Source organism: Lampris incognitus, chromosome 8, assembly GCF_029633865.1.
Source record: "Lampris incognitus isolate fLamInc1 chromosome 8, fLamInc1.hap2, whole genome shotgun sequence".
Taxonomy (NCBI): Eukaryota; Metazoa; Chordata; class Actinopteri; order Lampriformes; family Lampridae; genus Lampris; species Lampris incognitus.
This window is the reverse complement of record NC_079218.1, coordinates 27,427,961-27,555,583: the sequence shown is the minus strand read 5'-3', so window position 1 is coordinate 27,555,583 and position 127,623 is coordinate 27,427,961. Positions and strand designations below refer to the sequence as shown.

The 127,623-nt window shown below is 42.7% G+C and overlaps 3 protein-coding genes across 3 annotated transcripts; all 3 read right to left on the bottom strand.

The window, feature by feature from the left end:
• Positions 1 to 42,071: 42,071 nt before the first annotated feature.
• Positions 42,072 to 59,926, bottom strand: zc3h12b (zinc finger CCCH-type containing 12B). Its single transcript, XM_056285387.1, has 6 exons — positions 59,828 to 59,926; positions 52,087 to 52,880; positions 51,792 to 51,931; positions 44,510 to 44,744; positions 43,945 to 44,051; positions 42,072 to 43,788 (listed from the first exon to the last, which is right to left on the bottom strand). The coding sequence occupies exons 2-6, from the start codon at positions 52,713 to 52,715 to the stop codon at positions 42,362 to 42,364; spliced, it is 2,538 nt and encodes an 845-aa protein (XP_056141362.1). The 5' UTR covers positions 52,716 to 52,880; positions 59,828 to 59,926; the 3' UTR covers positions 42,072 to 42,361.
• Positions 59,927 to 73,855: 13,929 nt separating this feature from the next.
• Positions 73,856 to 77,115, bottom strand: amer1 (APC membrane recruitment protein 1). Its single transcript, XM_056285384.1, has one exon. The coding sequence runs from the start codon at positions 77,088 to 77,090 to the stop codon at positions 74,052 to 74,054; it is 3,039 nt and encodes a 1,012-aa protein (XP_056141359.1). The 5' UTR covers positions 77,091 to 77,115; the 3' UTR covers positions 73,856 to 74,051.
• A 20,590-nt stretch (positions 77,116 to 97,705) lies between these two features.
• On the bottom strand, positions 97,706 to 127,177 carry gab3 (GRB2 associated binding protein 3). The gene is made up of 10 exons (XM_056285404.1): positions 127,045 to 127,177; positions 124,026 to 124,326; positions 120,049 to 120,226; positions 119,482 to 119,942; positions 119,115 to 119,164; positions 118,703 to 118,949; positions 117,621 to 117,711; positions 105,401 to 105,479; positions 100,013 to 100,132; positions 97,706 to 98,562 (listed from the first exon to the last, which is right to left on the bottom strand). The coding sequence occupies exons 1-10, from the start codon at positions 127,114 to 127,116 to the stop codon at positions 98,443 to 98,445; spliced, it is 1,719 nt and encodes a 572-aa protein (XP_056141379.1). The 5' UTR covers positions 127,117 to 127,177; the 3' UTR covers positions 97,706 to 98,442.
• Positions 127,178 to 127,623: the final 446 nt, after the last annotated feature.

Genomic DNA, 127,623 nt, shown 5'->3' with positions numbered 1-127,623 from the left:
GGGGAACTTTTTTTGTCGTCACCGTTGTCTCGTTACATAAAAAAAAAGGCTCGGCATTCTCGGTTCATTTTTGCGCTGAACTGAAGAAAAGCGTTGAAAATGTAGTTAAAATTAGATGCAGAGTGATATGATCTGATTATGAATCTGAACGGATCCTGGGGCATGATGTAATTGACGAGCAACAAAGTAGCCCAGTTAACTATTTACTTTTAAGTCTGTGCCTACTTTACGGCAACTCCTAATTGACTGTTTTTTAAAAAAAAAAACAACAAAAACCTTGGCAAATATTTTCTGGTTTATGTTATGTTTATTTATCACACAAAAATTTGTGGATTGTCCATCCATCCATCCACCCATCCATTAGCTGAACTGCTTATCCTGCTTTCAGGGTCTGTCTACTTGACCAAATCATATCTTTAATATAGATATATCGGAAGTGAGTGCAACAATCCTTACAAAAAAAGCCGTTCATTCAAGTGTACTATTAGTATACTTATTTTAAACTACAAAAAAAAATCAATGAGTATACTTTCAGTTTACTTTTTAAGTACTTACCAGAGATATACTAAACAAATTATACTTAAGTATACTTACAGTTATACTACTAGTACATATACTTGAACTTCACTTGAACTTGAACTTTACTTTAAGTTTACTTAAGTTTACTTAATAAAATAAACTTCAGGTATACTATTTTTTTTTTGGTCCTGGTATTTGTCCCAGTGTTGCCTTAGTGGACATTTTGTATGCCCCCACCAAACATTTTAAAACTGTGTTGTGATTGATATAGCATTACATTTTAATCAGACATGAAAGTTACTGTTACTGCAGGAGAGGTTTTAGTGATTTGGAGGCTCCAGGCAAAGACCAATTGTAACATTTGCTAGTAATATTTGATTTGCTAATGTCCCTTACGGCTTTCCGTAGCACCATAACAAAGTCACGTGATGTACGTAACAACGGCAGTCTGAATCCGGTCGGTGAATAAACACCCAGCACGAGAGAAGTCGTCCTTGCTTTATTAATGTTATAAGTTAACATAGCCAGAGGGCACAGATCATTACATGGTGTCAGAGTAGCGGAGTTTAAATACCCAATATGGATTCGTACGGCGTTCCAGCTCCACGGATGGACTGGGAATCGGCGAACTTTCCTGAAGCATGGAGACGATTTCGACAAACAACGGAGCTAATTTTCAAGGGCCCCCTGCGCGGGAAGAATGAAGAGGAGAAATGCAGCTACCTCTTGCTCTGGATAGGGGGAAAAGGGCGCGATGTGCACAACACTTGGACACTCAGCGGAGAACAAGCCAAGAAGCTAGAAACGTACTACGACAAGTACACTGAGTACATCACCCCCAAAGAAAACCCGATTTATGCCAGATATAAATTTCATGAAAAGATGCAGGGAGAGAGTGAATCCTTCGAACAATTTGTAACTGAGCTAAAGCTTCTAGTCAAAGACTGTGGCTATCCAAATGCCGACGAGATGGTCAGGGACCGCATCGTGTTTGCCACCAACTCACCCAGAGTGAGAGAAAAGCTACTTAGCCAGGGAGCTGAGCTAACGCTAGAAAAAGCCATAGATGTAGCCCGCTCACATGAGATAGCAAAGCAACAGCTAAAGTCTATGGGTCAGGGCAGCACGCATGAAACGGTGCACGCAATAGGCAGAAAGACTTACAAACCGAACGCACCCAAAGCAGCTAACGCTAACTTCAGACAAAGAGAGGGTAACGTTAGCACCGCCGCTAGGGCGTGTAGCTATTGTGGAGGGCTACACGGCGCTAAAGCCACTTGCCCAGCTAAGGGCAAACAATGCATTAAATGCAAGAAGCTCAATCATTTTGCTAAAGTATGCAAGTCTAGCTCCCAGGGACAGACAAAGTACTACCGCGGCACAGTACATGCCATCGGAGAGAACCCAGAAGAGTACACCACTGACAGAGAGCAGGAAGCACTGTACTTTGATAACATTACAGTGGAGAGCACCGCTGTGGGAGAACAGACAGAGCTGTACATAGACTGCATTTCTATAGAGAATAACGGGAAAAGCAACGAGCAGGCCTACGTAGAGGTTGGAATAGGCACACCTCCACAGAAGGTAAAGTTCAAACTAGACACTGGGGCACAGGCCAATACTATTCCCACCAACCTGTTCCAGGCGCTGTTCAAAAATGTGACACTGAAACCAGCAATACACAGACTCACTATGGAGGAGGTGCGCTGAGCGTGAAAGGCACATGCAAACTCAGATGTAAGTACAGAGACAATGCAATGATGCTGGACTTTTACGTCATTGACACAAACGCCCCACCAGTCATGGCAATGAAAACATGCCATGACCTAAACTTGGTAAAAATAGTGATGGCTGTGAGCGAGGAAAACAATGTCACATCACAGAGCATAATGGCTGAGTATGCAGATGTTTTCCAGGGAATAGGAGAGTTCCCAGGCGAGTGCACCTTCCGCGTCACACCAGATGCAACGCCGGTCGTCTGCCCACCACGCAGAATCCCCATCGCCGTACGCAGCAAACTGAGGGACGAGCTTGACAGCATGGAGAAAGGCGGCATAATCTGTAAGGTAACAGAACCCACAGAATGGGTGAACGCATTCGTCGTTGTTGAGAAGCCAAAGACAGGCAAACTTAGAGTGTGTTTAGACCCCAGAGCTCTTAACAAAGTGATACAACGACCTCTCTACCCCCTCCCCACGCTGGAGGACGCCACCACAAAGCTCGCTGGAGCTGAGTACTTTAGCGTGTTAGACGCGCGGTCAGGCTATTGGGCCATCAAACTGAGCACTGAATCCTCAATGTTGACGACATTTAACACAGTGTTTGGCAGATATCGTTTCCTCAGACTGCCCTTCGGAATCGTGTCCGCTCAAGACGAGTTCCAGAGACGCGTGGATGAAACATATGAAGGACTGGACGGTGTGACGGCCATAGTGGACGACATACTAGTGTTCGGCAAGACTAAAGAGGAACATGACCAGCGTCTCAGAGCGATGCTGAAGCACACAAGGGAGCGAGGGGTGAGGCTCAACCCCGACAAGTGTCACATATGCGTGTCCGAGGTAAGCTACTTCGGCCACACGCTCTCACACGAAGGCATCAAACCAGACCCACACAAGGTGAAGGCGGTCAAGGACATGCAACCCCCACAGAACAAAGCAGAGCTGGAGACAGTCCTCGGGATGATCAACTACCTCGCCAGATTCGCTCCACACCTCTCACATATAAACTCACCCCTCAGACAGCTTCTGAAACAGGACAGTGAGTTTGTGTGGGATGCAGTCCATGACAAGGCATTCCAGGAGATGAAGAATCTCATTACACAGCACCCAGGTCCAGTACTCTCATATTTTGACCCGCAGAAAGAGCTGCGACTCCAAGTGGATGCATCCAAAAGTGGCCTTGGGGCTGTCATGCTCCAAGATGGCAAACCAATTGCCTTTGCGTCCAAGTCACTCAACAGCACTGAAGAAAACTACGCACAGATAGAGAAGGAGCTCTACGCTGTGGTCTTCAGCTGCAAGAGGTTCCATGAGTACATGTACAGACAAAAAGTGATTGTGGAGTCAGACCACAAGCCTCTGGAGGCAATACTAACAAAGCCACTGGCAGCAGCACCACCCCGGCTGCAACGGATGATCCTGGCGCTCCAAAAATACGACATCCAAATCATCCACCGCCCCGGTAAGGACATACCGGTGGCCGACACACTGTCACGCAAGTCAATAGAACACCACGGCAGTGACCTACAGGAAGGGATGGAGGCCCAAGTGCACGCAGTCCTCAGCAACATCCCTGTGAGCGACACAAGACTCACAGAAATCAAGCAGGAAACAGCGCAAGATCCACAGCTCACCGCACTCAGACGAGCCACACTCACTGGCTGGCCAGACACAAAGAAAAAGTGCCCGCCCAGCATCCAGGAATACTGGAACCACAGAGCAGAAATCTCAGAAATGGACAGTATCCTGTTCAAAGGTGAGAGACCCATTGTCCCCCAAAAGCTTCGCAAGGACATGATACAGCACATCCATGTCGGCCACCTCGGTGTGGAAAAAAGCAAATGCCAAGCAAGAGACTTACTGTTCTGGCCTGGCATGGGGAAACAGATCGAGGATGCGGTAGCAGACTGCAGCATATGCCAAGAACGGTGCAGCACAAATGCAAAGGAACCAATGATGTTACACGCCATACCCGAGCGGCTGTGGCAAGTGATAGGCACAGACCTATTCACATGGAACTCACAGGACTTCATAGTCACTGTGGACTACTACTCCAGATTCTTCGAGCTAGAGAGACTTTACAGCCGCACCTCATCTGCTGTCATCATGAAGCTGAAAGCAGCAATGGCTCGACACGGAATCCCCGAGACTATCATCAGCGACAACGGTCCGTGCTACAGCTCTGGTGAGTTCCGCAACTTCTAACAGACATGGGGTTTCTCACACACCACCACAAGCCCCCACTACCCACAGAGCAACGGCCTCTCCGAGAAGACTGTCCAGACGGCCAAACGCATCCTGGACAAAGCCAAAGCTGAGAACAAAGATCCCTATATGAGCTTACTGGAGTATCGCAACACACCGGTGGACAACCTGAAATCACCGGCACAGCTACTGATGAGTCGGAGGCTGCAGTCCATTCTCCCATCAACGGCAAAACACCTGCAGCCACAGATCGCCAGTCAGTAGGATGTTCACAAAAGGAGAGAGGTATGTCAACAGCGCCAGCAGGCGTACTACAACCGAACAGCCAAACCTCTACCCCACTTGCCCGCAGGCACACCAATCCGCTTACGGCAGGAGGATGGATCCTGGAGGCCTGCAACTGTGGAAAGACCAGCGAACACAGACAGGAGCTACCACATCCAAACCAAAGAAGGTCAGATCTACCGACGCAACCGTTAACACCTGCGACCAAGCAGAGTGAACACTCGCACTACACACACACACACTTCACAGCAGACTGTTACCAGCGCTAACAACAACACACAAGCCCATCAGCAAGAGCATGCTGAACCTCCAGACACGAACAGTCAGCGACAACCAGACACACAGCCTGGTTACACCACGAGGTCAGGTCGCACGATCAAACCAAGACAAGTCCTTGACTTATGAATATTAAAAAAAAGAGAATTGTACACCTACCTGTACTCTTCCTGAAATGTTCATGCACTGCTAGTGATGGAAAAGAAATGTTCACACTTACCTCTTCCTGAAATGTTCATGCGCTACTAGTGATGGAAAAGAAATGTTCATACTTACCTGTTCCTGAAATGTTCATGCATTACTTGTGATGAAAAGAAATGTTTACAGCGTTCACTTACCTTGTGTACCTACCTGCTATGTTTGCAGTTACCAGTAATGAAATGGAAAAAGAAAAAAAAGATGAAATGTTATTACGGTGTCACATTCAGACAGTGAAGGAAATGTTTTGCACTACTTTGTTGCAGTCCAGTTATATAAGAGTTCTACTTTCATATTCTTTCTTATTAAGATTGTTATTTGCTTATAAACGTGCTCAACGTGGTCTGTATCCCTGCAGAGAAAGCAGCACTTTTCAGAAAAAGGGAGATGTAATATTTGCTAGTAATATTTGATCTGCTAATGTCCCTTACGGCTGTCCGTAGCACCGCAACAAAGTCACGTGATGTACGTAACAACGGCAGTCGGAATCCGGTCGGTGAATAAACACCCAGCACGAGAGCAGTCGTCCTTGCTTTATTAATGTTATAAGTTAACATAGCCAGAGGGCACAGATCATTACACCAATGTGAGGTCCTTTTCCATCCTGCTTAACCCAATCATAGCTAGTGGACAAAAACTATTTGGAGGCAGCTCTTTTCAGTTAACAAAGTCACAGAACTAAAGGACAGACCCAAATGAGAATTCTAACCAAAGAACTTCAAATGACCCTCAGTCAGTTAGAAGAAGACAATCTTCTTCTTTCAGCTTATTCCCTGTTTCTCAGGGGTCGCCAGAGCGGATTTTATAGTTTCCATCGGTACCGTGTGTCATGTACTGAAAGGTGTACTGTACCTTCAAGAGGAACTCTGATAGAGATAGGTAACTAGCGGAAGACATTTTATGTAACACACATCCACAGTTGAGACATCAGTAAGAGTTGGAGTTCAAAACGTGTCCGTGATTTAATTCTGATAAACCTAATTAAAATAATTAAGGTAAAGGAAGAAGTTTCAAAATATAACATTGGCGACGAGAATTGGGAAAGCACAAGTAGGTGAGCTTACTTTCAACATGGATAAAGTGAGTATTCCGATGTTTGAGTGCTTCAAAGATCCAGCTACATTAGGCCCAAGATGGACAAGATGGCTGACTTCGTTCGAACTTTTTGCTGATGGGAAGGGGCTTATGTCGGAAATGCAGCCGAATATGATACAGCAGTGCACGCTTTGAATGCTTATTTTGTACCGCGAGTTAATATAACTTTTTCGCGGCAGTCATTTCATACACTTACACAAAAACAAGGAGATACCGTACAACAATTTGCAACTAGACTTAGGCAAGCGACTAGAGACTGCATTTAATGCTGATGCCAACAATCAAATTCGTGACGCATTAGTCGCACGATGTTCATCGAGTTATGTGCACCCCAAACTTCTTGAAGAAGGGCATGATCTCACTCTCGCCCGTGCGTTGGAGGTCGCGTCGCTCTGTGAGAGGATTGAGAAGAAGATGTCAGCGCCATCATGTTATTCGTAAATTTTATGTCCATTATAATTCTGTTATCCTCTTTCAATGTTGTATTATGTAAATTGCGTGAACACAACATCCATTGCACGCTGTCCGTCTTGGGAGAGAGATCCCTCCTCTGGTGCTCTCCCTGAGGTTTCTTCCTATTTTTTTTCTCCCTGTTAAAGGTTTTTTAGGGAGCTGTTCCTTATCTGATGAGAGGGTCTAAGGACAGGATGTGGTGTTGCTGTTAAGCCCACTGAGGCAAATGTGTGATATTGGGCAATACAAATAAAATTGATTTGATTTGATCAGGGGAAGAGATTGCAAAGACGGAATAAAAGCGTGAATCGCATAGGGCAAAAACACAACAAAACAAAATTCAAAAGACTGCAATACCCAAGAGAGGTAGGTCAGAACAATGTTGTTACAGATGTGGAAATGCAGATCACTTTGGCAAAGATCCGAAATGCCCAGCTAGAGGTCAGAAGTGCCATAAATGTAATGGTAATGATAATTTCTCTGTTGTTGTTCGTCCGTCGCAGCGATGAGGACCATCTTGTCATCCTGTAGGAGTCGATATCTGTGGGTGTGAAAGATGGCTGGTTAGTCCAATCTGTGCCCTGAATGTTCTTTGGCAGTGTGGGCACAGGATAGTGGGAGTAGCTGGAGGGTTGCTAGAACAGTCTATCCTGACCTACCTGTGGCTTTTTGCCGCAGCAATCCTGGCGGCCTCACATGTGTTTGCACCATTTCGGACAGCTGCACGCCACTCTCCTCTGTTCCTTTTCTGTTCCTATGTATCGTAGTTGATGGTGAAGGCCTTTAATGAAACCTTCAAGGTGTCTTTGAAACGCTTTTTTGACCACCATGAGAACGCTTGCCTTGCTTGAGTTCGCCATTTAACAGTTTCTTTGGGAGCCGGTGGTCTGGCATGCAAACTATGTGGCCCGCCCAATGAAGCTGTGATTGCATGAGGATGGTGTGTATAATCGGCAGTCTTGAGCAAGTGAGGACCTCTGTGTCAGGGATCTTTTCACCCCACTTTATGCCAAGAAGTTTTCTGAGGCATGTGGTGTGAAAGTGGTTAAGTGTTTTTGCATGGTGTTTGTAAACTGTCCATGTTTCGCGGCCGTAAAGCAGTGTGGTGAGAACTATGGCCCGATACACTTTAATTTTTGTCTCCTGTGTGATGCCTACCCTGTTCCACACATTCTCTTGCAGTCTGCCAAAACCAGTACTTGCTTTAGCAAGTCGTGCGCTCACCTCTTCATCAATGGTGACATATCTGGCGAGGGAACTGCCCAGGTAAGTGAATTTGTCAGCCGCATTTAATCGATGCCCATTGATGGTGACGTTGGGCACGTTGTATGGCTTGCCTGGAGCTGGCTGATGTAGTACTTCAGTCTTTTTTTATGTTGATGGTGAGGCCGAAGTTGTTGCAAGCCTCTTAGAACTTATTGACACTATGTTGCATGTTGGCTTCGGATGTAGCATTGAGGCTGCAGTCATCGGCAAACAGAAGATCGTTGGTGGTTGCCGTTTTAACTAAGGTTTTTACTTTAAGCCGCTGAAGGTTGAAGAGAGAGCCATCAAAATGGTAACTGACAACAATGCCATCGTCCTCCTCTGAAGGCGTCTGAGAGCATGGCTGAGAACATAAGGCTGAACAGGGTTGGGGCAAGGACACAGCCTTGCTTTACTCCATTAGAGACAGGGAACGGCTCAGATGCAACTCCATTGTCTTGGACTCTGGCTAGCATGCCATCGTGTAGCTGTCGTACGATGGTGATGAACTTTTTTGGACATCCGTATTTTGCCATGATTCTCCAAAGACTGTCTCTGCAGACATTATCAAAGGCCTTGGTCAGATCGACAAAAGTGGAGTACAGGTCAACATTTTGTTCCTGGCATTTTTCTTGAAGCTGGTGGGCAGCAAACACCATGTCTATGGTCCCGCATTCTTTACGGAATTCACACTGACTCTCAGGTAGAAGTCCTCTCTCTAGGCGTGCGCTGAGGAGATTTAGTAAAAGTCTTGCAAGCATCTTGCCTGCAATAGAAAGCAGGGGAATTCCACGGTGGTTATCACATGATTAGCAATTGCCCTTGCCCTTATAGAGGTGGATAATGGAGTCATCTTTAAAGTCCTGAGGTACTGTTTCAGTTTGCCAAATGAGGTGAAACAACTGCTGAGGTTTAGCAATCACAGGCCCTCCTTCTTGACAGCTGTCCGATTGCCTTAAGTGTCTCTTCCATTGTTGGAAGGGTGCTCAGCGTCACATCAGATGGAATTTGGGGTAGTCGATCAATGGCTTCATAGTTGATGGTAGAAGGGCGATTCAAATCATTGTTGAAGTGTTCAGCCCATCTTTCAAGAACCTCCCCTTTGTCTGTGATTAGTGTTGTCCCATCTGTGCTAAGGAGCAGGGATGAGCCAGCGATGGCAGGACCGTAGACTTCTTTCAGGCCATTATAGAAGTTTTTCATATCATTTCTGTCTGCAAAACCTTGTATCTCGTCAGCTTTGTTGCTCAACCATGAGTCTTGCATTTGACGTAGTTTTCTTTGGATAGGGCTGCGGATGCTCCTAAGTGCATCTGTCTTGGCCGTTGACTGGGGGTCTTCAATATGAAGTTGGCGCAGCATTTCTCTTCTAACAGCTGGTTCATCTCGGTGCAGTTTTCATCAAACTAGTCTTTGAGTTTCCTTGGGGAGGGGCCTAGACACTCCATAGCTGTGTTATACACTGTGTCATGAAGTGCGGTCCAAACAGCCTCCACATTCTGGCTATCCAGCACAGTAACCTCCAGTTGTTCCTCCAGAGTGTCTGTAAAGGACTTCTTGATGTCATTATTCTGATCGTTTCTCTAAAGCATGTAGGACCAAGAATATAGGGGAACAAATAGTCAATAATGTGGAAGAGCAACCAGATTATGCTTTTGTGGTGAGTGCAAAATAGACTGGATGTTTGCCTGGGAAGAATAACCTTAAAGAGGCTAGTAGACTCTGGTGCAACCTACAATATAATTGATGAGAAAACCTGGGGGAAACTGAAGTCAGAACACATAAAATGTCATTCATATGTCCTAGAGGCAGAGAGAAAATGTTATGCTTATACATGTAGCCAGCCATTAGCAACAAAAGGAGCTTTCAAACGTGAAACAAAGATAGGAGATTCCACTGAATATGCTGAGTTACTTGACATCAAAGGAGATGGTGAGCCACTATTGGGAAAGGATACAGCAGTAAAGCTGGGAGTATTGAGAATTGGCACAAATATTGCAGCAGTTGTAGAGCTGAAACAGTCATTACAGGCACAGTACCCAGATGTGTTCCAGGGTGTGGGAAAACTAAAAACCAAGCAAATCAGTCTTTACATCAATCCTGACATTCAGCCGGTAGCGCAGCCCTTAAGGCAGGTACCTTTTAATCTGAGGGGACCTGGAGAAGAAAAAAAAAGAACTTTTAGATATGGACATCATTGCAACAGTGAATGGACCTACTCCATGGGTTAATCCAGTAGTAATCGTGCCAAAAGGCAACTCAGAAATTAGACTTTGTCTTGATATGCCCACAGTAGATGAAATCCTGCAAAGCATGAATGGGTCCATGGTGTTCAACAAACTCGATCTTAAGTGGGGTTACCACCAACTGGAGCTGACACCATCATCACGCCAGATCACAACATTTGCTGTCCACAACGGAGTCTATAGATACAAATGGTTGATCTTCGGAGTGTCTTCAGCCAGCGAGCAATATCAACTTGAAATAGCCTCTGCACTAACTGGAATAGAGGGAGTTGAAAACATTTCAGACAATGTCATCGTTCATGCACCAGACCATAAGACATATGACCAACGGCTACACGCTGTCATGAAACATCTGCAGGAGTGTGGACTTACCTTGAATCACGCAAAATGTGAATTCAATATGGATCGCTTGATCTTCATGGGAATTTTGCTGACAGCCAGTATCAGCAAGTCTGAGATGGACTGGGCACTGAGTGAGAGAGAGCAGAAAGTCACTGCACTTACCTTAATGCTTGAGAGCTGAAAAACCCAAGAAGCCATTATTGACTTCCGATGCATGCCGAATCCTGAAACACCCATACAAATGAACGGAGACCCCATCACCGCTACGACTCTTTTAAATTCCTTGGCACATAAATCAGCAATAATGTGAAGTGGAAAATTAACACAGAACACATCATTGCAAAAGCCCAACAATGACTTTATTTTCTTAAGCAGCTTAAAAAATACCAGATCAAGCATCAAATGTTCGTTCTGTTTTACTCAGCTATTATCGAATCCATCATAACCTCTTCTATTACAGTATGGTACGGTGGCACGGACAGTCAAACATGGAAAAAACTGCAGAGGATTGTCAACAAGGCATCCGAAATCATAGGCAACCCACTCCCCTCAGTTGAATCTCTACATACAAACCGGACTGTAAAGCGAGCAAAGCTCATCTCCGACCCCTCACATCCTGCTCATCACCTATTCCAGCTCCTTCCCCCAGGGAGATACTACAGGTCACTGTCCACTAAGACTAAATGCTTCACAAAGTTTTTTTTCCCCTAGCCATCAGGACTCTGAATTCCTCCCTATAGTCCCCTCCTCACACACCATTGGCATAAATACCACCATTCACCTAATTGTTATGCGCGATGTGTTTGTTTCTGTTATTGTGTAACTGTATTGTTTGTTATAATGTGCGGAGTGTCTGTTGTTGTCCATGTATGTATTGTGCTGCAGAGTGTAATGTGCACAAAAAAACAAATTTCACCGGCCTTGGTCATGTGGCTAATAAAACAGTCTAACCTAATCTAATCTAAATGTAGGCAATATGTCTGTCAAGTTCAAGTTGGATACAGGAGCAGAGGCCAATGTCCTGCCACTGAGGATGCTTAAGTCCATGAAAAGGAAGGCTAGGCGTGAATGGAGAGCACACCTACTACTACAGCCCACAAGAACAGTGCTGGTGGCATATGCAGGGATGAGACTGAGGCCAGAAGGGAAACTCATTCTCAAGTGCTCCACACCCAAGGCTCAAGCGAGTCTACCATTTTATGTTTCCAGGCACTCCTCCATACCCATCCTAGAGAGGGAGGCATGTGAAGATTTGCATCTAGTAAAAAAGGTGGACATTGACACACTGGACATGAAACATCCAACAACAACAGAGCAGCTGATAGCTCAGCACCCAACTGTCTTTGACGGTCTGGGGGAGTTCTCTGGAGAGTATCACATCCACATGGACCCCAAGGCTACACCAGTCATACATGGCTGCAGAAAAATACCACTGGCAGTAACGGACTCAAAGCCACTCTGAACGATCTGTTACAAGCTGATGTGATTGCACAGGTAACTGAACCAACACCATGGGTGAATATCCTTGTAGTCACCGAAAATAACGACAAAAAGAAGTTACGGGTTTGCTTGAACCCCAGTACTTTGAATGAAACAATACTAAGACAGCATTACTCAATTCGTACAACTGATGAAGTTTTGAGCAAACTTGCTGGTAAGAAAATATTCAGTGCTTGATGAAAAGGATGGCTACTGGCAAGTAAAGCTAGACAAGGAGTTATCACTACTGTGCACATTTAACACACCATGGGGGAGATATCAGTTCAAAGGCCTACCATTTGGAATAAAGTCAGCGAGTGAAGTCTTCCAGCAACGCAACTGTGAAACATTCGGAGACATCCAAGGAGTTCACATCATAGCGGATGACATGAACATCGCTGTATCTACAGAGAAAGAACATGATGAGATAATAAATACAGAAGGTGATGGCCAGAGCGAAAGAGGCCAATGCGAAATTCAACAAAGAGAAAATACAGTATAAGTTGAGCAGTGTAAACTACATGGGCCACATTGTCACCGCAGGTGTTAAGGCAGATGAAGCAAAAGTTAAGGCCATTGCTGAGATGCCGACACCTACTGACAAAACAGGACTACAGCGAATGCTTGGTATGATAAAATACCTAGCGCAGTGTATCCCTGTTGAGGCCACCGTAACAGCGCCACTAAGACATCTGCTATGGAAGGACAATGTGTGGCAATGGCAACATGAACATGATGATGCAGTCAACAAATTGAAACATGCCCTCACAAATTCTCCTGTGCTCAGGTTCTTCAATCCAAAGAAAATGCTCATAATACAGGCTGACGCATCTAAAGACGGCCTGGGGGCGTGTCTCTTACAAGAGGGCCACCGAATAGCTTATGCATCAGAGGTGGAAAAACCTGATCCAGAAAGTAAAAACCCTAACTGTGTCTTTACTCCACCCATGTACTAAACCATCAGATTGCACTGACTAGTTTCCCAAATCAGCTGGTTTAATACATGGATGGAGTAAAGACACGGTTAGGGTTTTTACTTTCTGGATCGGGTTTTTCCACCTCTGCTATGCATCAAGGGCACTGACTGAGACCGAAAAGAACTATGCACAAATTGAGAAGAAACTCTTAGATATTGTCTTCTCGGTCAAAAAAATTCCACCATTATGTGTATGGGGTGAGGATGAATGTTCAGTCAGACCTAAAACCATTGGAAAACATCCTGAGAAAGCCACTTGGAACAGCTCCTTCCAGACTACAGAGAATGCTGCTTCAGCTGCAGCGATATGACTTAAATGTCACCTACACACTGGGTAAAGTTCTACTGATCGTAGACACACTCACATGAGCTGTCATACAAAAACAGCACACGTCAGCAGATGACATCATGGACGAGAAAGTTGTCTATGCTTTGGAGCCCACAGATGCTTTGAGTACAGAGACTATAGAGCAGCTCAAGGGTGAAACAAAGAAGGATTAAACACTGCAGCTGTTGCAAGTCATACACAGAGATGGTTGGCCCCGACACAGGAAGCAGGCAGATTCAAGACTCACACTATACTGGCCTATCAGACACACAGTGACTGTGAGAGAAGGAATAATGTTTGCAGGAGACAGGCTAATCCTCCCAAGCACAACATTAAGAACAGAAATATTACAAAAGCTACATATAGCTCATCAAGGGATGCAGCAGAGTAAAGCACTGAAAGCACTGGTACTGGCCAGGAATGACAAGAGACATAAGTTGAAACTTGTGGGATGTGCCAGCAGTTCCAGCCCAGAAACCAGAAGGATCCACTGATCTTGCATGACATCCCTGAGTTTCCTTGGCTCAAACTTGGGGCTGACATCTTTGAAATAGAAGGTCAGTCATTTCTCTTGATAGTAGACTACCTCTCAAAGTACCAAGAGGTACTGAACATTAAGGACAAGACATCACACACTGCAATCAGCAAGATGAAGTCGCTCTTCTCTAGAATAGGAATACCAATGGCGGCTGTTGTCAACCCGGGCCTTGGCTGATTCGGTATGGTCTTGTAAATCCGCAAACTGATTTGGCAAAATTTTACATCGGCTGCCCTTCCTGACACAACCACTCACCCTATGGATGGGGGCACAGGTAAAGCGTTGGATGCCATCCCAGTATCCATGGACTTGCACCCATGCCTGTCAATAAGTATACAATAAAGAATGAATTTTAGTAAATTTGGCATAGTCACTTATCTTTTCCTTTGGTTTGCAAAGATCAAGTGATGATAGTTTTGAAGGATTTGACAGAGACCTTAGTCAAAACAAATGTACCTCTAGTGCCATACTGGTAGGAGATGGTTTGAATAAAGTCTACAAATCATACCAACATGTCAATGTAACTCAAATAAAGACACATTTGAAATAGGACACATTCAAATACAAAGTGAAATTATGTACTTGTCACTGAGCTACTTGCTTGGAGCTTTCTTTGGTGTACAGATATCAACTGATGAAATTATTGAAGGATTTAGATAAGCCCTAAGGCAAAAAAATATGTTTCTGGGTAACATACTGATACAGGACAGACAGACAGACAGACAGACAGACAGACAGACAGACAGACAGACAGACAGACAGACAGACAGATAGATAGATAGATAGATAGATAGATAGATAGATAGATAGATAGATAGATAGATAGATAGATAGATAGATAGATAGATAGATAGATAGATAGATAGATAGATAGATAGATACCTACCTACCTGCCTACCTACCTTCTTTCCTTTCTCCCTTTCTTTCTTCCTTCCTTACGTTAGTCTCCGGAGAATGAGCTATTGGTTGGAGTTAGGGGAATTCTGTCAGTACATTGTAATACATATTAAAGGTAGCAACAGGTGTAAAGCAACAAGGTGAAACTTCGAGCAGTCGCTCTTGAGTCTTCCTCATCCGCACTTTCATTAAGATGCTCAGCCGGCCTGTGTCTGAGTTGAGAGTCACCTTCAGTTTGAACATCTTTTCGAGGGCAACATAGAAAGAACAAGATTAGAAGTTGTTACGGCCCCAATGCCATGTGTTGTGTTTGTGTGTAATTCCCCTCTCCAGGTAACGCCCCTCCTCCTGTGGAGCTGCTGGTTGAGGACAGGTGATTTCAACCCCTCATCAGCTGGGTATATAACCTGGAGAGAGATGCCCAGCCATGTCAGTGGGCCATTGTTGGCAGCCAGAGAGAGAGCTGTTGTGCTTATGGTCAATACTCCCTGAGAAGGAGGGTGAAAGCTGTGCTATTTTTCTTGTTTCTTTTTTCGGTCTGATCTGAGTTATTTTGTTTTTTACTGTTACGGCCCCAATGCCGTGTGCTATGTGTATGCAATTACCGTCTTGTATACAAACCTAGGGTTTGTTTTTATGGGAGGGGGTGTTACGGCCCTAGTGCTGCGTGTCTGTAATTTTCCCTCTCCAGGTAATGCCCCGCCTCCTGTGGAACTGCTGATTGAGCCCAGGTGACCCCAATTCCTCATCAGCTGGGTATATACCTTGGAGAGAGACACCTAACAGTGCCAGTGGGCCAGCATTGTTGGCAGCCAGTGAGCCATTGTTGACAGCCAGAGTAAGAGAGAGAGACGGCCAGTGGGCCATTGTTGTCAACCAGAGAGCGAGCTCTTGTGTCAGTACTCTATACTCCTTGAGAAGGAGGGTGAAACCTGTTAATGTTCTTGTTTCTTTCTTTCTTTCTTTTTTGGTCTGATCTGCGTTTGTTTTGTTAGCTAAGCCTGGTTAGGTAAGAGCCAGCATCTTCAGTTGCCTTTTTTTATTCTATATTTTGACTTGGGGTTAATTTTTGTTAATAAATCTGTTTGTTTTTACACTTGGTTCTGCCTTCCACATTTCTTATTCCCCCGGGATATTTTTCTTTATTACTTCCCTTCATCCCCTGGATGTTTAACGGGGAACGTAACAGTTACCTAATCCTGGTTAGTTAAGAGCCAGCATCTTCAGTTGATCCTTTGTTGTATGGTTTTGTTGATAAACTCGTTTGTTTTTACACTTGGTTCTGCCTTCCACCTTTCTTATTCCCCCGGGGTAATTTTCTTATCTTTATTACTTCCCTTCATCCCCTGGACCTTTAACGGGGAATGTAACAAATTGGGGGCTCGTCCGGGATTCCCCCCCCCCTTTTTTTTTAATGAGGGTTCAGAAGTGGATTCTTTGTGTGTACAAGTCGTTGCTGTGTGCAGCTTGGCTGCGGTGGCAGGTGCGGTGAGTATTGTAATTTGTTGTTTAGCCTTGGTTTGGTGTTTTAGACAGCTTCCCTGGTTAGAATAGGTGAGTGTCCAGCTGAGTCTTTCCATCTGACACTCTTCTCTTGTTTTGCCTTTCTTGATTTAGGAGTAATCCTGGGTGGGGACAAAGTGCCTGGTGGGGATAGGCATTTTGGGGCTCAAGCCACCGAAGTTCAGCCTTTAAAGTAGCACTGAGCCCGGCACGTTCCGAGAAGACGGGTAGGTGAAGTTTACACTAGGCAGGAACCAGGGAAGACTGTTTGTAAGGCTAATTGTACTTTGTTTCCAGCTTGCTGTATTTGCCACCAGTGGGCGTGACTTTGTTGAAATTGTTGTGTGAGTTAATAAAGCGACATGTCGAGTGGCTGTAGTATTGAACATAGCAGAGGCTAATTTACATTTATCCCATGTATGGTATTTGTTTATTCTTTTAGCTATGGCGACATTTGATTTACATGTGTTTGCAGCTAACTCAGCTGGATGACTGTAAGAAAAAAAGATCTGTGTGAGATTGCTGCACATTATGGCGTCTCTGTCTCAGGCTCTCTTCCTAAAAGGGACCTGAAAGCAGCGCTTATAGAGGCGCCAATTGTTAAAGGGGTTCTTCGCTTACTGGTGTCTTTTGGTCAAGTAGCTAGTGAGGCCACACTGTTTTCGGCTGAAGACCGCTCTGTTGCTCCAGTGGAAAAGCCGGCCGAGCAAATGCTGGTTAGCTTTACTCCTGGCTCCCGTGGTGTGGCAGAGGCCAAAATGGTTACCCTGCCGCCCTTTGAACCTTGTTCTGTTGAGTCCATACTTGGTTCTAAGCTGGATGCACGGTTAAAAGTCCATCTTGCTCGCCTCCAGTTGGAAAAGGAGGAGAGGGAGAGGGAATTTCAGCTTCGCAGGGAGTTAGAATTGAGGAAATTGGAGGCAGAGACAGCTATTAAAATGCAACAGAGTTACAGTCAGGTTCTGGCTTTGCTGTTGCTGGTAAGTTGCCAACGTCAAGCTCTACAGGTGCATTTGATGTGTGCAAACATATCCCTTTGGTCCCTGTGTTCCGTGAGGCTGAGGTTTACACTTCGGTGCATTTGAGCGCATAGCTTCAGCATTAAGCTGGCTGCAGGATGTGTGGGCTATATTGCTCCAGTGTAGATTGACTGGTAAAGCTCTGGAAGCTTGTGCCTCACTTTCTGCCATAGCTAGCCTCATGTATGAAAAACTCAAGAGTGCTATTCTGCGAGCATATGAGTTGGTGCCAGAGGTGTACCAACAGCGTTTCAGAGGTCTCAGAAAAAAACATAATCAGACATACTGTCTTTGCATGGGAAAAATGCCTTCTTTTTGAGCGATGGTGTTCAGCTTGTAAGGCCAATGATTTAGCCTCCTTAAAAGAGCTGGTGTTGTTGGAAGAATTTAAAACTGTGTGCCTGACCGTATCGTCACCTATTTAAATGAACAAAAGTGTCCACCCTTCATCAGGCTGCGGTGTTGGCAGACGAATTTGCACTCACACACAAAAACATCTTTGGGCAGCACAATATTTCCTCCCCCTGTGATTCCTCTTCACGGAATGCTAACTTGCATGTTACCCAGGCTTCACGTGTCAGTACCCCTCCTCTAAATCCTAAAGTGGAGAAAGTGTTTCTTTTCTCATAAGCCTGGACATTTAGTTGCCGACTGTGAGGCCTTAAAACATAAGCAGCAGGCAGCTGTCTCAAACAGCCAAAAGGGGTGGGATTGATAAAAAACAGTGTCCTCATTCCCACTTAACCAACCCCCCGCCTCCCCATTGCAGAGGGGCCGGGTGAGTGTTTCAAACCTTTCATTTCTCAAGGGTTTGTATCGCTCACTGGAAGAGCTAAAGATCAATGTCCAGTTACCATTCTGCGAGATCCTGGTGGTTCCCAATCATTCATTCTCTCTAGTGCCTTGCCTCTGACTAAAGAGTCTGCCTGTGATGCAAGTGCTGTTGTGAGAGGGATTGGAATGAGTGTTGTGCCTGCTCATCTTCATCGTATCCATGTGAAATCAAAACTAGTTAGTGGTTTGTTTCCAGTAGCTGTTCGCGCATCTTTACCAATCAACGGTATTGATTTCATCATGGGGAACGACATAGCAGGAGGGAAAGTCTACCCCACACCTGAGGTCATGAATGTTCCAATGTCTGTGACAGATCTCGATGACATCTACATAAAGCACCAGGAGAGAGATCTGTCTGAGCTGCAGTCTCTGATTGAAGCTCACTTCATCCAGAGGAAGAAAGAGGAAGAGGAGCTCATCGCCCTCGTCAACAGAATTGAGAAACGTTGTGCTGAAAGAGCAGAGCAGCAGAGGATTCAGAGGGAGAGAAAAAAAAGCAGGCCAGACTCGCAGAAGAGATGGAGAGGAAGGAGCAGGAGGAACAGTGTAAGAAGCAGGATGAAAGAAGGCCAAAAAGAAGGCCCTGACAAGCATGACCCAGCAATATGACGGCATCCAGCAGAAGAATGAGACTGGGAAGGGAGCTAAGAAACAAACAGGGAGAAGAAGAAGGTCTTAGCTGAGTGCAGGAAGCTGCTCAACATCGATCATCTGAATGACGACAATCTCAGGGAGAAGGCCAATGAACTGTGGCAATGGATGATGGGGCTGGAGGCTGAGAAGTTTGATCTCTCAGAGAAACTCAAAAGACAAAAAGTACAACATAAATCAGCTCCTCACTCGGGTGCAGGACCACCAGAGTGCCAAAGGTCTTGGCAAGGGCAAGATGGGTAGCCAGCTAAGATGGACGCTAGAAAACAAACTAGATGAATCATGATGCCAGTGGTCGACGTGTATCTGTTGAGTGCATTTGTCATTGTTTGAAGAGGATTACCCTCTTGAATACAAACCTAGGGTTTGTTTTTATGGGAGGGGGTGTTACACCCCTCCTCCTGTCGAGCTGCTGGTTGAACCCCTCATCAGCTGGGTATATAACCTGGAGAGAGACACCTAGCTGTGCCAGTGGGCCATTGTTGGCAACCAGAGAGAGAGCTGTTGTGTTTATGGTCAATACTCCTTGATGCTTCGTTCAGGCAGGAGTTAAGACAGGCACTGGGTGGTAGTGAAGAGTTGCCAGATGGCTGGAAAACCACTGCAGAAATGGTGAGGGAGACAGCTAGGAAGGTACTTGGTGTGTCATCAGGACAGAGGAAGGAAGACAAGGAGACTTGGTGGTGGGATGAGGAAGTACAGCAAATTATACAGAGGAAAAGGTTGGCAAAGAAGAAGTGGGATAGTCAGAGAGATGAAGAAAGTAGACAGGAGTACAAGGAGATGCAGCGTAAAGCAAAGAGAGAGGTGGCAAAGGCAAAGGAAAAGGCGTATGGTGAGTTGTATGACAGATTAGACACTAAGGAAGGAGAAAAGGACTTGTACCGATTGGCTAGACAGAGGGACCAAGCTGCAAAGGATGTGCAGCAAGTTAGGGCGATCAAGGATAGAGATGGAAATGTGCTGACAAGCGAGGAGAGTGTGCTAAGAAGGTGGAAGGAATACTTTGAGGGGCTGATGAATGAAGAAAATGAGAGAGAGAGAAGGTTGGATGATGTAGGGATAGTGAATCAGGAAGTTCAGCGGATTAGCAAGGAGGAAGTGAGGGCAGCTATGAAGAGGATGAAGAATGGAAAGGCAGTTGGTCCTGATGACATACCTGTGGAGGCATGGAGATGTTTAGGAGAGATGGCAGTGGAGTTTCTAACTAGATTGTTTAACACAATCCTGGAAAGTGAGAGGATGCCTGAGGAGTGGAGAAGAAGCATACTGGTACCGATTTTCAAGAACAAGGGCGATGTGCAGAACTGTAACAACTACAGAGGTATAAAGTTGATCAGCCACAGCATGAAGATTTGGGAAAGAGTAATAGAAGCTAGGTTAAGAGGAGAGGTGACGATCAGCGAGCAGCAGTATGGTTTCATGCCACGAAAGAGCACCACAGATGCGATGTTTGCTTTGAGAATGTTGATTGAGAAGTATAGAGAAGGCCAGAAAGAGTTGCATTGTGTCTTTGTAGATTTAGAGAAAGCTTATGACAGAGTACCGAGAGAGGAGGTGTGGTATTGTATGAGGAAGTCAGGAGTTGCAGAGAAGTATGTAGGAGTGGTGCAGGATACGTATGAGGGAAGTGTGACAATGGTGAGGTGTGCGGTTGGAATGACGGATGGGTTCAAGGTGGAGGTGGGATTACATCAAGGATCGGCTCTGAGCCCTTTCTTGTTTGCAATGGTGATGGACAGGTTGACGGACAAGATCAGGCAGGAGTCTCCATGGACGATGATGTTCGCGGATGACATTGTGATCTGTAGTGAGAGTAGGGTGCAGGTTGAGGAGAGCCTGGAGAGGTGGAGGTATGCACTAGAGAGAAGAGGAATGAAAGTCAGTAGGAGCAAGACGGAATACCTATGCGTGAATGAGAGAGAGGACAGTGGAATGGTCAGGATGCAAGGAGTGGAGGTGACAAAGACATCTGAGTTTAAATACTTGGGGTCAACTGTCCAAAGTAACGGGGAGTGCAGTAGAGAGGTGAAAAAGAGAGTGCAGGCAGGGTGGAGTGGGTGGAGAAGTGTGTCAGGAGTGATTTGCGACAGAAGGGTACCAGCAAGAGTTAAAGGGAAAGTTTACAAGATGGTTGTGAGACCAGCTATGTTATATGGTTTGGAGACAGTGGCACTGACGAAAAGACAGGAGGAGGAGCTGGAGGTGGCAGAGTTGAAGATGCTAAGATTTTCACTGGGAGTAACGAAGAAGGACAGGATTAGGAACGATTATATTAGAGGGACCGCTCAGGTTGGACGGTTTGGAGACAAAGCAAGAGAGGCAAGATTGAGATGGCTTGGACATGTGTGGAGGAGAGATGCTGAGTATATTGGGAGAAGGATGCTGAATATGGAGCTGCCAGGGAAGAGGAGAAGAGGAAGGCCAAAGAGGAGGTTTATGGATATGGTGAGGGAAGACATGCAGGTGGCTGGTGTGACAGAGGAAGACGCAGAAGACAGGAAGAAATGGAAACGGATGATCCGCTGTGGCGACCCCTAACGGGAGCAGCCGAATGTAGTAGTAGTAGTAGTAGTAGTAGACTCCTTGAGAAGGAGGGTGGAACCTGTGCTATTGTTCTTTTCTCTTTTTTCGGTCTGATATGAGTTATTTTGTTTGTTACCTAATCCTGGTTATTTAAGAGCCAGCGTCTTCAGTTGATATTTTGTTGTATATATTGGCTTAGGGTTAGTTTTGTTAATAAACTCGTTTGTTTTTACACTTGGTTCCGCCTCCCACCTTTCTTATTCCCCCAGGATACTTTTCTTTTCTTTGTTACTTCCCCTCATCCGCTGGACCTTTATTGAGGAAGATAAAATAAGTATTTAATTTTTAATTCTGTTAAGACAAAATTATAGTACATGCTTTTTGATAAAGCATTTGCCCATCCACTATTCTCCAAGGTTAAAAGTCTGAAGTCCACATCAGTACAGGTCTGAAGAGAGGGGAAAGACAAAAGGCATACATTAAGAATTGTCCCTCTACTTACAATAATCAAACCTATGCACACATTGCTCTTAGCCGTTGCCTTGTCTCATCTACTAAAACTATCTAACTCATTAGTGTTCAGTGACATTGGTCTTCAGAGATGGGAAAATGGAAGAGGGGTGAGGATGTAAAGACGGGGTGAAGGGATGCTAAGTACTCACCCCGGTCACAGATGACAGGCAGCAGGTCATTGGGATGGCTGGAGGGTCATGGAGGTCTGGATGCTGACATCATTCTATGTTGGAATAACCTGGAGAGAGAAACTGGAAGAGGAAGACAGAGACAAAGAGAAAAGGGCAAGGAAATAACTTAAGGAGGAGATGGATTGCATCCAGTGGAAAACATCTCAGTGAATTAGAGACATTTGAAATTTAAAACTATCTTGTTTATATGAGGGAAAGGTTAGTATACAACTGTATACTTACCGTGTGTAGTCTGATGTGATGTGCAGTTTCTCTGGTCATCATGGCAGTGTGAATGCCCCCATCTAGCTCAAGTCCACTTTATTCTCCAGTTGGTCGACATCTCTAAACTTCCTAACATGGGCCCATATGGGCGAGCCTGCTCTTCTCTACTGTATTCTTTTTTTTGCATTTAATTTTGTATTACTGTATTATAAGATATGTTTCCATATTTTATTTTATTCTTATTTCTATTTCTTATTTTATCTTGTATTTCTATTTATTTCTATTTTTCTTATTTTATTTCTATTTTCTTGTTGTCTTGTATCTTGTTAGTTTTTATTTTCTGGAGCGTGAGTTTCTGTAATAGGAACCAAGTTCCCCTTGAGGATGAATAAAGTATTCTGATTCTGACTCTGATTTTCTGCCCTGCTGTTGTGTTCTGTTTGTTCGTTATCTAGCCACAATGCGGGGTCTTCATTAATTATCGCAGTCTTATGCCCCAATTTGCTGTATTTTCTGCCCTGCTGTTGTGTTCTGTTTGTTGTTTATCTGGTCACATCGGGGGGTCTTCGCTTATGATCATAATCTTACCAATTTGCTGCTCTTTCTGGTGCTGCTCAGGTTGCTCTGTGATGGTGGTGGTGCAATTGCTGCTGCTGGATGCCGAGCTGGGGCAGTCCGTGCAAGGGTCTGGTTTGTGGTGGGCTGCTGCTGTGTGTCGGTGTCGCCTCTGACACTTTCCTCCCATACTGTAGCTGGTTCACTGCAACCAACAGCAGAGGCAGTAACGCTAGAAGTTGTAGGTGTGGTGGGCGCACAACAGGCGGAGGCAGTAGTAAGGCTGCTAATGTTAGCTAGCGCAGCTTCTTCAACTTGCATTACACCTGTTGTAGCTACAGCTACCATTTTACTTTTTTTTTACAGGTTTACAACCTGGGTCTTAGTCTTGTAGTTTTTGACATTGTGTATATTGGTTATAATGTCATTTTACTCACTGGCTGGGTGATGTGAGTGACTTTCAGCTGCTGCTGGGGGCTTGGGCTGGGGCATCGGGGAGCTCTTAATGTAGTGGGATGTTGGCACTCAGTCGTTTGTCGGTGGTGGCAGTACTGTGTGCTGGGCATTTGGATGCTGTCCTGGTGTGGGGGAAATGGAGAGTGCATGCTGCCCTGGGCACGTGGCATGGCCCTGGGTTATTCTTGGAGTATGATGCCTGGGCTTGGCGGCTGTATTGAGTAGTCATTGTGGTGTGCACAGTTGCCCAGGGTGTCCACTTGCCTGGCAGCTAGGCATCATGCCCTCCTTTGCCATACATTATTAAGTGTCCCGTTGCTGTAGGGCTGAAGACACCCACTGTGCCTGTCCTGTCTAACCCAGCTATCAGGAAACCGTTGGTGTCAGGCATCATCAAACTGCAAACCAGCATTCTCATCCCCTACCAACCCAAGGTCAACCTACACAGCAGGCGCTGTGTAAGTTAACTGTGGAGGGCTGTCTCTGTGGTGGTCAGGTGGGGTTGCTTGCATTGCTCAGCAGCAGTCATGTTTTCTCTGTCTTGGTAACTCCCACAGCCGATCCTGCCCCTAGGGCACCCCTGGGACTTTGGGGGCGTGCCTTGGAGATCTCGGTGCCTGGTTCAAACAGGGACTGGCTTTGGCGGTGACATTCTTTGGTGGATAGGGATAAGATAGATGTGGCGATGGCCGCCTTGTACAGTGTGGGACACTTGTGTGGGCTGCTCTGTGTGTGGTTTGTCCCCCGATGTGGGGCACGATGGTGGGCAGCTGACAGACGTGGCCTTCTTGCTTTGCTCCACTTGGGAGAGTGGAGCATTTCTTGGTAGTTCTCTGGGAGATAGAGTCAGCGCTGATTGGACACACTAACAAACACATGCATGTGTACAGGCACATACACACATGTACATATATACGCCTTCATATTTATATGTACACACACAAACACTTGCACCTACAACCAGAAGAAGTCTATCTTTATCTCTCTTTTTCCCCCCTTCTTTCACCTCCGTCTTACCAGCTGGCACCCACAAGCACAAAATGTACGAGTATAAAATTCACACTGTTTAGTCCCCAAACTATCCTTTTTTGTTTTACTTTTTTTGTGTTTGGTTACATCCTGTCTTATTTTATCACTCCCATGTCATTTTTCTTAAGGATGTTTACAACCCTATGTTGTCTATGTGTTGTTTCCACATTTGGTGTTCATCCTCCTCTTCATATACACTATGTATATGGAAACAAAGTCATCCTCTGAAGATAGGTGGTGGTAGCATGCGTGTGTTGTTAATTGTGCTTTTTTGTTTTGTTCTCTCCGTTTTTCTGTTGTTTTTTTTTGTTTTTTTTTTAGTGGTATCATTTTTAGGGAATTTTTGGATGCGTATTTTTGTCTTCTCTGTTGCACTGCTGTGGGCTGGGAGAAACAGCATTTCATTTTTATTTATGTGCGTAGGTACATAGTGAAAATGACAATAAACTAAATCTTGAATCTTGAATCTTGAAAAACAGTTTACTTTCAGACTTCATTTTGGAGATGAGACCACTACTGGAATCAATTTTACAAGAAAAGAGAAGAGACTTTATTTGTCTTACCGCTACACACTAGAACACACACACACACACACACACACACACACACACACACACACACACACACACACACACACACACACACACACACACACACACACACACACACACACACACACACACACGCAGGGAGTGGTGGCTTAAGAAATGTTCTTTCTGCATTTTTCCCCATCCTGCTGACCTTCCTCCAGCGGCAGCCAGGGTGCCTCTGGAGAGGGCCCCTTTCCTTCAGTGTCTGGGGACCAATCCCAGGTGGACATCCAAGTCATGGTCAGGGACAGGACAGGAGAGTGTTCAACATGTTTTTATTGGGGTTCTTTTTGGCGTAAGCGGAAACCCATCTGAGCATGGGGGAAACATGCAGAGTACACACAGACAGCCAATGCACACCAACAGGCCTGGGGGGAATATGCAAACTCCCTCAGTGCTCACCCCGCCCAAGATGGGAATCGAACCCAGGACCTTCTTGCTGTGAGGCTGCAGTGCAATTACTGCACCTCCATGCCACACTACCTTACAATGGCATCTTACAGGGCATTGGAACATGAGTGTCAGACATGTTTCAACAAAGTCAGTTTAACATAATTATCTAAACCTTGTATTTAGAAGTGAATATAAAATTGCAAGTTAAAAGTTATTACCCATAATGTCCAATATTATCAATGATTAGTGGCATTGCTGAGCTACCTCCTTGTTCAACTTGCAGGCATCACCAGCCTATGCTCACACTATTGGTAGTAGTGCTCATCGCCTAACTATCTGGCCAGTGTAATTGAGAAGTCTCAGATAATGGAAAATGTGCACAGTCTAGGCACACATTTTGTTGTTGTTGAAAGTACAAGTTTAAGGGTCATGTATGGTCCCATCAGACGCTGTTGTAAAGCTGGGTCAAAAATCTCCAAAACAAAGCCAGTGAGTAAAAGAATTGTCATAACCAATGCATGATGATACAAACTAGAAAAATAAGACCAAGGGGGTAAGAAAAAATGAATTTTCCTTTAGCGAATTTTTTTGAGTCGCAAAAATTTATTATATGGCTTTGTTTCAATGAAAGACATCAGTGCTGGGTGAACTCTCAACATTTCAGTGCAAATATGATAATATTCAATTCAGTTAATTCAATTCAATTTATTGTCATTAACAACAATGTGCAGGCACATGTTAAAAAGGAAATAAGGGCTGCGGCTTCGCCAAACAGCGCAAGACAGACATACACAAACACAGCAAACACAATATAAGATATACACAGACGAAGACCAAAAGCAAAAAATAAGTTAAAGAGCACGAGTACCAAAATATTTAAAAATATTCACAGACATTCAGTGGGTAGCCAGGTTCAGGTGGGCAACATCTTGGGGAAAGAAGCTGTTTTTGAGCCTGGTAGTGCGGGCTCTGAGGCTCCTGTAGCGCCTCCCAGAGTGCAGGGGGGAGAACAATCCATGGTTGGGGTTGGTGGGATCTCTGCTGATGCTGAGACCCCTTCGAAAGCAGCATTTGTGATAAATGTCTTTTATGGCTGGGAGCTGGGTACCAGTGATATGCTGGGCCACCTTGACGACCCACTGCAGAGCTTTCTGGTCTACTGACGTGCAGTTGCCGTACCACACTGAGATGCAGCTGGTCAGGATGCTCTCTATGGTGAAGTGGTAGAAGTTGGTAGAATTTTGGGGGCTAGACGGGCACTCCTCAGCTTCCTCAGGAGATGCAGGCGTTGTTGGGCCTTTTTCCCAAGGGCCTGGGTGTTTGACGTCCAGGAGAGTTCCTCGTTGATGTGGACTCCAAGGAATACTCCACTTCCACCCCATTGATGTATATATGGGGGATTGGCTGCAGCTTCTAGACCTCCTGAAGTCCACAATCAGCTCCTTCGTCTTCTGCACATTGGGAACCAGATTGTTGGTAGTGCACCATGATGTGAGGTGCTGCATCCTGTCCCTGTAGGCCGTCTCATCATTGTTGGAGATACAGCCAATGACTGTGGTGTCATCCGCAGACTTAACTATTAGATTTGAAGGATGAGTTAGCAGGCAGTCGTGGGTAAATAGGGAGAAAAGGAGCGGGCTCAGAACACAGCCTTGAGGGGCACCTGTGCTGAGGATCAGGGTGGAGGAGGTGTGGTCACCTAACCTAACAGACTAAGGTCTGTTGGTCAGGAAGTCCAGGGTCCCGTTACAGAGGGAGGGGTTGAGGCCAAGGGAGAGGATTTTGGTGGTTAGTTTGGCAGGGATGGTAGTTTTAGTTAATGATAGTGTAGATGATAGATTGGATAATAGTCACGTTTTCTGTAATAAATCTGTTGCATGTACAAAGTATGAGTGTTTACTGAGCCCAATCAACCACTCCTAATTTTTGTGCTGGTAGCACAAACCACCCCACACATTTCAAGGGCCTTTATTTTCATCTCATCACAATTACATTTATACTTTTCAGTATCAAATGCTGCCTGTGAAATTGTGTTTCATGGGCTTGCTGAAATGGCAGCATGAATGCACAGGCATTAAAACTTTAGAAGAATTAAAATTTAAGGTAAAAAAAAAGAAACAGTGGAAAAACGACAATAATGTAAAAAAGTCTAGGGATCCAGGTTTGAAATTAGCATAGAGTACACAACATTAGTAACATTAGTATAGAAGAAAAAAAACTAACATCATTCATGAACATGGATCATACAAAAGATATATAAATAGATCTGGCTAATGTTTTACAATACAGAAATGCATAATAGAGAGAGGCTATTCTCCTACACCACTGCAGAGTCAGATCCTGTTCAGGAGGATCAGGTGATCCAGTTATTAACAAAAAATCTTTGTTGAGGTAGTGCAATTGGAAATCTGTGTGTGGAAGCATGTATAGGGGGTGGATTAGAGGCATGGGGTAGTTGTGTGTAGGATCAAGAATCTCCTTAAAAGTGTCTGGTGGGTGCTAGGGGCTAGCAGGGTCTTGAGGAGTCTCACAGTCTGTGGGAAACAGCTGTTTCTCATGCGGGAGGTTCTGGCTTTCAGGCTGCAGAACCTCTTGTTGGAGGGGAGGGGAGGATTGTAAAAAGGTTGTGGGGGGGTGTAAACTATCCAGTACAATGCTGCTGGCTCTGCGGATGCAGCTCTTATGAAAAATGTTCTGGATGGCAGGTAGAGGGGCTCCAATGATGTGCTCAGCAGTTTTTAAGACCCTCTCCACTGTCGTGTGATCCGCAGAGGTGCATGAGCGGAACCATGTGGAGATGCAGTTTGTAAACATGCTCTCAAAAGTGCTTTGGTAAAAAGTGGTAAGGATGGGATGGGGGAGGCCAGTTTGTTTCAGGCATCACAGAAAGTAGAGGCGCTGTTGTGCCCTCTTGGCTATTGATGTGACATGGCAGCCCCAGGTGAGATCCTCATTGAGGTTTACACCAAGAAATCTGGAACTGACCACTATCTCCACCATGGCGTTGTTGACACGTAGAGGGGGAGGAATGTTTCCAGATTGTCTGAAGTCCACCAACATTTCTTTGGTTTTGGCAACATTGAGAGTGAAGTTATTCAAGTTCCACCTCAACTGTACTCAAGACTCATCACTCTGACTGATAAGACCCACCACAGTTGTGCCATTAGCAAACTTAATTAAGGTATTTGAGCTGTACCTGGCACAGCAATCATGGGTCATCAGAGTGAATAGTTAAGGGGTTAAGCGTGCAACCCTAGGGGGAGCCGGTGCTAGGTCTGATGATGCCAGAGGTGTTGCCGACCTTCACAACCTGTAGTCTATCAGTCAGAAAGTCCAGAGGGGGGTATTGGAGCCAAGAAGGTTCATCTTTTCAATCAGTTTCTGCAGGATGATGCTATTGAAGGCAGAGCTGAAGTACGGAAAAAGCATCCTTGAATAGGTGTCCCTTCTGCCCAGGTGGGTCAGTATGGTGTGGAACGTGGTGGAGATTATGTCCTCTGTGGATTGGTTGGGGCGGTATGCAAACTGGAGAGAAATACACACAACTAAAGGAAAGAAAATATTTTCTCTTAAAGAAATGTCAACATGAAGTGTCTTGAGGAACTATGGGCCACCAAGATAGTTTCATGCCCTGAAAACTGTCAGGTCCTCAACTGAAAGGAGGAGGCAAGAAATTTAATTCTTGGTCTGATGATGATAGCAGAGAAACATGTCCCTGGCTACGTCCCAGCACACCATAAGAGGGTTGAAATCTGGTGAATGAGATGGCCCTGGTATATTTTTACATGGATATCATGTACATTGAACTAATGATTCACCAATCGTGCTATATGAATGGGGGGGGGGCATTCTGCTACCATTGAGGTAGAAATGTTTACCATAGTATGAACAAAATCACACAGAAGGGCTTAGGTTGGGGTTTTTTTCTCCTTCCCATCAACAAAACTTTTTGAAACCCAAACCATGCCAGGAAAATGCAATCCTGCCAGAAGTTTATCTGATACTAAGAATGGAAGCATGAAGGCCAGATATAACCCACTAGATGGACTAGCTGGTTTGAATTATTGTACATGTCTATCCAATCCTCCAGCAATGGAACTTAAGTTGTTTTACTCCATCAAAGTATGCTATAACGTTACACATCCATCAGATTTACAGTTGGATTTGAATGTTCATGTCAATCATTGTCTTCTCTCACAGGTTTTACGACATTATACATTAAAATTGATTTAAATTAGGGTTGGCTAGGACATGTGACTAACAAAGTGTCATGGCATATTTTGTTCCATAAGGAACAGGAAACGGCACATTGAACCACCATGAAATATGATTAAACATGTACTTGTGTAATGTGTGAGCCAAAAGATGACGTTTGGTGTGAAGGTCTACTCCACCAGCACAGACAAGGAAGGGGGGATGTGTGGCATGTGTGAAGGGGCTTGGTTAGGACCAGACCGTCTCTCTGACCAGTGAGGAAGATAACGTTCATTCTTTTCTTTTCTTTCTTTCTTTCTTTTTCACGTACATATACCATAAATTAATCACAGTCACGCTCAGTGATTGTGATTAATTAAAAAAACTCCTGCATGGGTAAGCTTGTCCATTCAAATCTATAACTTTTTTTTTTAAATTTCCTTGATTTACTTCCTTTATTAAGAACAAAAATGGCACGTTGTGTTTCATAACACATCTCAAACATGAAAAAAAAGTTTCCAGTGACTTCCAGTCCCAAACGGCATGTGATTAAAGAGCTTTCAAATGAAGTCCATTGTCTATCGACTTCAAAAAATGTTTTCGTAATAATTTCAGACTTTTTATAAACATGTCACCAAACAAAAATAGGTACATATATGGAAACTAAGATCTCTCCTACTTACCCCATCTCACTTCAAAATATGGAAAATATTGGAATCCTGGATGAATATTTCACCCTCATATTTTCCAATGGACCTTTATGCTACACAAATATATATATGTGTGTGTGTGTGTGTGCGAGCGTGAGCACATACTTTAAGACTTGAACCTTCTCGTGCGTTGCAGTGCATTGTTTAGAAAGTCAAACTGCGGCGGAGCCGACTTCACATGACGTCACACGGCAGCCATCCTTCCTTGCTCAACCAATCAGCGCCGCTCGCTAGGAGCCACGTGGTCGACTCCCTGTTGGGATTTTGGAGTCGTGGTCGTTTGCAACACTGCGACTCTCTCTCTCGTCTATCCCCTCCCTCCATCCCCTCCATGGATTGCGTATGCGCTGAGGCTTTCTGTACTGATCTAGCGGGCTTTCTCAATAAAATACATGATTGCAATTTTTCCGTTAACTTTGTCGGATATGATCTTGTTTTTTTTAAACATGATGAAAATGAATGTTAAGTGCACTTGTGCGTTATTCATTATTTTTAGAAATTATGTGAAAATATCACATTGACAAGATGAATCAAGCCAAATTCCAACAATTTTCCCAATTAACTCAAACAGTATAGCACAATAGCACAAACAAAAAACCAATTAAGACTCGTTATTAGTTATGTTTGGGATAAATCCTTGTGCAATGAAATAATCCAGTGAGTCAAGTAAATTCTTTGAGACAGTACAAGCCTCTTTCATGCCATAAGCAATCATCAGCTGTTAATTTGACAGCTGATAGCTGATGATTGCTATATATATATATATATATATATATATATATATATATATATATATATATATATATATATTTGAACACAGATACAGGGAAAAAAGTTTTAATGCATTGCAGTTAAAACTTTTTTTCCTGTATCTGTGTTGATATTCTGCTCGTCATTAGTTGAGAAGTTATAACACAATTGACGGTTTCGGAAAAAACGCCATACACACACACACACACACACACACACACACACACACACACACACACACACACACACACACACACACACACACACACGCAATATGGACAAAAGTATTGGGACACCTGGCCATTACACCTACAGGAGCTTTTGTGACATCCCACTCTAAATCCATATGCATTAATATGGAGTTGGTCCCCCCTCACCCCCCCCCTTTGCAGCTATAACAGCTTCCACTCTTCTGAGAAGGCTTTCCACAAGATTTTGGAGTGTGTTTGTGGGAATTTTTGCCCATTCATCCAGAAGAGCATTTGTGAGGTCAGGCACTGATGTTGGACGAGAAGATCTGGCTCGTAATCTCCATTCTAGTTCATCCCAAAGGTGTTCAATAGGGCTGAGGTCAGGGCTCTGTGCAGGCAAGTCAAGTTCCTCCACACCAAACTCACCCAACCATGTCTTAATGGACCTTGCTTTGTGCACTGGGGCACAGTCATGCTGGAACAGAAAAGGGCCCTCCCCAAACTGTTCCCATAAAGTTGGAAGCATAGAATTGTCCAAAATGTCTTGGTATGCTGAAGCACTAAGATTTCCCTTCACTGGAACTAAGGGGCCTAGCCCAACCCCTGAAAAACAACTCCCTACCATTATCCCTCCTCTGCCAAACTGTACAGTTGGCGCAATGCAGTCAGGCAGGTAACGTTCTCCTGGCATCCACCAAACCCAGACTCATTCGTCAGACTGCCAGACAGAGAAGCTTGATTCGTCACTCCACAGAACACGTTTCCACTGCTCCAGTCCAGTGGCAGCATGCTTTACACCACTCCATCCAGTGCTTGGCATTGTGCTTGGTGATGTAAGGCTTGCATGCAACTGCTCAGCCGTGGAAACCCATTCCATGAAGCTCCCGGCACACAGTTTTTGTGCTGATGTTAATGCAAGAGGAAGTTTGGAACTCTGCAGTTATCGAATCAACAGAGCGTTGGCGACTTTTACGCACTACGCACCTCAGCACTCGTTGACCCCACTGTGTGACTTTACATGGTCTGCCACTTCATGGCTGAGTTGCTGTTGTTCCTAAACGCTTCCACTTTTCAATAATACCACTTACAGGTGACCATAGAATATCTAGCAGGGACGAAATTTCATAAACTGACTTATTGCAAAGGTGGCATCCTATGACAGTACCACGCTTGAATTCACTGAGCTCTTCAGAATGACCCATTCTTTCATAAATGTTTGTAAACAACACTTTTGTACATATAGTGTGTGTGTGTGTGTGTGTGTGTGTGTGTGTGTGTGTGTGTGTGTGTGTGTGTGTGTGTGTGTTTGTTTATGTTTGTGTATGTGTATTCTGTGTTTTTTTGGGTTTTTTTTTTAAATTGCACACATGGTAGTGTGTGTGTGTGAGAGAGAGAAACTCCACCTCTCTAATGCTGTCCAGAATAGGCATTCTGGAAGGATCCCAATTTCCAATCCCAACTAGTATGATTTAAAGGTACTACTGACATTCCAAAAAAAGTTTGTCTGAGGAAAAATAACACTTTTCACTTTGCTGTTGAAATCTAATTTCTATAGTTGTTTTTTTTTTACTACTCGTATGCTCTCCACCAGTTGTGTTGATGTGGTGAGAGAGGACATGCAGGTGGATGGTGTGACAGAGGAAGATGCAGAGGACAGGAAAAAATGGGAATGGATGATCCGCTGTTGCGACCTCTATCGGTAGCGGCTTGAAGTAGTAGTAGTAATAGTAGTAGTAGTAGAGATGCTCTTCACCAGTTGTGCACACAATGACCTGAGGGTGGCAGTATGAGTAAAGGTAGTTACTAGTATTCAGCTGTTGTTCCAGTTAGTCCAGCTTCCTATCAGGGAGCTTTCAAACCTGGAATCACAGGTGAACGTAAGTAACTACCTGCAAGAATACAAAACTGACAGTACTCGGGGTTTCTGAGGACCAGATTGAGAATCACTGGACTAGATTACCTATGATGCCCAAGTATACTTTGCAAGGCTGCAAATACCTTTGCAGATACCGACGAATCTACTACTGCTACTATTACTACTACTGCTACTACTCTACTACTTTCAGCTGCTACAGTTAGGGGTCGCCACAGCTGATCATCCGTTTCCATCTCTTCCTGTCCTCAGCAGCTTCCTCTGTCATGCCAGCTACCTGCATGTCCTCCCTCATCACATCAATAAACATCCTCTTTGGCCTTCCTCTTCTTTTCAGATACTGGTGAAAAAGAAATCTTAAGTCAAGACAAAAACATGTCTCTCTATCCTTCAGCCAGTCTGTCATCTCCCTCCAAGCAGCATTGCATAGGTGCCCTCTTTACCAAGAGACTGAATATTGCTTTGCACAATGTAAGGCAAACCCATTGGCAACAAGAGGCCATGCCTGGGATTCACAGTCAGTGCCAGACTGCTTATGCCACGGATGTATACCATGTGAGGAAATAGAGTAGATCGTACCATTGTGGCTATTCATCAGAGAGCCGCGATTTTGAAACGACTAGCTCTAGGAATGCTGTTTGTTTACCAGCAAAAATATGAACCAACACACACTCTCTTACAAATACGTTTGACCTCAAGCAAGATTCTTTGTTTAAATAACCTTGGTCAGCCAATATGTAGTGTCACATTCTTTTGCCTTAATTTTAGCATTCTGAAATTCATTTAGACGACGTGTATAAATAAGACTTCCTCCTAAACATTTTTCTTCTGCGCTTTAGGATCACCTATTAAAGAAGAAACCCTTCCATTAACGAGGCTATAACATCCCACCTTATGTGACGCATGATGTGACTAATAAGTATTCAGTAGGGGATGTGACTGAACATGCACACACACACATCCTGGGATTCTGGATTTGAAAACACAGGAGCAGAATTGGCGGCATGTTTTGATTTCTGAATTCATACCACCTCAGACTTGGCTCCCATAGTTTTCTAGAAACGACCCAGCAATCACTGATCTAGTGAAACTGTTCACACATGGCAGATGTCAGCAAATGTGCTGTATGATGTATGATAAAGATCAGCATCCAGGTAGAAATTACACATTGCTCATTTAAGCAATTGTAAACTACAACAGTTGGTAAAATGAGTTCAGAGAGTAAGAAGTCATACATTTGCAGGTTTACTATGTAATTTGCTTGGCTGCAAGACGAGTTTGAATTTGGGTGTGGTACTATTCGAGTCTTATATTCATTCTGACAAAATAGTAAAACACAACTTAAGTTGAATTGTACTTTATTTATGGAGAGAAACACATTTTGTCATTAAGACTTACATTTTGTTTGAGCCCACAGACCCAAATAGTTTATTTTGTATAGTTTTGGTCTACAAAAGCAATGCTTCCTATTCAATATTGATTATAATGTACAACTGCAACTTATTACACAATAACCAGAAAATTCCTTTATAATTCCTCCTTAAACAATGCAAACACGATAAAGGACAGTTCAAATGATCTTTTTGAATGAGAGCTATACTAATTCGAAAAATTGACTTCATTCCATTGATTATTGAATTAAAAACAATATTTGTAACGTGTGTGTACCTGAGTATATTATATACAATCATGCTGAAATTCATGAAACCCTTGACTTGGCAAATTTTGTTGCACCACAAAGTCATTGAAAAGTGCATTTGGTATGATATCAGCACACTGTAATTCATCAAAGGGAAATAAAAATCACTGATATCTTTCTGATTGTATGATATTAATGTGTAAAAAAGCAAATGATGTTTATTTTATTGGGGCTACATGCTGTTAGTGTTAGTTTTTGCTTCCAACAGTCCATTTTATGAATCTCAATGAGATTTGAGAGTCTAGGGTAAAATGTGTGGTTGAATTAAGAAGTCCAAGGAGTCGAGTTCCTCAATCTTGGGGAAAAATAAAACCGTTACATTTCCACTACTTTGTGAAAGTTAAAAGGAAGCTTTCTAGCCTGACTTTTCTACAGCGAGGACATAGGAAATTATATTTGTAGCTAAAGTTTTTCGACATTATGCAAAAACATTGCAAATCAACGTTCTCATACATTTTATCTTAGTTCATTGTATACTATCAAGTGCTTTTAGTATAACAGGTGCTTTTACCTCAGTTTTCTTGCAAAATGTATTTTTGGCCTAGTTCATCACACGTATAAGGATATTTTTCTAAACGGATATTTTCCCCCTCCCTTAAAAAAAATCTGTCCACATGACCTTCGTTTTACAAAATGTATCTGTACACACGAGAACGCAAAAACTGCAAACGCTCAACCATGCTGAGCCAGTAGGTGGCGATCAGCGATATGTCTAATACCAGAGAACATCCTGAGCATGCCTAGTGATCTTATCTTCCTTTAGCAGTAGACTTAAAAACAAAAACAGTAGCTAATTATTTTCGTTATTTATGATTATTTGAACATGTTTCTTTACCTTTATCTAAGACCGTTCTGGCACACGGCCCAAGGTGCTACGGCGAATCAAAGCAAAACGTGATTGGTTTCTGTGCACGAGGTGGAGTTGCTTAGCGGAGTTTTTAAAAAATTTGCGCTTTAGTAGGCCTTTTTTTTTAGTGACCTAAAACGCAGTGCGCTTGTGGACGAAATGCCAAAACGCATAGAAATAGCTATGTTTGAAAAAAACACCTATGTACGCGTGGATTAGTCCTGTTAGTCAGTGTTAGGGTTTTTTTAGGGCGTTGTTCCTTATCCGATGCGAGGGTCTAAGGACAGGACGTTGTGTTTGCTGTAAAGCCCCTTGAGGCAAATTTGTGATGTTGGGCTATGATGTTCTGGCAGCCTGTCCAGGGTGTCTCCCCGCCTGCCGCCCAATGACTGCTGGAAGAGGCTCCAGCATCCCGCGACCCCAATTGGGATAAGCGGCTTGGATAATGGATGGATGTTGGGGTATACAAAATTGACTTGAGTTGACTACGCCTAAGTGTTTGTTTATTTTTTCAATTTAACACCCCAAATTATGCCAAAAAAACAATAGTATCAAAAACTTCCAAGCATGATTGGTTGTGTGTGTTTGTGTATATATTTCATCTAATTATCTTTACAAGCAAGTTACATATCAAAGTCACTTTGGTTCTGGTCGTAATCACAAACGTTGACTCTGACCTAAAGTTGACTTAGTCATGATGAAACTAGTCCTTAGTAACATCCTGAAGATATTACTAGCCCAAATTTCATATAGAAAGGCTCACAGCAAAAAGCTACACACTATTCATTTGAAATAATTATATCAAAACTGGTCTCAAACATCAAAATCATTTAACTGTTATTGTGAGTGGCACAGAATTCACAAATCAATACACATCTTCTTTGTAAACATACAGGGCTATTCATTAGAGCAACTGCCAAACATTTAATCAGCCATTTCCAATTTCAAAGTGCATTCATATTGAACATTTTACTAAACACTGTCTTCCAGAGTACAGTATTCTTTGCATGACAACCTGTGTGTTTTTAATCAAGCAATTATGTTTGACAAAGCCACTCAATAATAAATTTGGCATGTCAGGTGAAATAGATTCAAAAATATTACTAAGAGACATTACTACTAATATAGCATAAAGCAGACGTGGCAATTTAGAGGGACATATAGCTGCACTTAACCAAGGTGCACAAGTTACAACACAGTAATTAACTTATAATTTTAACAACTTAAGTAATTTACTGTTAGTTTACATGAATAGATAATGTTCTTTATATACAGACATGTGACTATGTACAGAGGACACCATGCTTACTGCCGCACACAGGGTATCTGTGCACTTTCACATAGCACGTAAATGTCCCTGTAAATAAACTACTGTACCCAGTAAGAATTAGTACATACCAATGGGCTACTCCCAGTGACACACAGTGTCACAAACATTATGGCATTGATTTTTTCCCCTTATTTAAATAAAACTATTTTCATACTATACATTTCATGTTTTTATACAATCAAGTTATAGATACAATTTGTATCAACAAGCAAAAGTCAATTCTAGACATTTGTGACTTAGTTGTTTGCGGCACAAAGGTAAGGTGGGGGCAATGAACCACCATTCAGACTTTCCTTCCAATTTTTGAGCAAAGACGCAAAATAGTGGATAAGTGCAATGACTCGTTTTCCTGTCTGAAAATTAGGTGGTTCTTTGGCTTCAAAATAGTCTATGGCCCGGGTGAATTCAGAGTGTGTATAGGGTATCCACATCACAGTTTTGATGACAACTCTAAACAAACGTGTGTCTAGGTTACACTTTTTTGTCCTCATCACTTTCTTTGTTCAATTGAGTAAACTGCCCTGGCCATCCAGCTCAAAAAAGTAGCCTATAAGGCAGTATTCATGTCCCCTCCATCCACTGGCAGAGCTTGATTCTTTGAATTGAAACATAGTATCATGTAAGCTTTCTCTGCATCATGTGCACACAATGGGCCTCATGTAACCAACATACCATGTTCCTCTTACATTCGTTCTTGCGAGGGGTGTGTAAGAAGACAAATCATTCACTCAGGTTTCACCAAGGCATTAGACTATTCAGTTAAACAAAAATCTATGTTATCACAACATTTATATATAAATATATATATATATAACTTTTATAAACATAGCCTCAAATTTTGAAATTCCCCTGCTTAAAAACCATGTTGAGTGAAATTCAATACACATGATCTTAAATTGCTTCCTCCTATATGTGAGGATATAATACCTCTTTTTCATGTCATTGACGTTTTCTCTTACAACATTTCAACAATCTCACGGGAAAGCAGTATTAGTAAGGATGGCACGCAAACTTTAAGCCAAATGCCAGAAACAACCTTGACAGCAGCCTTGCAATCTGATTGTTTCACAGGAAGAAACATTTAGGCAGTTTGTTTCACCTTCTCATGAAGAGACAGGAGACCTAAGATGGCCCTGTCTCATTTCATGAAAAAAAAAGAAAAAAGGAAAAAAAAAGTCAGCAAAGCCCAAAATTCAGTTCGGGCAAACAGCATTCAAATGTTTTTTTTTCCCTTTACATCTGCTCATTTACCTTGGTTGTCCCTCAGCATTAATAAGGACATATATGTTTTCAAACACCACCAATGAGAACAGGTTGGGCTTAAATAATAAGCCATGTTAAAGAGTAACACCACTTAGTATGGAAAATCTTCATTCAGGTTTCCTCGGTCAATCCAACTTGTATTTGTGAACATGTACAACTTTCTCCAACAGCTGAGAGCAGAAAACAAAGACTCAGGTCTGTGATGTCATAAAACATGGAACCAAGGACTGCTGCATTAATAAGTGACAACTTGACTTTGTGAACTCAGGGTTTGATCTTTGCTTTACAGAGTCATTCATTCTTTACCAACCCATGCACCATGCACCAATTTTTCTAGAATTTCTCCTTCGGCTCTGTTACTGGCCCCTTATCAATCTTCATCATTTGGTTTTTAAAAAGAGAATTAAATCATTATGACATCACAGATCAGGCAACAAAGCTCCCCTTTGTAGCAATGGAAAATATTTGTACATGTTTTGTAAAGTAATGCTTCAACTACCCTTGGTCCTTGGGTGTAGGAGTATCAAAATACTGAAATTTTGTGGTATTTCCCTTTAATTGCACTGATGATGTTATTTTCACATTAAGACTGGCTTTATATGATGCAACGTCAACACAGGTACAGGGTTAACAATGCATGCAACAATTTTCATGAAACTTTACGCATTCAAAACAAAATGGCATGCAGTACTTGTAGCCATTTTACCTGAATCTATTCATTCACCAGTTTCCTATTAAAATCATAAACAAGTTTAGGGGCTCCTGTAAACTAGTCAGTTTTTTGGACACACACACACATACATATATATGTATATATAAATCTCCCTCTCACCCTTTTTTGGGTGAGGTGTGTCTTCCTCAAGCTCGGCTCTACCAGAAGCTTGGGAGTTTGAAGGTTCTGTGCAGTATCTTACCTGTTCCTAAGACCACACTCGTCTGGACAGAGACCTAAAATGTTTTTCCTGGAATCTGCTGGAGCCATTCTCTCAGTTTACATAGAGGACAATCTACATATTTTCAAACTGATTAAAATACTCATGCACATCTTACAAGCAGGGTTTTACACATAAGGATAAGTTCTCACGTTTGTGAATCATATTACAATCATCTAGATGTTGATTGAAATTACTCACTAGATTGTAACATCACTTGTCAAACTTGTGATCCCAGTTCTCATTAACCAATCATATTATTTTATGTAATGACTTTTTGTAGTGGGGTGGAGATGCGTCATCCTTTGAAATATTCAATAGGAACGAGTGGGATACATCTGCCTTACATTTTTTAGCGTCTCTGAGGCAAAGTCGACATGAATGTGGCCTAACAGGTGCAGAGCGCTACAACCCCAGGAGACATTAATTATAAAGTATCCACATATGATGGACACTTGCGGTGGCAAGGTGAGAACTTCTCCGCAAGTTAATTTTTAAAAAAAAGGGGACCGCAAGAAGGCACTACGGCAATAAACTCCTAATCTTTGTAAAAATCCACATCCAATCAAAATCACTGGCTTAAAACTTGCCAGACAGCCAAAACATTAAAACTTGGGCTAATCATGAACATACATCACATGGTAAAGGGACTCATTAAACTGATTTGTACACTCATGTACAAAAGAAGCTTTTTTCTTAGACCATGTGGGTACCATTTTTATAGCTGCCTGGAGCAACAGCCAACAAAGGTAACGAACTCAATCAGGAATCTTGTTGAGAAAATACGAGTTAGCAAAATCTTAACAAAAACTCTATTTGACTAAAGTTGTGCTAAAGTTGCACCATATAAAGCCATCCCAACAGCCTAACGTATGAGATCTCAAGGTGCATAACAGAGATATACACATAAAGCACAACAATTTCCAATAGCATAACCAAGTTATGATTCTATTTGTCTACAGGATTTTCCCAAAAATATATCGCTGTCAAATCAGAGTACACTTGAGCAGGCAATTGCTGGTTTCTGACAAGTGAAAGATTACGAAAGTTAGAAAACAGTAAGCCTCCTGAGAGCGAGTATGCCTGTTCTATTTCTCCATAGGACTGATTATGTCTATTAAGCTAATCATTTCTTTATTTTGAAGATGCTTTGTTTTCAACAAATTAGTGAAGACAAAGGTATCAAAAACGGTCTCAAACAATCTCATTATTTAACTGATTCATTAGCTTGATTGTTATAGCCAAAATTGGAGAATTTATGCCAAAAACTCAAGTCATTTCCATTGTTCTGCATAGGTAATGTCAGTCCAACAGAATCTCAAGATTCAGCAAAAAAAAAGTTAATAAGAGATAGACCATCTTTGAAACAAAAATATTTTTGTTTTCCTAGCATCTCCTAACACCAATAATAAATCTGATAGAGATATCTCATCTCATCTGACAGAGATATATTATTTAGAAAAATCCTGAACATACTATTTCCAATAAAACCAGCAGACAGGTAACTATACAATACACCATAGGAAATTTCCTGAACACGAAAACTAGTTTATACTATATTCAATAAAATTTTCTAAATCAAATTGTAAGAGTTTGTAAAATACTGACACTGGATAAATTCTGTTTTTGGCATTATTTAGCAGCTTAGAAATGTCTGAAATGATGGCTTTTGTGTGAACTATATATACACAGATGTGTGCACAGGTGTACAAGTCAAATCTCCTCTTGGCTTGTGATGTGCACTCTCAAATTCTACCAAAATAGTAGCTTTGCTAAGTGAGATTTAGAAAATATATCTATCTTGAGATAGTGAACTAGTGCTTTACATTTCAAATGAGGAGGCTTCAATGACAAGATTTTCACTGAAACCTACTGACAATGACTAAAGCGTGAGGTCATTTAGATATAAGGCCATTAAAAGTCAAAGTCCATGCTGTGAGGTATATACTTACCTCCCTCTGACTAATCTCATAAAACTCAACGCACAAAAAGTCACAAGTATTATTTACAGCAGGGGCAGACCTATTCAACATTTTCCTATAGTTCAACTGCACCAGTAACACCTACATCACATTTCATAACACATTCACAAAATCCAAATCAAAGCTTCATAATGTGCATAGCCCATTCATGAATGCTGCCTGAATTCATAAGTTGTCTTTCATAAGCAAATGTAAAAATGACCTTTCCGAGTTAAAGTTACAATCCTGAAGATTTATATGTAAACAAACTTCCTTTTTGACACTTTCTGTTACGAGCATGTAATAACTAATGCACAAATATCCAAACTATGAACACTTTTTGCAGCTTCTTATTTTATAGTTAAGATCAGGTAGGACATTCTTGGGGAAAATGTTACGGTGCATTATGTCTTAAGTGTAGCAGCCAAAAGCAGAGGTGTAAGGTAGGAAATGGTGGTGAAAACATGGACTAAGAGTTTGAAAAGAAGCTTAGTTGTTCTGGCTAGCAAGTAGAAACACTATGACAGAACACGCTTGTAAAAGAACGTATCCATCAGATACTATTAGGTAAGAAGTAAGATAACCATGCTGTTTAGTTTGGAAGTGGGGGAAGATGCCGATATAACACATATAGAGCTGACGACCCTTCCATTTGAATGGATTTTTAGGAGTTTGAGTTTTCAACCACCGCCACAACTACTGTGTATCACTGTAAGATATACGTACATTAAAAACAACGATCTTCAGGGTTGTAACTGTCTAACTATTTCACTTGATTAATCTTTGCTAGTGTGAGGAACTGGGTTGTGCTTAACACTAGCACAGTAATCCACATCTCTGTAAAAAAAAAAAACCTAAGGAAAGTTTACCATTTATCAATTTTCATGAATGTGTTACAAAGCCTCTATACAGCTCCTGTTTCTGTGTTATGAATGTTAAGAGCTACTTTTCAAATAAGGTGTTATTTTAATCAAAATGTACCACATTTACTATGAAAACTAGTTTCTTAACATCCAACTTCTCCACTTCTAAATTTTCTCAGCAGAGATTGTACATAGGCCAACTTTGTGACTTTAAAAACTTTGAGATGTTAAAATCAAAATACCAGGTTTTACTCACCAGAGACATTCCATAAAAGGTCAACTCCTGAGGGCATGCGATGTGGCACACAACAAATTCAAAAAAGATCCTATGGTTTCCATTTGGGTGCTCATCTAAATATCGCTGGTTCAGGCTGACAAAATTATGTGACATCATATAGATGTCTATAAGCAAAATATTGTGACAGTCATTACTTGTTGAATCCCTTAAGTTTATCATGAGACTTTTAACCAAATTAACTGCTCAATGGCAAGACCTCAGCTTTGTAACAATGACAGCAGCAAGTTGCTGTGGGTCTGTCAAATGAGGATTCTTCTCCATGACTGAGTGGACAATGTAAGCTGGGAAGATGTTGCAAAGGTTCCGATATGTTTGATACTGGTGGTCTGGTATGATATGCCGCTCCTGGTGGTCAGCTATAGATGAGCTCTCCCATGGTGAATTCCAAATTTGCTCCATTTTGTCAGGCATGCTGCGGACCATCACCCGCTCGCAACATGGCATCAGGCTGTTACTCAGTGGGTAGGAGTGATATTCATAGGATTCATTGCCACAAGGTAAAGGGTCCCAGCTTGCATGCTGTTCTCGACACAGTGGTGGTCGCCTCTGTCTCATAGGGTTGCTTTCATATAGCCTTGAATCTGATATGCTGTCCATGCGTGTCATGCCAAGAGAGCGTGTGGGCTGTGAGGACAATGGTGGGAGAACATTCTGAGTTAAGGGATAGTCTCCAGGGCAGCTGGACCTTGCTCCAACCGCAGTGTGCTGGATATGTGGTGCCAAGTGAGCCGCAGGCTGCTTACGGGGGCCCTGCTTGGGCTCCTCAGGCCCATAACTCTGAACCCTGGTAAGTGCCTCAGGATGAAACACATGGGAGAATGACTGGATCCTGCCCTGTGCAGGAGACTGCTGATGCCCCTTCATGTTTTCTTCTAAACTACTGTCCACAGAGCTTGGGTACAGCTCCCCATAAGAGGAGAATGAGTCACTGTTTGAATGACTGAGGCAGGATTCAGGGCAATGGCTTGGATTTCTCTGATACACACCATGCTCATGCTCCATACTACAGAAACTGTCAACGTTATGCATGCTGCTCATGCTCAAATTTGAAAAATCACTGTGCAGTGAATAATATCCATGGTCGCTCACAGAGTCATACTTGGGGAACTGTTCATTATATGTGACAGAGGCTCCATGACTATTGGTAACTAAAATGGGTGGGTACTGAACACTGGACATGTGCTCCAAAGAACTGTGCGCGAACTGCAGGGAACCTGGCACTGGGCTGCTGGCTGATCTCGTGTTCAAGGCACCAGCTGCATGGCTCTTTGGGGGCTGCATGGTGGGCACACTGAGAGCAGACACGAGGGAAGGCACAGAATTTGTCTCAGGCTTCCTAACAACAGATAATGCTTCTTCTGGTTCACAGACTACTGAGCGAATACTAGGATCAGACTGACGTTTGGGTGCAACACGTTTGGCCTCAGAGCTGCTATCACCCTTGACGGTAGCTGGACCACTGCCATACTTGGCCAAGGCACCTTCACTCATTGTCTTCACTGCTGACAGCTTAGCAAAGGCCCGCAGCTCATCAGCCACTGACCTCTGAGGCTGGTTGACACGCTCTGGATGATAATACTTGCACTTATGTCCATATGTGCACTTTTTCCCTGTAGAAAGAGATTGCAGGATGAAAGCAAACTTAATTCTCAAAAAAAAAATAACTTAGTAGCAGTAGTAGTGGCATTAGTAGCAATAGTTGTATTGTTGTTTTCGACAAAGTAATGCGGACATGAATATTGACAATAAACATTAAGATATCTTACCATAGGGGCAAGGCTGTTTTTTGTGCTCTGGAATAACAGGCCTTTTGCGAAGGAAATTCTCTAAGCTTGGACCATGTCTTCCCAATGGATCATCTGGTGGCATGAACCTTCAGGAAAAGTCATTTTCAGCTGACATTAAATTTTTACTTATTTTAAACAAAGTGTAACTGACATAAAATGGATTTAGAGACTTTTTTTGCATTCTTATAGTAATTGCCATAGCTCTCCATGGACTGTATGTAATATAGTTGATGTGGTTTTAAAATATTTAGTAGAATCTACAAAATCGTTATTTTTATTACCTAAAAAAAGCATTTTAAATCGAAGTTGGATAAAAAAATAATAAAGTAGCCAGTTTTCAAGCAAGACCTAATATTTCACCTTTTGAATATATCCAAAGTGGGTCAAGTCAAGTATATTTTATTTGTATAGCCCAATATCACAAATTATCCTCAGTGGGCTTAACAGCAACACAACATCTTTAAGATAAGTTTTTAAGATAGTCTTAGTCTTTAAGATAGTTAAGACAGTTCAGCTGTCAGAAAAATGCATGATGGGTGCTTACTTGTCATTGACAAATGAGTACATAAGGAGGCGGTCCTCAATGAATTTCTTCCACTCTGGCTTCTCATTTTGTAAATCCCTGTAATTGTCATTTGAGACAATAATTCCATCAGAATCACAAGCCAGCTTCACTATGAAGCGATCATCATAGCACACCACTCTCCTTCCCTGAACTCGCCGAGACGGGGTGAACACCAGTATCTTCTCTTTCTCCAGCTTGCGCAAAATTTCTTGATCTGTAAGGAGGTATGTGAAATCAAGTTATATATCTTTTTCATAACCATTTCATCCACAATGAAATGTTAAATCAGGTGCAATTAAATTAGGGCTGACTAAAATAAGCCTTGAAAAGGTTATCCTAAGTGGTATAATAAATGGAACCTAGGCTACATTTTTGTACGGCCTAGGGAATTCTGGTGTGTAAAGTCTCCCATTGAAGTTGTTGGAGAAACTGACTCCAGCAAGATTTTTTTTTACCTCCAAAATAAAAAAAAATATTGTTGATCAATTGGGTTTTTACAGGCTATTCCGGGCAACACAGTAACAATAACGTAGACATTGACAGCAACAAATCAAAGCGTATCATCGTTGCACTTTAAAATTCAATTTATTGTTGGCCCTCCTCACCACAGTGACTTTAATTATAAAAAGAAATTACAGCTGGGATGGCTAATAAGGATAAAGGACATTATTCAAACGAATGAAGTCACACTGACATTTGGATGTGCTGATATTTGGATGTAGCACATGTGCAACACATACCGTGCATCCGGAAAGTATTCACACCCCTTCACTTTCCCCACATTTTGTTATGTTACAGCCTTATTCCAAAATGGATTAAATTCCTTTTTTTCTCATCAATCTACACACAATACCCCATAATGACAAAGTGAAAAAGGTTTTGTAGAAATTTTTGCAAATTTATTAAAAATAAAAAACTGAAATATTGTATGTCCTACTGTCACCTCATACACTGCTCAAAAAAATAAAGGGAACACATAAGCAATGCAATGTAGCTCCAAGTCAATCACACTTTTGAGATATCAGCCTGTCCAGTTAGGAAGCAACACTGATTTGTGAATAAATTTCACCTGTTGGTAAATTGTCTAATTTCCACCTGGTGGAAATTAGACAATTTGCAAGACAACCCCTATAAAAGGAATGGATTTGCAGGTGGTGGCCACAGACCATTTGCCTGTCCTCATCTTTTCTGGCCGATCTTTGGTTAGTTTTTCATTTTGCTAGTGCCCTCACCACTAGAGGTGGCATGAGGCAGTATCTGCAACCTACAGAAGTTGCTCAGGTAGTGCAGCTCATCCAGGATGGCACATCAATGCGTGCTGTGGCAAGAAGATTTGATGTGTCTCCCAGCACAGTGTCCAGAGCATGGAGGAGGTACCAGGAGACAGGCCAGTACACCAGGAGACGTGGAGGGGGCCGCAGGAGGACAACCCCGCAGCAGGACCGCTATCTGGTCCTTTGTGCAAGGAGGAACAGGGGGAGCACTGCCGGAGCCCTACAAAACGACCTTCAACAGGCCACTAATGTGCAGGTTTCTGCTCAAACAGTGAGAAACAGAATGCATGAGGATGGTATGAGGGCCCGACGTCCACAATTGGGGCCTGTGCTCACAGCCCAACACCGTGCAGCCCGATTGACCTTTGCCAGAGAACATCTTGGTTGGCAGATTCGCCATTGGCGCCCTGTGCTCTTCACAGATGAGAGCAGGTTCACACTGAACACATGTGACAGACGTGAGAGAGTCTGGAGACACTGTGGAGAACGTTCTGCTGCCTGCAATATCCTCCAGCATGACCGGTTTGGCGGTGGGTCAGTGATGGTCTGGGGAGGCATATCCTTGGAGGGCCGCACAGACCTCTACGTGCTAGCCAGAGGTACCATGACTGCCATTAGGTACCGGGATAAGATCCTCAGACCCATTGTCAGACCATATGCTGGTGCAGTGGGCCCTGGGTTCCTGCTCATGCATGACAATGCTCGTCCTCATGTGGCCAGAGTGTGTCAGCAGTTCCTGTATGTCGAGGGCATTGATGCTATGGACTGGCCTGCATGTTCCCCAGACCTGAATCCAATCGAGCACCTCTGGGACATCATGTCTCGTACCATCCGCCAACGCGACGTCGCACCACAGACTGTCCAGGAGTTGACCGATGCCCTGATCCAGGTCTGGGAGGAGATCCCTCAGGAGACCATCCGTCGTCTCATGAGGAGCATGCCCAGACGTTGTAGGGAGTGCATACAGGCACGTGGAGGCCACACACACTACTGAGCCTCATTTTGAATCGTCTTGAAGAATTTCCACAGAAGTTGGATCAGCCTATGTTCTCATTTTCCACTTTGATTTTGAGTATGATTCTGAATCCAGACCTTAATGGGCTAATGATTTTGATTGATCATTCTTAGGTTATTTTGCTCTAAACACATTCCTCTGTCTAATAAATAAAGATTTTCAGCTGAAATATTTCATTCATCGAGGTCTATATTGTGTTTTTAGGTGTTCCCTTTATTTTTTTGAGCAGTGTACTTGTTGAAATGGTGTGAATTTAAGACTTGAAGGCATGGCAAAAATGTGCAAAAGGGGAGCACGCAGGTGTTGTTTTTGATGTGGCTTTAATCATAGTAAATTCTAAAGCAAGAACAGAAATACTCTAAGCTGACTATTGCTAGCTTTTGGAAGCTGTAATTTATGCCAGATGTGGTGTTACGAAGTACTGACTGTTAAGGTCCCAAACCTTTGCATATGCCAAATTTACTGTTTTTTTTTAATCAATCTGTTAAATCCAGTAAATAAATACTAATTGCATATCAAAGCAATTAGCTGCAGAAATTTCACATTTATCTTTGTACCGTGCAGAACTTGTGTTAATTTATTTTAACTTAAGTGATTCAACAAAATGTGCAATTTAACCAAAAGTTTTTAAACTCTCTAAAAGCCCCCCCACACACACACACACACTGACCAGGCCAAACAGATGAATTAACAAAGCATGCAACTAAATAAATCAAAGCTCTCCCAATATGTCATGTGTATCAAAATAGCTGGATAAAAGAAATGTGGACTTCTTAAAGAATATTATCCATAGATACTACAGTCAGCTCCAATACCACGTAAATATAATTTTTGTGTGGAGAAGGAAATGCACTACACATACATATACACTATGCATGGACATGAAAAAGAATTGAGACTTTTTAAAAGAAGTAAAAATAGCCACTTTAACCCTCTGATAGGGCCTTCCTTGTAGCCTTGCTAGCCAACAAATTTCACTTCGCTTATTGCTGTCTGACAAAGTTCAATGGTCATTCATTTGTGTTAGGGGCATCGTCAATGGGTGTAGAACAAAAATACTTTGCAGGTGATTAATCATGGACAGCCGCAAAAAAACCCATGGCATCACATTTCCACACGCGCTGGTCCGTAAGTAGTTGTAGGTTGTTGGTAGGTAACTATTTCTTTAGATCATTCTTGCAATCTTTGTAAATGTTTTTGGCGAACTAATTCTCCCCCCCCCCTTTTTTCTTCACCAATTGTACTTGGCCAATTACCCCACTCTTTCGAGCTGTCCCGGTCCTGCTTCACCCCCTCTGCTGATCCACGGAGGGCTGCAGACTACCACATGCCTCCTCCGATACATGTGGGGTTGCTAGCCGCTTCTTTTCACCTGACAGTGAGGAGTTTCGCCAGGGGGACACAGCATGTGGGAGGATCATGCTATTCCCCCCAGTTCCCCTTCCCCCCCTGAACTGGTGCCCCGACTGACCAGAGGAGGCACTAGTGCAGCGACCAGGACATAGACCCACATCCGGCTTCCCACCCGCAGACACGGCCAATTGTTTCTGTAGGGACGCCCGACCAAGCCAGAGGTAACACAGGGATTCGAACTGGCGATCCTCGTGTTGGTATGCAACGGAATAGACCGCTACGCTACCCAGACTTCTGATGAACTAATTCTATAGCAGTATCAAAGTTAACCTCTCCTTGCACTGCCACTATTATTTCAAAATATGGTGCTACTAATTGTCGCCATCATCTACACCACTCCCCACTTTAGGGAAATGTTTTTGCTTTTGATAACAGTTTAATAAAGTTTTAAGAATGCAGTGTAGTAAAACGACCGCACAAAAATAAAAATACACATTTGGAAGGGTTTAGACGGTTAAGCTCAACCATGACTTGCTACGGTATATTTCAAGTCTCCCCCTATATTGAGGAATCTCTGGTTTGATAGCAGTTGATCATACTTTGATAGTTAAGGGTTCTATGGTTATCTTTTATTTAAGGGTAATACTGGAGATATGCTGCACATGAACATTCTGAGGCTTTGAAAGTGTGTATGAGGATCTAAATCAATAAGCTGCATGATGCGGTTTCAGTGAATATTCTTGACATCGCCCCTCAGAAAGGAAGCATTTTAAATTCTTGTAATCAGAGTTCGGCCTTTATTTTTTTTCAATATTTATTTCAATATAAACACTTCCATCCATCCATCCATCCATTATCTTAACCGCTTATCCTGCTCTCAGGGTCACTGGGATTTCCAGCAGTCATTGGGCAGCAGGCGGGGAGACGCCCTGGACAGGCCGCCACGCCATCACAGGGCCATATAAACACTTATGAATGTAAAATGACTAATATGGAGGAGGAGGCTATGGGTATCATTTATGTCACTTCACAAATACAAGTCCCTTAATCAATTCGAACTCTTCTTGCACAAATGGTGTAGTTTATCCTTTAACTCAAAAAACAGTGTGGATTTGAATTAATGGTGGCTGGATAACATCACAAAATGAAACATTTTTTTTATCTGCAAAAAAAAAGCCCTACAAACGTTCAATTTGATTGTGTAGTAAGAAGGCATATTTACACAGCAGATAAGATGATTAAATCAGTAATTAATTTGTCCATTAAAATTCTGGGATAGTCAAATTTAGAAAGAGTTAAAATTGAGAATGGAAAATTAATTAATCAATTGATCCAAGTTCAAATCAACTTTGAAACTTTCTTAACCTAACTTAACTCACAATTGACCATTAAGAAAAAATGGGACTTTGCACAACTATCGTACAGTCTATAATAATCATAATAATATTGACATTTGGCTGTTCCATACTTTGTGTACCCAGAATTCACAGGGTGGTCACAGAATGAAACAAAACATCTTTGATCTAAGGGAAAAGTGGTCGAATGACCGTGCAAAGACTGGGAATGAGAATTTACATGTGCATACTTTTAAAACTCACAAAAACAATCAGGGAAAAAAGACTAATACCGGGATCAGAGTACGCAATATTTTTGTCTGTCAAGATGGTTACCATGTCAGATTATGCAATCATAGTGCCATAAATTCTTGTCATGTCTTGGCCAAGAGACTGGCAATGCTACAAGTATGACCCCCAACCAATCATCGTATGCTGCCTTTCACGCTCTTGCACAAGTTCATAGGTCGTCGGGGAGGAGGGTCAAGACATTGTCAACCATGGCTACAGAACCATTATGTGTGATGCTGTGATGTGTTGTGAAAAGAAAAAGAAAGAAAAATTATTTTGGACGCTGTTGCAGCTAGTGCTACTGGGGAATGATAACCTAGCATAGCTTAACCAGCTACTCACCGGGTTGCTGAAGTGCCTCTGCTATTTCTCCCAAATATTTATCTGTTTTGACTTTGTCATGGTACTCCCTTGAGGAAACGTCAAAAAAGCCTGCAAGAGTATTGTAACCACTGCTCAAAAAACCTTTCCTCAGTTCGTTGTTCCACCTGACCAGAGAGCACTCTGCCATCCTATTGGTCAATGCCAAGGAGCACATCATAGGAGTTGTAAGACTAGGCAGGAAAATACAAAAAATTCTGACATGCTAGACTTTTCGTTGGGGTGTCGTGGGGTGTCCCCGATGTCACATCGCTGTTCTTCGATTATGTCACTACTCAAGGTAAAGACACCCTTCATCAATCCCGACATTCATAATCAGGCTGGATGCTGGAAATTTGCCGATGACAAGCAAATTGTGTCAAAATCAGGCTGAATTCGTGTAGTCTGATCCCGGCATAACACATTGCATTGAAGGATTGTGCGTTTGTTTCTACAAAAATACGTCTTCATTAAGGAAAAATTTTGTTAATCTAATTTGACATCTTTTATAATGATGCACGTAATTATCTTTGAAATATTTGGGGAGTTTCTCTTTAAGTCAACATAGCAGTCAGCATTTGTGGTACACCCATTTCTGGCTCAACATCATTATCCTCTTACACTTTTTCTTCTGTAAATTTAAACAGGAGCATGGTGCTTGTACCACAAAAGCTTGTGGAACATTTTCATTTATTAGCATGCACTACCCAGATTGGCTGCCCTATTGTCCACAATGACAAATTTCCATATCTATCCATTTCATAGGTTACATGGTAATGTAGACATAGAATCCAAACGTTGATCAAAAGGCGTAAGATAAAACATTTCTCACAGTGGATGGCAGAGGGGAAGGAGGTGAGCACTTTGTTCACAAATTTATGATGAAGCTTAACTAGGCAAACTCTACAGCTTTGTCAAGCCTTAGGACAAGAACCTTGGGATGATTAGGTTTTTTTGCCATTTTAAGTTTGAAAAGTGTGCTAGTGCTGTTGTTGAATCTGATTTCTTTTAGTTTTCAGTAATCTCTAAAATTAACTCCTTTGTCTCACTAAATGACCTACAGACAATCATCCATGCCCTAATCTTTTCCTGGTTAGATTTCAGCAATTTCTTGTTGCACTGGGATTAGCAAATCTCCCCTGTCCTGCCTTCAGCTATTCCAGAAAGTTGTAGGAAGGTTCTTGATAGGATCCAGGAAAAGAAATAATATCAGCTAAGTTCCTGCCTACTTGCACTGGCACCCAGTACATTCAGTACATTTTAGATTTGATTTAAGATCCCTGTTGTTTGTTTTTAAAGCCCACAATCACCCCCTCCCATCCCTTTGCATTACAGAGATTTTCCTCTTCACTTCCTCCCTTAGATCCTTAGGTCCCTTAGTTTATTTAGATATTGTGGGCAGCACTGGTTAAATATGGTGTTTTTTTTAAATGTGCTTGACAAATAAATTGACCTTGAATGTTTAAAAAAATCTGCTCAAGTTTAATAGTGCTCAGTTTAGAATCAGATTTCACTGCACATTCTAGATTACAAGTACAAAATACATGATTTTTCATCTAACTTTCAATGGTCACAATTTAAAATAGCTTTATAATTAATATAATCTGTCATTTTAAGCAAGTTAACTTATATACCTGTTATGAGGGCATCAGGCCTTGACTGCTCTTTCCTCCAGGCTGGGACAAACACGGTGATGTCTTTGTGTCCTTTCTCCAAAAACCATTCAACAGCCAACTGTATACCACGGCAAGAGAACACCTCTTTGTTTCCATGGCTACAAAACAAAACAAAACCATCTGATAAAAGCTCATCCTAAATGTAATGAAAGAACATCCATCAGAGGAAAATGGTTTACAACACTTGACTATTACATCTTGTGTAAATCAAAGCGTGATTAAGTGTGATTATGCATGTTTGTTGGTGTTTTACCTCATTGCCACATTTGAGCCATCAATGACGATGGGTCTAAGGTTATCAAACGTATCCACAGCTTCATCTTCCAGTGACACCTCTGGACTAACAGCCTCTTTAACACAGGGGACACGAGATATTGATGTGGCTGTATTGACGTTGGCTTGAATTTCAGGTTCTATTTTGTTACCAAGCCTAACCAACTCAGCGAGAACATCATTAATGAGCGCGGCAGCTCCCAGCTTGTTAAGTACAGTCTCCACCTGCTCTCCTGAGTAACCCAACTTCAAGGCAAATTCCATCTTCGTTTGGTACTCCCTGTGAGGGGCATGCTTGATCCCTGGTCCAACGTTGGTTTCATCGACACGTAACTCTTGCAAAGTGCTACTCTGGGAAAAGCTGGGTCGATCAAGGCAAGGTGAGCGACAGAGCTGTCGATGAGGTTTTGTGGCAACCAAGGGCTCCTTCCTCTTACAGCTGCTGTTGTTCACCTGCAACTGTTGCCGTTGCTGCTCTTCTGACTCACTCTCTGAACTGCTCCCATGCTCTGACTCGCCGCTGGCATGCTGGGCCTTACTTGAGTCAATGTCCTCCCTGCATGGGCTTTTTTCCATTTTGAGCCTCTCCACCACGGACCATGCTGACATCACATTTGCCTCGCCTCCTGAGATTTCCACCACATGCTTCGTCACCCCCAACACAGCCCAAGAGTCATATTCAGTTTGACTTTAGCACTACAAATTGTTTGTGCAGAGCCAAAGTAACTTGATTTCCTCTCTGTAGGCAGGCAAAATTAAAGACACTATGTAGCTCTGAAAAAGAACCAAAATACAAAAAGGTAAATATATATCAAACTGCAATGTGGTCTTAAATTAAAGGTGAGCCTCTAAAAGAAAGTTTTAGTTATACAAAAAATAACGTCAATGTTAAGAAACAATCATACAGGAAAGCTGTAACTTTTTTCATCTCCATTTCATCTGCTTGAACTGCTTATCACCGACATTCTCTAGGTGTGGTCATTAATGTGTCTGACCTGACAAAACGCTCCAGAGCACAAAATGTGGTCAATTTTTTTTTAACCACTAATCCCCCGACATATTACCATTGCACAACTTGACCACAACAATCTTGCACTTTGTGTTATTTATCTTGAGGGACTTTTTGTATGTATTCCGAAAATAAAAAAAAAAGAAGTTTTTAAAAAAAAAAGTCATGCAGCTGCCATTAGAGACAAAATGCAAAAAGAGGGATTGTGTTCATATTTAGAACATGTCTCTGCCAGTCACATGTATAATGTAAATGAATCAGACCAGAAAAATTGACAGACACTGATGTGCAGTGCATCTCTTCACCTCTTGGTGTCGAGCAGAACAAAACCTAAATTCGGCATGCAGTATGGTGATACAAAGCAGTTCTTCCAGTAATATTGAGGCATAAAAAGGTGCTAGACTGTCAACACCTTCCTTTGTGAACAGATGAAAATTGCAACATCATGTGATGCAGAAAAAAACCCCAAAACAAATGGAGACAACCTGGCATAAGTGTGCTGATTTTCAGTTCTGGACATTTGATATTTATTGTGAAAATATCCTTCATAGATAAGTGCATGCCTGGGAAACATAGGCTACACATGGCCCCAGTCTTGCAGATAGTGAAATACAACCGTTCTAGCACAAAGAGGCTCAGCCCATGACATGTGTTGCCAAGCAACACAACCCTGTCATCAGCTAACTCCTTTTTACCAGTCACGACTAACACAAACACAGCTCATCATCTCTCTTCTCATAGGCAGCCAGTAAAGCAGAACATTTAGACCAAGCTACATTACAACTCTACCCAAAACTCTTGAGCTGACATATTATGCAGTGCAAAAATTATGTACTATCCACCCTAACAATAACACACAGACAACTGAATAATTTAATTCTGACATGGATCCTTTTTACATCCAGATGATTAAGCTTAAGACATTTCCCCCCTGAGAAGGCTTGTCAAAGTCTTAACAGATCATATTCATATCTATCTGCCTTAGTTCGCTTCTTGTAACAGACTGAGAAAAAAAGACATCAGCAATGACAGTTAACCTCAGTAACAACAATAATATGCTCATAGTACAAACAAACAATGTGAAACAATGACTATGCTGTCAACAATCCAATTCAGGTGAATAATCAAATTTGGGTTATAGTTCCATTAAGGCATTTACATGACTCGTTGGACAATCAAATTATGGAACAGAAGTCATGTTGCATGCAACCTTGCTTCCAACATTGTGTTTGGGAGTTTTTGTAAAATATCTCAGCTTCTGTTTTTTTACCCTATCAAAACTTTAGGATATTATTCTCCTTCATTTTCCCCGGGCGCTGTTGCTGCCCACTGCTCCTATACAATAGGATGGGTTAAATGCAGAGAACAAATTCGTTGTAAGAATACAATTTGTTGTAAGAATATAATGACAAAATAAAGTGGCTTTCTTCTTCATTTTAGTAAGAATTATGTTTTTACAGCATCACTCCAGTAATGTAGCTGCTGACTGCTGCTCAAACAGAGGAGACAACACACAACACACCTTTATTGTTGAGGTGCTGGCTAGTAGAATCAGTATCCAAAGATTAAGAAAAAGAAAGCTGCACACTTGTTTTAGCCTAGAGAAAATTCTGAAGGCAGGTTTGCCGAAAGTTTAGTAAAAATTTGCATTGGAGTTTTGAGTGTGCGGGTTTTCTTAATTTCTGTTTACTGCCGCTTGTCATGTTGATTTCTGTCTTTCGTTTCCAGATCAGATGCCACCAGCAGCAGGACTAGGTGCATGCGCACAACATATTCCCTGAAAGAAGTGCAGTTATAGGTCTGATCTAGTGAAATGGCTTTTTTCTTCAGTTGGTACTGCTTAATGGCAATTTGGGTTAAGAATAATAGACTCAGGTCATGGATGCATTATTAATGTACATCTTTCACTCTGGCCTCTTGAGCAAAATGCTTGATGAATTCTAACCCTACCAAAAATGTATGAGTACCTTGTTTATGTAATAAAGGTCAATTGGATTTCAACTTGCCGAATTTTTTAATGTAGTTAATACGATGGAGACGGATAGTGATGCTGTAACATCACTAGGTAGCTACTGCTAGAATCTATTACAGCGCATCCTAACAGGACGCAATGCAAGCGAGCAAGGGATTTGTTTTAATCGCTTTCATTACTTTTAAATAATCTGTTGATTTACACATTGATTTAATTAAGATGGTTCGATTAAGGTGTTTGCATGGCAGATCCAAAAATCAAATTATTACCTTGAGTCGATTAAAATCGAATTTTTAACTTGCCTGGAAATACTGATTGACAACAGAAGTGGATGCTTTTAGCGCTTAGGTGATTTAGTTGTCAGTGTTGGTTATAATATGCATACATTTGAGAAACTTGTGAGCTCATCCTGCCACACACTATGGTAGTATCTAACTTGGTAGTTACTGCGTCACATCAGGTGTGTGTGTGTGGGGGGGGGGGTTGGGGGAGGGAGACAAAGCGAGAATAGAAAGAAACTGAATTTAAGAGGCACTGGATTATTTACACGATATTATGTGTATTATTAACATGATATCAAAATTTCATTTTTTAAATATCATGATTATTGTCAATATGGTATATCGCGACACCCCTACATTCTGCAGAAACACAGTACCTAGACAGCTAACTGCCATTTTCAATATGTTTTATGACACATTACTAAATGTTTGAAGAAGCAAACCTAGACAAATCTTTTTCCTTCCATCTCCACATTTATAGGCTTAGACACAGCAAGGCCCCAAGACCATCTTTGCACATGCACAGACTCGTGCAGCTCTGTTTCATAGCAACAAGTGAAGCAGATCCCTCAAGCCCTCACACACACAGCTGACCTCACACAAATGCCTGTGTGGAGCAGGGAATCACTGCACTATGATCAACTCTATATATTTATCATTTTGCTGGCTAATTGTCTTTAAATTAAGACAACCAGTATCTTTTTCATGGGTAGTTTTAATTTAAATACAAACAGAAAACCATAAAAATAATCCAATACAATCAACGATGGAATTGAGTATAATGAATGGAACTGGATTTGGAATTGGCACTAGCATCTGTTATTTTCTTTTACTTTACACAGGAGTGTTATCATACCCCTTTCATTTGATTTAAGGCTTTATGCCAGCTTTTTATCCTTAACACAGAGATTGACCAGTTTCAAGGTACAAGTACCCTTGGCTTTGACCGACAGGTTTTGGAAGCCTTTTTGATGGACATTGCCAGCATCTTTGTAATTTTTCAAGCCTTGACTGATCTCTTGGAATTGCAGGACTTCACACTTCTAGTTTGGTGCCCCTTCCCCCCAAAGAATTAAATAAAAAAGATGATTGTGTAGATATACTTCCTTCCAGCACTCAAAGCATCAGTAGAGTGGTATGGCTAAACAATTTAAGAACAAAATGAACCGTCTGCCTTGCGACTGTCATTCCCTGTCCAATATTTTCAGCAGTAGATATAGACTTTATAGCACTCAAAAATGGGGCCCTCACACAATTTCTCACAATTTTTGTTTTAATAACAATTGAGTGATGCTGTATTTGATCTTGGTTCTATCAGGCGTATTACTCTGTGACACATTAAATGAAATGGAACTATGTTGTTTCAGGTTATTACAGGGCAATTTGCCTACAGCTCTTCTTTCATTTTCTGGTCAAATCAAGCTTAGTCAGAGAATACAGCCAATTCCCTCAACAACAAAAAAATCCCCTAAATAAATAACATGAATTTAATTTTTAACAATTACAAAGGACCTGAAAAATATAGACCATTTCTGATAAAGGCAAATCCATTTTCAAATGGTTAAGCTCCCTCTTCACTTATTTTCTCTTTCCATTTAGCTTTTATATCTTAACCAGAATCCAATGGTTGTCATCATGTCACCCTCCGCTGTTTGCATTCAAAGCTGGCTGTTAAATTGAATTGAATGGTTGTGCACAATTTATAACCATTTATTTACACTTATATTTCCTTATATATTTACTTCCTTCCTTCTATATTTCCTTATATTTCTTGTCAAATTAATCTTCATCTTAACATTTGAAATGGTAAGGGATTATTAAAGAGCAATTCTTCCTAAACAGACTACAACATCTGTCGTGTACTGATGACATCACTGTCAAGCTCCAGCAGCACGCACCCCCATGGTGCTTTTAAAAAACCAAAGTCAAGATACCAGGCATATCCATTAGCTGGCTTCTGAAATACTTTGGAACTGATTAAAAAAAAGCATCTGGAAAGGTGAAAACCTGTATATTTAACCCCTGCATGGAATTCACGTACTCACAGGGGCAGCTGTCTTGTTTGGTCAGGACAGGGAAGAACAATGAAGGTTATTGTATAATTCAGGCCTAGATCAGGATGGAATGCTAACCATAGCTATGGTGAGAACAGTCCGGCATGATTTCTTAGGCTTCTCTTGTCGAGCGATGACCCAATCATCATGTAAACAGAAGGTTTTATGTGGTTCGTTAGTGGCTGTAGTTCTTTTGTGGTACACCGTTTTGCCTTAGCAAACATTTGGTTATTGTTATGTCATTAATAGCACACATGTTGAAGTGTTGAAAAATAGATGATGCATGATTGTTCAAGTCATTCATATGTTTAAACAATTTCTAAAATCTGCTTATGGGAAAATGAATTGAAACATTAATTTCGATGAAAGCAACTAATAGTTAGTGTAGGTTGTTCCATTCCCTCCCTACAATATAAGCATTAACATCACTGATATTGATTTCTCGTATCAAATGAAAATGTAACTTTGTGTTAAAATAGGCCGTGTTCAACACTGCACAATAGCATGCTAAATGCTACATACTCAATAAGTACATACTGCACACTCAAATAGTAATTAAGAACTGGCAGTGCAGACTGGAGCATACTCAAATAATATATCGTACTTATGAATGACCATATATCTCACTTGTTAAAATTCTTACATTTCAAACTATGGCAAGCTGTATCATCAGCATGATAAACAGTATGGGCAATCTAGTCATCACTAGCCACTCAGCCAGGTGCTATGTGGCTAAGGTGAACTAATCTGCATTCAAAGCCTAATTCATTAACTGTCTATTAACTGTATTGGTAAACTATTACTTGGTTTCTGTATATCACCCTAGACAAGAACTGATCTCAGAAAGCAGATGTTGACCAACCTAACCCTATTCCTACACCACAGACAAGATGTCACTCAGTTGCTGTCTTTGCCTTAAAAACTGCTCCCTATTAAAGTCAGATTAGTGATTGTTTTTATAGCAATACTAGGAAAAGCCAAGTAGTCTAACCACAATAATATGGATTTAATTTAGGTCTACAACTGGGGTGGCATATCATCCTTCACTCATCACCATTTCTCTTGACCATATTACTGAACAGAATCTTAATGTATGAACTATGAAATGTGGATTCCTCTCAAACCCCTGAGAAAAATGATCAACTCTAAAGTGCCATTGGATGTGATGTAGTACGCTTTTATTTCATTGGTTTGCATCTTTCCCTCTTACTCGGTGATTTCCTAAGTGATGTTTTCAAAGAAGACTGGTGCAGATGTAAGTTGTTGCACATAACTGTTCCCCGGGCGCTGCACGGCGGCTGCCCACTGCTCCTAGCTATGGCAGCTAGGATGGGTTAAATGCCGAGTAGATTTCATTTGTACGTATGTACAAAATTACTAATAAAGAATAGTCTATATTCTATTTATAAAACATGTCCCATGCCTAAGCTGATGTCAGTACTTTCAAATTCGTTTTCTTGACAAGGAGAAATAAGACTGGCAAGATGAGGAAAGAATGACGTTTGGACTGTGGTGCGTGTTCTCTCCCCTCCTCTCATAACCTAGAGCAGCTGAGAATCTAATCGCTTGTTTAACTGTATTGTACACACGCGTACGCCATTGATTTAAAGCAACTAAAATGATCGCTTCAAGATCGTAAAATGGTCAATATCGACCCGGAGTACTTCCATTCCTATTAATTGCGCAAGCTTAATTCGCAAACTCTTGTATTAATCAACTTGGTAGACAAGTCAACACAAGATAATGAACACAAGTGTAACAGTATAGCAATAGCATCATAAATGTGATAACGTTGAACCAAACACAAAGAAAGTATATCCATATAAAATGTGCTTTTCTTTGCATAAATTGTATCCGGCCTAGGACGTCATCACTGTGATTGTGACAAAAATAAATAAATAATAATAATTGGTTTGACAACCGTAGGCCCTGGATAACAGTTAGCTAACATACCAAAGCTACTTAGCTAAATTTGGTGGCCAACAGTTACCGTCAAACGATAAACTAATGTCATATCCCAGTTTTCAGTTCTTTCACTATCCGACATGTTGGTAAACGGTTAGAAAACTGGTTTAGTCTGCTAACAGTAGCTACCAAGCTTTTCGGGCTATCCCGGTTTCAACTAAGTTGACGTTCGTAAGCTAGGTAGCTACTAGCTAGCATTAAGTCCAACATTGTTGCACACTTGCTGGATTCGTCGGATATCTTCAACATTAACGTTAGTTAGCTTTAGCCACTTAGCGTGTGCCAACATTATTTGCCGGAAGGGTACAGTAACTCGAGATAAAGTTAACACTGGTTGAAGATTTCAAATCCTGACAGTGTGGCAGTAGATGTCACAAAATGGAGCAAAACTACGTATAAATATTTGCCATCATCATGAACTAAACCGGTGCTAGTCTCACCTTTTCGCTGTCATCTTCCTCGACCACCACGACATAAACTAAATGTTATACTACTGATAATACTGCCATTTGCGCTGTCGCAGTTTGTATGGGGTTGCCAGATAGAGCGAGGGGAAACAGGCGACCTAAGCTGTGAAAAACGCCCCAAAAAAAACCGACTTTGCAAAGTACAAAATCAAAGAATATTGCGGTTCGTTTTTCATGACTAAAGTGAGATGCATTGATATATTTAATTATTATTATTTTCTTGCCGACAGTGGCATCTCATAAAAAAAATCACATCCTCCAGCACAATTAGCCATCTACACAACACAAAACGACACGACACGACACGACACGGTACGACACGACACAACACACATAGTGGGCCCAGAGATACTGTGTCCTCTGTGTGTTCTTGTATCAGGCAAATAAGAATCTGCATTCAAAAGTATTTCTCTGTGTTCCTCTATTAACTTTTTTCAATATACGTTGCAAGTTACAAATCAAATGGGCATAAGACCACCTTTATCAATTTTGGCATCTGTATTTTATAATTTTGTCATAATGTGGTTCATCTTTTATTGAGTTGTCCATTCTTAACATATATTATTATTAGGCTTACTGTAAGAAATAAAATGTTTCTGGGTGTCATCAGTATAAAGAGGGTCAGCTACAGAGTTGTGCCCCTGAAAAGGATAAGCTTGTTCAAAAACTCTCTAACAGAGCAATGCTTGCTAATGTGGGGAACTTGAAATCTGTCCCTTGGATTGAATGCCATTTTACATTAGTTGAAGTCTATTTCTATTGCTATCCAGATAAATTCACAAATAGGCCTACAAGGAAATTTACTGGTGGGTAAGAAGCACAGAATATCACAATGGACATAATGCAACTTTCTTGAAATATGAATAATTTAGAACAACAATTTAAAAATATTAGAATATATGCATATAATAGCAACACATTTTGTGGTGTTAGTTCTCTGCTATTCCCCTGTAGGAATAGTGACATAATCTCAAATGTATTTCAAGGCCCTCACTCTGTTTTACATTTAGCATGTTTTTTTTTTCAATGAGCAAATAATTTAAATTCTAATATGGAGGCAAAGTAGCATGCACTACTGAGCTGTCCCACCAAGAGTATGATGCTTGGTCATACTCATGACATTCCTCATCACATTCTTTATATGATAAATTCATATAATTTTGTTATCCTGTTTCAATGTTATATCCTTCTCTCTCTGATGTGTGACTAATGTTTTTTTCTTGTCTCTTCTCCTGTGTATGTGAATGGTGTGATGTGAGTCTCCCCTGTGTGCATGTGTAGTCTGTCCTCCTGTAAGGTCTCCATGGTGATGGCGGTCGCATGGCTCAGGTCCTAGTCTGCTCTGGTACCATCTGAACACTGCTGGGCATCCTCCTTGTCATATTCTTTATATATCTTATAACGCCATTATAATTCTTTTATCCGTATATTCTGTTATAGATGTGATGTTTGCTTTGAGAATGTTGATTGAGAAGTATAGAGAAGGCCAGAAGGAGTTATATTGTGTTTTTGTGGATTTAGAGAAAGCATATGACAGGGTGCTGAGAGGAGAGGTGTGGTATTGTATGAGGAAGTCGGGAGTTGCAGAGAAGTATGTAGGAGTGGTGCAGGATATGTATGAGGGAAGTGTGACAATGGTGAGGTGTGCAGTTGGAATGACAGATGGGTTCAAGGTGGAGGTGGGATTACATCAAGGATTGGCTCTGAGCCCTTTCTTGTTTGCAGTGGTGATGGACGAGATCAGGCAGGAGTCTCCGTGGACTATGATGTTTACGGATGACATTGTGATCTGTAGTGAGAGTAGGGTGCAGGTTGAGGAGAGCCTGGAGAGGTGGAGGTATGCACTGGAAAGAAGAGGAATGAAAGCCAGTAGGAGCAAGACGGAATACAAGGAGTAGAGGTGACGAAGGTGTATGAGTTTAAATACTTGGGGTCAACTGTCCAAAGTAACAGGGAGTGCAGTAGAGAGGTGAAGAAGAGAGTGCAGGCAGGGTTGAGAGGGTGGAGAAGAGTGTCAGGAGTGATTTGCGACAGAAGGGTACCAGCAAGAGTTAAAGGGGAGGTTTACAAGATGGTTTTGAGACCAGCTATGTTATATGGTTTGGAGACAGTGGCGCTGACGTAAAGACAGGAGGCGGAGCTGGAGGTGGCAGAGTTGAAGATGCTAAGATTTTCACTGGGAGTGACAAAGAAGGACAGGATTAGGAACGATTATATGAGAAGGACCGCTCAAGTTGGATGGTTTGGAGACAAAGCAAGAGAGGCAAGATTGAGATGGCTTGGACATGTGTGGAGGAGAGATGCTGGGTATATTGGGAGAGGGTCTAAGGACAGGATGTTGTGTTGCTGTTAAGCCCACTGAGGCAAATTTGTGATATTGGGCTATACAAATAAAATTGATTTGATTTGATTTGAGAAGGATGCTGAATATGGAGCTGCCAGGGAAGAGGAAAAGAGGAAGGCCAAAGAGGAGGTTTATGGATGTGGGAGGACATGCAGGTGGGAGGGATGTGGGAGGACATGCAGGTGGCTGATGTGACAGAGGAAGATACAGAGGACAGGAAGAAATGGAAACGGATGATTTGCTGTGGTGACCCCTAATGGGAGCAGCTGAAAGTAATAGTAGCAGTAGATAATTCTGTTATCCACTTTCAATGTTGAATTCTGTAAATTGTGTAAACACCACATCCATTGCACGTCTGTCCGTCTTGGGAGAGAGATCCCTCCTCTGTTGCTCTCCCTGAAGTTTCCTCCTATTTTTCCTCCCCATTAAAGGGTTTTTTTTTTTTAGGGAGTTGTTCCTTATCTGATGAGAGGGTCTAAGGACAGGATGTTGTGTTGCTGTAAAGCCCCTTGAGGCAAATTTGTGATATTGGGTTATACAAATAAAATTGACTTGAGTACTTTGGTGAACATCAGGATATTTGGTGAATATTACAGGGCATCTGTGGCTGGGTTCTCAAAGTTAAAAACAAATTCGCCAGAGTTTCACATCAAGGTGATATTATCTGGTTTCACCAACTTGGGTGAAAGTTATTCTGCTCATACCTTGTTAATTATTTCATGGTTTCTTTTTGGAGTGAAGAAGATTTCCTCACTATACACTCATCTAGTAAAACGTTCAATCAAGAATATTACAGTTTTAATTTTGATCTATCTTCAGTGACTTCTCCAGTTCAGGATTCATATCTAGCAAATTATTATGTGGTTCAGTCCCAGTTTTCTCAGGTGTCGATTCAAAAGGATCACGCTCACCAAATGCTATGTTGTCATTTTCCCAGGCGAAAGAGAACAGTTAGGGGTAAAGTCACCTCCCTAAGTCCACATCCTTTGGAACAAGCTTCCCTGCCAGTATCAAGAACTCATCTATTGTAAGTCTGGTCTCATATCTTAAACTTATGATATTCTTATTCTCTGTCTCTGTTTGTAATTATGTTCTGTTTAGTTGAATGCATCTGACCTGAATGACTATGGTTAGATCTACACAAAGGCCTCAAAATCAATATCCAATTTTATTTTGTTTTGAAATTGCAGATTTTAAACCAACTCTTCCTTAAACAGCTGTCAATAGCAAACTGTTAGTTTTGTCACTTACATAAATTCTACAACAAAAATGTTACAACTCTCACTTGTCTGGACAACACAAAATGGATCTAAGAGGAGATAATTATATATACACTACCGTTCAAAAGTTTGGGATCACCCAAACAATTTCGTGTTTTTCATGAAAAGTCACACTTATTCACCACCATATGTTGTGAAATGAATAGAAAATAGAGTCAAGACATTGACAAGGTTAGAAATAATGATTTGTATTTGAAATAAGATTTTTTTTACATCAAACTTTGCTTTCGTCAAAGAATCCTCCATTTGCAGCAATTACAGCATTGCAGACCTTTGGCATTCTAGCTGTTAATTTGTTGAGGTAATCTGGAGAAATTGCACCCCACGCTTCCAGAAGCAGCTCCCACAAGTTGGATTGGTTGGATGGGCACTTCTTTGAGCAGATTGAGTTTCTGGAGCAGCACATTTGTGGGGTCAATTAAACGCTCAAAATGGCCAGAAAAAGAGAACTTTCATCTGAAACTCGACAGTCTATTCTTGTTCTTAGAAATGAAGGCTATTCCATGCGAGAAATTGCTAAGAAATTGAAGATTTCCTACACCGGTGTGTACTACTCCCTTCAGAGGACAGCACAAACAGGCTCTAACCAGAGTAGAAAAAGAAGTGGGAGGCCGCGTTGCACAACTGAGCAAGAAGATAAGTACATTAGAGTCTCTAGTTTGAGAAACAGACGCCTCACAGGTCCCCAACTGGCATCTTCATTAAATAGTACCTGTTAGAGCCTGTTTGTGCTGTCCTCTGAAGGGAGTAGTACACACCGGTGTAGGAAATCTTCAATTTCTTAGCAATTTCTCACATGGAATAGCCTTCATTTCTAAGAACAAGAATAGACTGTCGAGTTTCAGATGAAAGTTCTCTTTTTCTGGCCATTTTGAGCGTTTAATTGACCCCACAAATGTGATGCTCCAGAAACTCAATCTGCTCAAAGAAGTGCCCATCCAACCAATCCAACTTGTGGGAGCTGCTTCTGGAAGCGTGGGGTGCAATTTCTCCAGATTACCTCAACAAATTAACAGCTAGAATGCCAAAGGTCTGCAATGCTGTAATTGCTGCAAATGGAGGATTCTTTGACGAAAGCAAAGTTTGATGTAAAAAAATCTTATTTCAAATACAAATCATTATTTCTAACCTTGTCAATGTCTTGACTCTATTTTCTATTCATTTCACAACATATGGTGGTGAATAAGTGTGACTTTTCATGAAAAACACGAAATTGTTTGGGTGATCCCAAACTTTTGAACGGTAGTGTATATATATATTATTTTTTTTAAAAGCCAAGAGGCAATATGAAAGATCAGCCTTCAATTGGATGATGATTTACTGGGCAAGGAGGAGCATGTCACACTACTGATATAACCAAATACCAGGTTTTGGAGGAGCATTTGCTGAGCTGTATAGCATTTATTACAACACATAGAGAGCATTTGGATGCAGCTCAGCTCCATCTTCATTCTTTGTCACACATCGGAGCAAGTAAATCTCTTCACTTGCCTGCTCACCAAAATATTATCTTTAACTCCTGCAAATTCCTTCATCTCCAACCTCCCCAAACTCTCCCATGTCATTTCCCCTGTGACATGGGAGCCACAAGCTGCCTGTGCCTGCTGCTATTGAAACCAGACCCTCGTTCTATAGCGCATAAACCATGGATTGATCCACCTCCCTATACCTCCAGTTCTTGCCATGCATTTTCTTCTGGCCGCTAAGCTTTCGATTCCCTTGACTTTCCTGGCCAACACACTGTCTGGACTGGTGGTTCCTCAGTGCTGTAATGACCTTTACACTCATCAGTACAGCAGAGTCTGCCACCTTCTGTTCATAGCTAAATACTCCTTGTGACACCCTGAGTCAAACCCTCTCTCAAATCCCCATTTCTTACCCAAGCAACTTCTCAATATTTTCCTCAAACTTCTCTTAAACATGATCAATCTATTGTCACAGCAGTGTTATCAAGTTCCCATGACCGTGACCTTTACATTCACCACTGGTTACTCTGTAATTTTAAAAATTCAGGAATTTCACACTTTTCCATCATACATGCATTTTAAATCCTTCTAAATAAGAGCAATGGTTAAATGCCTGAAATGTAAATGTAAATTGCAGAAGTCCACAAAATGATACCTGTATCCATTCTCAGTGGATCAGGCACAGGTTGTTGAGTGGTTCAAATCCTTGTGACATCCATCCATCCAATAAGACAACAGGGCTGGCAGAGCAGCCCAGACATCCTTTTCCATGGTGATTTCCTCCAGTTCCTTCGTAGGGATCCCGAGACATTCCCAGGTCAGCTGGAAAATATAATTCCTCCAATATGTCTGGGGTCTGCCGCAGGGCCTCCTCTCAGATGCTTTTGCCAAGTGGGAGGTATCCAGGGAGCATCCTTATCAAATGTCAGAACCACCTTAACTGACACTTCTCACAAGAGTTCATTTGCTATGATCTATGATATCATCCGCTTCTGGACATGGATTAAATACACTACATTGATGTCTGGATTGGTGTTCATGGAAAATGTTCATTTTTTATTTTTCTTTGTTGTTTTTTTTGTTGTCTTTTTTCATTGAACAACACCCTGCACCCTGTCATATGATTTCTCTAAATCCACAAAGACACAATGTAACTCCTTCTGGCCTTCACTATACTACTCCATCAACATTCTCAAAACAAACATTGCATCTGTGGTGCTCTTTCTTGGCATGAAACCATACTGCTGCTCGCTGATCGTCGCCTCTCCTTTTAACCTAGCTTCCACTACTCTTTCCCATAACTTCATGCTGTGGCTGATCAACTTTATACCTCTGTAGCTACTACAGCTCTGCACATCACCCTTATTCTTGAAAACTGGTACCAGACCAGTACACTTCTCCACTCCTCAGGTATCCTCTCACTTTCCAAGATAGTATTAAACAATCTAGTTAAAAACTCCACTGCCATCTCTCCTAAACACCTCCATGCCTTCACAGGTATGTCATCTGAACCGACCGCTTTTCCACTCTTCATCCTCTTCATAGCTGCCCTCACTACATCCTTGCTAATCCACCACACTTCCTGATTGAATATCCTCACATCATTCAACATTCTCTCTCTTTCATTTTCATCATTCATCAGCCCCTCAAAGTACTCCTTCCACCTTCTCAGCACACTCTCCTCGCTTGACAGCACATTTCCATCTCTATCCTTGATCACCCTAACCTGCTTCACATCCTTCCCAGCTTGGTCACTCTGTCTAGCCAATAAGTACAAGTCCTTTTCCCCTTCCTTAGTGTCCAACCTCTCATAACTTTTACCATATGCCTTTTCCTTTGCCTTCACCACCTCTCTCTTTGCCTTATGCCACATCTCCTTGTACTCCTGCCTACTTTCTTTATCTCTCTGAGTGTCCCACTTCTTCTTTGCCAGCCTATTCCTCTGTATACTTTCCTGTAAGAAGAAGAAGAAAGATAGCCTCTTTATTTTTGTCATTGTATAGGTTACAACGAAATTTGTTTTCTGCATTTAACCCATCCTATTGTATAGGAGCAGTGGGCAGCTGCAGCACCCGGGGACCAACTCCAGTTCTTCTTTCTATTGCCTTGGTCAGGGGCACAGGCAGAAGCATTAACCTAACATGCATGTCTTTTTGATGGTGGGAGGAAACCAGAGCACACAGAGGAAACCCGCGCAGACACAGGGAGAACATGCAAACTCCACACAGAAAGGACGTGGGATGGTGTGGGGTTCGAACCCAGGACCTTCTTGCTGTGAGGCAACAGTACTAACCACTGGGCCACCATGCCGTCAATTCCTCATTCCACCACCAAGTCTCCTTGTCTTCCTTCCTCTTTCAGACGACACACCAAGTACCTTCCTAACTGCTTCCCTCACTATTTCTGCAGTGGTTGCCTAGCTCAGTGTTTCCCAACCCAGTCCTCAAGGAACACCTATCCTGCAGATTTTCTTTGCAACCCTGAATAGGTACCTGTTTGTAGTTATTCAACCAATCAGCAATGAATTATGTCAGCTGTTGCACACCTTGCATAATTAAGTGCAGTGAGATGATTGGTTGAGTAAGTACAAGTAGGGCTACCTATGCAGTTACAATGAAAATCTGCAGGATAGGTGTTCCTTGAGGACTGGATTGGGAAACGCTGGCCTAGCCATCCAGCAGCTCTTAACTACCACCCAGTGCCTTTCTTAGCTCCTCCCTGAACTCCACACAATAGTCTTCCTTCTTCAACTTCCACCATTTGATCTTTGGCTCTGCCTTCACTCTCTTCTTCTTCTTGATCCCCAGTCATCTTACAGACCAGCATCCGATGCTGCCTAGCTATGTTCTCCTGTCACCATCTTACCCCTCCTCCCATTTCTCCTCCTATCCACACCATGGTAGAAGAGTTTGAACCCACCTCTGATGCTCCTGGCCTTACTCCCCTTCCACTTGGTCTCTTGCACACACAATATATCTACCTTCCTTCTCTCCATCATATTAGCCAGTTTACCAGTTATAGTGCCATCATTCAAAGTTCCAACTCTCTCCTCCACATTCCTACCCTTCCTCCTCTCCTGCTGCCTCTGGACATGCCTTCCCTCTTTCCTTCACCCAACAGCAGCGTAGTTTCCACCGGCACCCTCCTGGCAAACAGTTCTTGTGGCGGTTGTTGGTAACCCTGGCCTCAACCACTCTGGTATGGAAATCTAATTTATGATCGGCATATTTGATTTGGCAAAAGTTTAATGCCAGATGACCTTCCTGACGCAACCCTCCCCATTTATCCAGGCTTAGGACCGACACTAAGAAAGCACTAACTTGTGCATGCCCAGTGGCTGGGTTGGATAAAACTTAAACTATATTCTTTAAATTCTCATGACACATCATCAAGTGCACAAATACACAATTAATATACACATGACATGATTTTGTGGCTGAAACATATAAGGCAGTCACCGAGGTTGGTGTCCTTGTGTTATATCTGTGACCAGGAAACACACTTTCAGTGAGGACAGCCAGGGTGGGGTGGGAGCAGGAGACTTTGATCTCCCTCCTCCAGAACCACCACTGCTCCCTCAGGACATGATGCTATACTTCCGTTTTCATCCAACAGTTGTAGTGGGCAGAACTTAAAAGCAACAAAGCTGAAGATTTACATGTGAACAAATTAACCTTTTTAATACATTCTACCGCTGGCTTATTTAAAGAGTAACTTAACCCTAGATCATTTAGGTGAGTTTGCAGACATTCACAGGTTAAAATGTAAAGGTATAATGTAAAGGTTAAAAACATGCCAGGCTGACCTTGATACTCCAGGGCCCTAGACTGTGACCGATAAATCTGTCTAGTCCATCCATCCATCCAGCCATTATCCAAATCGTTTATCCTGCTCTCAGGGTCACGGGGGTGCTGGAGCCTATCCCAGCAGTCATAGGCTCCAGCATCCAGTGCCACTAAAAAAATTCATTGGTCACACCAATGTTTGACTTTTGTTGGTCTGATGGTCTATTTCTTTTAATATCATAAAACTATGATTTAGGCAAACAGTTGACTGATTTTGTGTGCATTATTTTAATAACCTGGTTTAGAAATATCTTCTGGTGTAATTTTAATAACCCTGTTTAGAACTACATTCTGATGTAATTTGTTTCTGTCTGACGCTCCCCCTGAGCTCCTAACTATAATGTTGTCCTTGCGTAAACAGGAATCTAGCTAGAGCATGCAGATTGTTGCTCACTGCAAAACGAGACGTGTCTGCTAACAATGAAGCACAGGTCTACAGTAGACTAGTATTTCAGTAAGAAAATGTCCAACCAAATCAAACAACCCAACCAAATTATTTGCTGGTGCCACTTACTGAAAAATCTAGTGGCACCAGTGTAAAATATTAGTCCAGAGCCCTGTACTCTGTGATGTAAGCATAGCAGGACAAACACAGCTGCAGCTAATAAGATTAATATTTTTGAATATGATTTAGGTCATTTTAAGTACACTGCTCAAAAAAATAAAGGGAACACCTAAAAACACAATATAGACCTCAATGAATGAAATATTTCAGCTGAAAATCTTTACTTATTAGACAGAGGAATGTGTTTAGAGCAAAATAACCTAAGAATGATCAATGGAAATCAAAATCATTAGCCCATTAAGGTCTGGATTCAGAATCATACTCAAAATCAAAGTGGAAAATGAGAACAGGCTGATCCAACTTCTGTGGAAATTCTTCAAGACGATTCAAAATGAGGCTCAGTAGTGTGTGTGGCCTCCACGTGCCTGTATGCACTCCCTACAACGTCTGGGCATGCTCCTGATGAGACGACGGATGGTCTCCTGAGGGATCTCCTCCCAGACCTGGATCAGGGCATCGGTCAACTCCTGGACAGTCTGTGGTGCGACATCACGTTGGCGGATGGTACGAGACATGATGTCCCAGAAGTGCTCGATTGGATTCAGGTCTGGGGAACGTGCAGGCCAGTCCATAGCATCAATGCCCTCGACATACAGGAACTGCTGACACACTCTGGCCAAAAGAGGACGAGCATTGTCATGCATGAGCAGGAACCCAGGGCCCCCTGCACCAGCATATGGTCTGACAATGGGTCTGAGGATCTCATCCCGGTACCTAATGGCAGTCATGGTACCTCTGGCTAGCACGTAGAGGTCTGTGCGGCCCTCCAAGGATATGCCTCCCCAGACCATCACTGACCCACCGCCAAACCGGTCATGCTGGAGGATGTTGCAGGCAGCAGAACGTTCTCCACAGTGTCTCCAGACTCTCTCACGTCTGTCACATGTGTTCAGTGTGAACCTGCTCTCATCTGTGAAGAGCACAGGGTGCCAATGGCGAATCTGCCAACCAAGATGTTCTCTGGCAAAGGTCAACTGGGCTGCACGGTGTTGGGCTGTGAGCACAGGCCCAATTGTGGACGTCGGGCCCTCATACCATCCTCATGCATTCTGTTTCTCACTGTTTGAGCAGAAACCTGCACATTAGTGGCCTGTTGAAGGTCGTTTTGTAGGGCTCCGGCAGTGCTCCTCCTGTTCCTCCTTGCACAAAGGACCAGATAGCGGTCCTGCTGCGGGGTTGTTGTCCTCCTGCGGCCCCCTCCATGTCTCCTGGTGTACTGGCCTGTCTCCTGGTACCTCCTCCATGCTCTGGACACTGTGCTGGGAGACACATCAAATCTTCTTGCCACAGCACGCATTGATGTGCCATCCTGGATGAGCTGCACTACCTGAGCAACTTCTGTAGGTTGCAGATACCGCCTCATGCCACCTCTAGTGGTGAGGCACTAGCAAAATGAAAAACTAACCAAAGATCGGCCAGAAAAGATGAGGACAGGCAAATGGTCTGTGGCCACCACCTGCAAATCCATTCCTTTTATAGGGGTTGTCTTGCAAATTGTCTAATTTCCACCTGGTGGAAATTAGACAATTTACCGACAGGTGAAATTGATTCACAAATCAGTGTTGCTTCCTAACTGGACAGGTTGATATCTCAAAAGTGTGATTGACTTGGCGCTACATTGCATTGCTTATGTGTTCCCTTTATTTTTTTGAGCAGTGTATTAACAGTCAGTGGAATCATCAGCAATCTCTGAATGAATTGTGTAGCTTTTAGCTGGTCACTAAACAAACTTCAACCCCCCCCCCAAAAAAAAACTTCAAGTACTAATGTGCAATCACAGCGGGGGAAAGTGGCTAAAATTATGCAATCTCAGTTAAATATTGGCCAAAAATATGCCATCTCAGCAAATAAAAATGTAATTTTATGACATGATTTTAAAAAAATTTCATGACCTAAATATCCAGGACATTTGATCAATGTTCACAATTTTTCAGGAAAACTAATCTATACATTTCCAGGTTTTCTAGGATGTGTGGGAACCCTGTGTTATTATTTGCATCAATACATGGATAAGGCTTTTCTAAGGAGTTGTTTGAAAATGGTACAAAGAGGCATCAGAGGACAAATATTATGCTCTCCTAGTCTATAATCACTCTCTAAACTGGTGAGCATAGAGGTGATTGAGGTAACGGGGGAGGTTTTCAGAGGTATATAGTGTCCACATACATGTAGTGTACACTATAGAGGGAGTAAATTAACAATCCCACCAGTATAAGTGATGCCAGGAAGGCTAGCCTAAATGGTTTAACTACAATTGTCCAACTCACTGTACATGAAAACAGAAGTGGGAGCAGAGGTTATGGGTAAACTTCGAGCCCCCCCCCCCAGACCGCCCCAACTACAATAAAGACAGTTTATATGGAAAACGTATAATACCAGTACTCTAAATTGTAAGTCATCAACTCACTGTGAGCAGATGCATGATGAGGAGCCTATAAACAACTCCACACAGTGTGGTCAGAGGATTAGGGTTAACTAAAATGAGCATTTTCACACTCAAATTACTGTGCCATTTTATTTGATATCTAAATTAGGAAATCTTCCTCCTGTTTTTAGTAAGTGCATGCATGGCTGTAATCTCATATACCTATGAGTTTTTTTGCAAAATAAATTCTACTAACAATGTTTTTTTGGGGTCAATAAATGTTTCAACTTTGCGTGGTAACAAAAACAGGTTTTTTGATGCCAAGTGAAAAGGGATTGCTTTACTCTTACACTGTAACACAAGTATAGTTGTATTGTACATCGATAATGTTCGAAAACAAACCATAATAAAGGATCCAAGTTATTTGCTAACTTATGTCTTGTTTATTTTAATGTAAGGCAGCCTTCTATTCACACAAAACAGTAACATCAGATATTCATTATTTGAATGTAATTTCCAGACAGTAATAAAAATATTAATTCAAAATATCAAAAAAACAATTGCAATGGCAGGTCTGAATACAACTTTGAGAATACAAATAGCTGAAAATATAAATACGAATTCATTGACATTCATACAATATAACACTATTTAAAAAAAAAACAAGTACGTCATTATCTTACAACCAAAGACCTCTGACTGATAAAACATTGCATTCACAAGTGATAACAAAGTGAAGATAACTCTTACATGGTTACATTGCATTTTCTGAGCTATATCAAATTACAATTTTATCCACAAACCTGTGAAAACACAGGTAGACAATATGGAGCGCATCATTTTAATACATTTTTGCACTTCACAGGTGGTCAAGTTCTTTTAGAGAAGTGGGCTAAAACAAATTGTAAATGAATAGGACAACAACAGCCATTTTCCACAGTAAGGCTATGTAGTCCTGCCAGAACAATGGCCAAAGAAAAAAAAAGCTATGTATTTACACAAAACAAGATTTGCCCTACTGACTATTTTTTTCTGTTGGTAACTAGGACGCAAATATAATCACTAACATATTGTTTTTAGATGAATCCATTAGCAGTTTGTGCACCACAGCTTACAAAAAAGAATTCAAAATCCTTTTAGCAATTAGGAATGACTTGCCTTTGTTGATTTCACGATTACATAGGCATTGGTGAAATATACCAAGAAACAGTTTTATATTTGCGACACACTGTCAGCAACACTAAATTTCATACCTAAATTTACTAACAAATATTCTATTCATTATGGTGTGTGCGTGTGTGTGTGTGTATATATATCAACACAGATACAGGAAATTTTTTTTTTGATACATTGCAGTACAGACCTGTTTCGTGCGTCGCGCACTCATCAGCTGCTAATACACACACACACACACACACACACACACACACACACACACACACACACACACACACACACACACACAACTATTAACAGGGAGATCATGAATGGAATTTTTGGAAGCCTGTTGCCTCCAAAAATTAAACTTGTTTTTAAGTTGTAAAAAAATGTCAAAAAAAAATCCCAAACAATTCGGAACTTCAAGGCAGACCAACATAAACCTCATTGCATCCAAAGGATGGCTATGGATAAGCAGCGAGGGCTAATCAGGCCCTGGAACCACAGCTATGGTCCTGGGGCATTTTGCATGGGAAGTAAGCCCTGGCTAATCCTATTTGAATATTCATGGAAGCAAGGCTAATGAATACTAAACAAAGTTTGGCACTACAATCAAAGTCTGAGATATTTAGGCTACATATGTGATTTAAACACATTCTAGGGCAACTCACTAGCTTGAGATGAGATGTAGATGAGAACGGTTGATAAAAGAAGACAATTTAAACAAACATAAAAACAAATAAACAAAACGTGACTCACAATACTTTCAGCAGTGACATTGGACACGAAGTGGCCTACGTACAGCAAAAACAGTAAATGAGCCAACACAAATCATCCCTTTTGAATTTCCATGGAGACAACATTGAAGCCCCATTGTGCTTAATGGTAACTGATGCCTAATTTCACAACGTTATCTAAACCCAATAGCCTGTATTTTACAGTGTACAACAACTCTTAAATCAAAGAAACTGGCTGTGCAAATACAATTGAAGTAACAATCAATTCATCCAATGTAACATAAAAGATACTCATTGGTGAAAACAAATATGGGCTGACTGCCAACTGAATGAATGCCCTCCTCTTAATTAGGGGTGGCCTCTGGATATTTGCTGCAGGCCACAGGGCAAACCATATCCATGGCTTTCCTTGCTTCACTGATGAAGTCTACTTTATCCTAAGAACCATTTGTGTTCTGTGAACTTCCAGAATGAGACATTCCTTGGGCAACAGTCAGTGGTCTATTTTTACTACACTGACTGTATGGTTGGGTGTTAATGGTAGTTGTGTAAAAAATATCCTCATTTGATGGTGGAACAGTTCTCACTAATAACTCACCCCCCATGACGCCAGAAAAAACAAAGGTGCCATGAGATAAACAAGAATCTGATTCATGACACTGTCTGTCGCAAAGCTCTGTATTTTGTGAAATAAATTCACAAGACACCCTTTCTGATCCATTTGATGGTAATTGTGGCTTACTGCTAAGAAAGTTACTGCTTGATGGCCCTGAAAATACTGTTTGTTTTATATGGGTTGGACAGGCAGTGTGCATTTTTCCAGTTAATTTTACACCCGTTAGAGGGGGATTTAAAGACTCCTCTGTCTTTTTTTGCATTGATGAGCACATGACGCTGCTACTGTCACTGACTTCTGGTGTGGAACTATGTACATTATTTTGATGATGGAGGGAGGACACTCTTTTAGAACATTTCTCTATCTGAGGAGAAGAAGCAACATTAACTCTTTCCCTCCTGTGTTTGTCAAACATCTTTAACTCTAGGCCTTCCGTGTCCAGTGATCTACTTCTCCTATCTAGAGACAACTGACTAGCCATAGGCTGATTTACTCTTGTAAGGCCTAGGTGCCGTGGCAGACTGGCAATTGCCCATGCATTACTTGATAGATCTTGTTCATACAAGCCTAACAATTGATAGTCACATTCAGCAAATGCGTCTTTTTGTAAATAGCTTTCTTCAAACTGTTGATAAGGTGATGTGATGTCTTCCTCCATTTCCATGTGAATTTGCTCATCATATTCACCCTCATTATGCATATCCACTACATCAAATGTGACAATAGTAGGTAAGGCCTGCATATTCTGTGCAAAGGAAGAATTATTCTCTAAACCATCTATACTGTTGTGTGGATTACTCAACAACTGAGAGTGTTTTGTGTAGTCCACAAGTGCTTGTGAAAAGCAAACAGTCTGCCCATCTTCTAAATCATTTGAAATTGCAGAACAGGTACTGACAGTTCTGTATGATAGAGCCACAGGCTTGTTTTCCTCAAGGTGCTGTTCTTGCACCTTGCAAAATGTGTCGGCAGAAAAGCGATCAAAATTTGGATCAGACCTGCTTGTAAATGCTGTGGGACTTTGTACACAATCGGTATTTATGGATTTTGTCCGATTCTCAAGTGCAGCAAGCATATTTTCTTTTTCATCAAAAACCTGCAATTTGATAGTCTTATTAAGAGAGCCTTGGGGTTCTGAATTCAAATTACTGTTTTGATGCAAGTCGTTGTCATGCAGATCCCTTGTGTATTTATTACAAATGGTTGGCATTTCAGTTGACAGGAAATCTTGATGAACTTGATTTAGGTTGGGACACATTTGTAATTGATTCACTTCAGGGACAAAAACAGAGTCTGTCATATCTACTGCCTCATGTAAATACCCACAAGACTCAGAATTAGGCAGCTGTGGCTGGTCTTCAAAACGTGGACTTATAAGACTTTCATCCGGAGCAAAAAGTTCATAGAGGGCATCGCCACTGTAACTATCTCTCGGTAATCTGTCCCCCCTTATTCTATCAACCTTTTCCTGCCCTTCATCTGGCCCTGGGGTGGTTGAATCATAGTAGCCCTCATCACTGTTTGGAACAGATTCTTGATGTTCACTCTGAGGTGTCAAAACATCAGCAATCGAAGCAGAGATGTCTGTAGCTTCACCTTGATGTGCACTGTTACTGTTTGTAAAGTTCATGTGATTTGAACTTGACAACTCGACGCTCAAAGCTACAGTGTGGTCTTTGTCACAAGAGCAGCAGATTTCTTCTGCAGTTTTGTTGCCCCAGAGGGCATGAAGACTGTCCCCATCAAAGTCATCAGGGGAAGCCATTTCTTCACCCCCACCTTGGTAAGTGAGATAACAAGAAATCCTTTTTCCTGCATTCCTGCTCCTTTCTCCAGAAACAGTACTGTCTGATATACTATCATCATCTTGGTCTGCAATGATATCACCACATCCAGTTAGTGAGTCAAAGCTCTTCAACGATGCAACATCTCCCAAGATGAGGTTGAGCTGATCTGTTGAGCCGATACGTAGCTGGCTCTCTGTTAAAGGCTCAGGAGTCATCTCAAGTTGCTGACAGGACTCACTGTGCGTTCTGGAGTCCTCATCATATTCACTGGAAACCGTAGTGATTATTTTCATTCCCTCCATCTGATCTTCAAGTGTCTGATCATCAAGCACAGACATAGGCCTTTCTTGCTTTACCACACTGCTCTCCAGCACCACATCACCAGCATCAATACATTCAGGAGCAATAGTGATATCACATGTGACATCTGCAAGATCAGGCACATCGGGTTCAGACAAACTGTCCAGGCACTCTAAGCTACTGTTGTCATGGACAACAGGCACCTTTTTCTTACAAAGAGGAGAGGACATTGCAATCATTTCATTTTTGTCTGATTCAGCATTTCTGTGGTTTCTGTGATGCCTAATGCTATGAAATAGACTCCTCAAACCCTTTTTTTGTCGAGAAAGAGACAAAGATTTCTGATCAGCAATTGCGTGACTAAATTCACTGTGAGAACTATTGTGGAGCTTTCCAGCTGTGTCACTGTGGTTGTGATACTCAAAATTTCCAGCCATTGCATATTCACTTTCCAGATTGTCATCTTGACCTGCTTTGCTAAGTCCATCATGGGTTTTGCTTTTGCCAATTCCTATTTTTGAAGACCATTTGCTCTGACTTTTACTCCTTCCTCCAAATAAAGTCGGCAAAATACAAATACTTTTCCGGACTCCAAAAAATCTCAAGGCTGTCCTCCGAAATTTCCCAGATGCCTGGGGTTTAACTGGAGCATTTGTCATGTCCGATTGAAGTTCCTCTGCAGTGTCATCAGGGCCACTTGCAGACAGCTGTCCACAGCCTGAAGCAAAATGCTTTGTGTCACTTGCGAGCTCATCTACCTTGCAAGAAGCCATAGCTAACACATCTAGTGAAGGATAAATCCAAAAAAAGTCATGATAGTTGGAATAGTCACAATCAGCTGATTGGACCACTGCAGTCAAGATATGTCCACTCCAGATCCATCTGCTATGAAGCCTAAATTCAAAACAATCAAGACAAAGATGCATTTACTTTAACACGATTAAAATGCTTTCACATTTAAGCTCTGTCATGTGTAGTAGTTTGATGAGTCCGTCATGAGCTGTCTCATGCCAAACAACATAACATAATACATTTGAGTAAGTACTGTATTTACATGATCAAATCTCTTGCTATGTGAACTTACTCAGCTTTATTTGTGTAGTCTGCACTCCAGTTGATGACAAGTGGACTTGACAAATAATCAAAATGGTGCAAGCAAGAGTTGGGCATGTCACAAGTTTGTTTTTATCTAATTACTAAAATATTACAGTAAACATTTCAATAACAATATCACAGTACCAATTAGAAATTTCTGTTTGCTTGATCAAATCCAAATGGACTGAAGGGCCCAGACAAATCTGAGTACACATGATGAGATCAGAAAAACTCCAGCCGTCAGGTATTTCTAATTTTCTGTATAAGCAAGTTAACAACAATGTTATTATTGAAATGGTTGAAAATGAAACTATTGGCCACTGGGGCTAGGAATTTCTAGATAACCCTTGTAACAAGATTATCCCCAAACCTTGATTGTGAAAGTAGAGTAAGGAGTGTTAAAATCAATCAAAATGACAGTCACACTTACAAAAATTGATACAACATCACCTAAACTGGGTCTAGCTATTCTATAGCTGGTCTGGCTCACTCTGTGGAACTGCACTGCCTTTTGAACCATGGATGGACCAGAGTTGATAGTTTTCACTACCTAAACTGCTAATATATGCAAAACCAGAGTACTATCAGTGCAGTTTCTTCTCTTAAATTTCTATGTTGACTTCTTAAGTAAGAGTTAATTTTGGCCTGTGGCCATAAATCAGCAGCCAAATTGGTATCTAAAGCTTTATCTATAGGCCTAGGTTATAGACTGACTGACATTTTCTACACAAGGGGTTAAGAACTCTATTATTAACTGGAGCCAAGATAGTTACTGATTGAATTATAATGAGTAAAGGCTTTGACTAATTTCAGAAATCAATTATAAGCCTGTGTAAAGTATGTATTAACCTTAAGGTTAACATGTTACATGTTACCTTTAAGTTGTGCCAGACACCGATTTTACATTTGCAAACAAGTGATTAACTTTCTTTGCCAGCCTGCATTAACAGGCAGTCAAGATTTGCGCAAAAATTGGTTTAGCTTAACATATTAAAAAATATTAAATCCTGATTAAAACAGTGGGGGGAAAAATCTAGACAGTTATTAATATACCTTCATTCCAACCGTAAGTGCTCTTTAAAAAAAATAAAATATATATAGTGGAAGCCTAAACTACGATCATAAATGTTTACATTTAAAATAAGCTCATGTAGAAGATATTCTACAAGTGCACTGAAAACGTAAACGTTGACAGGATCCTTTTGTTATAGGATCACACCAACTAATGGCAACGCGAGAGCCCTCCGGCTAGCTATTTCGGGTAGCTAGCTGACTCAAAGTAAACAAACTTACCTATATCTATATGCACCACGGGGTAGTTCAGTTTCCCACTGTGGGGTATAGTTACCAAACGCTGATCGGTAACCGCTAACGTTAACTTTACGTTAACGGAAGCGTTATTGCAGCCGGCTGGTTGATCGACTTGGCCCTAATGCTGTCAAGACCGATACGGGGTCTCCAGCTAGCGTTAGCGTTAGCTAGCTAGGTTGCTTGCTAATAATCATAATAGAAATGTGTAGGTTACAATATGTAATTTTACTTTGACACTTGCTAGCAGCGGCTAAACCACATCATTGCAAAATGTTGCCTTAGGGACAGCAACACACAAAAGTAGAAAATCCTTAATTTTGCAAGCTTATTAGTTCTACATGATGCTTTCACCCAAGACATTCACGCAAACACAGCCGACGCAACTAACTAGTCCTATCAAGTCGTATGACTTCCTCTCAGGTAACTTCATCGACCGATTCTCTTGGCTTTCACATACGGCGCATGATAGTGACGTCACAAGCAGGAATTCTCCTTTATGAAGTGTAATATTTCCAAATCACTTTATAGTCATCCTGGAGAAAAGTAATTATTTTGAGCTCATAATTAATGTACAACACAAAGGGTTTTTTTTCGATTGGGGAAACATATTTTTTTGCTGTTACTGTGGGTTACTAAATGGCTGTTGAAATAAACTCATGCTGTGAGCCACACGAATTGTCACATATTTTGACCCCCCCTCCAGTTATAATATTAACAATTCATTGAGGCATCATCTGGAAAGAGGGAGACTGTTGAATCTTTCCATGAAAGAGTGTGTGTTGTAATGAATTATGCTAACTGTGCCAAATCTCCCAGTCCTTTTTGAGAGGGCCGGGACCTTGTTTTAACCATCCGTTAGTTTTCAGTTATCTATTTTTGAGTATGGGGTGGTATTTATAGTTTCTAAACTTCCAGCAGGCCCGGTTCTAAGGGAGAGAGAGGGGGGCTAAATCCATGTGATCTGTGTGTGTGATCTTTTCAAAGTACTCAAAGACGCTTTACACAAGTTAAAATAAACATAAAAGTATCACACCCAAAAACATAAAACACACAACATTAATCACATATTACAAGCAATTCTGAAATGGTGAATTTTGATTAATATGGAAAGATCAGTGCAGTCTCTGATGTGTTTGGGGAGAGTTCCAGAGACAGCTATGAAGAAGGCTCCATTACCCCAGATCTGGTGCTTGGTCCTATGTGGTGGAGACAGGAGGCTGGCATTGGAGGAGCAAAGGCTGCAGGAATGAGTATAGTAGTGGAGCAGGTCGGTGAGGTGGGGGGGGGTGCCTGGTTATGGAGGGCTTTGTGAGTGACGAAAAGGACTTTGAATTGGATCCGTTGTTGTACAGGGAGCCAATTGAGGTTCTGGAGAATGTGTTCATGGTAGCAGGGGTGGGTGAGCAAGCGAGCAGCAGTGTTCTGAATATATACTAGATCTTTAAGAGTTTGGATGATGAGCTGTAGAGAATGCTGTTGCAGTAGTCAATTCTGGATATGATGAAGGCATGGGCCAAGGTTTCGGCAGCACAGGAGAGTGATAGGAGGAGACGTGCTATGTTTTTAAGGGGAAAAAAGGCAGTTCTGATAATTTGATTGACGTGATGTTCAAAGGAGAGGTTGCTGTCAAAAATAGTTCCGAGGTTGTGTGGGGAAGGAGACAGAGTAGAGTTATCGATGGTGAGACAGAAGTTGTGAGTGGTTTTGGTAAGGGATTTGGGACCGATGATGATTACATCAGATTTCTCACAATTTAGTTTGAAGAAGTTGGCTTACATCCACGATTTCATTTCGGTGAGGCAGTTGGTCAGACTGGAGTAAGTTGTAGTGGTGATGGATTTAGTGGCGATGTAGAGCTGGGCAACATCGGCATAGCCGTGGAAGTGGAGACCATGATGACATATGATGTTACCATTGGGAGCATGTAAAGGATGAACAGAAGGAGGTGCAGATGTTGATGCTGATTGTTATGTTTAATAACTTCTTCCTTTACCTTAATTCTTTTAATTAGGTGATAGGCTCCAGCATCCCTGCGACCCTGAGAGCAGGATAAGCGGTTTGGATACTGGATGGATGGATGGATGGAATCAAATCACGGACACCGGTTTTGAACTCCAACTCTTTTACTGAAGATTCAACTGTGGATGTGTGTAAGATAAAATGTCTTCCCCTGGTTACCTATCTCTATCACATAGTTCCTCTTAAAGGTACAGTACACCATTCAGTACATGACATCCCCCTTTTACTTGGCTATAAACTCTTATCTTATAACCAAATTTTCTCAACTGAGTAAAATTTCCAATTACAAATACAACCAAAATAATAATCTCCGGAACTTCTTCTACTTCAAATTTTCTACAATCGAAACATTTGACTTAAGTAAGGATATAGTCCTTCAGTCTTTCAGGTGGGTTCCTCTGCCGCAGAGGCCTTAGAGGAGGTGTTAAAGGTCTGCTGTGTTCAGCTTGTGTGGTAGGACATCTGGAAGAGTCTATAGCTGATTATTGCCCTGGGTTCAAACCAGCATTCCCATCTTCCAATTTTTCTGTCCCGTGTTGGTCTCCTGTTCCCTCTGTGATGTACTTCTCCACACAGGTTGTGGTTCTGCTGTACTGAGCTCCGGTAGGTGATTTAATGGTTACTTTGTTTCCATTTTTACTGACTACTTCATGTGGTATCTTGGCAAAAGTTGTACTGAACTTAACCACCTTCTCTTGTCTCAACAGGATGTTATCTCCAACATCCACATCTGAATATTCTGCTTTTCACGGCTCATCAGCATACAGCTTGTATTGCCCTTTCTGTTCTGCATCTTTATCACATATATCCATGTGTGCAGACGTGATTTCTGGTAACTTGCCTGTAATTTTCCTGTTGAACAAGAGTTCTGCTGGGCTTTTCCCTGTTGTGTTGTGTGTAATTCCTCTGTACACTGTGACATATCACCTAAGCTCTTTCTGCAAGTCCAGTCCATCTGACTGTGCAATCCAAAGGTGTTTCATAATTGAATCATTCTGGCACTCCACTTCACCATTAGCTTGAGCCCACTTTGGAGATGTTTTCACATGTGTGATTCCATTTTGAGCACAATAGTTTCTGAACTCATCTGATTTTAAGGCCCATTCTCAGATTTCAATGTGACAGGTAATCCGTGTCGACTGAATATTGACTCAAGACTGTCAATCCCTTTTTCAGTTGTTGTGGAGGTAAGCACAACATACTCGTAATATCTGCTGTAGTAGTATACCACAACTAGAATTGAGTGTTTTGAAGGTTAAGGTCCAAGTAGATTGATGGCTAAATATTGCCATGTTCTGGCAATGGCATCGGCCTTGGTGGTTTCTGGTGTGTCCGGTCTTGATATACTCTACAGTGTCTTTCTACGGCCCTATCCATGTCTGGCCACCATACTTTGCTTCTTAGATGTTGCTTGGTTCCTACAATCCCTAAATGCCCCTCATGTGCTAGCATGAGTGCTCTCGGCCATAAGGCATTTGGTAGCACTATACGTGTACCTTGTAGGATAACATAGCCAATTACACACAGTTCATTAGTTACATGTGCATATGCCATACATTTTTCAAACTGTCCAGTTTCTATAGCTTTTCTCACCTCAATCAACTCTGGATCAGTCTTTGATGCTTCCTCAACCTCCCTTGTAGTCAGAGCTTTGGGGTGGCATTCACAGCAACAAATCCCACATATTAATCTGAGCCATGTGCATGCTGTTCTTTCATACACGTCTTCCCCAACAGGCGTGAAAATGAGTCAGCTATGTTCACTTTTCCCAGCACATAGACAACTTTGAAGTCATAAGGCTGTAAACGCAAGACCTGTCTTTCTATGCAGGCACAGGGTTTGGATTGTCAGCTGTATATTGACTCCAAAGGCTTGTGGTCAGCGACCAGATCAAACTGTCTGCCATACATGTAAGGCGGAAGTCTTTCACAGGCCCACACTAGAGCTAGAACCTCCCTCTCCGTTTGAGAATATCTCCTTTGACAATCGCTCAAGCTTCTGCTCACATAACAAATAGGAACCATCTCCCCCTGCTGGCATTGTATGAGCACAGCACCTACTCCCACTGAGCTTGTATCTACAATCACTTGTGTTGGAGCATCTTTATCAAAGTGTGCTAGAGTTCCAGCTTTCACCAGACCATATTTGAGTGCATTGAATGCTCTTCTTTGCTCTGGACCGAAGGTAAATTTGGTGTCTTTTCTGGTTAGGCATCTTAATGGTTCTTCCAGAGTTGCAAATTGTGGAATGAATCAGCTGCTATAGCAAACAAGACCTAAAAAGCTTCTCACTTTTGAGGCATTTTCTGCCTCTCTGGCTTCCACTATTTCTCTAACTCTCTCTTCCGTAGGTCCAATGCATTTGTCAGCAAAATTCCCATGAAAATCAAGCGATCCATGTTGAATTCACATTTTGCATGATTCAAGGTAAGTCCACACTCCCGCAGATGTTTCATGACAGCGTGCAGCCGTTGGTCATGTGTCTTTTGGTCTGGTGCATGAACGATGACATCGTCTGAAATGTTTTCAACTCCCTCTATTCCAGCTAGTGTTGATATTGCTCGCTGACTGAAGACACTCCGAAGATCAATTGTTTGTATCTATAGACGCCGTTGTGGACAGCAAACGTTGTGATCTGGCGTGATGATGGTGTCAGCTCCTGTTGGTGGCAATCCTCACTTAAGATCCAGTTTGCTGAACACCATGGACCTGTTCATGCCTTGGAGGATTTCATCTACTGTAGGTATGGGGTATCGTTCCCTGACGATAGCACAGTTTGCTTGACACATATCAAGACAAAGTCTAATTTCGGAGTTGTCTTCTGGCACGATTACTACTGGATTAACCCATAGAGTAGGTTCATTCACTGTTTCACTGATGTTCATGTCTAACAGTTCTTTTATTTTTTTCTCTACAGGGCCCCTCATTAAACAGTATCCGCCTTAAGGGCCGTGCTACCGGCTGAATGTCAGGATTGATGTGAAGACTGATTTGCTTGGTTTTTAGTTTTCCCACACCCTGGAACACATCTTGGTACTGTGCCTGTAATGACTGTTTCAGATCTACAACTGCTGCAATATTTGTGTTAATTCTCAATACTCCCAGCTTTACTGCTGTATCCTTTCCCAATAGTGGCTCACCATCTCCTTTGATGACAATCAACTCAGCATATTCAGTGGAATCTCCGAGCTTTGTTTCACATTTGAAAGCTCCTTTTGTTGCTATAACGGCTGGCTACATGTATAAGCATAACATTTTCTCTCTGCCTCTAGGACATAGGAATGGCTTTTTCTGTGTTCCGACTTCAGTTTCCCCCGGTTTTCTCATCAATTATATTGCAGGTTGCACCAGTGTCTACGAGCATCTTTAAGGTTACTCCACCCAGGCAAACATCCTGTCTATTTTGCACTGAGTCATCACTCACCACAAAAGCATAATCTAATTGCTCTTCCATATTATTTACTTTTTGTTTCCCTATATTCTTGGTCCTACATACTTTAGAGAAATGATCATTACCATTAAATGTATGGCACTTCTGACCTCTAGCTGGACATTTCGGATCTTTGCCAAAGTGATCTGCATTTCCACATCTGTAACAACCTCCAACGCACGGGCGAGAGTGAGATCATGCCCTTCTTCCAGAAATTTGCGGCGCACATAACTCGATGAACATCGTGCGACTACTGCGTCATGAATTTGATTGTTGGCATCAGCATTAAATGCACAGTCTCTAGCCGCTTGCCTGAGTCTAGTTGCAAATTGTTGTACGGTCTCTCCTTGTTTTTGTTAAAGTATAGGAAATGACTGCCGCGAAAAAGTTATATTAACTCGCGGTACAAAATAAGCACTCAAAGCGTGCACTGCCGCATCATATTCGGCTGCATTTCCGACATTAGGCAAGGTGGAAAAAATATCTGGTACCTCTGGCCCCGCATGATGTAAAAGCAATGCTCTCCTGCGCTGCATAGTTGCAGCTGGTGTATCATCGTTGGCGATAAGCCCCTTCCCATCAGCAAAAAGTTCGAACGAAGTCAGCCATCTTGTCCATCTTGGGCCTAATGTCTTTGAAGCACTCAAACATCGGAATACTCATTTTATCTATGTTGAAAGTAAGCTCACTTACTTGTGCTTTCCCAATTCTCTTCGCCAATGTTATGTTTTGTAACTTCTTCCTTTACCTTAATTCTTTTAATTAGGTTTTTCAGATTCGAATAACGGACACCGGTTTTGAACGCCAACTCTTTTACTGAAGATTCAACTGTGGATGTGTGTTACGTAAAATGTCTTCCCGTTTACCTAGCTCTAGCACATAGTTCCTCTTAAAGGTACAGTACACCATTCAGTACATGACACTAATGAACTGTTGTCTGTTTTTGAGGGATGACTTTAGCCTGGAGCAGGGACCAGTTCCACGTGGGAAGGAGCCACATTGGCCACGGGGGCATCAACCGTGGCATCAGCCGGCAGCATAGTCAAATGACGTGAAAGGTTTTGTAGAGCTTTTGACTAAATGATTGTACTAATTGTCCACCACGAGCCACAGTACCTCTAAGTGTGTGTGTGTGTGTGTGTGTGTGTGTGTGTGTGTGTGTGTGTGTGTGTGTGTGTGTGTGTGTGTGTGTGTGTGTCTATTGACGTGCTCTGTGGTCTACTAGTTCGTCCTTACCAGGCAGACTAAGCAAGATTACCGGTCGCATGTGAACACGCTATTTGGTGTTAATAAACCAACGGTTTTGGTACAAGTCAGTGTGATCACTGACTCACACACATAACAGAACAAATATCTACATGGTGTCAGAAGACACCATGGACTTCTCGCCAGTGAGTAACGTGTTTTTCGTCGGACCTGTTGCTTCAGTTAGTGTACAGTAAAATCCCGAGTGTTAATTTAACTTCCTGAGTGTTAATTTACTCCCGAGAGTGTACAAATGGATCTACTACTACTACTACTACTTTCGGCTGCTCCCGTTAGGGGTCGCCACAGCGGATCATCCGTTTCCATTTCTTCCTGTCTTCTGCGTCTTCCTCTGTCACACCAGCCACCTGCATGTCTTCCCTCACCACATCCATAAACCTCCTCTTTGGCCTTCCTCTTCTCCTCTTCCCTGGCAGCTCCATATTCAGCATCCTTCTCCCAATATACTCAGCATCTCTCCTCCATACATGTCCAAGCCATCTCAATCTTGCCTCTCTTGCTTTGTCTCCAAACCGTCCAACCTGAGCGGTCCCTCTAATATAATCGTTCCTAATCCTGTCCTTCTTCGTTACTCCCAGTGAAAATCTTAGCATCTTCAACTCTGCCACCTCCAGCTCCGCCTCCTGTCTTTTCGTCAGTGCCACTGTCTCCAAACCATATAACATAGCTGGTCTCACAACCATCTTGTAAACTTTCCCTTTAACTCTTGCTGATACCCTTCTGTCGCAAATCACTCCTGACACACTTCTCCACCCACTCCAACCTGCCTGCACTCTCTTTTTCACCTCTCTACTGCACTCCCCGTTACTTTGGACAGTTGACCCCAAGTATTTAAACTCAAATGCCTTTGTCACCTCCACTCCTTGCATCCTGACCATTCCACTGTCCTCTCTCTCATTCACGCATAGGTATTCCGTCTTGCTCCTACTGACTTTCATTCCTCTTCTCTCCAGTGCATACCTCCACCTCTCCAGGCTCTCCTCAACCTGCACCCTACTCTCGCTACAGATCACAATGTCATCCGCGAACATCATCGTCCATGGAGACTCCTGCCTGATCTTGTCCGTCAACCTGTCCATCACCATTGCAAACAAGAAAGGGCTAAGAGCCGATCCTTGATGTAATCCCACCTCCACCTTGAACCCATCTGTCATTCCAACCGCACACCTCACCATTGTCACACTTCCCTCATACGTATCCTGCACCACTCCTACATACTTCTCTGCAACTCCTGACTTCCTCATACAATACCAAACCTCCTCTCTCGGCACTCTGTCATAAGCTTTCTCTAAATCTACAAAGACACAATGCAACTCTTTCTGGCCTTCTCTATACTTCTCATTCAACATTCTCAAAGCAAACATCGCATCTGTGGTGCTCTTTCGTGGCATGAAACCATACTGCTGCTCGCTGATCGTCACCTCTCCTCTTAACCTAGCTTCTATTACTCTTTCCCAAATCTTCATGCTGTGGCTGATCAACTTTATACCTCTGTAGTTGTAACAGTTCTGCACATCGCCCTTGTTCTTGAAAATCGGTACCAGTATGCTTCTTCTCCACTCCTCAGGCATCCTCTCACTTTCCAGGATTGTGTTAAACAATCTAGTTAAAAACTCCACTGCCATCTCTACTAAACATCTTCATGCCTCCACAGGTATGTCATCAGGACCAACTGCCTTTCCATTCTTCATCCTCTTCATAGCTGCCCTCACTTCCTCCTTGCTAATCCGCTGAACTTCCTGATTCACTATCCCTACATCATCCAACCTTCTCTCTCTCTCATTTTCTTCATTCATCAGCCCCTCAAAGTATTCCTTCCACCTTCTTAGCACACTCTCCTCGCTTGTCAGCACATTTCCATCTCTATCCTTGATAACCCTAACTTGCTGCACATCCTTTGCAGCTTGGTCCCTCTGTCTAGCCAATCGGTACAAGTCCTTTTCTCCTTCCTTAGTGTCTAATCTGTCATACAACTCACCATACGCCTTTTCCTTTGCCTTTGCCACCTCTCTCTTTGCTTTACGCTGCATCTCCTTGTACTCCTGTCTACTTTCTTCATCTGTCTGACTATCCCACTTCTTCTTTGCCAACCTTTTCCTCTGTATAATTTGCTGTACTTCCTCATTCCACCCCCAAGTCTCCTTGTCTTCCTTCCTCTGTCCTGATGACACACCAAGTACCTTCCTAGCTGTCTCCCTCACTATTTCTGCAGTGGTTTTCCAGCCATCTGGCAACCCTTCACTACCACCCAGTGCCTGTCTTAACTCCTTCCTGAACTCCACACAACAGTCTTCCTTCTTCAACTTCCACCATTTGATCTTCGGCTGTGTCTTCACTTGCTTCCTCTTCTTGGTCTCCAAAGTCATCCTACAGACCACCATCCGATGCTGCCTAGCTACGCTCTCCCCTGTCACCACCTTGCAGTCTCCAATCCCTTTTAGATGGTGCCTTCTACATAAGATATAGTCCACCTGTGTGCACTTTCCTCCACTCTTGTACGTCACCCTGTGTTCCTCCCTCTTCTTGAAATATGTATTCACCACAGCCATTTCCATCCTTTTCGCAAAATCCACCACCATCTGTCCTTTCACATTTCTCTTCTTGACTCCATACCTTCCCATCACCTCCTCATCACCTCTGTTCCCTTCACCAACATGTCCATTGAAGTCCGCTCCAATCACCACTCTCTCCTCCTTGGGTACCCTCTCCACCATGTCGTCCAACTCATTCCAGAATTCTTCTTTTTCGTCCATCTCACACCCAACTTGCGGGGCATATGCGCTGATAACATTCAGCAATAAACCTTCAATTTCCAGCTTCATACTCATCACTCTGTCTGACACTCTCTTCACCTCCAGCACGCTCTTGACATACTCTTCCTTCAGAATTACCCCTACCCCATTTCTCCTCCCATTCACACCATGGTAGAAGAGTTTGAACCCACCTCCGATACTCCTGGCCTTACTCCCCTTCCACCTGGTCTCTTGCACACACAGTATGCCTACCTTTCTTCTTTCCATCATGTCAGCCAGCTCTCTCCCTTTACCAGTCATAGTGCCAACATTCAAAGTTCCAACTCTCACCTCCACATGCCTACCCTTCCTCCTCTCTAGCTGCCTCTGGACATGCCCTCACACCCTCTCCTTCTCCTTCGCCCAACAGTAGCATAGTTTCCACCGACACCCTGCTGGTTAACAGTACCGGTGGCGGTCGTTGGTAACCCGGGCCTCGACCGATCCGGTATGTAAGTCTTATTTATGATCCGCATATTTGATTTGGCAAAGATTTTACGCCGGATGCCCTTCCTGACGCAACCCTCCCCATTTGTCCGGGCTTGGGACCGGCACTAAGGATGTACTGGCTTGTGCATCCTCAGTGGCTGGGTTGTTACAAATGGATCTCTCGGAGTTAAATTAACACTCAGTTTAATACTGTGTGCTAACTGACTAGCCTGTGCTAACTAGCCAGAGACACGCTGGTTGCTGGACATCATGGCGGATGGATTTCGCAGACTCGACCCTGTTGTTTTTGATGAAAATGTCGCCGAGAATTGGCGAATTTTTGAAATGGAGTGTGATATTTTTATCGCCGCAGCACACTCGGACAGGTCTGCAAAGACAAAGGCGTACATTCTCCTCAACATCGCTGGACCTGAAGCCATTGAACGGGAGCGTTCATTTGTATGTGCAGCTGAAGTGTGCGCGCCCGGGGAAAACGGAGCGGTGATCGCCCCGGCGGAGTTCAGAGAGGATCCGGACTGCCCGAAGAGGAAGTCCGGGGAAATGTGCAATCCCCAAAGCAACAGAACAACGGAAAGACATAGGTTTCATTCAAGAAATCAGAAACAAGGCGAGAGTATATAATCCTTCATTAGTGACTTGAAGATCAAAGCTAATAATTTCCAATTTGGAGATTTAACTGACGAGTTTATCTGTGACCGCATCGTGTGCGGCATCACCAGTGACTCTCAGAAAATCTCTGTTGAGAGATAGTGAACACTTACCAAAGCCTTCTCAGTCTGTCGTATTCACGAGATGACAGAGGAAAACAGCAAAACACTAGCCACACAGTTCACCATTGTTGATGCAGTGAGGCCAATTTCTATCAAAAAGCACCAATCTAAACCCCAGGCATTCTCACAGACCATAACGAAGTGCAGCAATTGTGGGGTTAGTCATGCAGCTAAACTGGAAAAGTGTCCTGCGTTCGGACAACCGTGTCATAATTGTAAACAGATGAACCACTACAAAAGCTGCTGCAAGTCTAAACCACGGAGTCAAAGCAACCCGCACAGAAAGGCTTTCAGACAGTCTGTGCATGGAGTGACAATGGATCAGCCCACAACATGTGAAGATGGCACATTTTATGTGGATAGTGTCGATGTTGACAATCATGTTGACAGTATCAGTTTTCAAGTCAATGAGAAGGACGAAGGATTTGTCACAATATACATAAACGGAAAGTCTACTGAAATGAAAGTTGACACAGGAGCAAAATGCAATGTGATGTCACAACAGACTTTAAAACGAGTGACTAATGACGAGCAACTCGTACAACAGAAGAAAGCTGCAAACCTCGTTGCTTACGGAGGCACCAGAATCGAGGCAAAGGGCTTGGTCACATTGCCATGCTGAATATGGAGCTGCCAGGGAAGAGGTAAAGAGGAAGGCCAAAGAGGAGGTTTATTGATGTGGTGAAGGAAGACATGCAGGTGGCTGGTGTGACAGAGGAAGATGCAGAAGACAGGAAGAAATGAAAACGGATGATCCGCTGTGGCGACCCCTAACGGGAGCAGCCGAAAGTAGTAGTAGTAGAGATCTGAGAGATGTCGGATATCATTTTTCTTTTTTTCTTCTTTTTTTTTGTATTACATAGCTAACCGCTCAACTAAAGGGTCTGATCCGCCAGCTAGTGGCCAACGTGTCTACTTATCCATGCACGTTACACTACACCCCTCCTTCGGGAAGCACGTCCCCGCGCTTAAGCATATCAGCTCCTTCACGCCTCTGGGCGCATACGCTTCCGATGGCCTTACGGTCGCCTCATCCCACTTCTGACAACAATGTAGCGAATTCGGGGGGGCAGTCTGGGGGACCGTCGCGACGCGAACCCGCGACTCCCACTCCGCAAGCGACAACGTTAACCAGTCGACTAGTCAAGGGCCAATCAGTTTTAACCTGTTTCATGGTGTTGAAGCTAGCACACAGCTAACGTTACCTAGCTTGCACTAACGTTAGCTGTGTGCTAGCTTAAACACCATGAAACAGGTTAAAACTGATTGGCGTGTCCGCGGTGGTGTAGCGGTCAAAGCATCGGCTTTGTGTCGATGCAGTTGCCCACTGGGGACTGGGGTTCGCGCCCCGGTCTCGTCAGATCCGACTATGGCCAGACTCGATGAAGCAGCAATAATTGAATTGGCAACGCTGTCTTCGGGAGGGGGGCGGAGTCGGCTTGTGTTCGTCACATGAATGCGTCTCTGTGTGTGTCAGAAAAAGCAATGGTTCGGCTTTGATTCGCCGCGAGGCGTCTCCTTCGAGACTGCCGGCCGAAGAGATGCAGTTGGCGAATGCATGCAGTACGAGGGTGGATGTCTGAACTAAAATAGGGATCGATTGGCCACTAAATTAGGAGGAAAAAAAGGGGGAAATCAGAAATAAGAATGATTAAAAAAACCAAAACCCTAAACTCAGTCACACTCTCGGATCTACTGATGGTGCAGCTGTCATCTCCCGAGATCAGGGAGTATGACCCAACCAGTGCTGCTGATCTGTGGCACCAAGACTGTCAGGAGCAGGAGTCACACTTCGTGGACGGTGAAGAGAATGGCTGCTGTAGAGTGAGAATTAGTCTGGGACTAGGGATGGGCATGTGGAGCACTCGAGTAGTTACAATAATACTGCAAATAAAACATGAAATTGTGGGAGTGCAGGAATGAGGAGACGGAGAGATCGAGTCGAGTCAATTCCGTTTACTCGCCACACAAAACGAAACCGATACAGCACAATCTCTCGTGGCAACCAACTAACCGCTAGGCTGCTGCAAACATGGCTCCACCCCGGAAACTCTAAGTAGTGCCTACTCAGCACTCTGAACGTCTGCCTTAAAGGAGCAGCAGCCCCTGGTGAATCTACCCTCAATTGTGTATCACGACAAAATCATACTTGAAACATTTTATCATTTAACCATTGACTAATATTACTTAAATATATTTTGCTTCAAATCTGCATATTTTTAAGAGCTCCTATTCAACACAATACCCTATTCTCTCATTGATATGTACTGAAAACGTTTGTATGGCACAAAAAAGGCTACTAATTATTTTGGCCGGTAAAAAATATGCTTGGCTGGTAGATTTTTTCATCTACCAGTCCTCTTGGCCGGTAAGCCAAAAGGTTAATATCGGACCCTAGGAGGAAGGGTATGAGTGTGGAGGTGAGAGTCGGAACTTTGAATGTTGGCACTATGACTGGCAAAGGGAAAGAGCTGGCTGATATGATGGAAAGAAGAAAGGTAGGCATACTGTGTGTGCAAGAGACCAGGTGTAAGGGGAGTAAGGCCAGGAGTATCGGAGGTGGATTCAACTCTTCTACCATGGTGCAAATGGGAGGAGAAATGGGGTAGGGGTAATTCTGAAGGAAGAGTATGTCAAGAGCGTGCTGGAGGTGAAGAGAGTGTCAGACAGAGTGATGAGTATGAAGCTGGAAATTGAAGGTGTATTGCTGAATGTTATCAGTGCATATGCCCCGCAAGTTGGGTGTGAGATGGAAGAGAAAGAATAATTCTGGAGTGAGTTGGATGATGTGGCGGAGAGGGTACCCAAGGAGGAGAGAGTGGTGATTGGAGTGGACTTCAATGGACATGTTGGTGAAGGGAACAGGGGTGATGAGGAAGTGATGGGAAGGTATGGAGTCAAGAAGAGAAATGTGGAAGGACAGATGGTGGTGGATTTTGCGAAAAGGATGGAAATGGCTGTGGTGAATACATATTTCAAGAAGAGGGAGGAACACAGGGTGACGTACAAGAGTGGAGGAAAGTGCACACAGGTGGACTATATCTTATATGGAACGCGCGATCTAAAGGAGATTGGAGACTGCAAGGTGGTGAGAGGGGAGAACGTAGCTAGGCAGCATCAGATGGTGGTCTGTAGGATGACTTTGGAGACCAAGAAGAGGAAGCAAGTGAAGGCAGAGCCAAAGATCAAATGGTGAAAGTTGAAGAAGGAAGACTGTTGTGTGGAGTTCAGGCAGGAGTTAAGACAGGCACTGGGTGTTAGTGAAGACTTGCCAGATGGCTGGGCAACCACTGCAGAAATAGTGAGGGAGACAGCTAGGAAGGTACTTGGTGTGTCATCAGGACAGAGGAAGGAAGACAAGGAGCCTTGGTGGTGGAATGAGGAAGTACAGCAAATTACACAGAGGAAGAGGTTTGCAAAGAAGTGGGATAGTCAGAGAGATGAAGAAAGTAGACAGGAGTACAAGGAGACGCAGCGTAAAGCAAAGAGAGAGGTGGCAAAGGCAAAGGGAAAGATGTATGATGAGTTGTATGACAGGTTAGACACTAAGGAAGGAGAAAAGGACTTGTACCTATTGGCTAGACAGAAGGACTGAGCTGCGAAGGATGTGCAGCAAGTTAGGGTGATCAAGGATAGAGATGGAGATGTGCTGACAAGCAAGGAGAGTGTGCTGAGAAGGTGGAAGGAGTACTTTGAGGGGCTGATGAATGAAGAAAATGAGAGAGAGAAGGTTGGATGATGTAGGGATAATGAATCAGGAAGTGCAGTGGATTAGCAAGGATGAAGTGAGGGTAGCTATGAAGAGGATGAAGAGTGGAAAGGCAGTTGGTCCTGATGACATACCTGTGGAGGCATGGCGATGTTTAGGAGAGATGGCAGTGGGGTTTTTAACTAGATTGTTTAACACAATCTTGGAAAGTGAGAGAATGCCTGAGGAGTGGAGAAGAATCATACTGGTACCGATTTTCAAGAACAAGGGCGATGTGCAGAACTGTAGCAACTACAGAGGTATAAAGTTGATCGGCCACAGCATGAAGATATGAGAAAGAGTAATAGAAGCTAGGTTAAAAGGAGAGGTGACGATTAGCAAGCATCAGTATGGTTTCATACCACAAAAGAGCACCACAGATGCGATGTTTGTTTTGAGAATGTTGATCAAGAAGTATAGAGAAGTCCAGAAGGAGTTACATTGTGTCTTCGTAGATTTAGAGAAAGCATACGACAGAGTGCCGAGAGAGGAGGTGTGGTATTGTATGAGGAAGTCGGGAGTTGCAGAGAAGTATGTAGGAGTGGTGCAGGATATGTATGAGGGAAGTGTGACAATGGTGAGGTGAGGTGTGCGGTCGGAATGACAGATGGATTCAAGGTGGAGGTGGGATTACATCAAGGATCGGCTCTGAGCCCTTTCTTGTTTGCAATGGTGATGGACAGGTTGACTGACAAGATCAAGCAGGAGTCTCCATGGACAATGATGTTCGCAGATGACATTTTGATCTGTAGTGAAAGTAGGGTGCAGGTTGAGGAGAGCCTGGAGAGGTGGTAGTATGCACTGGAGATAAGAGGAATGAAAGTTGCTAGGAGCAAGACGGAATACCTATGCGTAAATGAGGGGGAGGACAGTGGAATGGTCAGGATGCAAGGAGTGGAGGGGACGAAGGCAAATGAGTTTAAATACTTGGGGTCAACTGTCCAAAGTACTGGGGAGTGTAGGAGAGAGGTGAAGAAGAGAGTGCAGGCAGGGTGGAGTGGGTGGAGAAGAGTGTCAGGAGTGATTTGCGACAGAAGGGTACCAGCAAGTGTAAAAACCCCAATTCCAATGAAGTTGGGACATTGTGTAAAACGTAAATAAAAACCGAATACAATGATTTGCAAATCCTTTTCGCCTATGTTCAATTGAATACACTACAAAGACAAGATATTTAATGTTCAAACTGATAAACTATATTGTTTTTTGCAAATATTCACTCATTTTGAATTTGATGCCTGCAACACGTTCCAAAAAAGCTGGGACGGGGGCATGTTCACCACTGTGTTACATAACCTTTCCTTTTAACAACACTCAATTAGCGTTTGGGAACTGAGGACACTAATTGTTGAAGCTTTGTATATGGAATTCTTCCCCATTCTTGCTTGATGTATAGCTTCAGTTGTATTTTGCGCTTCATAATGCACCACACATTTTCAATGGGAGAAAGGTCTGGACTGCAGGCAGGCCAGTCTAGTACCCGCACTCTTTTACTACGAAGCCACGCTGTTGTAACACGTGCAGAATGTGGCTTGGCATTGTCTTGCTGAAATAAGCAGGGACGTCCCTGAAAAAGATGTCGCTTGGATGGCAGCATATGTTGCTCCAAAACCTGTATGTACCTTTCAGCATTAATGGTGCCTTCACAGATATGCATGTTACCCATGCCATGGGCACTAACACACCCCCATACCATCATTGATGCTGCCTTTTGAACTTTGCGCTGATAACAGTCTAGATGGTCTTTTTCCTCTTTAGCCCGGAGGACACGACGTCCATGATTTCCAAAAATAATTTTAAATGTGGACTCGTCAGACCACAGCAAACTTTTCCACTTTGCGTCAGTCCATCTTAGATGAACTCGGGCCCAGAGAAGCCGGTGGCATTTCTGGGTGTTGTTGATATATGGCTTTCGCTTTGCATGTTAGAGTTTTAACTTGCACTTGTAGATGTAGTGACGAACTGTGTTAACTGACAATGGTTTTCCCAAGTGTTCCTGAGCCCACGTGGTAATATCCTTTACAGAATGATGTCGGTTTTCAATGCAGTGCCGCCTGAGAAATCAAAGGTCACAGGCATTCAACGTTGGTTTTCGGCCTTGCCGCTTAGGTGCAGAGATTTCTCTGGATTCTCTGAATCTTTTGATGATATTATGGACTGTAGATGATGAAATCCCTAAATTCCTTGTAATTGTACGTTGGGAAACGTTGTCCTTAAACTGTTGGATTATTTGCTCATGCAGTTGTTCACAAAGTGGTGACCCTTGCCCCATCCTTGCTTGTGAATGACAGCCTTTCGGGGATGCTCCTTTTATACCCAATCATGACACTCACCTGTTTCCATTAACCTGTTCACCTGTGGAATGTTCCAAACAGGTGTTTTTTGAGCATTCCTTAACTTTCCCAGTCTTTTGTTGCCCCTGTCCCAGCTTCTTTGGAACGTGTTGCAGGCATCAAATTCAAAATGACTGAATATTTGCAAAAAACAATAAAGTTTATCAGTTTGAACATTAAATATCTTGTCTTTGTAGTGTATTCAATTGAATATAGGTCGAAAAGGATTTGCAAATCATCGTATTCTGTTTTTATTCACGTTTTACTCAACGTCTCAACTTCATTGGAATTGGGGTTTGTAAAGGGAAGGTTTACAAGATGGTTGTGAGACCAACTATGTTATACGGTTTGGAGGCAGTGGCACTGATGAAAAAACAGCGGGCGGAGCTGGAGGTGGCAGAGTTGAAGATGCTAAGATTTTCACTGGGAGTGATTAAGAAGGACAGGATTAGGAACGGTTATATTAGAAGGACCACTCAAGTTGGATGGTTTGGAGACAAAGCAAGAGAGGCAAGATTGAGATACTTGGACATGTGTGGAGGAGAGATGCTGGGTATATTGGGAGAAGGATGCTGAATATGGAGCTGCCAAGGAAGAGGAAAAGAAGAATGCCAAAGAGGAGGTTTATGGATGTGGTGAGGGAAGACATGCAGGTGGCTGGTGTGACAGAGGAAGATGCAGAAGACAGGAAGAAATGGAACGGATGATCCGCTGTGGCTACCTCTAACGGAGCAGCCGAAAGTAGTCGTAGTAGTAGTAGTAGTAGATGAAACAGGTGTTGCAAACCTCTGCAATGTGACTGCCCCTGTCCCAGCTTCTGTGGAACGTGTTGCAGGCATCAAATTCAAAATGACTGAATATTTGCAAAAAACAATAAAGTTTATCAGTTTGAACATTAAATATCTTGTCTTTGTAGTGTATTCAATTGAATATAGGTCGAAAAGGATTTGCAAATCATCGTATTCTGTTTTTATTCACGTTTTACACAACGTCCCAACTTCATTGGAATTGGGGTTTGTAATTTACTGTCTTATAAGCTGCAGTAATAGTGCTAAACAGCTTCCTGTACTCTTAATTGACATTTAGATACTAAAATACTATTTGTAGGCAAAAACTTTTCAACCATTTGCCATTATGCATTGAAGAATCTTGGCCAAAATAGCCAATATAGAAATAGGCCTGGTGTATATAAATGGTGCTCATGTCAATGATCTGTTATTACATTATTTGAAATACTTATGGACTTTTAATCTTTGTACACTTTCCTCTTGAAAACGTGTACCAATATTGAGCAGAGACAAAAGAAATAGGCTTGTTATTCAAACTCAAACATCTGATTTCCAGATCGCCAGGATTTTATTTCTTATAGGGCTAAAAAAGGAGACAGGCAAATAAAGCCAGCATCTTATTTTAAAATGTACAAATCCAGATCAAAAGGATCTGCAGACGTTGAGATTTTTCCAGATTTTTCAGACCTTTATTTACCAATAGAAAATGTTGAAAAACAGAGGGTACCATCATTCACGACATTTTCAGCACAGGTCAAGGTTTTCACTGTGTAAGTTGGAGACAATGTTTTCTCAGATACAGCATTAAACAAAATTTCAAACTAAATAACATTTTTATTAAAACAGTTCAGAGTATTAGATTTGTCTGACACAGTGGTAGGACCTTGGCTGATGGGGCAATAGGGGATAAGGGAGGCAATTCATGTGTGTAAACAACCAAACTTGCTTTTGACAATTCTATTTTACAGAGAGAGCATTTGCGTACGTGTATAATGTGATGAGTTGCTTCACAGCTTGTATGGTCATGTGCTATCACTTCATTATATAAATAACGCTAGATATTTTGCATTACGTGCTGCTGGCTGATGAACTGCTATAGCAAATCACTACTTGTTCTGCTCCATCTTCTCCTCCCTCTTCATAAGGTGAGGATATAAATACTATCTATCATGTACTGTAAATGTAATTTTTTTGGAGGGGGGGCATTGTGGTTGTGTGATGTTTATATTAAATCATTCTATGTTGGCTTATTGAGTTTGTATGCAACACACCTAAGCCTGCAGAGTGTGTGTGTGTGTGTGGGGGGCAATCAACATAATTTTTTTTCTTCATTTATTTCTGATTTTTCCTTTTTTCTCCCAATTTAGTGGCCAATTGCTCCCCATTCTATTTCAAACACCCACCCTCGCACTGTATGCGTTCACCAACCGCATCTCTCCGGTCGGCAGTCTCAAAGGAGACACCTCGATCAACATAATTTTAATTAAATAGTATATGTTTCAGATCCCTTTTTACTGAAGCAACAGAATATTTTGGAGCTGCAATCAATAGATTTGTTTAAATAAATAAAGCTGAATGTCTGCCTAGCAGTGCATGTGTCAATATTCAAGTAGGAATCCTCATTAAACCTTAATGGCAGGACAGGCCATTGGTTTCATTCTGGTTTGTAATTTCATGCAATGTGGGAGTGGAATCCTACTATTGCTTTACATAATTAAGCTCACAGTGCATTTCAACATTATGTCCATTGGTTTCATTTTCCTCTTACAACTAAACCATCATTGATATGTTATTCCAATACTTCATAAATAAGTAATGTCCTTTTCAAAACTCAGTAAAATGTTACCATAAAATATCATTGTGATACAGTGCATGATTAAGCAACATTTACAATAAAGGCCTTCTGGTAAATCAACTTTGGTCTTTACAGTGCAATATGGTGTCTCCACGCTACATTTAAATGTTAAACACTTTTGTTTTAATCTCAAAACTGGTTTTCATGAGAGAATTACTCTTGATGTTTGAAAGACATTAATTTGATAAACTTTGTCCATTTCCTTAGTTGATGTCTTGTTTGATGGAACGTAGTTCACTTGATGTTTGTATCAAGCATTTTCTCCATATGGATTAAGCTTTTGACTGCCGAACATCAGTCCACTCCATTCTAGTGTTTTGCAGTGCCTGAGTCTTCTGCTCATCCACCTGTACGTAGTCCACTTTGTACTCGTCAGACAGGAAGGCCTTCTGCTAGACAATGAGAGAATGTTGAACACGCTTAAGATCTGGTTACGGTTCCAAAAGCATTTTAAAATACTGTCACTTAGTTTGATTTAAACACTTAATTACATAAATGTTTTTTTGAATGGTTTTACTCCACAGCTGTTGTACTTTGCCAGGTGCTTCATTGACTCAGTAGTAAAGTGTCATCTGGGATTTATTACATGTTCTTTATGACTTCAGATGTAACATGAGCAACATTTTTGCTGATCAAATTCTACATCCATTATACAAAAATATGAGGTAACACTCATTAAGTTTTAAGCTGGTTGATAATTTCACAAGTTTGCTATTGGTCAGGTCCCCACAACAAACATGCTAAAGTTTTGGACTGTTGGCCTTCACTGGAACATGATGTCAAGATGTTAGCTGGTTGTGCCTTTCCTTCATTAAAGCTGATGTCATGTTTCAAATACAATCCAAGTCCCAGATAACACTGAAATTGTGTCAGTAAATTATAACCTTTGTAAACTTTTTTCCATACTTATAATTTGCAATTTGCAATTTGTGACGAAGAAGGACAGGATTAGGAACGAGTATATTAGAGGGACAGCTCAGGTTGGACGGTGGGCAGACAAAGCAAGAGAGGCAAGATTGAGATGGCTTGGGACATGTATGAAGGAGAGATGCTGGGTGTATTCGGAGAAGGATGCTAAATATGGCGCTGCTAGGGAAGAGGTAAAGAGGAAGGCCAAAGAGGAGGTTTATTGATGTGGTGAGGGAGGACATGCAGGTGGCTGGTGTGACAGAGGAAGATTCAGAAGATAGGAAGAAATGGAAATGGATGCTCTGCTGTGGCGACCCCTAATGGAAGCAGCCAAAAGTAGTAGTAGCATACTTATAATTTGCACCATTTTCATGAGTGAAGATCAAGCAAATTGGTGCAGACACCAATTCCCACCACACTTTTTCTGGGGATGTGGTAAAATGTTCACAAGTTCAGGAATAACTGGCCTTTAAAAAAAAAATTCTCAGGCAAAATTTAGCATTCACATGCTAATGGTTTTGAGGGGAAAATAATTAAGATAATTAGACTACATTAATTAATTAGTATTGCCATTATGAACAGAAAAAATGATGGACTCCAAAATCTAGTGTGTAACAAGGCTAGTTTTTGAAGAGCTTCGCTTGCGGCAGTTGTTTCACTCTTTTTTGTAAAATCCATCAAGCTGTTTTTTATGTATGAAATGGGTTCTGCAAATAAAATTATATAAGATGGCTTCAAGAAATGGCCTTGGGTGAAGCCAATGAGTTTGCTGGTTGAGCCCTAGGGAGTTAATTATTAAAACACAGTCACCAGTGTGGTGTCCAGACCACTCTATCTGAAATACTCAAACATAATTGGCCAAAATGTGTATCTTAAATTAAGGTGGTAGTACATTGATTGTTGCTCTCTATAAATCATCCAATCAAAACATACCTTCTGTACGGGCGAAGGAGATGCAGAATTGAAATCCAGAGACAGGTAGTCAAGGTTCGACTTCCTGGCCCAGGAAGGAGCTGGTCCATCGCCGTGGAGAAAGTGCTGCTGTTGTGGCTCCTATGAAGAAACAAGGAAGACTTTCCTAAATAGAGCTAATGGCACCACAGGCACTCTAGGATTTTAGGGAAACAGTAAAACAACATTACAGCAGTTTCCCTTTTTATTTATAACTTTATAGATAAATTATTAGCTCTATCATATCAATAGATCATATATTTGAAACCACACTGTGTTGTTTTATTGCAATTAGCCATTTTCTGTGGTTTTACGTTTACATCAGCTTTGGAAAGTACTGTACTCTAAATATCAATAAATAGTCATTATGAAATATAAATAAACAAGGTGACCATAGACTGTTTATTTTCAATTTGGTTAAATCCAGTAAGACCTATGAGGTTTCCAGAGTTGAACAAAGCTTCTTTCTGTTTACCTAAATCTCTGGGAGATGGTTCTGACCAAGGAGTCCAAGGCAGCTAAAGCCCAGCTGACCAAAATCACTGCCTATCTTGTTTCATCTGTTAAATGTCTGTTATCTATTTATTGTTGATACATATGTTTATGAAGGGAAAACTGACTGACTTCTTTCCATACATCCTGACCAGGGAATTGCTCAGTACAGCCAGTCTTTCACTGCAGGACGTGCAGCGTAACTGGAATTGTTTGCAAACTGAGCCGGATTATTCATATATGACATCGGACGAATGCCCAGGGCACCGGCCAATTTGCCGTGCTTGGGAGGGCACCACATGATTAAGACAACGACTACACTTTTAAAATATTTAACATATATTTCAAAATACTTGCAATATTATCTGTGCATCTTTCAGCACCACAGAGGCGTGGAGAGAGAGAGAGAGAGAGAGAGAGAGAGAGAGAGAGAGAGAGAGAGAGAGAGAGAGAGAGAGAGAGAGAGAGAGAGAGAGAGAGAGAGAGAGAGAGAGAGAGAGAGAGAGAGAGAGAGAGAGAGAGAGAGAGAGAGAGGCGGTTTATTTCAGTAACTAGTGCTGTGCCCTTTAGGGTGTAATCCCCCCTCCGACCACAGTGTCGGTTGCAGTGGCAGAGTGGCGCTGTTCGTCCGGTCGCCACGGAGCAGACAGATTTCCATTTTAGTTAGATAATAATAGTAATACACTTTATTGCTGACAGAAAATATGTTCAAAGACCATTTTACTAATCCACCCTCCTGTGTGAAACAAGTACTTTTCTGTTCTACAAAGGCGAGAAGGAAACTCAAGTCCTTTATAAATGTTGTATCTGTATCATTGACTGTTACAGCGCCACTGTGTGGCTAACTGATGTAGCTTTTATTGTCTGAATAATGTGGAAGATTTTAACGTTTCTGCCAAGTTTGATTGTTGTATCTCTTACAGTTTCTGACACCCAGAAGTTTTATGGGCAGAAGAAAAGGAAGATGAATCATAATAGCTAATACAGGGAAGTTAGATTGGACAAATCTGACTGAGGAGGATATTGACAGATATTCTACCCTAACCGACAGATTGTTTAATAATATTGCACTGCCTAGGGATGCTTTAAATGTGCCTAAATATGAATTGCGAAGACCTACATCATGCTGCTGACCTCTGCGTCATGTATGATAATATTGTGACGGCTCTTAATGCCTCCAGTGAGCCCTTCCGTAAACACAGGAATAAGGTGCATAATATCAAACATGGGTGGAATGAGTTTCTGGCTGAACAACATGCTGCAGCTAGAGAAGCCTTTGCACTCTGGTCTGAGTCAGCAAGGCCTAGACAGCGGGCATTGTTTGAGCATAAAAAACTTACAAATACAAGATTTAAATGTGCTCTTCGTTTTATTAAGCAAAATGAGAACACAATGAGAGCTGACTTGTTTGCCAGGAAGTTGCAAAGTAACAATCATAATGACTTCTGGAAAGAGGTCAAAGTCATGAATAATCATAAAACCCCTCTACCGTCTGATATGAGGGTGTTTGTGGCTCAGACAAAATAGCTGAGGTATGGCGAGAGCGTTATTGCAATTTATTTAAGTGTGTTAAAAGTACTGCAGTTGTAGTGGGTAATGCTGATCTCTTTGTTAACATGGTAGTCAGGTCAGCTGATGTCTCAGATGCCATTATGAAACTACATAATAACAAGACTTGTGATATGGACTGCATTACTGCAGAACACCTAAAGTATGCCAGTCTTAGGCTCGGCCCAATGCTTGCCATGTGTTTCACTGGTCTTATGGTTCATGGGGTTCTTCCTGATTCTATGATGTCTGTACTGTTAGTCCCTGTCCTTAAAGACAAGGCTGGCAAACTAAATAGCATGGACAATTATAGACCTATTGCCCTTGCCAGTGTTCTGTCCAAAGTGCTAGAAAGAATTCTCCTAACTAGGTTGGAAATGTGTATTCTCACGACTGACAATCAGTTTGGATTTAAAAGAAAACACGGCACTGATTTATGCATTTATGCTCTAAAGGAGATAGTGGCCGAATATAGAAGCTAAAATTCTACTGTATTTCTATGTCTTATTGATGCTTCCAAGGCATTTGACAGGGTTAACCATGAGAAATTATTTATGAAATTTCTGGCTAGAGGTGTTCCAAATTATATAGTCAGAATTCTTTTCTTCTGGTATGCTCATCAAAAGTTTCAGGTTAAATGGGACAATGATGTGTCTGCCCCATTCCATGTAGGCAATGGGGTTCGCCAAGGTGGAATTTTGTCTCCTTTTTTGTTCGGTGTGTATATGGATGACCTGTTGAGACAGCTGAATGGGTGTAACACGGGCTGTCTTGTGGGTGGCTCTGTCATTAATCACCTCATGTATGCTGATGATTTAGTTTTAGTTAGTCCATATAGTGCTGGACTTCAGCAGCTACTGAAGGTGTGCTGGCAGTATGGCGAAGAACATGACATTAAATATAACGGCAAAAAAATTAATGTCATGATTGTCAGACCTAGAGCGGAAAGGAAATCAAATTTTCCTGCGTTTCAGTTATCAGATAGTCCTCTTGATACATGCAAGGAAATAAAATATCTTGGACATGTCCTCACTGATAATCTGATGGATGACAGAGAAGTATACCGACAATGCTGTAAAATCTATGCTCAGGCTAATATGCTGCTTCGGAAGTTCTCTATGTGCTCTGTTGATGTCAAGTGTTCATTGTTTAGAGCTTATGTAACACCTCTGTATACAGCTCATCTCTGGTTTTCTTACAGGAAGAGAAGTATGCAGAGGCTCAGAGGAGCTTACAATGATGCTATGAGCTTGTTGCTTCATGTCCCCAGATGGTATAGTGCCAGTCAGTTGTTTGTGTCCTCAGATGTGCCTACATGTGATGTACTTTTAAGATGGCTAATGTATAATTTTATGTGTCGCCTGGATGTGTTCGAGAACAGCATCATAGAGGCTCTAACCAGCCCTATGAAAAGCTGCTATCGGTTCACATCCAGACTTCAAAAGCACTGGCGAGACAGCCTGTATCTGTTATGAACTGACTGTGTTGTACGGTGCGTGTGTGGACGCCTCACATGGTGTGTGTGTGTGTGTGTGTGTGTGTGCGCGTGTGCTCGTGGAGTATAGGGGTGTCATGTAGGCCTAAATATTTTTTATTTTTTTTAATTGTATTGTTTTATTTTATTGTATTGTTGCTTGTATGCTATGGACCGGCTGTGTGTCCGAAATAAAGATTATTATTATTATTATTATTATTATTAACTCCAAGGGTTTCAGTACCTGGGCTGTTTGGACCTTTAAATTAACTTTAAAATGTATGCATGAAATGAGTGAATTAATTATTTTTCAGAATATTTTTGATATTCCAAACAATAGTCGAAGATATCAGTGATGATTCATGGTGAATTTACAAATGCGGTTTATGCATGAACATTTTATTTGTTAAACTGCATACTGATTCTGGGTTTAGACTTGCAACAGTTTTTAAAGAGTGACTAAACACTTGTTTTTCATCTCTGCCCACTCACATTTTGATAAATGTGAACAAACAGGGTTGTAGAGGTGGAGGTCAGTGATGGTGCTGTGGTTTATATTGAGGGTGGCAGTGTTGTAGTAAAACACACCCCACCCCAGCTTCTCATAAGTCTACCGTGAGAGCTTAGTTTGCTAACATTGGCGTGTCTCCTTCCTACTTGGCTCTTATTTTACTGGTCTGACGTGCTGGAGCCCATGTGTGCCACCTGCGTAATATGGGTTATGGGTGTCTCCGATGGCTCCACATGATGCAGATAGACTGAGGCAGTTTATTATAATGTGCTTTTTGCCCAGCGCAATCAGTTTAACACCCTAGAGAAAATCCAACATATTTTCAGTTTACTAAGTGTAATACATGATTGACTACCTCTTTAACATATATTAATGAAACGAGGATGACTCATATCAGAATACAAGCTGGTTAACAGATGTACAAAATGTGCCTCTCGGTGATTCAGTGATAACCTCGAATGGCTTTTAAAGCCACAGTGCTGAATTTTATTTTTGACCTGCTGACTCCTGTGGTGATAACTGTAGTGAGCCCATTGGTGTTTTACCAATCTAAATCCCAGAGATACAGTTAAAATGTATAGCTAGTGCTGTTGTGTTGGCAACTTCCCCACGGCTGAACTCAGAAAGTTTGAACTTTGGTTTTAGCAGCATCTACTTTGCTTCTTCTTTAAGCCTGCCACTATCTGCCTTAGTCTTCTGCATCTGACCACTGTGATGAAGTTGTAAACTGCCATGTGTCATATAATTTTTCTCTGAAAATTACCCATCATCTGTAATCATTAAAATGATCAACTACATATTTGGTAGTTAATTGGGTGTTCATTAGCTATCATCTCTCATACACCAGTGACGAAAAGTATCAAAAACAACATTTAATTGCATGGAGGCTGGGTCTAAAGGGGTGCCGAGTTAAGGGTATATCTGAAAAGGTGGTGATGTTACACAGACACAGAGCCTAATCTTGTGGTTTGATAGCCATACTACCATTACAAAGAGCCGGCTGAAATATTGTCTACCTCTGCATCCCCAATAAAAACAGTCTAAACCTGGAGCTGGTTTGCATGAAAATCTTCAGGAGTGTAGCTTTAATTATCATGCACAGAGGAACAAACGGTCAAGTATCGGTGTCGAACAAGCTCGTAACATTGACCTCCGTCTCAAAACGTACAGTCCAAGGCCAACGTCATGCTCTCCAATATAGTGAAACGACTATGTTGAAATTATGAGCCCCGATAGAGTTATTGGGTTTTATTATCTTGGATATTTCATTACAATGCATAGATGTTGTTCTCAAAACATTTAATGTCAAAATATAATATCACAGCAAAAATAAAATTATGCTTACAGTGCAGTATGTGTTTTCATCTCCTTTAGTTTCCCCGTCCTCAGGTCGCCTATCGAGGAGTAGACAGTTGACTACGTCGCTGTGATTATACAAACAATAAAAAATTAATCAGTAAATTAAGGTTAATGAAGAGCAGCATCAAGTCACAAATACCCACATAAAGTTTGACATGATCAGTGTGTTATGCCTGCACACATCGACAGTGCTGCATTTGATTTGGTGCTGTTCTATTGTGCTGGGATCGATTGGTGATACCTGCGGGCTCTGGGTTGTTTGATCGGGTCTGCCTGTGATGCTGTGTCAGTCTAAATAAAGAATGCGACGTAGCGGTTGTGTCGAGCGACAGCGCTGTGTCCTGACGTGATTTCTAAATACAATATTGGCGACGAGGATGGCTGATATCTCTCTCCCACCACCTGCCCCCTTCCTGGCATTACCTAGCAAGCCTCCGGTACCATGGACTCGCTGGCTACATAGTTTTGAAAATTACATCATCGCCTCAGGGCTCGACGACGTGAGCCAGGCTCGGAAGACGGCTCTGTTGCTACACTGCTTGGGAGCAGAGGGTCATCGTGTGCTCGGGACTCTGGGGAACGTCACAAACTTTGACGAAGCTGTGGGACTTATGAGCACCCATTTCGCTGCTCCACAGAGTGCCCTCCTTCGGCGATTTATATTCCGTCAGCGACACCAACTGCCTGGTGAGTCTGTGCGGCAGTACGTAGCTAATTTGCGAGGGCTAGCTAGCTCATGCAAGTTTGGCGCGCTTCAGGACGAGATGGTTCGCGACCAGCTAATCGAACACACCAACAACGCAAAGGTGCGTGAGACTCTCCTGCTGGAAAAAGACGATCTGCTGCTGTCCAGAGCAATTACCATCGCACTACAGGTTGAGGGAGCAGCTGAGTGTGCTGCTGTGCCAAATACACAGCAAGTGGCCACCTCCAGTCAAGCTGCCAACGACTCCTCCCTCTACTCACGGCCCTCGGGACGCAACCCAGCCAGAGCGAGGCGGGCGCTGACTCCACTGGGGACGTCTTGCAACTGCAACGACGGCGTTCTCGGCCCCGCCCTCAACAGTCCTGTGGTAACTGTGGATCTCGGTCTCGTGTTTCAAGGGCTCAGAACTGCCCTGCCCGTGGCCAGACATGCCGTAGCTGCGGTAAGCAAAATCACTTTGCCAACGTCTGTCGATCTTCCCCGGCTGGGTCAGAGGGCCACACCCCCCAGTCTTCAACCGCCGTCATTCACAAGGTGAGCTCTGGGCCAGTGTCATTCAAATCATGCACAGTCAACATTAATGATGTGTGCATTCCCCTGCTGTTGGACACCGGTGCAGGTGTGTCTCTCCTGAATGTTGATACCTACAGTCAATTTTTCGGTTCACTGCCACTGTCTGCACCCTCAGCTGTCCTCTGTGGGTATGGTGACTCCAAAATCGATCTGGTTGGCTCTCTCCAAGTGACTGTCCGCTATGGAACCAAGCTGGTGCCCAATGCAGTTTTTCATGTGGCACGCCGTGGGGCCAACCTGATGGGCTTGGACCTGTCCTCCGCTCTGGGGTTCTCCCTCTTAGACACAAGGGGGGCAGCAATCCTGACTGTTGCCACACCTTGGCAGCAGAAGTGGCCATCGCTGTTTATGGGGCCGGGCTGCCTCTCCGCCTTCGTCCATCAACCTCTCCTCAACCCTGCTGTGAAATCTGTCATCCAACCACTGCACCGCATCCCGTTGGCTCTCCGTGATGGGGTCTCCGCCGAGCTGCAACAACTGCTGGAAGCTGGCATCATTGAACCGGTGGACGCGTCACCTTGGGTCTCAAACCTCGTGGTGGCTAAGAAGAAGTCGGGGGGCCTGCGTGTCTGCGTTGATCTACGTGCAGTAAATAAGGCAGTGGTCCCTGATAAGTATCCACTGCCCATCTCAGAAGAACTCACTGCTCAGTTCTATGGCTCTGAGGTGTTCTCCAAGCTCGACCTCAGACAGGGGTACTTACAGGTGCCCCTCCACCCCAGCAGCCGAAACCTCACAGCCTTTGTGACACATGCAGGAGTGTTTCGCTACACCAGGATGCCTTTAGGTCTCAGCTCCGCCCCTAGCTGCTTCCAGAAAATCATGGTCTCCGTGCTGGCTGGCATACTGGGCATGGCCATTTATCTGGACGATATAGTGGTACACGGGCCCACCAGTGAAATCCACGACAAGCGCCTCAACATGGTCTTCGCAGCCCTGTCCAAGCACAAGCTAACTCTCAATGCTGAGAAATGTGTCCTCTCTGTGCCAGCCATCGAGTTCGTGGGGTTCCGGCTGTCAGCGAGCGGTCTAACTCCACTACAATCCAACGTGGACGCCATTCAGGCCATCCCTGAGCCCAGCTTGGCCGCCCAGGTTGCCTCCTTCCTGGGTATGACAAGTTACTACCTGAGGTTTCTTCCCCAGTATTCTGCGACCACAGCCCCCCTGCGCCAGCTGCTGCGTAAGGACGAGCCATGGGTGTGGTCAAAGGCATGCAGTGACGCTGTGCGTGATCTCAAGACTCAACTGACTTCACCACCAGTGTTGGCTCACTTCAACATCTCCAGCTCCACCTTTGTGACCTGTGACGCATCAGCCACAGCGATAGGGGCTGTGCTGTCTCAAACCCAGAACGGTGTGGAGAAGCCCATCGCCTTCGCCTCCCGTGCCCTCAACCTGACAGAGTAGCGGTACTCCGTGGGTGAGCGTGAGGCGTTAGCCTGTATCTGGGCTTGTGAAAGGTGGCACCTCTACCTCTATGGCCGCTCCTTCACCCTCAGGACAGATCACCAGGCCCTGACAGTGCTGCTGTCCACATCTGGGACAGGCCACAAACCCCTGAGGTTGCACCGCTGGTCTGACTGCCTCCGCCAGTACAACTTCAGCCTGCAGTTCACCCCAGGCAGAGACAATGTTGTCGCCGACCTGCTCTCTCGCTCTGTCTCCACCCCAGCTCCACAGACGGACACTGACTGTGTGGAAAAGGACATTGTCCAAATGCTACACACACCCCTTCAGGCCACTGTCTCTCTGCAGAAGCTGAGGGCAGCCTCCGAACAGGACTCTGTCCTCTCCCAGCTCCGCACCTACATCCAGAACGGCTGGCCTCACAAGGTCCCAGAGGAGCTGGCTGCGTTCGCCCGAGTCAGACAGGAGCTCTCCTGCTGGAACGACACCTGCGTGGCACGTGGGTTTTGCACAGTGGTCCCAGCTGCGCTCCATGCACGTGTTTTGAATATGGCGCATGAAGGCCACCTGGGCATTGTGAAACTGAAACAGCGCTGCCGAGACCTGGTGTGGTGGCCGGGGATAGACAGAGATATTGAGGCTATGGTGAAGGACTGTTCTGCCTGCCTTGTGAGTGGCAAGACTGGCCACCAGGCTCCCCCACCCCTGCAACCTCTCGCCTGGCCCTCTCAGCCCTGGGAACACCTGCAGTTGGACATTTGTGGTGAGGTCCATGGAGTTCCCCACCACCAACGCTTCATGGTGGTCGCCTACGATCTACACTCAAAATGGCCTGAACTCACCACTTCCGGCACTGTGACCTCACAGATCATCATCGACTTCCTGGACTCTCTTTTCTCTCGCTGGGGCCTCCCAAAGACCATCACCACTGACAACGGCCCTCAGCTGGTCTCTGCTGAGTTCACTGCTTATCTCGAAAGCAAGGGCATCCATCATATACGCACTGCATACTACCACCCCCAGGCCAATGCCGGCATTGAACATTTTCACCAGTCACTGAAGAACGGCCTCAGAGCACACATGGCCCAAGGGTGCTCTTTCACGCAGGCCATCCGTCACACTCTGCTGCACTATCGGGCCACACAACACTCGACCACAGGCGTCTCCCCAGCCTCTCTCATGCTAGGCCGGGAACTGTGCATGCCCCTTGACAGGCTCCGCCCCTCCACACCCCAGGCACCTCCCTCTGGGGTCAGAGCCTCAGTCACTCGTCAGCAGACGCGGATGAAGCAACGGTTTGACCAGTCAAAATGAACCAGGGTGCCAGACATCAATGTGTCAGACTGGGTCAGGGTCTGCAGGCCCCACAGGGACAATAAAATGGCTTCATACTGGTCCTCTCCTCTCCAAGTCACCCGTCAGCTGGGCCCAGCCACTTACCTCCTCAGCGATGGCACTCGGTGGCACTCCAGTCGTCTACGGAAGGTGTCAGCTCCGCCACACACAGCTGGTGACACAACCTTAGCCATTCCCTCAGCATGGCGAGACACCTCGGGGCTTCATGCAGCTCCTACACGGGCCCCAGACATTCCTGGGCCTCAGCTTCCCCTGCCTTCTCCCTCCCCACCTCGGCCTGCCCAGCCTCAGGCCGCCCCGCGACCTGTTCGCACACGTTTACGCCCGGCCACCTAGAGGACTTTGTGTCAACCTTTCATGTTTGAAATCCTGCCGGGGGGGGGGGGGGGATGTTATGTCTGCACACATCGACAGTGCTGCATTTGATTTGGTGCTGTTCTATTGTGCTGGGATCGATTGGTGATGCCTGCAGGCTCTGGGTTGTTTGATCGGGTCTGCCTGTGATGCTGTGTCAGTCTAAATAAAGAATGCAACGTAGCGGTTGTGTCGAGCAACAGCGCTGTGTCCTGACGTGATTTCTAAATACAATACAGTGGCATGACTAAAATCTAACAGGTAACAGGAAAGGGTTAATTAGTTAACCGATTTAACCAAATTTGAATGGTCATCCACACTGAGTGATTATTTCCTGACTTTCATAGAAAGAATTAACTTGAAATTGAAAATTAACAATAAATCACAAAGAATGCTTGAAAAATATGCAACCTTTTAAGGCTGTCAAACATCAAACATGATCATTATGAGCAATATATATATATATATATATATATATATATATATATATATATATATATATATATATACTGCTCAAAAAATAAAGGGAACACCTAAAAACACAATATAGACCTCGATGAATGAAATATTTCAGCTGAAAATCTTTATTTATTAGACAGAGGAATGTGTTTAGAGCAAAATAACCTAAGAATGATCAATGGAAATCAAAATCATTAGCCCATTAAGGTCTGGATTCAGAATCATACTCAAAATCAAAGTGGAAAATGAGAACATAGGCTGATCCAACTTCTGCGGAAATTCTTCAAGACGATTCAAAACGAGGCTCAGTAGTGTGTGTGGCCTCCACGTGCCTGTATGCACTCCCTACAATGTCTGGGCATGCTCCTGATGAGACGACAGATGGTCTCCTTAGGGATCTCCTCCCAGACCTGGATCAGGGCATCGGTCAACTCCTGGACAGTCTGTGGTGCGACATCGTGTTGGTGGATGGTAGGAGACATGATGTCCCAGAGGTGCTCGATTGGATTCAGGTCCGGGGAACGTGCAGGCCAGTCCATAGCATCAATGCCCTCGACATACAGGAACTGCTGACACACTCTGGCCACATGAGGACGAGCATTGTCATGCATGAGCAGGAACCCAGGGCCCACTGCACCAGCATATGGTCTGACAAGGGGTCTGAGGATCTCATCCCGGTACCTAATGGCAGTCATGGTACCTCTGGCTAGCACGTAGAGGTCTGTGCGGCCCTCCAAGGATATGCCTCCCCCAGTGTTGTAGTACTCGAGTCCAGGACTCGGACTCGAGTCCGACTCGAGTCCTGATTGTCATGACTCGTGACTCGACTTGGACTTGAGCACTGATGACTCGGACTTGGACTCGGACTCGCGAATTTACTGCATTCGGACTCGGAAGTTGGAGACCCGGACTCTGACTTTTTAATTGATAAAGACTGTTTTTGTTAGATTTTTTTTAAATAATAGGCCCTGTTAAAATATATTGATAGCTATATTAATACTGTAACATTATTCAATTTCGTGTAAGGGCAGGCACGTGTGTTCCACCTACATGCGGATTCACGTGGCGTGCATACCGTCATGTTCAGTAGCGCAAAGATGCCTAAAGAGACGCCCCGAATTGTGCGCTTTGCTTACACAGATTTTACAACAAATTCCAGCAAGATCACTGCTAGATGTTCGATATGTAAACGAACTATTGAGGAGAAGACCGGGACAACCTCAAACTTCAACAGACATCTGTCAAGGATGCACCCAGAAAAGTAAGTGATATGCAGTCAGTTGAGGATATGGTTGGTGATCAGTTACCGTTAGCTAGCTAGCTATCTAGCTACGGTAACAATAGCCTCTGAAGTAACTCAACCACTGGTCCAAGATGTTGGGTTAGGTGGTGTGGCGGGTATATCATATCACTAGAACCAAGTGAGATTGTATAGGTAAGTTAAGTAACGTTACTGTTAGAATGCTAATGCAGCATTGCACAGAAAAGTCACAGTACGGTTCGCTTTCGGTACGAGCGTGCCATCGATCTCACTAATGATGAGTTGGTAAGTAACACGCAGCGTCTTCGTGTTATAGGGAGATTAAAACTGATTTTTCTTATTTATCATTTAGCTAATTACCAAGTAGCATACACTTAACGGAAAAAAACACACCACTCTGAACTACCGTGTTAGCATTAATCTTAACTAGCAATAACAAATCCGCACATTGCAGATCTCCGCCATGAATATTCTCCAAGTGCGGAGAAGGAAGAAGTCTAGCCTATATGCATCCACAAACAATGTTGATAAAATGTGCACAACTTTACAATGCAAATAAAAATAATTGTAGGCTATTACTCGCTAAATGGACTAATTGAAGAAAGCTAATGTGGATGCCGCCACTGGTTTTCTTGAGAGCTGGAGACGGTACAAGATTTGACGGATGTGGCATTCCCCCCCCGCCCCCCCCGATGTACCGAAAACTACCGAACCGTATCGTGATTGGTGACACCGCATAGGCTACTGTAAATATGGGGATATTTTTCTTTGCATATATGCAGCATTGGGTGTGCCAAATTCTAAAAATAGACACGCGCGACGTAGCTTTTGAACAGTACTATGAACTGGCTCTGTCTTCTAACAAAATCACACCCTCCCTGACCCATACAGAATAAACGTACAGACTCACGGAGGATAGAGAGTTAAAGCTCAGCTAGGTAGCATGTAACATACTTAAATCAATAATTAAATGACTGGGTTTTGCTAATTAATCCCTGTCCTGTTAGTCTCATAAATTATGTATCTTTTCTCATACTTTTCATTTATCCAGCTAGTTTACATTAGTTAATCTACTAATATGGTAATGTTAGTTATATAGATAACTAAATATGTAACTTAACTGGTTATGGTTCAAACCACTATGTGTATAATGTGTAACATTTGTATTTTTATTGCATATTGTTATAGCTATAACGTTACACATTTTTTGCTGTGAGAAAGATTACTTGAAACAGTTTGGCATCAGCAAGCTAAAGTGTGTATCCTATCTTCCCCTAGGTTCCAAGAATACCGTGCCTCCACTGCTTCAGATGTGATGCCAGCTGCTCCAGGTCAGAAGACTATCACATCATTTTTAAATGATGGACAGCAAAGGATGTACGACCTCAAACATCCACGTCAGAAGGCAATAAGTGATGCCCTTGTAAAAGATCTAATCATTAAGTGCTGCTTGCCACTCTCCATCGTTGACAACGAGGACTTCAAGCACTTCCTGCATGTCCTGGACCCTCAGTACCGGCCCATAGCAAGATCCACAATTTCCTCTGTGACCATTCCAGGGATGGTGGAAGTCAAGAAAGAACAGATAAAGAACCAGCTGGCAGAAGCATCGAGTGTTGCTGTTACCACAGACATTTGGAGTGATCGAAAGATGCAGTCATTCCTTGGAGTGACAGCACACACAGTGGCAATGGATAAAAAAAACAGGAACTCAGCCTTCAGTCATATCTTCTTTCCTGCAAAAGAGTGCATGGGAAACACTCAGGAGAGAAGATTGCAATGATGTTTGAATGCTGTGCTGAAGAATACCTGATTAAGGAATAGATCAACTTTGTCATAACTGACAATGCATCCAACATGAGAAAAGCTTTCCAGGCCAGCTTTCCCCTAGAGGATCCTTGTGATGCTGAAGCTCATGATCCCAGCACATTTGAGGACGATGATGAAATATGGCAAGACCTGATGCCAGAAGATCAACAGACAGTCAATGACACTTTGGCTGAGAACTGTAAGATGCAGAGACTATGATGCTTCACACATTCACTGCAGTTGGTCATAAAAGATGGTCTGAAAGACACCAGTGGGCTGTCAAGCACCCTAGCAAAGCTATCCCGTGCAGCCAACCTCCTCCACAGTGGCACCTCGTTTAAAGACTGCTTTGAAGCGTGTTCTGGTGATGCAACAATTCCAACAGCGAATGCCACACGATGGAATTCCACTCTGAAGCAGGTGAAGGCTTATGTGCATTTAGACATGCAAAAGCTGTCCAGTGTGTTGGAATCAGTGGGGCACAAAAGCCTTATCTTATCCCCGCGAGAGTATGCTCAGCTTAAAGAACTGATCGAAGTTCTTGATCCGTTCTTAGAGGCAACCAACCTAACTCAGGGTGAGACTACTGTCACCGTCAGTGTGATTGTGCCCTGTGTCCTCACTCTGCGCTGTTACCTGCAGGAAATAAGAGGAAAAGCCAGATACTGTGGGCCTCTGGTGAGATCTGGAGAGCTCCTTGAAAACAAGGTTTGCAGAGGTTTTCAGTGCAGTCAAGATACCAGGATGTGAGCTGGCTGAAGGAAGAGGCCCCACCAAATTTCCTTTCACCAATGCCTACTTCATAGCATCTGTGTTGGACCCAGCATTTGGCTTCCAGCGGCTAGAACATGATGTGCAGCTGGACAGTGACGTCAAAGATGTGCTGAAGACTGAGATCAAAGGTGAGAAATGTTTTGATTAACGTTAGTTAAGTGATTAACTATTTGATTGTTGTGATGTTTATATCATTGAAGGTGTTACAATAAAGCACATAGGCGTGTCATTTGTCATGTAGGCCTAGTCAATAACATATTTGTAATGAGTCCCCCATGCCCCCTCTCATTTCAGAGTATATAAAGGCAGAGGGTGACAAGCAAGCGGTATCAACAGCAGATGCAGCGGAAGCAACAGGACCAGGGGAAGGTGAACTTTCAGAGTCTCCTCCTGAGAAGCAGTTGAGAATGTTCTCCCACTATAGGAGGACTCCCTCCTCCACCGAGAAGAAGCCGTCTGGCCAGGCTCAGTTGACTGCATACCTCAACTTGATCGCTGAGCAGGACTCTGACTCAGTCCCGTGCCTCAGGTTTTGGCAGCAAAACAAATCCAAATTCCCTACCCTCTATCAGATTGCCACACAGGTATTCTCTATCCCTACCTCCAGTGCGCCCATTGAAAGGGTATTTAGTCATGGAGGCATTTTGATGAGGCCTCACCGTGCAAGGTTGAGTAGTTCCATGCTGTCAGATCTTATGTTTTTGAAATGCAACGTGTATGCTTAAAACTAGTGCCACCAGCCTTTTGTTCCTAACTATTCCTGAGAGACAATGTCTTTTGACTAGTTTTTATGAATGTATTGTATGCTGTGGAACTTACTTCTGTATACTGTTTCCACCATTTGCTAATATCATGCTATTCACAGCTATCAAATGTGTTTTGAAGCACATCCAGTGTTCAGAATGTCAAAGAAATTCAGACTGTTCTAAAAATGTGTGTGTGCGCGCATGCTTGCGCGTGCATGTGTGCGAGTGTGTGGGTGTGCATTTGTTTGGCTATCGTGTCACAAAGTAAATAAACTCCCTTTGAAATGGTGACAGCTGTGTCATTTTTGTTTAATGTAGACCTTTTTTATTTGTATGTCAGATCTTTGACTGTGCCCGAGTGGATCACTGGAGCCATCTTGGAACTCGACTCAGACTCAACTTTGATGACTCGGACTCGGACTAGGGTAATAGGGACTTGACTCGGACTCAGGTAATGGGGACTCGACTCGGACTCGACTTTTCTTTGGTGACTCGGACTCGGACTTGGACTCGAACACTGGGGACTCGAGACTCGACTCGGACTCGAGGTTTAGTGACTCGACTATAACACTGGCCTCCCCAGACCATCACTGACCCACCGCCAAACCGGTCATGCTGGAGGATGTTGCAGGCAGCAGAACGTTCTCCACAGCGTCTCCAGACTCTCTCACGTCTGTCACATGTGTTCAGTGTGAACCTGCTCTCATCTGTGAAGAGCACAGGGCGCCAATGGCGAATCTGCCAACCAAGATGTTCTCTGGCAAAGGTCAATCGGGCTGCACGGTGTTGGGCTGTGAGCACAGGCCCCAATTGTGGACGTCGGGCCCTCATACCATCCTCATGCATTCTGTTTCTCACTGTTTGAGCAGAAACCTGCACTTTAGTGGCCTGTTGAAGGTCGTTTTGTAGGGCTCCGGCAGTGCTCCTCCTGTTCCTCCTTGCACAAAGGACCAGATAGCGGTCCTGCTGCGGGGTTGTTGTCCTCCTGCGGCCCCCTCCATGTCTCCTGGTGTACTGGCCTGTCTCCTGGTACCTCCTCCATGCTCTGGACACTGTGCTGGGAGACACATCAAATCTTCTTGCCACAGCACACATTGATGTGCCATGCTGGATGAGCTGCACTACCTGAGCAACTTCTGTAGGTTGCAGATACCGCCTCATGCCACCTCTAGTGGTGAGGGCACTAGCAAAATGAAAAACTAACCAAAGATCGGCCAGAAAAGATGAGGACAGGCAAATGGTCTGTGGCCACCACCTGCAAATCCATTCCTTTTATAGGGGTTGTCTTGCAAATTGTCTAATTTCCACCTGGTGGAAATTAGACAATTTACCAACAGGTGAAATTGATTCACAAATCAGTGTTGCTTCCTAACTGGACAGGTTGATATCTCAAAAGTGTGATTGACTTGGAGCTACATTGCATTGCTTATGTGTTCCCTTTATTTTTTGAGCAGTGTATATATATATATATATATATATTGCTCATAATGATCATGGATCACGGATACAGGAAAAAGGATTTTAATGTATAGCAGTATAGGCCTGTTTCATGCGTCTCGCACTCATCAGCTCCTAATAAGACGCACGAAACAGGCCTGTACTGCTATGCATTAAAATCCTTTTTCCTGTATCCGTGTTGATATTCCGCTCCTCATTAGTTGAGCACTCAACACCATTGACGGTTTCGGGAAAAAACGCTATATCTAGAATGTTTTTTTCAAAACCTTCAATGGCGTTATAAGTGCTCAACTAATGAGCATTGGCTAACGTGTTTTTTTTGCATTGGTTAACGTTTTCTACCCCTCCATTGGTTGCTGTACGTCATAAGTACCTACTCCATTGGTTGTTATAGTTTGAATGTTTTCTCCCCTGATTGGTTGCTGTCCAACCGAAATTAGGGGTGTGACGCTGGGCAACGTAAACTGTATGATTCTTTGTTTAATCACATTAGCACCTGATGAGTGCACGACACACGAAACAGGCCTGTACTCTCTCTATATATATATATATTAGTGTAAACTAATAATAAGACACGTTAGCCCCTAGCCAACGGGTCTGACCCTTTAGTCGAGCGGTTAGTGATGTCGCCTTGTGGTGCAGTACACCTCGTATCGAATCCCGCACCGGGCAAGAAAATGACCGGTTACATTAGCAACAAAGGCGCTGTGCACCTGTGCACCGTAACCAGGGGCGTGGTGTGAGGCAACATAGCATTTACTCGCTGTGTGTTAGCCACCTTGGCAGCTGATGAGTGCGTGACGCACGAAACAGGTTTGTACTGCTATGTATTGAAGTTTAATTTTCCTACATCCAATTGTACCTGCCCAACCACCCTATTCTTTCGACCTGATCCGGTCACTGCTCCACCCCCTCTGCCAATCCAGGGAGGGCTGCAGACTACCACATGCCTCCTCCGATACATGTGGAGTCACCAGCTGCTTCTTTTCACCTGACAGTGAGGAGTTTCACCAGGGGGACGTCGCACGTGGGAGGATAACACCATTCCCCCCCCCCAAACAGATGCCCCGACCGACCAGAGGAGGCGCTATTGGAGCAACAGGACACATCTGGCTTCCCACCTGCAGACACGGCCAATTGTGTCTGTAGAGATGCCCAACCAAGCCGGCGGTAACACGGGGATTCGAACCGGCGATCCCCATGTTGGCAGGCAACGGAATAAACTACTACACCAACCGGATGCCCCTGAGCATTATATTTTAGATTTGTGCATGAATAGACTTTTATTCTTCACTCTCACCTTATGTCAGTCATTGTCCTGGTCAAAGCAACACGAGGTGGACATTCTCTGATTGTAGAGAGGCCTCTCAAGTCAAGGGGTGGAGGCCGAGCTAAAAATCAAGACGGACCAATTATTCTGATGTAATCTTCAGTTGTAATGTCCAACTCAAATAAATGACAACCTTTAAACTTTTCTTTCAAACAGAATTGTCAAAGTCTTTTACAAGACACATTAAGTCCGCCTTAACTCCTGCAGGAGCTATGTAGCTTGCAATATTCTTACTGTAAACTGACTTCATCTGCAAATATATTAGCATAAACATGTATGAAGATAACGGCAATAAAACTCATAAGCGCTCTATCTATTCAAAACGACCTAACAATACAGAACCCTCCTTGTAAAACAGATGTCCATTCTTAAAGAAAACAATAAAATAAAGTAACGGAAAATGTTAAACTTGAAAATATTTTAGACTTTTGGCAGCTAATGTCTGCTAAACCCTCTGTATCAAGACAACACACAACAAGCCAATACAGCTGTGTGCTAGCTATTATAGCAACAGAAAGAAATGTTAGGTTCTTGAATTATATTGACAATATTTGCAGAGAGCAAAATAGGGCTTTTAATGGAGCGTCGACAAATCTTCACAGGATAGTTGAGCTATTCATCTGCATGATACTGAGCTACTTATTTGCATTTTATGTTACATAACATTTATGAGCGGAGTCACAAAAGCTCTACAATGGTCCATTAAGATGTTGTGATCACCAATGGCAGAGACTCGGCACTTAGGTGAAGTAGAAATAGACTAACATTTAGCAACAATGACGTGGTGAATAAAAAAGTGTTCTTTCTCTTTTAAAGAATGAGTGTCCCTGAAAATCCAGCATGAATTTGCAAAGAGGAACTATGCATAAACTCAATATTACATTTACATTTACCCATTTAGTAGCCGCTTTTATGCAAAGCGACTTGCAATATCAGGAGCCCTATACAAATAACGAGTCAGTGCAACTAGCATCTTTTGTTTACTGCAGCATGTCGCAAATTGTAAATAACAAATAGTTATGCATTAGGAGTGTCACGGAAGTTCCTCTCACCTCTCCTGCGAGGCTTTAGATGCCGGTTGATAGGAGGTGGCACCAAATCTCCACACTGGTATGTGACTGAACCAAGAGCCAATGGGGATTCAGCGGTACACTTTGACATGGGGGACATTATTCTTCTGGGACTCATGGGGATGTAACCGTCAGAAAACTCGGCAGCAAGAGGGAAAGATGGCGTGAGCATTGGGACGTAAGAGTCATCCTCGCTGTTTGGAGCTTGGGTGGAATTTGAAAAAGGCGACTGAAAGACAGTGAATCACAACATTAGACCAATGTAGTAATATACCGTCACTGAAAATGGCATTGAAATCAATGAATTAAGAAAATTGCTAAACAAGTACTTTTTGGCAAGATCGTCCTATGTTTTATTTGTTGATTTTGTTTCTAAGCCTCAGTGTAATCTCACCAAATTTAGACTCAGCCTCTTGTTCCTTATTGAAGTGGCCTCGAAATCTCCTGAAAACAGAAATACATTACTGAAAAAAGAAGCCTAGTGTATTTTCATGTCAGTAATCACACTCATATGTTCGCTGAAACAATGCAGAGGATGCCAAATTATATTTAACAACACTTTGACCAGAGGGATTTTCAGTGTGTTAGTACAGTGATAGTCTACTTTATGTGGAGTAGAGGGGACAAGTTTCATGTTTCACTAATTCTTTTGTACTCTACATTACATGGTAATAACGGTAGACATCAAGTCCAGGTAAGATCTTCACCAAGTTAATTTTCAGTATAAAGTGATACTGTGTAGTCCTCTGTTGATGATATACCTCTCCTGAATTGGTCCAGGCCGGAAAAAGTGATCCTCCTGGAGATTAGTCCAGGTTGGTCTGTGAGTTGCTGTGCACTCATGGCCTGTGATCCATGAGCTCCCCTATTACTTAATTTTTCTGGGTTGTGACTTGGCTTTGGTGGCCGGGGAGGAGGCGCCTGTCTGTCAGCAGGTGCCTCAAGCGGTACAGAAGAATAAAGTTTGTCAAACTGAAAGACACTTGATGCACAGTGCTGTGGTTGAGGAGAAGAGGATGATTTCACATGGTATGGCCTGTCAAATGCCCATGGGGGTGCACTGAAAGGGGGATTGGCCAGCCCTTCACAGGGAAAAAAAGATGGGCTGTGGCCATTATGGGACAAAGATGATGAAAAATTGGTGTAAAGAGTCGAGGAAAGGATGTCCTCCATGATGCTGTCAGATGACTTCTGTTCCAGAGAGCCTTCAGAGTTTGAAAAGCTGTCACATCAGATGAAAAAATGAAAATATTTCATTTGCTAAACAATCACAACTATTGCGATGGTTTCATTTATTATGTGTCAGATATTTTACAGTGTGTGCATACCTGCTGGTACTTCCCCCTGTCTCACACTGTGAAAGGAAGAGGTAGTCCAGCGGATGACCGGATTCCAGCTGGTTTAACATGGACTCATGGTCTTCTTGGTCAGCATTATCCATCAAAGCTGTGGCAGGTGATGGCTGACTGAAGGTTGGGCTGTCAGCAAGGCCAGCCTTTGAGAGTCCTTTGAGAGCAGAGAGAGAGACAGACAGAGAGACAGACAGACACAGAGAGAGAGAGAGAGAGAGAGAGAGAGAGAGAGAGAGAGAGAGAGAGAGAGAGAGAGAGAGAGAGAGAGAGAGGGAGAGGGAGAGGGAGAGAGAGAGAGAGAGAGAGAGAGAGAGAGAGAGAGAGAGAGAGAGAGAGAGAGAGAGAGAGAGAGAGAGAGAATGTGTCTGAAATGTAAAAGTAAATAAAGAGCAACCGGCCAACAGTTTGCCATTTTGCCAATATCTTGTGTCATTTTGGGATATGAAAGAAGTTAAGTCTAACTCCGTGTCACTAATAGCTTTGATTATCTCTGCACTGAACATAGAAGTGTTATAGTTCCCTCTTTTTTTAAGTTGCATGTAATCATCACAAGGTCATCACATCAATCTACCTGTACTAGCTAGGGTGCTATTACTGTAACATAAAAAAAAGACAAATAATTTTTTCTTCCTGCCATACTTACATATTTTAGCTTGTAGCCTTAATGGTGCTTCATCTCTATTTTGACAGAACTGTGCAGTTTTCATCACATATCGATCTACTAGAAGATCATTCATACTGCAAAAACTGTAATCGTGCAGCATGACTAGAATTCCTGGAATAACATCGGAAAATTGTGCAACATCTTTGCTAATGCTTTTGCAAAATTGCTGTGCACCCTTGTTGGAGTGATAAAAACATTGTGTATTCCCTCAACAAAGTTGGATATGTTGCAGGTGATGGCATCTTGTGGGATTGCAATCTAGACATTGGCCACTGCTACTTTACTCTACTTTCCATTGCCCTTGCTATCTTTGAATCTCCTAAATGGAATGACACTTGTTTTAGACTTGTTCTAGACTATTTTAGAATAGTAGAAAAGGTTGTCACCCCCTACATTGATAGACTTTGTTTGCTACCATGTACAGTAGTAACTCGTTTATTTGCAAACTCATTTGGTTTGAGTTATAGTAAAATATCTGATCTGATGCATCTGTTTTACGTTTGACTTTAGACAAAATCACAGTATATGGTTAAGCAGACTTTACTAGTCATAAATTATGAGTATAATATCAATATTTTATAGCTAATAAGATGCTGTTTATCATAATGATAATTATTATTGTCATTCCATCCATCCATTATCCAAGCCACTTATCCTAATCAGGGTCGTGGAGGATGCTGGAGCCTATCCCAGCAGTCATTGGGTGGCAGGCGGGGGAGACACTCTGGACAGGCCGCCAGTCCATCACAGGGCTGACACACACACACACACATTCAAACCGAGGGTCAATTTAGTACAGCCAATTCACCTGACATACATGTCTTTGGACTACAGGAGGAAGCCAGAGCACCCGGAGGAAACTCACGCAGACACGAGGAGAACATGCAAACTCCACACAGAGGACGCCCCACGATGACCCCCAAGGATGGACAACCCCGGGGTTTGAACTCAGGACCATCTTGCTGTGAGGTGACCATGCTAACCACTGCGCCACTGTGCCGCCTATTATTGCCATTATAATATGACATTTTATTTGTAAGAAAACATTAGGGTTGACGATGCATAGGTATAGTATATTATCTTCTGTGCATACTTTCTTGCGCAAGCATTCACCTATTGGCACAATCCACCTACGAAAGTATAAGTCTGTGGTGGACACGTATTGGGGACAGAATTCACCCCAGGAACTAAGGGTTAAGTCAGGGTTGCCTTGGCTGGTTAACGCAGGGTTAAGTTATGGTTGTTCAGCCAGTTTTCTGATTATTCTTGCCGCCTCCGCTCAGTCGAGCTGTGGTTTTGTTGTCTCTCTGATTTACCGTGGATTAAAGAAAGTTGCCTACACGGCTAAAGTGTGAACCTACGGTCTTCTCCGTTCCTTTGGCTCTACAAGTCCAATATTTTTCTTTTAATGTTCAGCAACCATCAGACACATACTTTTTCATACGTTTGTCAGTTTATGCAGCTAACCAGGACACACAGTGACTGATTCGGAATCAAAAATGACTTAAGTGAGATCCTGATGGGGGGGACTGTTGTTTCTACACAGAGGCAATTTCTGTTTTGGTGAATTTGTGCTTTTTTTTCACTACATGTTAATGTGTTTAAAATTACCAAATATTTAGCACTCGGAGTCACAAGATGAGGAACGCGGTGGTGAGTGTGTCATTGACTGCATATTTGATCATTTCCAGTCATTTGTACTTTACAGCTGACGTTCAGCATTAGTTTTTGGGCTGTTCCTTAATCGGTAATTGCTTTGTTCTCTGGAAGTCACGTCTGCTCTATCTGCTCCACACAGATTGCTAGTTCCAACTGCTAGTCCTCCACCCCAAATACCAATATGTAGCAGCTGCAACAGTGGAATCAAGTTTCATTATTACCGATGTTACATTCAATACAAAAAGAAGAAGAAAGCCACTTTATTTTGTCATTGTAGGTTACAATAAAATTGTAGGTTACAATGAAATTTGTCTTCTGCATTTAACCCATCCAATTGTATAGGAGCAGTGGGCAGCTGCAGCACCTGGGGACCAACTCCAGTTTTTCTTTCCATTGCCTTGGTCAGGAGCACAGAAAGGAGTATTAACCCTAGCATACATGTCTTTTTGATGGTGGAAGGAAACCGGATCACACCCACACAGACACAGGGAGAACAAGCAAACTTTAAGCAAGCAAGAAGAAGAAGAAGAAGATGGGCGGCAAAGTGGCCCAATGCTTAGCACTGTTGCCTCACAGCAAGAAGGTCCTGGGTTTGAACCCCAGGCCATCCCAGGTCCTTTCTGTGTGGAGTATGCATGTTCTCCCCGTGTCTGTGTGGGTTTTCTCTGGGTGCTCCGGTTTCCTCCCACCATCAAAAAGACATGTATGTTAGGATTAATACTCCTGTCTGTGTCCCTGAGCAAGGCAATAGAAAGAAAAACTGGAGTTGGCCCCCGGGTGCTGCAGCTGCCCGCTGCTCCCATACAACTGGATGGGGTAAATGCAGAGAAGAAATTTCATTGTAACCAAACAACTGTAAAATGACAAGCTAAAGTGGCTTTCTTCTTCTTTAAGCAAGCAATAATATTATTAAGATGCCCATAGGTCAGTGCCACATTGTCTTGATCATAGATGTGATAAACCTTTGTATTAAGCCTTTGTATTCCTCAAAGAATCCTCTATGTTGAAGAAGTGGTAGTTAAAGACGTTGGGGCCAGACAGAAAGGACTTTTCAATGCACAAAGTGCACAATTCAGGCTAAAACAGGGTAATAAAGGAGGGTTTTAATGACATGATAAAAGAACTATGCAAGGAATATCTAAAAACAAAATCCTACAAGGTATGCCAGTGACACGCTCAAAATATTTCATGGTATTACCTCCAACAAAGAGGTTATTTTGTTTTGCCCGTTCTGTTCGTCTGTCAGCAAGATGTCTCAAAAATGGATGGAAAAATTCTCACAAATCTTTGTGAGCAGGCAGACCTTGGGTAGAGGAATGGGTATAGGAACAATTGATTGGATTTTGGTGGTGAAGTTCTGTGGACTTTATGAGAAATTTAACTTTATTTGGGGGAAAAAAGTCTCTAGAAATTAATGCTCGAGTGTTTGGAAACGCATGCTCTCTGAGACTCAAGCTCTGGTTTTAACTCAAGTTTGAAATCATTGAGGCACCCAACCGGAAAAGCCTGGCTCCAGGGAGGAAACCCACAGCCATAGATCATTCACTTGAAACATGAACTGATGATGCCTACTACAGCAATGTGGTAAAGTTGAAAGTCAACAGTATATTTTGGTAGGTCTTTAGTTTACCTGTGTCCTCAAGGATGCCAAACTGACAAATCTGACTGATGCTTTTGATCCAGCTTTTCATCTCCTCCTCGGTTTTGGCCACCAGGTAGAAGATGCGAGATGATGTCTTCACAGCAAAAGGGTGTTTTTCATGAAACTGTCGCTTTAGCAGAAGTTGCGTGGTCTCTATTTGGACTTCACACTCTTTCAGGTCGATTGTGCGAATTGGCTTTTTGGAGCTCTTACTTTGATAGTATTCCAAAACATCAGGGTTGCCGCTCATTCGACCACATCGGAGCACAAACCAGCGTTTCCTCCATGTCTGAGGAAAAAAGAGGATTCAGTAAGTTATCACTGAGTCTGATAAGGTCTTAGATTTAATCATTGTGCTGAATATTATTAATATAAAGCAAATGCATAATCCCAAAGGTATCCTGCTACCACCACCACCATGCATATAAGTCATGGACAACTAAGCCACGGGAAACTCCAACAACGCAGCATTGTTCGGTGGTTAGTTTAGCTATTCTACACCCATTTTCCATTGAAGGACTACTACTTTTGGTATGGGTCACTATGTGGACCATCAACAAATGTTTCCCAGAAGTACAAAAAAGAGGAAGCTTGCTGTATGTAAGAGGAAAAAAGGCCTCATACAAAGCGAGAGCTTCTTACACAGTTGCTAGTTACTGCTTTGTTGGTAAACACTGACAAACTTGTGACTATTTTTTTCCTGTTTTACTTTAAAGCTCTCATTGTAATAATATAAGAGGCTGAGCCATGACAACCAAGAGGATGGTTGCCTTTAACTATCATAACTTTTAAATATGCATGAATCAAAATACAAATATTTGGAAATAAGAGAGTGCAAATATCTGCTGAAGATTATACTAAGGGGTGATGGTTTACCGAGTCAAGGCATCCTTTCAGTGCCACCTTCAGCATAGTTTCTCTTTTGAAGGTAATTGTATGACAGTTCCCAACGCTGTCATCTTTTTATTTGGTACTAAACAAATGAGGGTTGCAATATATTTATATTGCCAATACCCTTGTGTAACTCACATTTCATGCCTCTAATATATTTCTTCTTGGAGAAATGACTTGTGACTTATTGAAATAATGACATTTTTTCTCTTAAAAGGCCTTTGTTTACCTGTGATGACAAATTGTCTCAATAGGGGATTTTTGCATGCCCAAATTAATGGTTATTCTTATATAATCTAGGCCAACGAGAAGTTTGTCGTCCCTGAAGATGGATGGTATAATCTTCTTTCTCATTTTGTGTCTTTGCTTCTATGTTTATATTTTCATCTGACTACCAAAAGAAATAAATGTGTGTTTGTATGCACACTTATGGATGCACATGTACAAGTGTTTGCAATGTTGAAAATCTGGACCCTTTTAATCCATCCATTATCCAAACCACTTATCCTGCTCTCGGGCGTGGGGATGCTGGAGCCTATCCCAGCAGTCATTGGGTGGCAGGCAGAGAGACACCCTGGACAGGCCATCACACACACACACACACACACACACACACACACACACACACACACACACACACACACACATTCATTCATACCTAGAGACAATTTAGTATGGCCGATTCACCTGACCTCCCACCTGACCTACATGTCTTTGGACTGTGGGAGGAAACCAGAGCACACGGAGGAAACCCACGCAGACCATGCAAACTCCACACAGAGGACAACCAAGACAACCCCCAAGGTTAGACTACTCCAGGCTTGAACCAAGGACCTTCTTACTGTGAGGCGACCGCGCTAACCACTGCGCCACCGTGTCGCCAACCTTCTTAATGTCATTGTTTATTTTCAATCCTGAAAGCCTCCACTGTGCACATCAACCCTTCCCTTGCTTTGTGCATGATGTGAAATTTAACAAGTTGGATGTCCTTGTGATTAAATATTGATTTGATCGATCACCTTTTGACACAAAAGGATGCGATAACATACCCTAAGGGGCTAAAAATAAAAATCACATCTTGAAATCATCAGTAGAACAAGACATCCACACCAGCACCACCACCAAAACAGCACCACCACCAAGAATAAATAACTCTTCTGTCTCGATGCAGAAAAGTACACGAGCAGCTGCATTCTGATACCTTATCTCTTTATCACGTCCAATGTGTTTTCGTCTGTGCACACAATTAAAAATCACGTCTTTGCTATTATTTATTTTCATGTCTTTATATATTTATTGATATCTGGCTTCCACTGACTAGCTGACTAGCATACTAATAGAGTTTCTAAAGTTATTTTGGTTATTCTAGAGTTAATCTTAATCCTATCTGCATACTCACTACATACTTCCCAGTGTTGGTGTTACATACGTTCCTCCTCTTCGTGGAGAGGAAATGCACTCAACCATCACAAAGCTCGGCTATTTCTGCTTGTCAGGGCATTTTGAAGTGGTTTTCATTGACAGTACTTCCTATGTTTCACAATGCACAGCCCAATTTCATAGAATGTGAGCCCAACTATCTCAACCTACTACCCAGAAATGGTGGGCAGTCCTTTTCCTCACCACACACTCACATGACTCCAGCAACCACACAACAGTACACGCAAACTATACATGTTAGCATTTACATATACATATGAATTATTTCATGGTCAAAGCAAAAAAATAGTCTATGTGGAATATCTATCTACAATATGCTGTTATTTTTATTTTTTTTTACCATAGAAATTATTACCATGGTAGGCAAATCACAAAACACAGGCACTTTAGAAATGAGGAAGAAGATATTAGTCAAACAACATTAGGATCTTATGTACGAAAGGTATACAAGATTCCACATTTGCAGTAGCAGCATCTAGAAGAGCACACAACATACATAGCATATATCAGAACACACATATAAACAAACACGTGCACGCGCACACACACGCACACACACACAAAAACATACATACACACACAAACCTAATGCTCTAGAGCACAAGCTGACATTACTATAGCTCAGGTAAAATGCATAACAACCAGACAAAAGCCATCAGTATCTTCCTCGACTCACATATCTCTTGAGTTTCTTCTCAGGGGGGGATTTTATGAGCCAGCCAGTGCAGACCACATCTCCTGTACTCATCTTGACTGCAGAGCGTGTCGTTCTCCTCACTACTGCTGCTGTGAAACAGAGAGCAGCTCTAGTCATATCCTGTGTTCTGGTATTCTGCCTAGCCACCCAAAAAGGAGGAAGTGAAGAAAATGATCACAACAACACAGAGAGCGAGAGCGAGCGAGCAAGCGAGAGAGAGCGAGAGATTATGTCTACAAAAGTGTTCCTTATACATGTGACACAATAATGTGCTGTATTAAATTATGGGTAGTATGCGAGTGATTGTAGCTGATAGATAGCATGTAGAGTGAAGTACTTGAAGGTTAAAGGGTTTGTTGTCTTCATAACTGAATTGTTTATCACAGACATGTAAGTTGATCCACAATATTTTTTGTGGGCTGCATGGCAAATTTTTTAAATGGAGAATACCAACTTTTGCCTTCTAATAGGCAATTTAGAGTCCCCCAACATGCTGAGGAATTATTTTATTCATCAGTCTATCCTGTTGCTAAACCAAAATCAGTGTGCTGCTAATTG

Excerpts from the sequence above, each read along its gene's own strand:
- zc3h12b (XM_056285387.1), bottom strand. The coding sequence starts at position 52,715 with ATGTCAGCATGGTCCGTGGTGGAGAGGCTCAAAATGGAAAAAAGCCCA. Across the intron at positions 44,745-51,791 it reads GCCTGATGCCCTCATAACAG|ATCAAGAAATTTTGCGCAAG; the intron begins GTATATAAGTTA and ends ACCTCCTTACAG. Across the intron at positions 43,789-43,944 it reads AAAACAGCCTTGCCCCTATG|GGAAAAAGTGCACATATGGA; the intron begins GTAAGATATCTT and ends CTCTTTCTACAG.
- amer1 (XM_056285384.1), bottom strand. The coding sequence starts at position 77,090 with ATGGCTTCTTGCAAGGTAGATGAGCTCGCAAGTGACACAAAGCATTTT.
- gab3 (XM_056285404.1), bottom strand. The coding sequence starts at position 127,116 with ATGAGTACAGGAGATGTGGTCTGCACTGGCTGGCTCATAAAATCCCCC. Across the intron at positions 124,327-127,044 it reads AGAAGAAACTCAAGAGATAT|ACATGGAGGAAACGCTGGTT; the intron begins GTGAGTCGAGGA and ends TTTTTTCCTCAG. Across the intron at positions 100,133-105,400 it reads ATGAAAACACATACTGCACT|GAGCCACAACAGCAGCACTT; the intron begins GTAAGCATAATT and ends GTTTCTTCATAG.